General features: G+C 45.5%; 2 protein-coding genes and 1 long non-coding RNA gene across 7 annotated transcripts; 2 read left to right on the top strand and 1 right to left on the bottom strand.

Annotated features, from left to right (window-relative positions):
* Nucleotides 1–29,067: 29,067 nt before the first annotated feature.
* Nucleotides 29,068–63,391, top strand: MMP19 (matrix metallopeptidase 19). Of its 2 annotated transcripts, XM_075591395.1 has the most exons (9): nt 29,068–29,237; nt 33,544–33,632; nt 33,941–34,071; nt 37,596–37,808; nt 47,167–47,412; nt 48,801–48,929; nt 55,855–56,019; nt 56,700–56,827; nt 61,701–63,391. In XM_075591395.1, exons 1-9 carry the CDS (start codon nt 29,154–29,156, stop codon nt 61,941–61,943), a joined length of 1,428 nt encoding a protein of 475 aa, XP_075447510.1. In that variant the 5' UTR covers nt 29,068–29,153; the 3' UTR covers nt 61,944–63,391. The 2 variants fall into 2 exon arrangements, with proteins under 2 accessions (XP_075447510.1, XP_075447511.1); XM_075591396.1 differs by lacking the exon at nt 37,596–37,808.
* A 4,693-nt stretch (nt 63,392–68,084) lies between these two features.
* Nucleotides 68,085–89,102, bottom strand: LOC142489869 (transmembrane protein 198). Of its 4 annotated transcripts, none has more exons than XM_075591394.1 (5): nt 89,060–89,102; nt 77,707–77,951; nt 75,209–75,784; nt 72,746–72,894; nt 68,085–71,845 (listed from the first exon to the last, which is right to left on the bottom strand). In XM_075591394.1, exons 2-5 carry the CDS (start codon nt 77,894–77,896, stop codon nt 71,696–71,698), a joined length of 1,065 nt encoding a protein of 354 aa, XP_075447509.1. In that variant the 5' UTR covers nt 77,897–77,951; nt 89,060–89,102; the 3' UTR covers nt 68,085–71,695. The 4 variants fall into 4 exon arrangements, with proteins under 4 accessions (XP_075447509.1, XP_075447506.1, XP_075447507.1 ...); XM_075591391.1 differs by lacking the exon at nt 89,060–89,102 and adding an exon at nt 88,746–89,053; XM_075591392.1 differs by lacking the exon at nt 89,060–89,102 and adding an exon at nt 88,151–88,623.
* A 2,185-nt stretch (nt 89,103–91,287) lies between these two features.
* LOC142491100 (uncharacterized) lies at nt 91,288–94,818 on the top strand. The gene is made up of 3 exons (XR_012800281.1): nt 91,288–91,593; nt 91,692–91,775; nt 94,452–94,818. It is a non-coding gene; the product is annotated as an uncharacterized LOC142491100 (long non-coding RNA).
* Nucleotides 94,819–144,179: the final 49,361 nt, after the last annotated feature.

The raw sequence follows: 144,179 nt of genomic DNA, 5'->3' as shown, positions 1-144,179 counted from the left end.
GGAAGCGCTTACATAAACACATAGATGTTGATGTCTTGCCAATTAAATAAACCAACTTAAAACAAACCACATAGTTATCAGTGGGTCTTCTTGGAAAGAAAAGGACATTGATGTCATTCACGACCTCCTACTTCCGAGTACTAAAGTTCTGGAAATTTTTCAACATTGCAGTTCAGCGACTGCGTAAATACTATAGACCGAGGATAGCCAACTCCAGTCCTCAAGCAGGGCTATCAACAGGTCAGGTTTTCAGGATATCCCTGCTTCAGCACAGATGGCTACAGTGGCTCAGTCCAAGACTGAGCCACGGATTGAGCTACCAATGCCGAAGCAGTGCTATCCTGAAAACCGGACCTGTTGATAGCCCTTGATGACTGGAGTTGGCAACCCCCCCCCCACCCCCCTCCCCCCACCCATTGCCACTGGGCCGTCCTGCCAATCTCCTCCCCCCCGGCGCCCGGCTCCCTGCTCCCTGTTGACAGCTCCGGAAGTAGGTTAAGCTTCCGGCGCGCCGGAATGACAGGGAGGCCCGGCGCACGCGGGAGCAGAATCGTGAGACAAGTGCACGCCATGCAGCTGCGGGACACGCCCGTACAGCCCATCCCTGCAGCATTGCCCCCCCCCCCCCCCCGCAGCATCAGCCTCCCCCCAGCACCGCCGCCACCACCCGCAGGCACCGGCACGCGCCCCACCCCTGCAGGTAAGTCTGATTTTTATATATATGTATTGGGGTATTTTTTATATGTATTAGGGGGGTTGGGGTATTTTTTTATATGTATTGGGGGGGTTGGGGTAATTTTGTATACGTATTGGGGGGGTTGGGGTAATTTTTTATATGTATTGGGGGGGTTGGGGTAATCTTTTATATGTATTGGGGGGTTGGGGTAATCTTTTATATGTATTGGGGGGTTGGGGTAATTTTTATATATGTATTGGGGGGGTTGGGGTAATTTTTTTATATGTATTGGGGGGTTGGGGTAATTTTTATATGTATTGGGGGGTTGGGGTAATTTTTATATGTATTGGGGGGTTGGGGTAATTTTTATATGTATTGGGGGGTTGGGGTAATTTTTATATGTATTGGGGGGGTTGGGGTAATTTTTATATGTATTGGGGGGTTGGGGTAATTTTTATATGTATTGGGGGGGTTGGGGTAATTTTTATATGTATTGGGGGGGTTGGGGTAATTTTTATACGTATTGGAGATATTGTATATTCTCTCTCTCTCTCTCTCTCTCTCTCTCTCTCTCTCTCTCTCTCTCTCTCTCTCTCTCTCTCTCTCTCTCTCTGGGAATGTGTATGTGTACAGTATATGTATGTATTGGGTAGGTGGGGTTTTTGTATGCATTTGGGGGTGGGAAGTTTTTTGGATTGGGGGGTGGCAAGTTTTTTGGTATATATCTTGTGGAGGGAATTTTGTATAGGGGGGGCGGAATGAGTGAGCGTGGGGTAATTGACGGAGGGAGAGAACAGAGGGGGTGAGTAAGGAAAAGAGGGAGTAAGAGTGAGAAGCAGGGGAGAGAAATACATGCGAGGCGGGAGAGTGAGATGGGGTGAGACGGAAGGGAGAGAAATACATGGGATGGGAGGGGGAGAGGGGGCTCGTGAGGTGTGAAATGGGGGGGGGGGGGGTTGCGGGCAATGCCGCCGACAGTGGGGGGGGGGGGCCTTGCTCAAAATGTTTGTCCCGGGCCCCATGATTTCTGTTGGCGGCCCTGGGTTCTCTGATAAGGACAGGGTGGGGATAAAGGTGAAGAAAACACTTGATTAAAAAAACACTTCACATATTCCCAGGTAGCTCAAACTCCTACATCCACCACATCATGAATATATATTTATGCCAGAATGTTAAAAAACACTTCCCCATTCAGAAACACCTAAGAAATTCAACTGGCTATGTGGGATCCCACCTTTAATAGATAACTATCTATGATACTAAACGATAATTGCTGGGGATCATGTGGCTAAAAAGGTGGTGACCTTTTTCATGTTCTATATTATTGTCATGTCCTAGAATGTTAGATTTATGGTCACATTGTTTTGGTATTAATTTTATAAAAAAAAATATTCTATCCTCTTGTGATCTATTGATCATTACTATATTAGACGTTAATTCCCAAATTAGCCACGTCTCTAACACTAACATTATTTTCACTGCCTTCCTTATTATGAAAGTAAAAGATTAATACTGTATTAAGTAAATGAAAAAACTATATACATTTCTCCTATAGAAGAAACCATAATAGTTGTTATCTAATTTGGCTCATATGGATAGCTTGTGTTCTCAGTGCGGCAAGAAAATGGATATTAAGGATGGAGCAATTATCTTTTTTTATATCTCTACATCATTCCTAATTAAGCATTGTTTTCTGAATAATGTCTTTGTTTTTCTGTTTTTGCTGTTGATTTTTTTAATGAGTTTGTTTACTAAGATGTTGGATTGTCAGGGTGGGGGTTTATTTGAGTGAAGCGCAGGAGCAGTGGGAAAAACGGAATGAAGCTGTATACAAAAAGCAACAGAACTTTGTGTCGGGCAGTTTAGTAAAAGCACAAGTAAAGCTGATATGGTTCTCAAAAGAGGAGCCAGGTATTAAAAAGACTAAAAAGACAGCTTTTAGGAAATATAGGTAGGCACAAAAGAAGGCAACTTATCAGGTGTGCAAAGGCCAAAACACAAGAGAAAATAGTCCCGTAAAGAAGGGGAAGTGAACCCTTTTTTAGGTGTATAAGTTTGACGGTGAAGGGGTAAACAGGCCATCAATAAAGGTATTATGCCCGGCTGGTTACCTCTGAGCCCTATATCAGGTTTTAGAATGTTAGATCTTCAACCTGTGTATTGTACCTGCAATGAATGCAGCAGTGCGCAAACTAGGGGGCGCCAGATTATTTAGGGGGGGTGCGGGCCGGCAGCTGTTGTGCACGGGCGGCAGCCAAGAAGCTCAAGCTCCGTGTTGGCTGCTTCCCTGCTCTGCTCTTGCAGCTGGGGCGGGGACTTACCTGCTCTGCGCTTGCTGCGGGGGCGGGGACTTCCCTGCTCTGCGCTTGCTGCGGGACGGGACTTCCCTGCTCTGCTTGCTGCTGTGCTTTCAGCTGCACACAGGGGACCAGCATGTTTAGTACTTCTCCCCCCCCCCAGGTGAAAGTGTGACTGTGTTGTGATTGATTGAGTGTGTGTGTGTGTTGTGATGTGTGTGTTGTGATTGATTGAGTGTGTGTGTGTGTTGTGTCTGTGTTGGTTGTGATTGTGTGTGTGTGTTGTGTGCGGGTGTAGTGATTGAGTGTGGGTGGGTGTTGTGATTGTGTGTGTGTGTGTGTGTTGTGTGTGTGTGTGTTGTGTGTGTTGTGTGTGTGTGTGTGTGTGTTGTGATTGAGTGTGTGTTGTGATTGAGTGTGTGCTGTGATTGAGTGTGTGCTGTGATTGAGTGTGTGTGTTGTCTGTGTTGGTTGGGATTGAGTGTGTGTTGTGTCTGTGTTGGTTGGGATTGAGTGTGTGTTGTGTCTGTGTGTGTGTGTTCTGATTGAGTATGTGTGCTGTGTCTTTGTTGTGATTGTGTGTGTGTGTTGTGATTGAATGCAGCGGTGCACAAGATTATTATGGGGTGGGCGCATGCGGCTTGTGGCAAAACCTGGTGTGCGCGGGCCGGCAGACACTGTGCGCGGGAGGGCGAAATAGCTGTGCACAGGCGACCAAGAAGATGTGCGCGGCCGGCCGAACAGGATAGTGCAGGTGGCGGCCACGTGAGGGTGTGTGTGCGCACGCGCTGGGGCTTCGGAGGTACCGGGAGGAGCACGCCCTAAGCTGCGATGTTAAACGCCCCTCCTTCCTGTGTCTGCCTGCAATAGCGCTGTGTTCCTGCTCCGCTGGCAACCTGCTTCGCTGCGATCCTCTGCAAGTGAAAGGGTCGGCTGCCACTATATCAATCATACTATGAATGTACAGAAATAAAGTAAAAAAAAAAAAAAAAAAGTGAAAACACAACATTGAAAACGGAAATAAATAAATAATACATAATACTGTAGGTAGGAGTGTGGATGACACTGGGGACAGCAAGCCAAAGAGCAGGGAGAATAAAAAGGCAAATGGGAGAAGGAAAAAAGGGAGCAGGAAGGGAAAATAAAGGGGGGGGGGAAGGGAGGTAGCAAAGAGGTGGATGAATGCCCCCCCAAAAGTATTGCCTTTGTGCACGTACGCTCTCCCAAGCTTGGCGCTTGGGGAGACAAACAGAATCGACTTTGAAGCGCGCTCAGCAACAGTCAATGCACACACACAGCCACACGCACTCACACACACAAAAATAGCCCCGATCCACGCCCCCCCGCTCATGCTTGCAAAATTATGCAGGACACTCTGTGCTCATGCTTGGAGAGTTGATGTCACCGCTCTGATGCAGCGTGGACGCATCCTAATTTTGCGAACGCGAGCTGTTGAAATATGTAAGTATTTAGACATATTTGTATTTACATTGTATACCGTTTAATAAAAGTTTTTTTTTTTCATGTGATTTTGATGGCATCAGGCAGGGGGGGCCCGAGAAATTTCATGGATGAAAAGGGGGGCTCGGCATAAAAAGTTTGCTCAGCCTGTTTTACCTTTCCAGGAGTGCTAACCAGTGGAGATTCTAAGGCTATGAGATTCAAGGGGGGGTTTGCGGTAAAAGTGTTGTCGGATTGTGTCTAGGTAAAAGGGGCCCAGAGTTGCTGGTTACCCCAAAAATGTATCATATGTACATATAGACACATCACTCCGGTCAAGATCCTCCCTTGAAAACAGTTACGCGACCCATCGCCAGGTTTCCCTGCTTCAGCACAGACCAGAAAGGTAAATGAGGGCATAGGGATTCGTATATCCCAGTGTGCCTAAGCGTTTTTTTGGTTCTAAAGAAAATTAGGTCTCCCTAAGGGAAGGAGCTACAGCTCTGAGATTGAAGCTAAGCATCTTTTCATTTCATTGTGGGACTTAGAAGAAAAATGGGAAATATTTTTTTATGTTTCATAAAATGTTTAATAGCTAATGTGGCTATAAAGGTTTTACAGTCTAACTCAGGTTTACAGTGTATTAGGGATATGGCTAGTGGGAATAAAAGTATATAGTCCCATTCTACCCCTCATAGCCCAAAAGACTTAGACAAAGTAAAAAGTGTAATAGTATATTTTTATTAAACCGAGATGTTTGCAAATGCATTATACTTATAAGCTGGGACTTTTAAAGACGGTACTCTGAGGGGGGCTAGTGGGTTAGTAGTCCACTAAGTCTGCCCTAGGTCCATACTTCAAAGTCACAGATGCTGCCAGAGGTATTAAAGCCATCTGGGCAGGATGGTTAGGTGGAGTACCCTCCTCCGGGAAACAATACCAGCCATCGCGGCTAGCATTTGCCTTCCCAGACTTGGAGGCACCTAACCCAACGGGTGGCTTTTGAATGACAAGTGGCTTGGGTGGCAAACTCACGCATGCCCTCTGCTTGCCTGGCTTTTGAAGACTGGCAGCCCTCTGATTGGCTGGTTTTAAAGATCCCAGGCTCGGATTGGTTGCAGTATTTCATGAATGAATCTGAAATACTATAAGAAACCCAGCAGCCAATCCGGACCTCAGATTCTAAGCGCCAAGACAGCAGCGGCAAATTTGCACTCGCCAAAATATGCTCTTGGAGAAATAGACGCGAGGCGGCTTCAGTGATTGCTATTCTCGTTAGAATCTACTGGTATTAGATCCCTTCAGTGCAGTTTCCCTATTTTTCCTAGATATGTGTGTGTATTCATGCTGTATCTGTCTATGTATATCAATTCTCATATTGATTCATTTTCAATACAATTCCACGTTTTGGATACAACTTAGTGTTGCAATATTATTTCCTATTTTTATTGAGTGCTGGGAACACCTACCTTTTTCCTCCTTCCGATTCGCAGTGTCAAATGACGCCACAGACGTCACCAATGTGGTGTCACTTAGTGTCTCGTTGCCATGGCAAACAAATTTTGTAGGGTAGGGGGTATTGTTGGTGTTAGGGGTTAAGGTTAGGGGGTTTTAGGGTAAGGGCTAAGGTTAGGGATTTACCTTGGCTGCAGTGGCCGGTGGCTGAGTGTCCCTGTGGCTGGTGGTCATGGCGAAATGGCCGCGATCAATTGTCCTATACCCAAAAACCCACCCTCCCGGGGCATGACGTAGTGACTACGTCCTGGGGCACCCAAAGGGTTTACGTACATCTTTCACATTTCCCCTCCCCCATCCTGACTGCCCCCACTTTTCCTTTGTAATTTCTGTACCCTTTCCCCTTCACTGTCTTATTCCCTTCCTTATATACAGCACCACTATGGGAAATTGAACACTATTTGAAAAATCAATGACAATCCATAGAGCGCGTTCAATACACAAGGCTAGGCGTTCGTTCCAGCCTTAGGCCGAGGCCAAGCTGCATCCGACAGCGCGCCTGCACTGCATACAGGCGGCGCATGGAGAGGCACTTTACTGCTATCTGCGGTCCGCAGGGAGCATTTTTTAAGGCGCTGGGGGGCGTGGCCAAAACGAGTCGGTAGGGCGTGGCCATTGATCCGGGGGAGAGGGGTGGAGGAGGTTGTGGGTCCACAGGAGAGGGGAAGGGGGTTGTGGGTCCGCAGGAGAGGGATGGGGGGGTTGCGGGTCCGGGAGGAGAGGGTGGGGGTGATATAAGGGGGCAGATAAATCAGATGCTGTAAAGTCCCCGTCCGTCCGCCCCCCCGCCCCTGTGTGCGTGAGAGAGGAGGGGGAGATACACCGGGGCTGTGCGAAACACACACACATATACACACACACATACATACACACACTCCCCCCCCCCCCTTTGGAGGTGGGGGAAGCTCTGACAGCTCAGGAAGGTACAGCCCCCCGGTGCCGATAGGCTCACCAGTGCACCACGTGACGCGTCACCGCTCGGGATCACAATCCCCTTGCATCCCCTGCTGACTGACGCATCACAGCGCATAGTGAGCCTGGCAGTGAGGAGGGACTGGGGCCGGCTCGGGAGGAAGTCAGGAGCTGGTGAGTGACGCGCACGCGACCGCAGTCGGATGCAGCGGACCGCAGCCTTAGCCACTTGCACTCTGTGTGTACCTGGAGGAATCACTTTATTTGCCACACTCAGCTCACCTGTAAGTGGGTAATAAATACATTATAATTGTTCATTTGTCCCCCCGATCCTGTGGAAACTGCCATGCAGATCAGATTTCCAGATTTATCAGGATTGTGTTTCAGATGTAGCGGCATAAATGTGTTCACTTATTAGGATGCCAAAATAAGTTATGATGAGTAAAAGGTGACAATCAAAGAAGAATTGGATCGGCACTCAACACATCTAAAATGATGCAGACATATTTTTAAAAGTTTAGTTTTAAGCAGTTTCTGCTTGTTTAATGCAGATTCCTCTCAAGGCATAGATACATTTTTTTATTAGTCAGCCTATAGTTTAGACACGTACTTGCATAGCGACGGTTCATAGCCCATGGCTGTATCCTCAGGCATGATGCAAAATGCAGGAGCATTAAATAACCCCAGAACAATGCCACGTGTCTAGACAGCATTCTCTGCACCAGCCAGTGCCATTAGTGTGACATCAGACCATTTACGGTATTGCCGCAGTGACTCACAGAGCCCCGGATGTCACTTCCAGCAATTGGAATGCATACATGGAACGCAAGACGCTATGGTCTCATATAGACAAGAGTATCAGTAATACATATGTAGCACCTGTTCCCCCCTGCCACAGGAGATCTGGTTACTACATGGGTATTTCCTTGGTACTGTAGCTCACCTGCTGGTTACAGGAGGTCTGAGTTGCTCCGCGGATGTTATGTGGGAGCAGCAACAGGGCAGGCTTTTCCTTCTCAGGGTGCAGCGCCTCCATCCCATGAGGTGGCCCCACAGGCAATTCTCCTTTACAATGACCACATATTATAGCTGGTACAATGGCATGTTTATTGGGTAGACCGCATGACATCATCTCCATTCCCTGGAGCAGACCCCAGGGGCTTGAGGCCTCAAAAGTCCCTCTTTAGCTCCTTTACCCTCTTGTAGGGAAAAGGGTATCATACCATAACACACCACCTAATGATAGCACCACTGAATTTGGTGGTGTCAGCTTTTATACCTGGGGGGAAGGGCTTGTAACCCCGCCCCATAACAGGGCAGGTGTAGGTCCGGACAGGCATCACACCATATACATGTGACCCAGTCAGTACCCTCCCCAGGTATGAGACTCCAACTGCCGGTTTAGGCCTGCCCCTGGATAAGGCAACATAGAACCTATCTAGGCTGCAACTACAGGATAGGGCCTGCGCAGGAGTTTAACCCCAACACTGCCTGTTCTTATAGGACTTATAGTGTTGAGGCCAGTGAAAGGCTATAGCCATGGGCAATTGGCTACATCCTCCCTCTGGTGAAAATACTTCTCACGACCCCGCATGAGGAGCATAATTATTAACCATCAATAATTGTGCTGAGCCACAGAATTATAAAACACAGGAATTCAATATAATAACATTTGCGGCCTAACTGGTTCCTCTTAGCCAAGAGAACCTTTTGCCCGGTTGCAGTACATTTCCTGCTGTAAGTACCTCCTGCCTCATCATGCAGTACATTTCCTGTTGTATCTCCCTTTTCAATTTGCAGCACAGCCCCTGCCGTATCAATAGTAGTGATCAGGGTCTGGCTTCCGGGCAAGCTTACCCTCCTTATCAGGCACTGTCACTGAGTAGCACTTCTTCTTGCCGTACTCACTAACATAATCTACTCGGTCCAGATGAATATTGCATCCCACCTGCCAGACCTTAATCAAATACTCAGCGCGACCTTCCCTAAATACAGTTGTAGTGTTATATTTAGGAGCCATATGTTCTATCACTGCCACCCTTACCCACTCATCCCTATGAGCTTCTGCGGTTCTCATGAGCACTTCGGGGAGATAAGGGTAATTGTACCCATGAGAACGCCTAAAACACTTGACTAGGACTCTCTCTGCACGGCTACTCTTCGTGATATTCTGCCCAGACGCCCTGTTTGGCAATACCCAGAATAATGGTCCATCCCAGGGGGAAGCATAGAAATCATCCTCCTTCTTTGGTTGTGCAAGTAATCCCTACTCCATACATTGGTTACATTTTCTCATTATCTCCACCTCCTGCTCTGGAGTAAAATTGCCATTCTCCCACCAGTGATCTATCTGATCGCCCCTTTCCAGGACAAAGTGTGTCCTGTTTAAATGTGGTACATAACCCCTGAAAATAGGATCCCACCACCGGTACACATCATTAGCTTCATCAGAAACATACATATATACTTTTCCAACATTACACTTTGGTGCTACAGGCATGGTAGGTGATCATGGCCAATGGGACAGGGGACGATACCTGTTATCTAGGGCAGGGGTCTCTGGGCAGGTGATGGGGACGATAGAATGGGCAGTAGGGGATTGGACTGGCACCTCATTCTTCATGACTGGCATAGCATCAGCCATCTCCACACTCGGAGAAAGAACAGTGTCCTGAACCCCACCTTGGTCAGCATAAAGATAGGACAGTTCAAGCGGATCACACTCCGCTAGATAACGTGCACAGCTTGTGCCAATAAAAACGTTCATTTGTCCACACCCTCGAGCAGCTTTGGACATTGGACAGTTCTTGTCCGGGCTTTTCAGTCCCCGATGCTCAGAGACCACGGCCTCAGTACTGGCCATAACCAGCCATTGGTCTCGCTCCCGCTCCCGGCACCGCAACACCACAGGTTGTACTGTGGAAATACTCACCGGAGCAGGAGGATCACTCAGAAAATCCTGATGAACGAAGGCCTCAGCGGGAATAGCCCCCACCGGCAGGGCCGGAGGAGTGGTGGAAGCAGCAATCGAAGTATTACTGACCGGTACTATGATCGGGGACGCCTCTGCATCAGTCTGCGGGGCTGAAGCATGCTCACGGGCCTGCTCCCGTCGTAGATATTCCTCCACACAATCCTCACTGGCGGCCGCGAAGGCTTCCTCACGGACTCGGGCCTGCTGCATCTGCTGGTGTCGCTGCAGGAAGGGGTGGGCATTCTCCTGTCCTGCTGCCCATGTCGGATCAATATCCTGGATCACCTTGGCCGGGTAGTCATTGGGCGCTGGATCTGTGGAGACGGTCATCATATCGGGAGCGATGGAGTATACATGAGGACGGTACTGTGGTGTTCCGTTTTCAGTTTGTAAGGGTTCTGAAGAAATGTGCAGAGCTAGCGGGTTTAGGGGACTTGTTAATCAAGTCCCACTCTTTCAGAATTGGAGCAGCATCTGCAGCCGCGAGGTTGGGCCTAGGGGAGGCAGCTATTAAAGAGTTGAGCAGGTGGTCATCAGAGCATTTTAAGGTTATGTTAGACCGTGTTCAGACCGTTAAAAGAGTTAAGTGGTTGTTTTTTTTTATTTGGGTTTTTGTTCTGGTCAAGCCCCATGAGAAGTCTGGCTGTGCAGGGACTCATATGTTCACTGGGCAGGGAAGCAAGCCGAGTGTAGGCCAGGGGGAAGGCAGTTGAGAATAAGGGCAGACTTGGCCAGGATGTTGTGGGTTGGCAATAGGGGCATGTGTTGGGATCAACCTCTTCCCAAGTTATTGCATAGGGAGAGGGGTAGGGCCCATTCCTGATATAATTTTGCTGTATGCCGTGGGGAACAATTTGGCATTGGTCCAATCGTTAGACTTAATGAGGAACATGCAGTGGGAAATAGCGCAATTAGAGGTGAGATTTAGGCCTTCAGTATGTTGCTAGTTTGGTCAGAGGTGTCTCCTAGGTTGCGTTGTCGTGGGGTTAGAAATGATGCAACGATAGACAGATCAAGGAAGAAAGTGAGTAAGGCGATGGGCAGCATTAGTGCTGGAGTTAGGGGGGATGGCAGCAAGGATGTGGACCTTGAAGCGAGCAGGAGTTCACCTATCTGACATAAGGAAACGATATCCTGATTTTAGTACAGAAAGGCAGGCTGGAAAAGGCAGTGAGGCTGGTGGCGGCTCGCAAGGCAAGTTTAAGGCATTTTAAATGACCTTGCTGATGGCGGGAATAATGTTCACTTTAGGGGGTGGGGCTCAGCCAGCATTGGCTCCTGGTGGGAGGTCTCAGACCTCGGAGATTTTTACTTGGGGAAGGCAGTACCATTAAAAGCTTGGGCGGCTGAAATGCTGATTACCTTCTGTATGGAATTTGGGGAAGACGGTACCGTTCTTGGCTTGGGCAGCCGGAATGGTGGTGACGTTCCATATGGGGGCTCTGTGCCATTCGGCCAAACGTTCTGAATGGCTAGATGAGCATGAGCTCAGGGTATTCCTCAAGCTCCAGCAGATGTGGGCAGAGCAATCTGACTGGATCCCTAGCGGTGGATAAATATTATATTTATCATGTTAGTGGTATGATGTGTTCATAGGGAATGGGAGAGGGGTCCAGCTCGAGGCATGGGTAAATCAAGAAAGCCCTGGACCTGTAATGGGAGGGGCGGCATGACTTAAGGCTGAGGGGCCCCTCCCCTAAGGAGCTTTTATGTCAGGCCAGGGGGTGGGGGTTGGAGAGGGTATTTAAAGTAGGTGAGAGGGATCCTACTTTTCTCTTTTTCTAGGATCTACTGGAGTGAAGATCCACTCGCCCTATATTTAGGCATGAAAGATGGTGGCTTTGGGAAGGATTGTGCTCTGTATTCATCGCAGCTTGTGAATGTTTTGGCATGAGTAATGTTTACGTTGGGTGGGGGGAGTGGGGAGGGCTCAATCAGTATTGGCTCCTGGAGCCTCATAAATATTTAGTTGTGGAAGGTGGTACCATTACAGGCTTAGGCAGCCAGAATGGTGGTGACCTTTTGTATGGAATTTGGGGAAGGCAGTACCGTTCTCGGCTTGGGTGGCAGGAATGGTGGTGACCTTCCATGCCATTGGGCCACAGGTGCTGAATGACTAGATGAGCACGAGCTGAGAGTATCCCTCAACTTCCGATAGATGTGGGCAGAGCAATCTGGCTGGGTCCCTAGTGGGCGATAAATATTATATTTATCACCTTGTTATAAATAAAGCTTTGGCCTTTATTTTCTCCCAAGAAGAGGTATGGTGTGTTTATTGGGAATGGGATTGGGGTCCAGTTCGAGGCATGGGTAAGTCATGTTGTAGTAAAAATCTAACACAAACACAAAAACACAAATAAAATGAAATATAATGAAGGTAGGGATAATGCAGCTCATATTAATAAAGGTTAAGCCTAACCATTGTCCTTAGCAGCCTTAGTCTTTATTTCATGTGAAATACTGTATGGTGTTTAGACTGTAATGTGTATTTCTTGTTTCCTTGACATGCTAAGCTAGGAACAAACTTATCCAGCCTGAACGCCAAGGATTTCGGGGTGTAGCTGGTTCCACAAGGGGGTTGGGGACAAAGAGGAGCGATCCTCCTACCTGGGAGACTTTGGTCCGATAAGTGGAGCCATTGTCTGCCCCAGACAGCGAGGCAGCTATCTCAGGAGGAGGTATCCAGCTAGCACTGAGAACAGTGGCTGGGTATGGTCTCATATGCGCTGTTCTCATTGGTCTGTTGGTAATTCCCGCTAGCTTTGCCTCAGCCTCCCTGTCATGCTCCCAGCCCAGATTGGCCCATACAGGTGAGCCCTCGCGCTGTGATTGCTCTGGCATACTGCATCCTCACTGTGATAGGTCGCTGCCTCGTTTTCCATGTTTTCACATACATACATACATACATACATACATACATACATACATACATACATACATACATATACAGGGGAAACTATGAAAGGCAGAGCCAATCTGGGCTCCACAGTACATTCAAAGCCTAGCATGTAGGCAGACTAAGTGGTGTGCTCCGAGGCTGTGCCGGAGACACCTGAAAATGAGGTAGCACGCTGTTCTAAAGTGGAAGATTTAAACCTGCTTGCCTGGAACTTGAACTAGTAGTGCCTGGAGACTCTGTACCCCCACAAGTGTGGAAGCTATGCTGGGCAACCTATTTCGGTGGCGCCAGGCACCTAGGACTACTAGGATTCCCCGTGTGCCCTATTTGGGGCGAGTATAGCTCTGATCAGTGATTTGTGTTGTGTTTGTTGGCTCCGGTCAGAATAAATACTCCTGGCTGGTGGTTAATCCCTGTGAATCGTTCTGGTCTCCCGTGACAGTCTTTATGTTGTTACACACAGGATGTGAGAAGTTGCCATGTAGCTTGTTTGGTAATTTTTACCAGAGATTGAGGGAAGATTTAGCATGTCTATAAAAGAGTATTGCTTAATCAACCCTCACCATAGGAACACAGAATAGACAGAGAGACATTGCAAATAATGGAAGAAATGGTATGAATTATATGATTAACCCCTGTGCTCCTGGACCTATCTCTGGAGAAAGGATGTAAAAGAGAACAGTGTTGAAGCTTGTTGGACTGGATAAACCTTTTTCTTGCAACCTTGGACTTGTTGGCAACCTCAGCTATTTTGCACTTGCTTCTTTTAGTGTGAGTGTGACGGTAGGGGTAAATGTGATTGCTCACTCTGTCACAACATATATCTTTAATAGCTTCCACCACCAAAGACAAAAAAATAATTATAATTGCCAGGGTCTTTGGTCTCTGGTTACTAAGAAAATATGAACTTAACACACAAAAATCTGTTGTAGCAAAATGTGTCTGAAAATGTAAATTACTACAAAATGTGCAAGTTCAATCAGAGCCCAAAGATATACTTATTAAAGTTTAGATTTAATATACAAAAGTAGCGAAGTTCTTAGTTTACAGAAAAGATTATTACAAAGAATATACAGTATAAGAAATGCAGACCGTTTCCTCAAATAAAAGGTTCAAACAAACAGAATCTAACTTACGTTATTGTATAACATTGATCAGATCTTTTCCTATAGGGTCTTGAGTGGGAATTGAGATCTCACGTTTTCCAGCATAGACACTCCCTTCGTTGAAATCTAATTTCATATCTCCGTTGCAGGTTCTTTATCCTTACATAGTTACATAGTAGATGAGGTTGAAAAAAGGCATACGTCCATCAAGTTCAACCTACACTAAATTTAGACGACAGATACTATATCCTATATCCGTACTTACAGTATATAGATCCAGAGGAAGGCAAACATAAAACCCCAGTGAAATATTGTATCATCCAATGATATCTCATAAGGAGAAAACTAAATTCCTTACTGACTCTAAGAATTGGCAATTGGACTACTCCCTGGATCCACACCTGTCCCATGTTTACTTATATAGTTAAATAATAAGGCTTTTAGCAATTCCCTGGGGTGGGGAGTTACATTTAAGGAATTCGTTAAATAATTTTAATAGATATGAGATTAGTGTTGGGGATTACTCCCTGGATTAACTTCCTTCCCATGTTTACTTATTTGGTATATCCCTGTATACCTTTCTAAAAAGATGTCTAATCTTTTTTGTGAAGATATCTATTGTATCTGCCATCACAGTGTCAATGGGTAATGAATTCCACATTTGAACTGCCCTTACTGTAAAGATCTCTTTTCTTTGTTGCTGGTGAAATCTCCTTTCCTCCAACCTTAAAGGATGACCCAGTGTCCTTTGTACTGCCCTAGGGGTGAATAATTCTTTTGAAAGCTCCTTGTACTGTCCCCGAATATATTTGTATATAGTTATCATATCCCTTCTTAAACGCCTATTTTCTAATGTCAACAAACCTAATTTCGCTAGCCTTTCCTCATAAATCAGATTGTCCATCCCCTTTATTAATTTGGTGGCTCTTCTCTGCACTTTCTCTAGTTCCATAATGTCTTTTCTAAGGAGTGGTGCCCAAAATTGTACTCCATATTCAAGGTGTGTTCTTACAAATGCTTTATAAAGGGGCATAATTATGTTTACTTCCCTTCCATACATTGTCTCTTTAATGCAAGATAAGATCGTGTTTGCCTTGGCAGCTACTGCATGACTTTGGGCACTATTGCTAAGCCTGCTGTCTACAAACACTCCTAAATCCTTCTCCATGAAGGATTCCCCTAATTTATCCCCATTTAATTTGTAAGTCGCCTGTTTATTCTTGTTTCCCAAATGCATAACCTTACATTTATCTGTATTAAATCTAATCTGCCATTTACTGTACCTGCCCAAGTTTCCAGTCTCTCCAAGTCCTTCTTGAGAAATTACACCCTGCTCTGATTCTACTATCTTACACAATTTAGTGTCATCAGCAAAGATGGAGACTTTGCTCTTTTTGCCAATCTCAAGGTCATTAATAAACAAGTTAAAAAGTAGGGGTCCCTGTACCAACCCCTGAGGTACTCCACTCACAACTTTAGCCCAACATGAAAAAGTTCCCTTTATGACAACTCTCTGTTGTCTATCCTTCTACCAGTTTTCAATCTGCTTTATTTTGTACACTAACCTCGTGTGAAACCGTATCAAAAGCCTTTACAAAATCTAAGTAGACCACATCAACTGCATTACCCTGGTCTAAATCCCTACTTACTGCCTCAAAGAAACTAATAAGGTTAGTTTGGCATGCTAACTATTTAGGTATTCCTGAATATTATCCAGTACTAAACCTTCAAGTAACTTCCCCACTATTTACTCAATGTATGTATGTCTTTATTTATATAGCGCCATTAATGTACATAGCGCTTTACAGTAGTAATACACCTGACAATCATATAAATAACAAATAATACAAATAACAGATTATGGGAATAAGTGTTTCAGACATTAAAGTAACATTTAGGAAAAGGAGTCCCTGCTCCGAAGAGCTTACTATCTAATTGTTAGGTAGGAAGAACGTACAGAGACAGTAGGAGGGCGTTCTGATACTGTAAGTGTGTCTGCAGGCGGCCAAGCTTTATGTATCGTGTGTTTAGGACTATATTCGCCAAGGTGCTACTCATATGCTTCTTTAAGCAAGTGTGTCTTAAGGTGGGTCTTAAAGGTGGATAGAGAGGGTGCTAGTCGGGTATTGAGGGGAAGGGCATTCCAGAGGTGCGGGGCAGTCAGTGAGAAAGGTTTAAGGCAGGAGAGGGCTTTAAATACAAAGGGAGTAGAGAGAAGGCATCTTTGAACAGAACGCAAGAGTCGGTATGGTGCATAGCGAGAAATTAGGGCTGAGATGTAGGGTGACAGAACAGTGTAAAGCTTTAAAAGTGAGGAGGAGAATTGAGTGCAAGATGAGGGATTCCTCAATCTCACCGATTATTTAGTGGTTTATAGCATATCCCTACATACTGTTATTAAATTTCTTTATCTTTATGACATCTGCATTCAGTAGATCATTATACTAATAGACAGTGAGTGCTGGTACTTCTATAGGTAGATCCCTACAAAAAGCATTTTCTTTGTACTTTTACCATCCCTGCTAATTTCTATCCACAAGGTCTCTACATTTTCATCATTCCCTTCATAAACATCTTCCCTTATAATAGGTTTTAGATCCGGTTTAACATAAGCATACTCCACCTCCTCTTCTATTTGCTCGATCCTTCCGAAAAAGGGAATAACCCTCTAAATTAACTGCCCAGTCATGAGTTTCATCCCACCATGTTTCAGTAATGCCTATGATATCATACTGCTCCCTTGTAGCTATTAATTCAAGCTCCCCCATTTTATCTGTCAGGCTTCTTGCATTAGCAAGCATTCATTGTAGGTTTTTCTTTCAGTCTGTACTATTATCTTATCTGCTCCTGCCTTTCTGCGCAAATTGGGTTTAGTCTTTAGAAGTTTTCTAGTATTATTTGTATTAAATATTGTTGTCTCGCTGCTTGTTAAACTCCCACTTTCCCCCATTCGACCTCCATGACCCCTTGCTATTTCCACATCCCTATCTATTCTATTTAGTACGTTATCTGTTTATTGTCCCTCCCACCTCCATCCTAGTTTAAAATCTCTGCCAACCTTTTTAACATTCCCCCCCTAGCTTCATTGAGGTGCAATCCGTCCCTCGAATATAGATGACACCTCTCAGAAAAGGAGTCCCAGTGCTCTAAAAACCCCAAACCCTCCTTCCTACACCGCTTTCTTATCCATGCATTAACTTCCCTGATCTCCAACTATCTCCCTGTGATAGCGCATAGTACTGGTAGCATTTCAGAAAATACTACCTTGGAGGTCCTTGCCTTTAGCTTTTGGCCTAGTTCCCTGAAATCATTTTTTTAGGACCCTCCATCTTTCTCTAGCTTTGTCATTGGTGCCAACATGTACCAAAAGCATCCTAATCCCTTTCATATTGAAACACACTTTCTTGATGTGTCCTCAACCTACTCCTTTTCATCAATCAGCCCCCATGACAGTTTTATGACTGAAGGAACTTTACCACAATATATAAAAGACTTACTAAATCTCTTGGTTCTGTCACACGACTTTCACATGATTCTATCACACAACATCGAAACAATCCTGAATCACGTTGAATATGGTAACTTCCTACAATTGTGACTCAGGGATCATTACTAGTGAGGGGTCTGCCCATCACAGACAGTCTAAGGCTGTAGTTTTTTTTTAAAGCAATGCATTTGTGCTGTGTGTGTGTATTAACTCCTTCTGGGATGGAGTACCCCGCAAAGACTTACAAGTAAGGCCCGTCTAACCTCAGAGAGGTAGGCCCATTGGGTCATCTGCTTTAATGAAGCATTGTTACTGCACGTGGGCAGAGAGAGGTGGGATGCTAACTGAGTTGGTCCTCTCTTCCATGTGGTAAAATAACAGAGGAGGAGTAGGTCGTGCGATACCTTTTATTGTAACAACATTGATATATTACAAACTTCTCAGAAATTTAGAAACCCATGAAATGATATGCAGTTGTGTAGAGAGATTTATGTAGTTACAATGGATATGGAGAGGACGTGAGATGAGATGTCACGTGGCACTGTCCCTATTTCCAATTACATAAGGATAAAATAGTGCACATTAATATTTTAAATGCCTTCGATCTAACCCAACCTATCTAACTTAACAAAAAGCTGGAAACCAATATGGAGCATTGTCTGCTATACTCCTACACTGTCAACTCTGATGTGAACAGCACTGTATACATTGGCAACACTTTATATAACTAATACAAATGTAGGAAAGGAAAGATTGCAGCTTGTACAGCTACTGCCGAGAGACTTGCAGTTTCACATATATGGGAGTGAATATACCGGTCAATTCCCCTCCGAAACCCTCTGCTAGTTGTTGTACCCCTGGTAATAGCCCCAGTTGACCCACCCTAGCAATTTCCTGTCTCAAATTAGGGACAAGATGTTTGTTTTTAAAGAACAGCGAGATAGTAACCGTGAGAAGTATCCAGCCACTGTAATCAGCTTCCCCCGCTAAAACCCCTCCTCACGCCTCATTACCAAAACCACAGGCTGGGAAAGTTTTGAAACCAGGCAGCATCTAATGCCCTGTATACAGTATACACAGACCTGTAGAATATTATTATTCCCACACAAAAATTAGCAACGACAGGTGAGGAGTGCAGTTAGGGTTGCCACATTTAAGTTTTTAAAATATGGGATGCCAAAATACAGTAGGAGAATAAAACTGAAATCCAGACATTTCCTTTATGTTTTCACTACAAAAACACACAGTCTCTCTCCACCCCATTCTCCCCCCTCCATCTCTCCCTCCCCCCTCCATCTCTCCCTCCCCCATCTCTTTCTTGCCCCCCCTCCATCCATCTCTCCCACTATCTCCCTTCTCCATCTCTCAGCCCCTCTCCTCGTTCCATCTCTGTCCCCCTCTTCTCTCCATCTGTCCCCCTCACCCCTCACCACCCCCCTCCTCCTCACAGCTCCCCCTTCCTACTCACAGCCCTACCTTCTTCCTACTCACCCCCTCTCCCACCCCCACCCTTCTTCCTGTTCCTCACAGCTCCCTTCTCCTCACAGCTTACCTGACGGTTAAGGTCGGCAGCGATGCATGGCGGCTGTGGAGGAGGACCATGGCGGCGGTGGTGGAAACAGAGAGCAGTGGTGGAGCCCGCACCAGCAGACACGGAAGTTTTAATTGACTTCCAGGTCATACCAGTGGAGCGGGCTCAACCACTGCCCTCTTCTGCCAGCCACCATCCCCCGCCACACCGCTGCCATCCATCTCCTGTCAGCTGACCTTCGTCCCTGAATTGTCCCATTGCCCCTAAAATACGTCCCTGCATCCCGGCAGACCTTTCAGGGACCACTAGACAATTAATTGAAATAGGGGACAATCCCATGTATACGGGACGTCTGGAAACCCTAAGTGCAGAGCAATACAATTTGGTTATGTCACCCAGACCCTACATTTCCTTATTGCCAGTAGACTCCACTGGCATCACAATGCTGATGTGCATGAGCATGAAAGATATCTGCAGCTATCCCGGGTAGTATATGCCTTTGAAGAAACAGCCTCTTCTCGATGTGGACTTTGCAAGGATTTGATATCTGTGACATCCTCCTCATCATGTAGAGATGGTGCGCTGGTGTTTACACTGGGGAGGCTCATCACAAAGGCTTTAAAGTGTTGGGCTGGATCCTCTGAAGCTACCCAACTGTACGATTGCTCCCCACCATCCTGTCGTGCGGCTGCTTCTAAGAATTCGGCTTGGGCTACGGCGGCGGCTTCCCTCTCTTTATTTAGGGTCTCTAGGTTCAAGTCCAACTCGGTCTTCTTATACACAGCGGCTGCTGCGGTGATAGCAGCGACAGTGTTGGCTTCAGCGGCGGTGGCTGCAGCGGTGGAAGCAGCGACAGCAGCGATAGCATCTCTCTGCTCCTCTTCTATGCGGGCCATTTCTAGTCTCATGGCTGCGTCTTTCTGATTGTGCAGCTATTAATAAGCTAGAGAATAAAGCAGAGGAACCCACTGAGTTTTAGACAGAAACAGTGGAATAAATAAAGGCCCTTAAACTACAAGTACAGCTCCCGAGAGATGAATAAAAAGAGTCAAAACCATCCCAGAGCCTATCTTCAGAGCCTGTTGTTGTCACTGGTCCCTGACATCCCCCCCGGACCGGCTCAAGATAGCGCTCTGTCTAAAACCCAGAGATGCAGACAGCAGAAAGCCTCAGGACACTAGAACAGGGGTCCACTTTTTCGTGGTCAAGGAGCAGATATTAAATGCCTCACACAAGCTCACAGACATCACCTTCAAGAATATCTCACTGCAAATATATCAGGATCTAGCTCCAGTGTCACGGGAGACCAGGCATTTACACCTCTTTTTCTGGATCCTACATTGAGCAAAACAAGTTAAGTGAAATAAATTGAGAATTTATTTGCGTGAAAAAGCATACACACAATGGAACACTGTAACAGGGGAGTAATCCCTGTTCAAGTAATGTGCCTTTAATCTGGCAGTGTGGTGGTTAACTGCTGGTAGTCAATTAATAAACACCACCTGCCTGATTGCTTACAAAAGCCTGTCTGTTGAGACAGGAAGTGATTCCTTAGCTCTGACTGAGAGCTGACCTTTGGAGAGACAGAGGAGTGTTCTTGAGACTCCCAGGAGAGTCTGACCAAGAGAACACACATCTCTGGAGCTGACCGGTCTTGAGCTCTGCCCAGCATAGCTGATTGCAAGACACCAAATAAGACTTCTAAACCTGGATGCTGATATTTTCTGTGCACGCACGGGTGCGGTTCCAGGAGAGCAGAGAAGCTTACTCTACAGCAAGAAACAGATAAGACTTTCATAATTAAGAGACTGCTTATATCTGCTTATTTCATGCTATATGTTTTGGGGCTGCGAGACATGCTTGACTGATGGAGTTGTGAATGAATTGCATGGTATTTTCACTAGAGATACTCCCAAGTGAATAGAAGCTTTGTTCCCCCCCCCCTGTGTTTGGATGATTTCCTGATGAAAAGGAAAAGGCACAATAAAGCCTATTATAATTTCACCTTATAAAGTCTCCAATTGTGTACCTCTGTGAACGTCCGTCTACAAACACAAACTACATAAGAAGAGACACACTTACTGGGGACCTGGGCAAAAAAACTAGAAAAACTTTCCTAACTAAAAATAGAATGAAATACAAGTCTTTATTTATTTATTTATAAAAATGTTTTACCAGGAAGTAATACATTGAGAGATACCTCTCGTTTTCAAGTATGTCCTGGGCACAGAGTGCCGAGCGTGGGAATTTTCTTACCAGCCAATCAGATTGCTGCAATCTACTGAAGCCGGGCAAGCGTGGATTCAGAATCTGATAAGGATATGCGCCAACTTGGCACCTCTGCCACTTGTCATGCAGAAGCCGCCCGCTGAGTTAGACTCCCCAAAGTCTGGGTTGGGGCAAATGGTGGTCCGATGACTTCCATTCACCCCAGGACATGAGTACTTGAGGCTAACTCCAGTCCCCAAATGGCTATCACACCTGACAGCCTCTGAGGCTTTCATGTCCGGAGTCTGAAGAGACTTGCTGGCACCAAGCTTGGTAGCCAAATGGTCTCGCAGAACTTTGGATCTGAAAGTCCCAGCTCATACTACAGTGCACAAGCATATAACTTTTAAAACACAGTATTTAATAAACTATACACTTTTAACTTTTTAAGTCACTTGGTTTTGGGGAATAGAATAAGAGGTTGCACGTTTATTCTTACCAGCGATATTCCCCACACACTTATAACAGGGACCTATAAAAAAATCTCACAACCTCATGTATGGTTGGAGCACCCCAGAAACCCTATATAGGTTCTGGGTGATCTGGGCATGCCCTTTAACCTAAGGCCCATCTTTTTACCTGCAGCAAACTTCTATAGGGAGGAGTGCGGTATTATGTACAGATTTCTCATATACAGATGTGTGTCTCGATTGGAGAGGGAGGGGGGAGAGGGGGAAGGGGGACACTTAGCTTGAGACCGATGTCCGTCTCTTCTGTGGTAAGGTGAATGGAGTCTCGAGTCACTCGCGGGGCATCGTTGGCGCTGTATACCTCTTCTCCCGGTTAGCTCACTCGGGGTAGGGGCGCCATTGTGACGTCATCCGTCGGCGACTCGCCTCTGCCGGTATCCTGCTGTCACACCATCACCGTGGGGGGCTGGAATCCACATACCATCCTCCCCATAGGGCAATCCGTCGGCCACAATCCACCGCTGCTTACAAAGTAAAGGCTGTAGCCTATGTGCCGTCCCTGGGCGTGCTCCAAAATACGATAGATGAGATATTTGCAAAAAAGATTGGGCACTGCAAGAGCTAGACGATGAGGCTGATGATTGTTGATAAAATGAATTTATTGGGGCATAAAAGCCAAAGGTTAAAATAGCACAAGGTGTCCCCTCACGCATTTCTCGCCTCACAGGGCGCTTTCTCAGAGGCGAGAAACGCGTCAGGGGACACCGTATGCTATTTTAACCTTTGGCTATTATGCCCCAATAAATTAATTTTATCAACAATCATCAGCCTCATCGTCTAGCTCTTGCAGTGCCCAATCTTTTTTGGCAACTATGCTAAATTTAGACAACAGATACTTTATCATATATCCGTACTTACAGTATATTGATCCAGAGAAGGCAAACAAAAACCCCAGTGACATATCATCCAATGATCTCATAAGGGGAAAAATAAATTCCTTCCTGGCTCCAAGAATTGGCAATCAGATTACTCCCTGGATCAACATTCTTCCCATGTTTACTTTTTGGTATATCCCTGTATACCTTCCCTTTCTGAAAAGATGTCCAACCTTTTTTTGAACAAATCTATTGTATCTACCATAACAATCTCCATGGGTAATGTATTCCACATTTTAACAGCCATAACTGTAAAGAACCCTTTCCTTTGTTGCTTGTGAAATCTCCTTTCCTTCAACCTTAAGGGATGACCCCGTGTCGTTTGTACTGCCCTTGGGAGGAATAGTTCTTTTGAAAGCTCCTTGTACTGTCCCCGGATATATTTGAACATAGTTATCATATCCCTTCTTAGACGCCTCTTTTCTAATGTAAATAAATCTCATTTAGCTAGCCTCCCATCATGTATCAGATGTTCATCATGGTTCGTCCTTATAAGTTTGTTTTGTCTTTCTGCGCTCAGTACTTTCACACATTCTTAACACACTTTGCTCGCTTGTCTCCACTACACTTCAGTCTGGATCTGCAACACCTGAAATCCTAGATGCTGAAATCTGATGATTTGATATATGTCTTTCTACTAATGTCAATGGGTATCATTCTCCTCTCAAAAAAAAAAAAGGCTCGCTTTCTCAGAGATTAAATCAATGAAAGGAGACAACCATCCTCCAAGAAACTCATTTTATCTAACAAGACGGGCACAGATTCCAAAATAGAAACTTTCCACATGTTTTCCCTCTTGTTGGAGAGGGGAAACTAAGGGGCATATTGATCAGCTCAAGGGTTCCTTTCCAGTTAGATAACCAGATCTAAGACAGATGGTAGATTACTGATTTTATTTGACAAAGTTTGAAAAACAGACGGAATCCTAGATTCGTTGTACACCCCTAACGAAAACCATGCAATTCTTTCAAAATACATTCCCTAAGATCAGGAATAATAAGCGAGGTTACCTTATCAAAGGACTTAAATGCTGTTATCAGCCCAGCAATCGATAGATCAGACTCCTAATCCAACAAAAATTCACGCTAATAAGAAACTCCAAAATACTGCACAAGATACTATGAGAAAATATCTAGTGGATACATGGAGAGCTGTAATCCCCATGTCTAGAAGTTACACACATTTCTCTGCACCCCACAACCTGCACTCAATGACAGACATGATAGGAGTAAGCACAGATCTGATTGTCTCGATGGGAGGGGCCGAGATTCAAACCAGATCTTAATCAGATCATGAACAGTATGCTTAAAACTATCTGTTTTGAAGCGCAGACATAATGCAGTCGCAGATTACTTCACACTAAACTCAACCGAACAAATATCCCCATTCGTCCTCTGGAAGGACATAGAGCGATGATCAGAGAACGGTTCTGATAAGCATAGCCTCCCATAGGAAGAAAAAGAAAGTAGAATATATACAGCTCCTGAAATCTGAACTATGAGACAAAACCAGATCCCCACATTAAGAAACAACTAGATGGTATCAGAGTACAACTAAGACATCGAGAGAACTGAGAAAGCGATGCACTGGACATGTCAACTGTATGCCGACAAGGTTATTCTGGATCCAGGCTCACCTGTAGCATGTGAGAAGATCCATGTTGCTTAACTCATCCCCTTTTTAAAGCACACAAAGGCCTTCTATTTTCTTCAACTTTATTGAGTGGAGTTAACAGAAATATAAAAGTTCTTGCATGTGGATTGTGATAGGAAATGTCTCTTGTCAGGAAAATTAACCCTGTGAGATGAAGGTGAACTGCTATGAGGGAGGGGGGGGAGTGCTTCTCTGAGGGTAAGGTAAAAAGGTTTCCCTTTCTAAGGGAGCAGTGGAAGATGTGTCTTACTCACTGTGTCTGCTGATGAGAAGAGAGAGCACACTTTCCTTTCCAGACAGGAACAAGCCAAGGGGCATAACAATACCAGAGAAGGGCAGGGGGAAAGGGCTAAACCAATCTCAAACTATGTGTATTGGGAAGTTGCCATGGCAACTGACTAGTGGATTGTGTCAAGGGGATATTTGTAACAATAATTTTGCAATATACAAAGCTCTGGCTGCTTCAGAGCAGGGAAAAACATGTAATTTAGCTGGGGAGGGCTGGCAGTCTTAGAGCAGGAAAAATACACAGAAATAAACAATCCTGTTCCAGGACAAGGGGGAATAATGCTGATCGCCTTCAAGCATCTAAGCTTAGAAACAAAGTTAATATCCATAATATTTATGCAATTAAAAAGAGCTCAGGATCCCTAACTCATTAACCTATAGAAATAAGCAACGAATTTAAAGAATACTATCAAAAACTTTAACCTCAAAGATTTAACAGGGGATGATTCTTCTAGTACAGATCAGATAAAGAAATATCTGGATAAGGCACTCCTGCCAACATTAGATGCTAATTCAGCCAAGATACTGGAGATACCCATAACTTATGAAGAAATTGCCCAAACCCTAACCTCAAAATCACCACGCCTGACAGGTATACCAATGTTTATTATAAAAACTTTTCCCCAACACTAATCTCATATCTATTAAAATTATTTAACGAATTCCTTAAATGTAACTCCCCACCCCAGGAGATTGCTAAAAGCCTTATTATGTAACTATATAAGTAGACATGGGAAGGATGAGGATCCAGGGAGTAGTCCGATTGCCAATTATTGGAGTCAGGAAGGAATTTATTTTTCCCCTTATGAGATATCATTGGATGATATTTCAGTGGGGTTTTTTGTTTGCCTTCCTCAGGATCAATATACACTGTAAGTACGGATATAGGATAAAGTATCTATCGTCTAAATTTAGCATAGGTTGAACTTGATGGACGTATGTCTTTTTTCAACCTCATCTACTATGTAACTATGTAACTCAATAACAGTTATACCAAAATAGGGAAATGACCCTGCCCTCGGCCCAAGTTATAGGCCAATATCATTAATAAATAATTATATGTTAAAATATTTGCGGAAATATTGGCCACTAGGTTAAACGTGGTGTTAGGCGCCCTCATACATCCTAACCAGGTGAAATTTGTTCCAGGAGAGACAAGCTGCCAACAATATCTGGAGGATAACAAATATTATCCATAGCAGTAATAAGAGTGAGATCCCACCATATTTTTAGGACTAGATGCCGAGAAGGCCTTTGACAGGGTGAGTTGGTTCTCTATGTTCTAAATCCTCCATAAATTTGGCTTGGGTCCCCGCTTTATAGCAGGCGTAAGAGCGCTCTACTCATCACTGACAGCTATAGTAAAACCCTCGGGTGCATGTCAAAGTAATACTCGATTAAGAATGGATTACGTCTGGGATAACCAATGTCACCATTGCTGTTTGCCCTACTGATAGGAGCCCTAGCATCAATCAATCAGACTAAACAAGAATGCCACATGTGTCACAATAGGAAAAAAGGACTACAAAGTCCCTCTATTCGCAGATTGTGTCCTACTATCCCTCACGAGCCCAGAAATAGCCCTACCAGAACTTTTCAAAGAAATAGAGGACTTTGCTAAATTGACACATTTTAAAGGTAAAACACCAAATCTAAGGCTGTTAGTCTAAACATACTGGCTGCTTCACAATCTAAACTGAAGCACGACTTCAAGAAAAACTGAATAGAGATGAGTCTAAAATATCTAGGCGTATACCTGGCAAAACAATATAAAAACCTATACGAGCAGAAATATTCCCTATTAATAAAAAAAATCAAATTATATATATATTATCTTTAACTGTGCATGCAATGTCTTGTATATAATGTTCACTTATTAACTATGTATTTGTAACCATGTATTATTTGTCATCATAACTGTATGCCCAGGACATACTTGAAAACGAGAGGTAACTCTCAATGTATTACTTCCTGGTAAAACATTTGATAAATAAATAAAACAGACCTCATACCGTGTCAATCTTACCCGATGTCATGTCGGGGATGAATCACTTTGAAAATGATCATATCAGTTCCACGACAAAAAAAATTGTGATTTACAGAGGACTATATCTTGGTTTGTGTGGGGCAATAGAAAGCATAGAATTAAATTAGCAATAATGTGCTGTCCATCACTAGAGGGCAGTTTTGCCTTACATGATATATGGAGATACTACAGGGCAGCGTGACTTAGCGATTTCGTATATTGGCCGCTAAAGGAAGGCCAGAAGCCATGGCTGGACATTGAGAAAAGTGAAGCGCAAGTAAATGACGTCAACCGTGCTCCAGGTCCCAGCCTCCAAGAGATGTTCCAAACGTGAATCCCACCCAGTTATCTCCCACTCAGAAGTGTGGGATAACACTCAAGGTGGCTTCTACACCTCGGTTCATGTCCCCTGTAGAGGCAGACGGGAATAATGAGATGTAGGAACCTTTACAAGGACTCACACTTTTGGTCCTTTCAGGACCTGCATAACTATGGACTTTTCAATAAAAAAAAATTCAATACTTGCAACTTAGACATTTTTCAATGCCCCTAGGAAATAGTAAACATACGAGTAGATTATTAACCGTTTTTGAAAAACTTTATTATAATTCCAATAACAACAAAGGGACACTCTATTCTACAGATTGCTCTCAATAGGAAGTATAGCAGTATAGAAAACAAAGTTCGTGCAACAGTGGGTAAGAGATCTGGGTTTGGAACTAGATTGAGATAAATGATGAGACATTGGAGAGAGAATGTATGTCCGGCTATAAAAGAGACAAATGTCAAAGTCTTGCATAGATGGCACTATTCTCCTGTTGGCTGCTCAGCACCTTCTACTCCCGCAATCTCAGGGATACGTACTTCTCACGTGGCACTAGAGATATTTTCACATTTGTTTTTTTACATTTTGTGTCTTGGTGAAATCTTGGCAAAATTCAAATTATTTAAAACACTTTTCGCAAGGATTTTTTCCAAAATGGTAGTAAACAAAACGTCACCTGACCTGATCTTTAAAGTTTTTATTTTTTTTTAAATCGCTAAAAGAAAATGCTAATTTCACCTGTTTCTCAAACTTTTCAGCAAAGGTCTCACATCTCATCTCTGAAACAATGGGAGGCACATAACTCCACCTATGCAGCAAACATTACGTACACAAACTTCCCATTTCCACCTCCCACATATCTCTTGTGTCTACCTCACACAGACAGATATCAATTAAACATACCATAACATCATCTCCTCCAACAGAGGCATCAGGGCACAGAGCTCTCACATGGCATATCCTATGGACACCTTTGATTTCTATCTCTCGCTTGAGCGGTATCAGGAACATACCACTCTGATCCCACACTGAATATATATCCCAGTTCCACATAATATTGCTCCATGCTCTTCATCACCCTAGATCAGTGTTTTTTAACCTTTTTTTGATTAAGGAACTCTATAACTATATTGTGAAATTCTGAGGAACCCCAACCCTCTTTAATAGCCCGTCTGAGATCAAATGTATTGTAAGGAACCCCAACCCTCTCTAATAGTGTCTGAGAGCAGATGCATTGTAACTAACCCCAACCCTCTCTAATAGCGCGTCTGTGATCAGACATATTGTAAGGAACCCCAACCCTCTCTAATAGCGCGTCTGAGATCAGATGCATTGTAAGGAATCCCAACCCTCTCTAATAGTGTGTCAGAGCTCAGATGCATTGTAAGGAACCCCGACCCTCTCTAATAGCGCGTCTGAGATCAGATGCATTGTAAGGAACCCCAACCCTCTCTAATAACGTGGCTGTGATCAGATGCATTGTAAGGAACCCCAACCCTCTCTAATAGTGTGTCTGAGATCAGATGCATTGTAAGGAACCCCAATCCTCTCTAATAGCGAGTCTGAGATCAGATGCATTGTAAGGAACCCCAACCCTCTCTAATAGCGCGTCTGAGCTCAGATGCATTGTAAGGAACCCCGACCCTCTCTAATAGCGCGTCTGAGCTCAGATGCATTGTAAGGAACCCCAACCCTCTATAATAGCGCGTCTGAGATCAGATGCATTGTAAGGAACCCCAACCCTCTCTAATAACGTGGCTGTGATCAGATGCATTGTAAGGAACCCCAACCCTCTCTAATAGCGTGTCCGAGATCAGATGCATTGTAAATTCTTCTGTATTTGGTACAAACGTCCTGAAAATTGCAGGGAACACGTTGGGGATGCCTGGGAAATCCCTGTGGAAAAACACTGCCCTAGGTCTATATCTATTCTATGACAAGCTTTGACATTTGGGGTCGCTGTCATGAAATCCCAAATTTACTAGAGATATCAATGGAGTGCACCCAGCTTTTAAAAAGGGAAGCTACATTCCGAACTTGGACATGTACATTTTTCTCCTGTGCCTAAAGTAGAGTATAGTTTGGGCGCTTCAGGGAAGTGACTCAGTGCTGTTCTGTTGCAATCAGTGGCAACATCTCAGAAAACAAATGACAAAAAAAGAGCATTTTCAAATTGCTAAAATCTGAGATTTGAGAATTGCCCCAAAATTATTCATGCTGCTGAGTCTGCAGCGCAGGGGTTAACACTGCATTCCATTGCCATTTCTCAAGGGGGGGGGGGTAGGGGTGAGGAGAGCATGTGAGTCATGCTGGCAGAGCTCTTAAAGGCAGTAGAGGGGAGACCCAGAACAGCAGCTATCTGCAGATCAGGACAGCCTGCTCATACTGCATTCAAAGACTGGAACCGCAGGATGCTGCTTCTCCCGCTGCTCGGGGCTCTGTCCCTCTCTGTTTATGCAACTCAATCAGACCCCAGCTCAGAAGAGGAGACCCTGGTAAGTCTCACTGCTGGAATAGGGATGCTAAGAACAACTCGACGCACTAACATTTCAAAACAAACAAAAAAAGTTTTCCTTAGCTGCCTTCAGTTCATAGGCGTAGCTACAGTACGACCCTTTCATTGCCTTCCTGGCACTGAAGGGTTAAAACTAAACCATTGAACTCCTGAGCTGGCAGGACTGTAACTTATGAAACTAGCTATATTGCTCTAATATAAACCTGTGTGTATGTGATAGGAGTTAGTTTCCATAGCAATATATACAGTATGTGACAAAAGAAGTCTTACTCTCTAACTCTCTCTCACGCTCACTCACTATGTGAGATGGTAACTAGTTACTGTGTATGGGTGTATTACCGGAGTCAGTACATGCAGCATCAGCAGATACGTCTGACTAAGCATCTGTATGTGATGTGAACCAATAATTGAAATTAATTGCATGTAAAGATATCGTGGAGCTTATTAATGTTAGTATTCAATGTTTATGTTTGCTGCCAGGATCACTAACCGTTGCTAGTTAGATGTGTGAATGACGGGCTCAAACACTGGAACTAGTTACATGAGTGTATGGTAGGACTAGTAACTGGTTTCGTGTGCTGGTTGATGGGACGAGGTAACTAACAGGTGACACAAGCTCTCGCCTCCACTAGTGTAACCCCTATGCCATAGGGCACTACTAGATTGCAATGGCATTGTGGGGTTAACAAATAACCATGTGGACTAATCACCTGCAGTGGTGAATTTCAGCCTGGGAAGGGCGAGAAATTCCCACACAAAGTATAAAAGTGTCAGCCTCTTTTCCCCGGGGCATCAGTTCAGTTGAGTTGTTCAGTTTTAGTTGAGATTTCTGTTTCTATTTGTAACTCTCAGTAGAAGTTACTGTAATGAAGAAGCAGATGCTGATTAATTGTTAGCTGAAGCGTTGATCCAAACCACACTTATCCTGGTCCTAAACGTATCCCAGGAGGTTTGCCTATTTTGGGATGATTCCTGGTAGTACACTGGCACCCTCTTGGGCCTTGTCCAGGGTGACGCTGAGCGGGCTCGCGGTGGCCGCGATGAAACACATGGCTGCAATGTGTGTGGCCAGCGTGAGCGAGCGTCTGCGCATGCACGGCGCTTAGCGGCTCGCAGAGGCAAGCAAATTTGATTATGCCGCTCGTTGGCGCAACACGTGAGCGGTTCGCCCAATGAGGGCGAACCAGCTCCGTGACATCATGGCCGCACCCCCGCGTGCAACTAGCTGGCCATAAATCGCCCGGGCAAGCAGAGCACGTGATGTCGCCTTCATTTCTGCTAAGCCGTGTGCTCTTCTCAGATCTGGAAATCATTGAGGGGAGAAGTTTTTTTTTTTTAATGGAAATTAAGTAATCAGTTATCTTTGAAGAACTGTAAATAAATGTTGTAATAATTTTTTTTTGTTTTCCCACCGCTCATTGACCTGCCCAGAAGAACCCTGTAGACCAGGGTTGTGAAACATGCGGTCTGCGGCCCGCATGTGACTTGACGAGCACTTTCGTCCGGCCCGTAGACAATGGCCACCAAGAGTGCAGCAAGGGGCGGTAGCTTCCAAAAGCCAGCAAAAGTGGCATTTTGGCCCGCCCCATCTGTCCTTGCAGTGAGGTGAAAAGAGGCGCGGGGAGGGACGGTGTGACAAAGGGACAGCGCGAGCGAGGGGAGGGACCCGTCTGTCCTTGCAGTGATGTGATGGGAGGGACGGTGTGAGAAAAGGGAGGGACAGCGCGAGCGAGGGGAAGGACCCGTCTGTCCTTGCAGTGATGTGATGGGAGGAGGGACGGTGTGAGAAAAGGGAGGGACAGCGCGAGCGAGGGACCCGTCTGTCCTTGCAGTGATGTGATGGGAGGGACGGTGTGAGAAAAGGGAGGGGCAGCGTGAGCGAGGGGAGGGACCCGTCTGTCCTTGCAGTGAGGTGATGGGAGGAGGGACGGTGTGAGAAAAGGGAGGGACAGCGCGAGCGAGGGGAGGGACCCGTCTGTCCTTGCAGTGAGGTGATGGGAGGAGGGACGGTGTGAGAAAAGGGAGGGACAGCACGAGCGAGGGGAGGGACCCGTCTGTCCTTGCAGTGAGGTGATGGGAGAAGGGACAGTGTGAGAAAAGGGAGGGACAGCGCGAGCGAGGGGAGGTACCCGCCTGTCCTAGCCGTGAGTTGAAGGGCGAGAGGTGCGGTCCACTTGGTTTGCAGGACACGTGGCGCCGGCCCTGCTAGTGAGGGTTGTAAGGTTTTTGGGGGGAAAATGTGCCAGATTCCTGTGAAATTAAATAGTTAAAGAAAGAAACTGTAAGAGAGTGAGGTGAGAGTGTAAGAGAGTGAGGCGGGAGTGTAAGAGAGTGAGGCGGGAGTGTAAGAGAGTGAGGCGGGAGTGTAAGAGAGTGAGGCGGGAGTGTAAGAGAGTGAGGCGGGAGTGTAAGAGAGTGAGGCGGGAGTGTAAGAGAGTGAGGCGGGAGTGTAAGAGAGTGAGGCGGGAGTGTAAGAGAGTGAGGTGGGAGTGTAAGAGAGTGAGGCGGGAGTGTAAGAGAGTGAGGCGGGAGTGTAAGAGAGGGCAGAGTGTAAGAGAGTGAGGCGGGAGTGTAAGAGAGTGAAGCTGAAGTGTAAGAGAGTGAGGCGGGAGTGTAAGAGAGTGAGGCGGGAGCAGGGCCGTCTTAACAGCATTATAGGCCCCTGGGCAAAGAAGTGCACTGGGCCCTGCCTACACAACCACTCACAGGAATAAAAATGTAAATTGTCAATAAAATAAACTTATATTTATTGGTACCTCCAACAAAACCGTTAATTGCCTCCTGCGAATCCGTTACAATATTCTGCTTCCATAACATTGCAAGCAATAAAAACGGCAACATTTCTCTCGCCAATGCAGACACGCCAACTCTCCGCTACAAGTTGTCATTTTTCTCCTACCAAGTTAGCGGGAGATTTGAATGTTGAGGCGGGTGATCGGAAAATTCGTGTTAAATTCTGGTCTGTACATAGATTAGAGTCGGGCCCCCGGACAACTGCATAGCTTGCCCATGCGTTAGTGCGTTAGGGCGGGAGTGCAAGAGAGTGAGGCCGGAGTGAAAGAGGGTGATGCCGGAGTGAAAGAGGGTGATGCCGGAGTGAAAGAGGGTGAGGGGTGGGGTGGGAGAATGTAAGAGAACGAGGGTGGGAGTGTAAAAGAAGAGGAGTAAGAAAGGGGACATGTACGGGAGAAGGAGCTGATCAGTGAGTAAAGACACTGACTGGCACTGAGTTTGAAGCAGGGAAACCTCGTTCAATTCCCGGTGTCGGCTCCTTGTGACCTTGGGCAAGTCATTTTATCTCCCTGTGCCTCAGGCACCAAAAACATCGATTGTAAGCTGCACGGGGCAGGGACCTGTGCCTGCAAAATGTCTCTGTAAAGCGCTAAGTAAAACTAGCGGCGCTATACAAGAACATGCTATTATTATTATGTGAAGGAGAAGCAAATGAGAAGAACAGTATGTAGGGGAGAAACTGCAGAGGAGGGGAACGTGGGGGAGAAGCAGGTGTATTTTGAAAATGTATGGTACGTATGATGTACAATGAAATCTGATCGGGCCCATCATATGAATTGAGTTCCACACCCCTGCTGTAGACCCCGTGGCAAAGAAGGGGCTACACAAGTTACTTGGGTCACTTACATATGCATGTATCTTCTTATTCAGTGTCTGTCATGAGCCAATAATTGTATCCAGTTAAGAACGGAACCTGTAGCTGAGTATTAAGGGCGCCAGTAAGTGTGTGTGACAAGAGCCAGTAGCAGTAACTAATGATAGGTTGTGTAATATGGCAGCTGGTAATGGTAACTAGCTATGGGTGTGTAAAGCAGAAATTTGCATTGCTACATCAATTTTATTGTATTTTGTTTGGACTTGGGGGTCTCTGGGTATCACCGCAGTTCAGCTTAAACAGAGCTGCATTTTCTAAAGCTCAAAATGGCTGTAGACAAGAAACTGCCAGTGAGCCAATCCATAGTGGAGATTTATGAGGTCTCTACACCTGCCTGGCTCACAGACTGGGAGCTACCCAGGAGATTACTTGGAAAACACCAAACGCCCTCTTTATACATTATCAAATATCTCTGGAATTGTGGTGCCTTAGGATGTAAAGCCACCACAGTGCTGTGTTAGGAGATCACTCTGAACAACCCCTAAAAAGAGGGCTTAGCAGAGGGGATTTCTGCTTTTACAAGAGCCCATGTGTCTGTATGAGATGAGAGCTGATAATGAGGGTTTCTCCTGCTGCATGGGATTTCTCCTCTGATCTCCATCTCTCTCCCCTACTATAGAGATACCTACAGCAGTTTGGATATTTACAGAAGCCCTTGGAGAGTGACAGTGAGGACTTCAGTCCTGAGGAGGTGCAGGAAGCTCTGCGGTAAGATGCCACAATATAAATGTGTGGGGTTTTTTTTTTTACTTATATGGAACTAACAACGTACACACACACTGTAGATAGAATATTACAGTAACAATGAGGCACTCTCCCAAAGAGGAGATGATATAAAGTGATTGGGCAAGTCACTCTAAGTCACAAAGAGAGCAGCCATGAAGTTCACCAGTGGCTTTGTGCACACCTTCAAATATCTCAAAAGTTGCCGCAAAACTGGCAAAATGTTTCTACAGAGACTGAAAAACCTGAAAGATCATTGTGATCATTGTGAGATCTATCTCTCCCCTGTGTAGAGTTTTCCAGCTGGCTTCTCAACTACCTGGAACAGGTGTCCTGGATGACATCACCTTGGAGAAAATGAGGCAGCCTCGATGTGGCCTAGAAGATCCCTTTAACCAGAAGACCCTGAGATACCTGCTCTTGGGTAAATAAACTGGGGATGGTCTTGCATTCATCTTTACTGGGTTTTTGCTGGGGGCCTGAATGCTAGTGGTAACGTCCAGTGGATCTCATCACTGTCTTGCTCATTTCTAGGGTAGATTGTATTTTCAGGTCTCATGAATACAATCAGAATATGTTACGGTCGCGTATGTCGTTGTGTACTGACCAGGAGACAGACCGGCAAGGCAGAGGTGGAGAGTAGAGACCAACCCGTACCTGGCATCCAACTCCTGAAGAGTAGTGTAGTAAGGTTCAGTCCGAGGTCAGGGCAGGAGATGGCAGGATAAACGTGATCACTGTTCCTGGGTCAGGGCTGGAGAAGGCAGAGTAGTAGAGGTCATAGTTTCGAGGTCGTCAACGATAGGCAGGACACGGCTTCCAGCAGGGAACAAGGTAAGCTGAACCTTGCATAGGCAAGGAATAGAGGGGAATGAAGCCTTATAAAGGGAGCTGGCAGGCGCAGAATGAGGCTAACTTCCTGCCTCGGCGGCCATGTTGGTAGAGGCAGATGTCCTGCCTCGGCGCCCATGTTGAGGGATCCTTTATAGAACGGGTGGCGAAACTGAGGCGCTGCCTTGAAGAGAATGCTACACTGTCACAAATAATATAAGTGAACAGGTATATCAGACGGTGAACGAGAGTAAGCGACCGAACGTTTTTAAGTTATACTGGCCCAAACTCTCGCTGCTGCTCAGCTGAAAGAGGGTCTTCCCAGGATCCTCAGGAAATAGATGCAAACAGGTCAACAGCGAGCGCACATAAAACAAAAAAAGAGAATAATGCACAATTAATTGTATGTTAACTTGCTCTAAATGCATTGATCATGAAATCTGAGGTAGTGACATGTGAACTACATGTACAAAAAATAATAATCAACACTCACACGGCCATATGTGAGTGACAATCACATCTGTTGCAGAATAAAACTGCTCTGGAATGGCATCAACTCCTGTTCCTGATTGAGCACCTTCACGTCAATTCCAGGGATCCCTCAGACAAAAGATGAGATGGAAACAGCATGTGTCGATCTCACATGCAAAAGTATTCACAGTGAAGTGAATAAAGGTGATATGGGGTATAAATATATAATAAATAATATTCACTCACATGGGCTAATGTGAGTGCCCTCCTATCTCAAGGTTGATGGTGACCCGCAATGTGCTCGTCTCACACCTTAGTCTCCTCGTCATGTAGTGACAGATGGAGATAACGTGTAAGGGATATCCATTTATTAAATACAACAAGTAAAAGAATAAAGGTATAAGTATGCAACTTACACATAATAGTCCATAAAACTGTGCGCCTTAGGTATCTTACAGGTTCCTGCTATGATGTTGTTCCCTCCGTGTCCGGAGGTGCTTGCCGTGTCCGGAGGTGCTTGGTGAGCTACGGTGGCTGCAACAGGAAAAAAGTCCTTGAGAATGTGAACGACCGGTTTCGCTATTCAGCTTCATCTGGTTCATGAGATCCTGCAGTGCATCCTTTCCTTAAATACCCTCTGAGGAGGGTATACACAATCTATGGACATAGCATTCACAATTTGAATACTCCCGCCCCCTCCTCAGAGGGTATTTAAGGAAAGGATGCACTGCAGGATCTCATGAACCAGATGAAGCTGAATAGCGAAACCGGTCGTTCACATTCTCAAGGACTTTTTTCCTGTTGCAGCCACTGTAGCTCACCAAGCACCTCCGGACACGGCAAGCACCTCCGGACACGGAGGGAACAACATCATAGCAGGAACCCGTAAGATACCTAAGGCGCACAGTTTTATGGACTATTATGTGTAAGTTGCATACTTATACCTTTATTCTTTTACTTGTTGTATTTAATAAATGGATATCCCTTACACGTTATCTCCATCTGTCACTACATGACGAGGAGACTAAGGTGTGAGACGAGCACATTGCGGGTCACCATCAACCTTGAGATAGGAGGGCACTCACATTAGCCCATGTGAGTGAATATTATTTATTATATATTTATACCCCATATCACCTTTATTCACTTCACTGTGAATACTTTTGCATGTGAGATCGACACATGCTGTTTCCATCTCATCTTTTGTCTGAGGGATCCCTGGAATTGACGTGAAGGTGCTCAATCAGGAACAGGAGTTGATGCCATTCCAGAGCAGTTTTATTCTGCAACAGATGTGATTGTCACTCACATATGGCCGTGTGAGTGTTGATTATTCTTTTTTGAACATGTCGTTCACATGTCACCACCTCAGATTTCATGATCAATGCATTTAGAGCAAGTTAACATACAATTAATTGTGCATTATTCTCTTTTTTGTTTTATGTGCACTTGCTGTTGACCTGTTTGTATCCTTTATAGAATAGAAGAGCAGAACTTCATCTCCCATTCAAAATATCAGGGAATGGGTTCACAAGGTCATGCTGCCTATGATTCTGTGGCACTCAGTGCTTCATAGTTAATAAAATCATTGGGGCTTTATTCAGCATTGGTGTCCAGGTGGTATGATTCTCAAGGGCTTATAGCTGCTGTTCCTTGTATCACTTTTGCGTCAGTTTTGCAGCTGAGACAGTATGATTGCTTTGCAGTTCAGGAGATGAGTAATATTCACAAGTCCTTTGATGGTGATGGTGATTTTGCATCGGGAGAGGTTATCCCACAGGGACACTATTCCGAAAATGCTTCAGGGTTAAGCTCAGGGGTGAAAATATGATGGAATAGTGCAAGTGAAGTAGTCGGGTAACCTGTATAGTAAGGACGCTGCTGGGGTTCTGGGTCTATATTAGATGTCCATGGCCCTACAGTATGTGACTGTCTTTGCTGCAGTTTTGCAGACAGGAAACGTAATAAATAACTCCAAAATGATCAAGGAGATTGATTGTTCTATTTCCTAATATTATTATTGAATTATATGTTACTCTTATAGCACTAGCAATGCACGCAGCGATGTACATATTTTGCAAGCAAAATGAATCTCTGTGTCAGGGAGTTTACCATCTAATGCTTGTGCCTGAGGCTCAGGGAGATAAGATGATTTACTCAATGTTACAAGGAGAGCTGATACTGGGATTGAAACCACTTCAAACCGAGTGACATTATCACTGAGCTACTGTACCTCTATGTGATCCAGATACAATCACTATGTGAGAATAAAGTAACACTGAGTAAAAACAATATATATATATATATTTATTATTATATTTTTTTAAGTATGTAATCCATCTTTAAGTAAGTGGTTAGTAGCCAAGACTCCATTTCATAATCAATATATGGAGTTCCTTCTTGATCTTTAAATAAAGATGCTGCAACTCCGTTCCTATGAGCTTCGTCACAAAAATAGACTTTTTGTGTATGAGAGAAACTCAGAATAACTTCTATCACAAAGTCACAGTCACTGTGTAGGAGGTGGTCAATCTACTTATGTTACTCTCGTTCACAGTAACTGTGTGCTGCCTTGTAATTATCTGATACTCTTTACTTGCATGACAGTGAGATTACTCAGGCTCCCTTTGACTATACTTTGGTTAGGTCGCTGGAGGAAAAAGAACCTGACTTATCGGATATACAATTCCACTCCGGACATGACATCTGCTGCTGTGAGGACCGCCATCCAATCAGCTTTCAAGTACTGGAGTGATGTCACCCCCCTGGCCTTCAGGGAAACCATAAATGGAAGAGCGGACATACGCATATCATTCCACCAGCGTGGCATCAGCTGCTCACGCCCATTTGATGGTCCTGGTAAGCATCACGCTGATTATGTTCCCAATTAAGTGTCATACCTCTAGGAATACAGAGCCTCTGGGTACCAGATACAAAGCACTACCTATACAAATAAGGTTGTATGCTAAATGAAGTGTGATACCTCTATAGATATAGTACATCTTGGTGCATCTCAAGGATTCTTCTAGGAATACAGTTCCTCTAGGTCCGAGGTGGGCAACCCTGTCGCCAATCGCCACAAGTGGCGAATTGGCCATGAAAGTGGCGAATTTGAGTTTGCCATCTCCCACAGTAAAATAAATTGTTCCTGACGATGTCTGCTGGTTTCTGCTTTCTGAATGAGTCAACGAAGTGAACCAGCCTATTTTGATCTGGTTTAATACTGATTGGCCGGCGAAGCCGGCCAATTCAGTTAAACAGCAATTCTACTTGTTGCCAAGTAGAACAAAGAAAAACCAGTCAAACAAATATATAAGGGAACCAACAAGTGCACTGTAAAAAATGCACTTAAAAAAGAAGGGTTAACTCAAAAGAACCCATGATGGGGGATACTGAGCAGAGCAACCCGCCTAACGCCCACTGGGAGGCAAACTCCAAAACCGTCCCAGCGGACTCGGCGTACGTGTACTCTGCCCAAATACGGGAGTGCACCAGCGCCCGGAATACTGCCACGATGTTTGTTGGGGCCCCCCTCTCCAAACACTGCTTCCTGGTCTTGTAAATGGCTACCTTAGCCACTGCCAGGAGCAGGTTGACTAGGAGATCCCTAGGCTTATTGTCTCAGGACACTGGGCACCCAAAAATAAAAAGATGAGGGGAAAAACCCAGCCAGAACTGCAGAAGAAGGCTCCTCAAGGTGGATTAGAGGGGCTGCAGTCTGGCGCAGCTCAGATAAATGTGGAATACGGACTCCCGCTCGCCACAGAAGGGACAGGCGGCGGGGGAGTCAGTGAAGTGTGCCAAGTACTCTCCTGTGCCCAGTGCACCGTGGAGGACCTTCAAACTCAAATCCCCGGCGGGACGGGGAACCAAAGCTGAATAGAGCTCTCTCCACCGGGGTCTCTCGCCCTCGTTCCCAAGAAATACCCGCCTCCAGATGGTATCTGGGCGGGTGACAAGGGCGAGGTAGTGCACTATATGGAGCACCAGAGAATACAGGACTTTCCTCGGCCTGCCGCGAAAACATGCCGGGGACAGTCTCGCCGCTCATAGTCCAGGAGATCCCCGACTCTGGTCACTTATGCCAGGATTAGCCGGCGGTAAATAGAGGGTGAATCCAACATCCGAGCCCCCACTGCCGGATTATACAGCAGGGGCTCGGCGAGGAAATCAACCGCCACCGCCTGTTCCTTCCTGGTCGCGGAGACCAGTTTCCAGGCCTTTAATAAGTCCCGGTAGTATGCCGGCAGCTCCGAGAGGTTTCTTCCTAAACCCTCGGGCCTGATGATAAACAGTTGCCGGTCATACCTCATACTGCGCAGCTGGCGAAAGAAACTGGTCGCCAGCTGGCACCACTGCGGAGACGGATCCGCGAATAGGTATCTCTGCAGGTATTGGAGGCGGAAAGTGTGTAACTGGGAGCGGACACACACCACTCCCTGTCCACCCTCCTCCAAAGGAAGGCACGCAACCCCCACAGAGACCCAATGCTTCCCCATCCAGAGAAAATCCATCAATCTCCTCTGGATCTTGTTATAAATTCGGGGGGCGGACCCATGGCTATCAGCCGGTGCCAAAGCTGACTGGCCACCAGCTGGTTGATCACCAGGGTTCTTCCCCTAAGGGAAAGCATTCTCGACAGATACACCCATGACCCCAGACGAGCAATGACTCGTTCTTCAAGTTCACTGAAGTTTTCTGGGGCTGGGTCCTCCGCAGCAGACAGGTAGACTCCCAGATATTTGAGAGTATCGCTCCCCCACGAGATATTACGAAATGCGGGGGGCAAAGAGTCCACCTGTAAGGGACCCACCAAAATGCCGGAGCACTTGGACAAGTTGATCCGAGCAGAAGAGGCCGCGGTGTAGACCTCTTAGCATGCTTGTGCCCGCTCCAGACCATCTAGGTCCTGGGCCATGAGGAGCACGTCATCGGCATAAGCCACAGGACTACCCGCATGCTGGGCTCCCGCAGCACCAGCCCGGTGAGCCTCCTCCTCAGTAGGCAGAGGAAGGGCTCGATGGCCAGCGCGTATAGTTGCCCAGACAGGGGACACCCCTGACGTACTCCCCGACCAAACACAAAAGGTGCCGTCAGGGACCAATTAATTTTTGCCAGACACTCTGCAGAGGCATACAGCATCTGGAGAAAGCCCACAAATTGTGGGCCAAAGCCAAACTCCCGCAGGGTGTGCATGAGGTAACGGTGATCCACCCTGTCAAACGCCTTCTCCTGATCTAGGGACAGGAGGGCGAGTGACAGACCAGTCCTCTGCGCGTGGTGTAGCAGGTCCCGGACCAGAAAAATGTTGTCATGAATGCTCCGGCCCGGGACAGTATAGGACTGGTCGGGGTGAATCACCTCTGCCAGCACGGACTTGAGCCTCAGCGAGAGCGCTTTAGCTACGATCTTATAATCCGTGCTGAGCAGTGAGACCGGTCGCCAATTAGAGATCTGGCGGAGATCCCCCTTCTTCGGCAGCAGAGACAGTATTGCCCGCCGACACGAAAGTGGCATCTCACCGATCTCCAGGGCTTCGGCCAGGACCTCGGTGAAATCAGGTCCCAGCATCTCCCAAAAAAAACGGAAGCCCGTCTAGCCCCGGCGCTTTTCCGTAGGACATGAGATTAAGAGCTTCAGAGAGCTCAGTCAGTCAAAGGTAACTCAAGCCGCTCTCATCCACCCTCGCCGACCGTGGGAAGCCCCTCCCATAAGACCCTGCACGCATCCGGCTGGATGGACTCCGGAGAGAAAAGATCTACGTAAAAACTCCGGGTTCTGTACCGGATGCTCTCCGGGTCAGTCAGAGGGGTACCGTCCTCTGCTAGCAAGCAGGTGATATGTTTACGGTTTCCCCTCTTTTTCTCCAGCGCATAGAAGAGGCGCGACCCGCGACCCTCTTCCCGAAGGAAGTGGATGCGGGATCGCACATACGCCCCCCGAGCTCTCCGATCTTCCAAGTCCCGGAGAGCGCACTTCCTCTCCACATACGCACTCTGCAGGAATTGGTCTCCTGCCACAGACAGCCGCTTCTCCAGATCAAGCACCTCTTCCCTAAGGGTCTCGATCTCAGCATCGCGCTGCCTGCTGGCACCTTTAGTGTGCTCTTGACAAACGAGGCGCAGATGAACCTTGCCCACGTCCCACCACTGCTCTAACGTGGCAAAGTTTGACCTGCAACCTCTCCAGGCCATCCAAAAGTCTCGGACCGACGTCGCAAACCCCTTGTCCTCCAACAACGTATTGTTGAAATGCCAATAGGCGGCCGAGGGCGCTGCTGGTATTAGCGCCACCGTCACGGACACACAATTGTGGTCCGAAAACGGCGCTAGCCTAATGGTACTGGACTGAGCTCGCGACAGGCTGTGGCTGGATATGTACAGCCTATCGATCCGGGACCAGGATATCCGTCCACCTCTAAACACTCTAACATAGGTGAACTCAGTGGATAACCCGGGATGTTGTTCTCGCCAGACGTCTACCAAGGAGTAGCGGGTGATGACCTCCCGCAAGGCCGACGTAGAACTCGGATGTGGCTCCGGACCATTCCGGTCCCTCAGAGCCTCGAGGGTGCAGTTAAAATCACCCCCGAGCACCACGTGTTCGTCCGCGTCGACTGTCTCCAGGTATTCGGACAATCTGACGAAGAACTGCCTTCTCAGGGGTCCGGTGGCAGGAGCATACACGTTCAAGAAATTAAACGTGTAGTCCTCGTGCCGGACCCTGAGATGCAACAGGCGACCTGGAACAACAGTTTTGGCAAACAGCAGCTCAGGTTGAAAGGATTCTGAGAACAGGGTGACCACCCCACAAGATGTCGAAGTGAGGTGGCTGAAAAAGACCTTGCCTCGCCACTCTGATGCCAGCTGGAGTGGTATGGGTTTCCTGCAGGAAACTCACAGAATACTTTCCCTTTTGTAAAAAGGAGAGTACCTGGAACCTGCGAAACCCGTCGTTACATCCATTTACGTTTAGCGTACCGATGCTCAAAGCCATTGGTAATCAAGAGTCTTGATTTCCATAGGCGCTCAGGGTACTATACCCCAAGAAGCCTTTACGTGAACTCGCAACACTTTGTTAAACTTTAGGACCCGAACATGTTCGATAGTCCCGGAAAGTTTGGCCTTGTGGTTAGCCTTGATATATACTCTGAGAGAGTGGAGAATGACCGAAGCGTCCTTCCACCTCTCAAGGGCCAACTGCACCTTCGTATGTCCGTGTCTACAGAGGGTATCATCCAGGAAACTATCTAGCTCCCAGGCAGGGATAACGGGGATCGAGGAATCCACCGACTCAATGGTGCCAGAGGACTCCCCTCTGAGCCCCAACTCCCCAGGCTCCTCTTGGCTGGAGAATTCAAGACCCCCGTCCTTCTCTGCGGGGGTCTCTCTCAGCCCTAGATTGGATCCCCTCCTCGGTGTTTCCACGAGGGGGTCCACTGTGCTCTCCACCTCCATCCCCGAGTCAGGATGTTCAGGGGCAGCTGGTGGCGACATGGCAGAGGCAGTGGTCTCCCGAGAGTCCTCGGGGGCCACAGAAGCACACAATGCCCTACTAGTTTCCTCAAGCGCCATACAGATGAATGGCATGCCACAGGTGTTCGCATCACCTGCGGGAGGTCACTCACCAACCGTGGGAGGGCACTCACTAGCAAGAGGACCTCAAAGGGAGGGTCTATCCCAGCATTCACTCCCAATAAAGTGCCTGCCCAAAACTCCGCACTAAGAGGGTTCAGGTCAGACAACTCCCAGATGTAATCGAAAGTGCTCACCAAAACATCCTCCAAACCCCCACCCACGGGGGTCAGCCCTAACCCATCTCCTTCCTCTGGTGACGCAAACCGGGGCCTTTTATCCCTATGTGCGTCACCCGAAGGTGGTACAACCAGAAGGGGATCCCGGTCGACCCCTGGGTCCCCGAAGACAGGTATCTTTTTTGTGTCCGATGGGGTAAATTCACCGAAACACAAGTCTCCGGGGGATGCTCTCCAACCCAGAGGGGCGTTGGGAGGCTCCCCAACGTCTATCTCTAGGGGTAAGGCCTCATGCTGTTGAGCACTTTGGCCTTCCACCCCAGAGACGTCGGGTACCTCCTCTTGCATTCCCTCCAGATCTTCGAGGGGGGGGGGGTTTCATTTATGGGATCCGGCTCACACTGATTAATCTCAACCAGTGGGCCGGATGGAGCCACCTCATGCGGAAATGATGTTGCGTTCCCTTTTGGAGACATCCGCGGGTGAACGTAATCCGTTTCACCCTTCTCGACCTCCTCAAACGCCCTCGTTTTTATTTTTAAATTTGCTCTTCCTGGGGATTGATTCCCCAGGAGAGGGTGCCGCTGCCTCCCCAGCAGGAGCTTCCTCCTGCTCCCCCGCACCCTGTACGGTGCTTACAATGGGGGTAAGCTGTTCTTGGGGGGGGACAGCGACAACAGAGGGTGACTGTTGTGGGGTGGCTTTTACATTCTCTCTCTGATCTTTAGGGAGAGGTTCAGATGTCACCGCCCGAGATGGGGCAGCGACATTTTCTGCGGTCCCAGGGGGGACCTTGGCCCTCGAGGGCTTTATCTTCTCCCTCTGTTCTTTTGGGAGAGGTGTAGATGTCACCGCCCGAGATGGGGCAGCGACATCTCCTACGGTCCCAGGGGGGACCTGGGCTCTCGAGGGCCCCGCTGTGGTAAGCACAGCGGTACCGGGTGAACTTGGCAGAGAGAGGGGCGGGTGCGGGAGCTGAGGTGGGATTCCTGTTCCCTTTGGGGCAACTCCTACGAGTGTGCCCCAGCTCCTTGCACAGATAACACCTAACCCCCTCCGTGCCATAGAAAAAAGTATATTGAATGCCCTCGTAAGGCACCCTAAAGGAACCCTCCACAGATTCTGTGCTCCCCGGCAGCAGCAGTTGTACCTGCCGCCTAAATGAGAGCACATGCCTCAGCGCCCTATCCCTGCAGCCCAAAGGCAATTTTGTTATAGGAGACTTAATGTCTCCCAGGGTTTGCAGGTGTGGCCTCATGAGGCTGTCTGGGATGAAGGGGGGCACATTTGAAAGAATGACCTTTGTGCCTAACCCCTCCATGGGTTCTATAGGGATGTAGATCCCCCCCAAAATTGATGCCTTTCTGCACCAGGGTGTGGGTGGCAGCCTGCGTACGGAGGAAGAAAATGCCCCTCCCATACATCTTGCTGGCCGCCACCACAGCAGAGGGACCCACAACGTCTGCCACAGCCCTTACATAGATCTCCATGTTAAGGCCAGGTGACATTGGGCATCTCACCCCAAGCTTCCTGCTCACACCGGGCGTGGCCCCAGCATTGTTGTTGCTGGGGTCGACGCCTACAGCTGTTATCTGCACCCATGTTTGAACTGGGGCCGCAGGGGCCACACTGCTAACAGGCGCTGGGGAGGCGTGGCCAGGGCACTGGAAGGACCAGGCCTAGGGCTGTGACTAAGAGTGTTGCTCCTAGGGGCCACATTTTTTGGTGTCCTGTATCCGGGTGTGGTCCCCGTTGCCACACTACTCCTACCTCCCTTAGGCATGATAATATTAAGCCTTTTAGTCAGGGGAGGAGGAAGTGTTTAGAGAGAAAGGTGCAAAGAGGAACTGTCCTTTTAAGAACCAATTAACCTCTCTGCAAAGGGAGGGGGAAAAAAGCAGCTTTTAAAACCTACTGCAGTTTTAAATCTTTCCCCCCTTATTAGTTACTCTCTCTCTGTTGTAATAGGCAACACCACAATTTTAACAAGTCTTTGAAGAAAAGACACAGAGCTCTTAATTGCAGGTGAGAAAAGAGGAATCAGGCTTAAGAAATAAAGTGAAAATGGAAGTAAAACAACCAGGGGTGTGGGAGGGGAGAGGGGTTGAAAGCTACAGTACCAGCCAGCCAAAGTGCAGCTTGTGCTGGGTTGAAAAATACTGCAGTCCCTGGGTGAAAAACCAAAAACGGTTTTTAAACCCCAAAAACAACCTTTAAACCTCTACAAAACACACAATCCCCCACAGTTTCACTCCAAAATAACACAAATGAAAAGAAGAATACAACCCGATTCCACAATGCCTAGGAGCTCTGTACATACACTTCTGAGGGAAGCAGCAGCAGCAGGTGAAAGTGCTGAGGTGAGGGAAACAGCAGCAGGTGATAGTGCTGAGGTGAGTGACGCAGCAGCAGGTGATAGTGCTGAGGTGAGTGAAGCAGACGAACAGTGTGTGTTGTTTTAAATGTTTGATTGAGCAACCTAATGTCTCAATTTTTACATGGTGTGGTGATTTTTCACTTCTCATTCACCACACCCGTGGCTACATTGAAATATAGGTTGCCCACCTCTGCTCTAGGTAATCCCTCATTTTGAATAATATAGTTCATGAAAACACGATTATAGGCTTCTCACATGCCTCTGAGATCCACTTATTCATAGATGGTCTAACTTATTCTCAACACCCATGGGTTAAAAAGCAGATCAGTATTATTTAAAAAAAAATGTTCTTACTTTGATCCTAAACCACCTAACATATTAGATCCTTGGTCCTTGACAGTCATGCGGTTAAGTTGCTTTGTGTCAAAATATAAGCACGTAGATGAATTTGTAATATTACTATGTACAGTATATAGAAAATCAGTATCAATGTTTTGGTGCCAAATGGAATCTTCCTTAGCATAGCTGATGAGAACTCTGGTGAAAGTGCCAGTTGGCACCAAAAGCTTGGGTCAAGGTTTGGATATGTATGGCACAGTGTCACTATTTTTTAAGGCACGTCAAGCACTGTGCTTCATATTCAAATTTAATGGGCAAAGCTGCAAGTGTACTCTACACAACTCTACACAACTCTACACAACTCTACACAACTGTAAGTGAATCTGTGAATCCTTATTGATTGGAGGCCAAGATTGTGGGTGTACAATATCAATGAGTGCTGCAGTTACTCTGTTGTGTAACTGGCCACAAATAATGTATTTTTCTAAACCCCTGCTTCGACCAATTAATGCCTTTTCATGCAGGAAATCAGACAGTGCTGAAATTTACCCTGTTTCGAGAAAGCAGCAGTCTGTATTTTTGCACTGGATTGTGAGGACAGGTTATAGACAAACTGGAATTTACCCATTATGCATTTTTTTTGTTCATTCACATCTACATAATGAAAATTGCCATCGTTTTAGCTATGAGTCCTTAGATGTCGATGGTGCTTTTGCTTACACTATCTCTCTCTCTTTTTATTATTACTTCACTTTTTGCGTGCCCTGTAGATTGTGTGATTGAAAGTTTTGCTCTCGCAGTTATGGTCAACGAATGGCGAAGCCAGTAACCGCCATCTTGAAATATCTACATGTGATCTACTGAATTAAAAAGGGATTGTAAGCTCTTCGGATCAGGGACTCCTTTTCCTAAATGTTACTTTTATGCCTGAAGCACTTATTCCCATTGTGTGTTACTTGTATTACTTGTTATTTATATGATTGTCACGTGTATTACTGCTGTGAAGCGCTATGTACATTAATGGTGCTATATAAATAAGGACATACATACATCTGTAGATATAAGGTTGAGGTTGAAGGAGCAGATACTGACAGGGGAAGCGAGGAGATGTCGGGAAGAATTCTGTTGGACTGAACTTGCACATACATTCTCATACCCTTCAACTGTACCTGTTTAGCAGCTACTATACTGTACCTTGCTTCTCCAGTACCCAATGACAAACTGCTGTACCTAATGTGCCTATTTTAGTTGCTGCATGGTGGCAGATAACGACTTCAGTCTATCTCCTGCTGATGCTCAGAATACTCCCCATAATAAAGCAGCTTGTGGATTGTTGATAATTTCCACATATACCCAGAAATTGTAGATCTCCAAATATTTTTTTTTATCAATCATAAATACAAAAACATTGACACCTTGTTGCAAAAAGAGTGGTTGCACATGGCAAGCTGCCTGTTAAGATATTTTATTTATTTATTTATAAAATGTTTTACCAGGAAGTAATACATTAGATGTATCTGTAGGAGCTGCTAATCTGCATGAAGTGCCTCCCTGACAGAGGAACTTGAGTCTATTTTGATTTGACATATGTTGGAGGCTCTGTTTTCTACCGCACACATTATGAAGAATGTTGTTCGTGACCTCGGCTATCATGGAGATTTATGGACTAGGAAGTCTACAATCCCAGATAAAAATACTCCTGCGTCTTGTAATGAGTTCATAGACTAAGGGTTTTTTTGGTGTTGCAGGGAAGGTGCTGGCACACGCTGACATCCCCGAGGAGGGCGCGGTGCATTTTGATGAGGATGAGCTCTGGACGGAAGGGTCATACCTCGGAGTGAACCTGCGCATCATTGCAGCGCACGAGCTGGGTCACGCCCTGGGCCTCGGACACTCACGCTACAGCACCTCTTTGATGGCCCCTGTCTATACTGGCTACAAACCTAATTTCCGTCTTCACGACGACGATGTGAAAGGGATCCAGGCCTTGTATGGTAAGGATTAACCCCATTCAAGATTTTTATATGACTACTAGGGCAACAAGGCACCTATGTAAGAAAATAATTCTCAAGCAATTCCAGCAGAGCAGTAAAACAGGGGCCCATGACCTGCCAGCTGCTCTTTTTCCTGATCCATTGGTCCATTATACCAGAAGTCAGAGGGATCAGCAGTTTAGCAAGTTTAGCAATGAGTCTCAGTGGCCTTTAGACATTCTGATGCATACAAAAGTATCATAAAGCCTGTTTGGGCTTAATTCCACGTGATGCCAAGGTTGTTGATAATAATAAGAATATTTATATCAGATTACCTTGTTGCATCAGATTTTTCTGGCTACTGCCACTGTGCTGAAATCTGGGGAATGTTACTGTTGTTATCATACTTTACTATGATATTGTATTGCTACAATATGTAGAAAGTTATTTCTCAAAGTCTCTGCCTGCAGACCTGGAGCAAAACTGATGCACAAACTGCAACACACTGTCCTACTCATTTTAAATGGATATTGTTGGAAAAAAATAATAATAATAATAATAAAAATATATAGATATATATGTGATGTAGAGGTATCTGTACCGTGTTAGCCGAGCTTAATAATAAAAAATGAATAGACGATACTGTTCTGTGGCTAACGAACACACACACATACACACTCTTACATCACTTACATTCAGGGACCATTTAACACCTCAAGTCATAAAACGCATACTGCACAGGGGGGAGGGATAAGCTTCAATCACAGATCACATTCCAGGATGCACTGTTTGTAAGTTAAAACCCCTTTTTTGGCTTCAGTCATTGTAACATCGCCGGAAGAAGAGATCAGTGTATCTCGAAAGCTCGCACAAATAAAAGCATTTTGTTAGCCACAGAACGGTATCGTCTATTCTTTTTTATTTTATTTATTTATTTATATATATATATATATATATATATATATATATATATAGTGCAGAATAAATGAGTTCTTTAGTATATATATATTATATGTTAAGTTATGGTGGGTAAAAAAAGTGGGGGAAAAACCTCCACTGTAAAGCATATACTGTAGCAAATGGAAATATTACTGTGTGCTCATTTGCATGTCTTAGACAGGTCTGCTCACCATTATCGCCCAGCATACAGTGCTTCCACTGCAACCAGGGATTCTGGGAAATCACATGCAAATGAGCACACAGTGCCATATATTAGTACAACTTTTTTTGCCCGTTTTGCAGCCAGTAGATTTATTTTCTATTATTCAACTTTATTCCAGTATTAACTCATTCGCTGCTGCACATTGCAATGTGCTGCAGGGCTCTGTTGAAGCAGTACACATTGCATTACCAGATCATTATGTCACTATGTCATTCTGCATTGTAATACATGAGATTATATTTTACAGGTAAAAACATACAAACAGAGGAGGAAGAGAAGATTGTAACAACACATGTGCCAACCAGCTCCCCGGAACCAACCCCCAACAGCCCAATCCCTAATCCGTGTAATGACAGCCTGGATGCCATCATACTAGGTATGGGTACAGGCAGACAGAGGCAGACAGGAGCAGAGGGGCATTCTGATCACAGAGCGAGAACAGGGGGCACAGTTCAAAACTTGGTAGTATTAAAGGATAGTTTTGTCATTTAGTAACTGTGATAAATGGGGTTGTTCCTTTCAAGTGTAACGGTATTTGTGGCCCGGCCTGACCCACCCAATCTCACATTGGCCCCTGTGGTCTAACCGGACCCCATTACAGTGTGAATATGCCTGATGGTGCACCTGCTGGCTACAGGACTCCTGAGTCTCCCGCATGATGGTGTGTGGGGAGGACCCGTCAGACAGGCAGCTGAGGTAGTGTGCTGAGTCTCACCTAGTTCCAGTGCAGCGCCTCCACCTCACCAGGGTCCCTGCGTCCGCAAGGGGATGATCCTGGCGAGGAACTCCTCCGTGGTGCTCCTCTCTGTACACTCATTCCAGATAGATACACGAGAGGGTTTCTGGCTGAACTCATCTTTATTGACACGGCAGGGCAGCTGCCCTCCACAAGGAGTATCTTCAGCCGCTCATCTCGCCAGTGCTCCCTTTAGTTAGGTATGTCACCTAGATCAGGGATTCACTTATTCCCGCAGGAATCACTGTCCTGTGCCAGGTCCCTGGACACAGCCTCCCATGGAGTTACTATAACATAACTGACACTCTGATAGAACTTGAACTCCTTCCTCAGCTCTGACAAGAGCTGGAACTCCTTTCTCAGCAGAACAACTAACAACCCTTTAGAACACAGTGCTGTGCCTTATGTAAGCTTCTGAGGCTGACACATCTCTGACATCACTAACCATGGAGTCAGAGCATGTGACCAGTCCCAGCCATACACAGAGCACCCCACCAGGGTGTGAGGGAAAACCTCCATGATTACTGCTGGCATGCCCACACTTACCAGGCCTTACTGCCAGCAGGAGAGATGACTGTAGGCATTTTACATGACCGCTACATTCTCCCCCTGGTGAATCCCATCGTCCTCGCTGGGACCTAAATTTAGATACCTCTTGCCAGGAAGCACTGCAACAGAAACATAATTAGGTTAACATCCATACAAATTTTCAGCATATTGTAAACATGACTTCAGTACATTTCGCCAAGCCCGCCCCGACCAGCAGCCACGAACCCGCGTAATGTCTCAGTACCCCCTTAATAATAGTGATCTGGGTCAGGCTTCCTCACTTCCCGGTTACCCATATCCAGGACCGTGACATAGTAATGCCTAGGCGATCCTCTCTCTGGCATATAGGTCACTCGCATCAGGGTGTCTATCCTTTCTTCCGCCTTCTTACCTACAATGGCGCTCCCCCTATTGCCTAAATACAGCTCTATAGTTTCTTGGAGCCACGTTTCCCTATTGTCCTCAATTTCATCCATCAGGGGCTCCGGAACATAGGGATACTCCAACCCATGGGATTTTTTATATTTGACTATTATAGCCCTCTCCGCCCTACTGACACTGGTCAGATCAGCATTACCTGCCCTCCCAGGTAACACCCATGATAGGGGCTCATCAGGATCGACTGGATCTGACAGTGTGTCGGGACCCATGGGCGCTATGTCTCTACGCTCCAGCTGAAACCACCTCTTCTGTAGTTCCCTGTCCCTCTGCTCGGGTGTAAACTCTCCCTCTTTCCACCAGAAATCTACCACGTCCTCCCGCCGGATGAGGAACCGAGTACGGTCCATCCACGCGGAGTACCCCTCAAATAGTGGAGCCCACCACCGGGTCTCCTTAAAGGGATTAGGCCCTGGTTCCCGGTCGTCGTCAAATGAAAATACCCCTGACGACCTTGTGGATCGCGAGTTGAACCACCTCGAGGACCCCGGAGCCTTTACTGCCGGTTGGGGTGCTGTATCCGCCACACTCAATTCTCCCCCTCCCCGTGAATCACCTTCCGTAGCTCCACTGAGCTGCCTCTCCCCAGTCCGTTTTTCCTCCCCCCCCAAAGGTATGTCCACAAGTTCCAAGCTGGGCGGTGAACCCGGTGACCGTGGGATAGGGGTAGGGGCATTAGCTAGGGCATGGGGTTGGGTATAGGGGCATGGGACGGGACCCCACGGGGTTACGACCCGCTCCTGGCTGTCCGTAGACTGGTCCAAGGATGATGTCTCACCCTCCTCAGTCCTGAGATCATCTCTCCGATTTCTGGGCAATACGAGCGGTCGGGGACCTTCCCCCAATCGCCGAAGCGTCGCTGCTTCCCCTTCCTGGGTTCCGCCGTCGCCACCGGAAGTGATGCCGTCCCTCCACGTGCGCGTTGGGCCTGGCGCGGCCCTTCCAGCGCTTCGCCGTCTGTTGTGACCAGGTAAGAGATAGGGCTTTTTGGCTTACCCGTCCGCAGGGGTGTAGGCGTCTCTCTCCCATCTCCGCCAGGTCCTGGGATGGCGGGACTCCGTCGGTCGGATCGCCGATCTGCGGGGGACGTCCGGTCACTCACCCCACGGGGCGTCGTTCTTCCCGTCTGTCTTTTCCGCTCCGTTTTTGCTACCGCCAGCTCACGGAGATCCTCATCAGAGTAGTCCCCTCGCCCCGACCTAGGGGTCTCGGGGCGGGGTGAAAGTCTCTTTGCCCCTGTCGCGGGGTTTAATCCAGCCGCCTCAATGGCCAGTGACCCAGCCGACTTGACCGGCTCCAGTCCCCTGTCTCCGGGACTCGCGCGGTTGATCCACAGCGCGCCCGGGGACTCAGCAGAGCGCCGTGTCACATCCACCGGGGGGTCAGCAGGCTGTATTGGGACGAACGTGGGCATAGGCCACAGATACAAAGTCCCGCAATGAGGGCAACGTGCCACCGTATTCACAGTACCTCCGGGCAGCCCGCATTGTAGGCAGAGCCCGACCACCGTCTCTGTATTGGCCACCCTCACCACCAGCACCCCGCCGGGCACTGAGTAGGGCTGGGTGGAGACCATAGTGCCCACAGTGGAGGAGCAGGCCATTCTTTGTACAGGAGTCACTTCCTGTACAGGTCTCTCCTTCTCTGTGGTTCCTCGCAACTGACTGGTGGAAGTTGCTGGATCCGCCACTCCCTGCTTCGGCTCCTCCCTTCTCTGACAGAGTTGGAACCCGCCCCCAGGGGTTGCAATAATGGGCGGGTCCCACAGGGGAATATCATGCCCCTTAATTAAGGCCGCACCTCTCTCAGTCCTGGTGGGCGCGGTCTGCGTTTTCGCGCCAATTTCCTCCCCAGAGCTGGAGTCCTTTCCCGCGGCTAGTTCCCGCCTTCTCCTTGCAGCAGCTTTTTGCACAAGGTACCTTTGCTTGCAAATCACCTCCACGGCCGGAACTACTTTTTGTAGTGGCGCCGTCTGGATATCAGTCCCTGGGCCCAGTGGGTGCATTCCCACAGGCCATAATTGAAAGTCACTCCCCCTGGTAGAAATCAAGGGAGGGTCCCATAGACTCAGCGGTTGACTCAGCACAGGGGCTGAATTAGTCACTGTCCATCCCGGCGCAGCCATAGCTTTCGCGCCATGCCCCCCTTCAGGGCGGGGCTCTGCTGTTCGCGCCATTCCCGGCCAGCTTTTTGCAAGTCCTGCACCAGCCACATTTTCTGTAACTGTCCCATGCGGTTTCCCTAGCAAGCGGGAACCGCCATTTTGGTTGGTTTTGGCGCCCAAAAAGTCCATTCGTTCGCTCTCCTCACGGGGTTCTCCCCCAATTATAACAATTTCTTCACACTCTTCAAGGGTGGCCCCTCGCTGTCCCAGGCAGGATAAAAACGGGGCAGCCACGGCCTTTGCTCCGCTCCAGAGCAAACTCGTTAAGGACAATTCAGCGACAGTCTGCTCTTCAGTGGGTTGCACGCCACGGGTGCCCTCCCCATCAGCCTCTGTCCGCCATTTTACGTTCTCCGCGCCACACGGATCCTCCACTCTCTCATAACAGTTGTCGTACATGAGGCTCCACTCTGCGGGGCAGCCACCACACCGGTACAATAAAGATTAGCTCAGATGCACCACCACATGTGTACCTTTTCTAGGTGTGACTCAGTGATGCACTACCTCAGGCTAGGCTCACTCTCTCAGTGTCTGCTGTGACTCCTTCCTCCCAGTCTGTGCTCCCTACGGTGAGTGTCTGGAATGGCTAGGTACTCTGGCTGGCTCTGCCATGCAGTACTTGGGGCGTCTACCTGTCTTGGTCAGCCTAGCGCAGACCCTCTCCAGGACTCCTGACCAAGTTAACAGGCTGTCCCTTCTGGCATCCTACCAACTAGCACTGCCTCAAGGTGACTCGGTCAGCTATAGCCCGCTCCAGACCCCTCACTCCCTTCAGGCCCCTAGGTTGTCCCTGCGAACTGACAATATCCCGTCAGCCCCCTGACCACCCCTAGGTCCGTCCCTATGCAGCACAAAGTGGCAGCAGACACTCTCCCTGTTTCCCAGTGACCTAGCTAAAAGCCTGTCCTGTTGACGGATCTGATCTCAGCAGCTCGCCTCCAAATGTAACGGTATTTGTGGCCCAGCCTGACCCACCCAATCTCACATTGGCCCCTGTGGTCTAACCGGACCCCATTACAGTGTGAATATGCCTGATGGTGCACCTGCTGGCTACAGGACTCCTGAGTCTCCCGCATGATGGTGTGTGGGGAGGACCCGTCAGACAGGCAGCTGAGGTAGTGTGCTGAGTCTCACCTAGTTCCAGTGCAGCGCCTCCACTTACCAGGGTCCCTGCGTCCGCAAGGGGATGATCCTGGCGAGGAACTCCTCCGTGGTGCTCCTCTCTGTACACTCATTCCAGATAGATACACGAGAGGGTTTCTGGCTGAACTCATCTTTATTGACACGGTGGGCATAGCTGCCCTCCACAAGGAGTATCTTCAGCCGCTCATCTCGCCAGTGCTCCCTTTAGTTAGGTATGTCACCTAGATCAGGGATTCACTTATTCCCGCAGGAATCACTGTCCTGTGCCAGGTCCCTGGACACAGCCTCCCATGGAGTTACTATAACATAACTGACACTCTGATAGAACTTGAACTCCTTCCTCAGCTCTGACAAGAGCTGGAACTCCTTTCTCAGCAGAACAACTAACAACCCTTTAGAACACAGTGCTGTGCCTTATGTAAGCTTCTGAGGCTGACACATCTCTGACATCACTAACCATGGAGTCAGAGCATGTGACCAGTCCCAGCCATACACAGAGCACCCCACCAGGGTGTGAGGGAAAACCTCCATGATTACTGCTGGCATGCCCACACTTACCAGGCCTTACTGCCAGCAGGAGAGATGACTGTAGGCATTTTACATGACCGCTACACAAGTTTGACACGTTAAGCTATTTTCTTCAAATGTGTAACCCCTTATATTCCAGAAAGGCCAAAAAAAAAAGTGATGCTAGAATCCTTGGCAGTTAGGGGGAAGTAAATATTTTGTAAGCACAAACTTGCTTGATGCAATGTGTTACTGCTCTCTCTGGCAGGAATGGGGCTAAGACATTTTCTGCCATCCCTGATACTCTTCTATTCCACTGGGCAAATTCTCTAACACACTGATGAACACACAGTATCAACACATTAATACACAGGCACCGGCAAACAAACACAAACACACTAGCATGAGTCTAAACACAGACACGCTCATAGGTCCAACGATATACTGTTCACAGAAAATGTATATGCACACTCACACGTACAAAGATACAGAGATCCCCACATGCTTATAAAGTGTTGTCAACCATGAGGTCTCCAGAGCTCCGAGTATTGTGGTCTAAGGCTACGCTTATAGTGCCGGCGACACAACGGTCAGGCTGGGGTCGCTGGAAAAATCTAATTGAGATGACTTCCAGCGATCACGACCAAGCCGTCCCGCCGTCCTTACTATAAGCGCATGCGACGGCGGCAATGCATTTGTTTTGACGCGACGTCGCTGTCGCCGTCACTATAAGCGCAGCCTAAGAGACGGTCAGATAATATTTAAAAAAATATGGAGGATTGTTGCTTTAAGCCATACAGTACTAAAAAAGTTACTCTTTCCATAGCCCATCCTTTAGTCCCAAGTAATGCCAGACAGTCTGCTGACTAGACATGTGCAAACGTGTTTTTTTTTCTTTTCTTCAGATCACTGATATATATATATATATTTTTTTTTAACTGTTCAGGAATGTAGCATTTTTGTGAAGTGTCCTGGATCATGGGATTAATGCACAATTGTATCTTTTTTTTTTTTAAATTAAAAAATTTGGTGAAAAGTGCAAATTTCACCAATAAGGTCACATGACAAATGTAACCTGCACAATGGTCGTGTGAATCCTGCGAAAATAGAATTTTGACCGTTGGGTGACAAATGTCACTGCATTTGCAAACAGTCGGCACATTTCTACTTCTGACATAAGCATGATATCCTAAACCCATTCATTACCTTAGGGGCCTCCAGTGTATGGCTTGGGGATGTGGGCAGCACTTTCAATATGGCCAAAATATGCTTCTTCCAATTGCCCAGTCTTAATATTTTATATAAAACACCAAATATTCCTCATGTGGATCCTAAAGGTTTCTTGCTGAAATGTCTGAAGGAAACTCCTGCTTTAAATCACTAGAAGTACCAAACTGCTTTCACACACAGGGAAAAGGGACCTATTGCTGATGTCCACTACAAAACAGCACTTGGTTTGAGCTGAAAGTGTGGCAATAACCCTGTAACCTTCACTTTATAACCTTGTTATAGAGAGTTTACAAGGCCTTCATGTCCCTTCCACCTCACTCATCCCATTATCCATCTCCAGTCCACACCAGATCTCGGATCAACTATAATTAACATTATTAGGAAGCAAACTGCCCACAAACTTGTGACAGTCATGCTAAATTTAGCTGGCAACCATAAAACCTAAAAGTATTGTAGGCAAATGGTCCTTGTAGGCATGCGGACAGTGATCTCTGCTCGTTGTCATGCTTACTATTTCTCTCTTCTCACGTGCAGGACCTTATGGAAAAACCTTTGCTTTTAAAGGGGATTATATGTGGACCGTCACTGACTTTGGGATTAGCCCTCTCACGAGGATCCAGGCCCTGTGGAAAGGTTTGCCGGGGAACTTGGATGCTGCGGTCCATTCCCAGCGCACAAAAAGGACTTATTTCTTCAAAGGTGAGGGATGCAGCTCCAAAAAATAGCAGTCCTTGCTCCCCTGTTTCACCACTTTGCTGTCAGCAAAATCGACGAATCGTTGCAGTGCGATGAACTTCAAGCCGCGGTGTAGAGAGGGGCGAAACGGTCAGAATCCGTTTTGGCGGCATTTCCCGGACATTCCATTCAAAATCCGCTCCGTGGTGTAGAATCCGTCGGCGGATTGTTCCAGTTTCAATCCGTGCAGATCAGAAACCGCCATTGCATTCGATCCGCGGGTGGATTTTACCAATTCAATCGGCAGATTCAGCAATACGCACGCGGATTGTCGGTGATTTAAAAAAAAAAAAAACAGAAAAAGACGAATCGCCCTTTTTGAGATTGATTTACGGAAATCCGCGGACAAAAGGGACCGGCCGATCCGTGGCGCATCCAAATCTGCCCCCAAAAATGTGCCCATCTCTATTGCTGCGGCAGCAAATAAGTTAATACAGTACCTCTTTGATTGCATTTTCTAAAAAATAAATAAGTTGGTTGTTAACCAGAAGGAAGCACTAATGACCCCTCTGTGTATAGTATATATTCACAGTCTGTCTCTATGTCAAATGTAGCTATGGGGGAAATTAGGCACTCCCGTAGTGATGGGATAATGGGGTCTTTCACCTCTCTGTCTCCTCTCATGCTCTTCTCTTTCTTCTCAGGGGAAAAGGTCTGGCGGTACAGAGATTTTAAACTTGAGTACGGCTACCCTAAACTGTTAACCAGAGTGCTACAAAATATCGATGCTGCCTTGTACTGGGAGGGCAATCAGAAGATCTTCTTGTTTAAGGTAAGAAGGGAAGCGGTGTTATTTAAACAGGTTACAAATGGGCTGTAACAGATGTAACATAAAAGTGTGTTGCAGATCACCTTTTTATATAAGACCTTAAATTTATCTTGCATGTTTCCACGGCACCAAGGTTAAAGCACAAGTCTTTTCAGCGTAAGAGAATGTGGTGAAGCATTCAGCGTAATATAATTTGAACCGTACACGAGGTAGAATGTTACACAGACACAGAACAGAGGGACACAGTCACAGAAAGGAACTTAAGACTCTTTGTTTATTTAATTCATAGAGCATGGTGACATGGGGACACAGAGGCAGAATAACATTTTAATCCACCATGTACCATCCACTGGGGGTTATGCACTAAGCAGTGATAAGTGCTTTTAAGTGAGATAAAAAGCCAATATAGCGTGATATTGCCTGCTGTGAGATTCACAAAGCAGTGATAAGTCTTTTAAGTGAGATAAATGCCTTTATAGCGGGATACTGTCTGCTATGAGATTCACAAAGCAGCGATAAGTGCTTTTAAGTGGGATAAAAAGCCATTATAGTACTATACTGCACTGTTATCACTGCTTTGTGAATCTCACAACACGCTATAAAGGCATGTATCTCACTTAAAAGCACTTATCACTGCTAAGTGCATAACCCCCACTGCATGGTGACTAAGATACAGTATGGGACCTGTGGCCATGTAAGTTTATTTATCCCACTACTGGGTACCATAGTATCACAGACAGAAGTGTTCCTCGTGTCTCTCTTTATCACATCATAACAATGGACAACTCTAGGTAGCCCAGGTTTTGAAACTGGTGATGGGAGATTCTGATCTTTCCGCAAGCAGGGACTTAAAGAAGCAATCCATGCAATATCCTACATGTGTGTGTTTTTTTATTTAAATAAATCAGTTCTGTAGTATTGGATGTCACGGGAGATCAGGTTCTACAACACTTTTTAATAACTGGGATCATTTGATTGAGCAAAACAAGATGGTAAAATAAATGGTAATTTATTTCTTATAAAAGACAGGCACACAAAGTTACACAATTCAAGATTAACACACTTACTAACGAAGTAAGTAAGCTAACGAATAAATCCGTTTCCGTAACGAAATTCCTTCAGATCACCTTTTTAGAGCACTTTCCAATGACCAGTAGTTACTCACAAAATGTCCAAAAAGTCCTGGACATCTGTTACTTCGCCGCTGTTGGTGTGGCGCTTGGAATCTCCTTGGAATCTGCGCTCCCCATTGGCTGAAGTCCCTCTTAAGCGTTCAGATCCTCATACAGTAACCTGGACAGCTTATCAGAGCGTGGGAATTCTCCTGCCAGCCAATCACCCATTTGCCAGTATTGTAAAGCAGGGCGGGCACCTTTTCTCAGGTAGCAAGGGGGCATGGGTTAACTTGGCCCCTCTGCCTCTTTGCATACTGAGCCCACCCTCTGCTCCGGCTCCACAGTCTGGATTTTGGCAAATGGTGTTTGCTTGCCTTGTTTCAGGCCAGGATGCGGGTACTCAAGTATAACTGCAGTGCCCCCCCTGTTCTAACACCTTGGCATCCCTGAACCTTTCAAGTAAGGACTCCGGACAGACAGAGGCACCAAGCTTGGTCGCCCACTGGGTTTTCCGGAATCCCTGACTTAGAAAGCCCTCAGTTCATATACAGGTTATCAATACATATACACATTAAACTATACCCATTTAGTAAAACATAGTGTCCTGTTTTCTGTGTGCTGAAAGTTATGGGTTCCTATTCTGGTGTCAGGAATGGAGTGAGTGTATATGCCCTACAATCACGAGCCTCATTTCTGGTACACATGAGAAAATAACTTTAAAACTTTTAGACACTTTAAAAACCTGCTTAGCCTTATAACCTAGCTGGAGCAGCCCCTGAACCCCCAAACTAGGCTCAGTATACCTGGGCATGTATGCAGGTACCTCTGCTATACTGGGGAGCCCCTGCTATATACCTGTATCTTTTAACCCCTTCATACCCATTTACCTTGTCTGGAAGATGCTGCAGCAGGGACTCGGCGGTGAGTCATAAGAACGTTTCCAGGGTCAGAGGTTGGCGGAGTAATGTGCTTGGCTGTATCCGAAGATATCACTCAATCTTCGTATACAACTGTTGTGGTATTCCATAACCCCGCTACATAGACACGTTCTGTAAAGACTTCCTCTACCAAACCCACCCTGAAACTTACAGCCTAGAAATCTCCCAATCGCAGCATCCCAGTAAAGGCAAAAATCACATAATTCTTTAATGTCGCAAAATTAGTATACAGTTGCAGTAACACAGTTTCGACATCTGGGTCATAGAGCTGACACTTTAAGACGCTAACACACGAGTCAGGGTTAATCAAGTGGGCTTGACCTTTATTATAAGCCTGGTTAACCCCTTCACTGTCACATTGGATACTTACTACATTTTATTTTTTTATTCAACTCAATGCTATTTTTAATGAGTTTTAAGACACTCAACAGCCTTTGATTTCTATATCAGGCTTTAGCCCACCTCCTCAGCAGTGCAAGATCTTTGTAACACTTTCCTGTTTGTGCTAATTCGTTGCCAATATTCCCAGCAGTTTGACCTGCAAACTGTAACAATAGATAATGCTGGATCTTTCCTGCTTGATTACGGGAGACCTAATCGATCGGCAGTTTAGGTAATTCGTTTTCGATAAAGGTAATCAAAGGCTTCATATATTAAACAAAAATGATTATTTTTTGTTTAAGTGCAACTTGGATTGTTTCTTTAGATCACTCATACCCGTGTAAAAATATGCACTTGTTGACACTGTATGGAGCATCTGGAGACCGTTTCTAATCCTAGTAGTTACACACAGTAGGAAAGGACCTTATTGATCTCTGTCTGTACCATCTACAGCAGGGTGATAGATCTACAGATGTGTGCTTGAGGAGGATGCGGCTGAGAGTTAGAGCTAAGCTGTCCCTCCCACCACAGCAGGGGTGTAACAAGCACTCGGAATACGTCTCTTTAATAGTCTGCAAACTATTCATACCATCTGCACATGAAGCACTTTTTTTTAGTGCCCATTGCCTTACTTTTTCTATTGTGATCACAAACTTCGGTGGGAAATCCTCCCCTATCTTTCTGTGTTGGAGGAATATTTGTCTTTTTGAGAGGACCCTTCAAAACGGCCCCCATTTTGATTTTCTAAAGACTTGTTTGAAACTCTTCTGTCAGTCGAAATGGGCGAAACGGTCAAAATACGTTTCCCGGAAATTTCCCGAGCTTTCCATTAAAAATCCGTTCCGCGGTGTAAAATCCATCAACGGATTATTCCATTTTCAATCCGTGCGGATTAATTCAAAACCGCCGTTGTGTACGATCCGCACGGATTTTTAAGACTCCAATCTGCGGATTCCGCTATCCATTGGCGGGTTTAATCAAATCCTGAATACGCGGATTGGATTATCAGCGATTTAATAATCCGGAAAGACGAATCGCCCTTTTTGAGGCCGATTCGTGGGAAACCCGCGGATCAAAGGAACCGCCTGATCGGAGGCGGATCAAAGGAACCGCCTGATCGGAGGCGGATCCAAATCCGCAAAAAATGTGCCCGTCTCTACCTGTCAGGAACGTGCATCTCTGGAATAGCTGCTGCATCCTTTCTGCACGTAACGGCATTTACTGTATTACTGTGTGCCCAATAAAGTGAAACAAGGCAACAACTTACTTTCAGACGTCGGCTTTTTCCTACTTTAAACATGTTTGGAACTATAAATTGTAATGTTGTCAACTTTACTTTGTGCCCAGGACATACTTGGGGCCCAGAGGTAACTCTCACCGGCACCGAGCCACACAACGGTGCTAAGCGTTAGCATGCCTTCATTGTTTGTCATATGAATGGGAATAAAGGCGTGCTAAGGCTTACGTTAGCACCGTAATGTGGATCTGGGCCAATGTATTTTTATTCCTGGTAAAATATTTCATTCATAAATGACTACAGAATAGCAGGTTCAAGTGAAGTTACAGCTTAACACTGTAAGAGGGGTTAAGGCTGCACTCCACAAAAAAGAGAAGATGCTGCTGGTTCAAGGAAGTACCTGCCATAAACTCCAAAGTACACTGAGGAAAAGAAGGGATCCAGCGCTCCACGGATTTCTGAATAAGAAAGATTTATTGTGCCACACAACGTTTCGACCTTATGGTCTTTATCAAGTGACTAGGCACTTGATAAAGACCATAAGGTCGAAACGTTGTGTGGCACAATAAATCTTTCTTATTCAGAAATCCGTGGAGCGCTGGATCCCTTCTTTTCCTCAAGTTACATCTTAAAGCAGGAAAAACCTGAAAAATCCTATACATTTTTAAAAACGAAATCAGTTCTGTATTATTATATACTATCTGCATTTCTTTTGTAACTCCTAAAGCCATTTCGAATCGTTTTTTTTAATGTATTGATAAACCTGTGGTTGCTACAGCAACCATTTAGAAAGTCATATCCACTTCTTCTTTAGAAACAGGTTCTGACAGACCCCTTTCTGAGTTCTGCCCTTTGGCAGCAAAGTATCCCAAACAGATCTGTTGCTGTGTTCCAAACAGCAGACTGTTTATTACTCTGAATGCTGAAACAATAATGTGTTGCACCTAGTAATGTATCAGCTGTAGCATGTTACAGGCTGCAGCACAAAGTAAGGTGGCCATTTCATTAGGCACACAATCAGGATTTTTACAGATTTATAACAGGAGCACCAAATAATTGCCAGCTTAGGTAAGAATGTAGAATCATTTTTTGTCGCCTGCTTTACATATACAAATAAGGGGGGGAGTAGTACTGCTGCGTTAAACGCAGCAATCCACGTCGCCCTTTAAAACGAGCATTTTTCCGATGACTCACTCTCTCCCTAGGGTGAAGGTTATTGGCAGTGGGACGAGTATGGCTGGAGCAACCTCTCACCCAACCCCAAGAAAATCTCCAGCCTGTTTACCGGGATCCCCCCTCACCTGGACGCGGCTCTGACCTGGAAGAACGGCAAGGTTTATTTCTTCAAGGGAGACAAGTACTGGCGCGTGAACAAGCAGCTGCGAGTGGAGCGGGGGTATCCCCTGAGCAAGGCAGAGCGCTGGATGCAGTGCCGTCACTTTGATTAAGGGGAGACTACAAAGGGACCTCGCCTAGCTTCTTCCTCGGCTACTTTGAAAGTGTCAAATGTCTAATGTGACTTCTGGCTGCAGGTGTAATAAGGCACTAAAGGAGTGGGGTGACCATACAGAAAGCATGTGTAACCCAACTACAGCAGTGCCATGAGACCTGAAGCTGGAATACAACTACATGTATGCAGAACGTTGGTCCATTAAACAGTACCAATTCTGGAATGAAATATCCACTCGCTGTGCTCATACACGTCAGCTGTATCCAGTTGGACAGTGGGATAATAATCCAGGGCAGTCTTTCTTGACCAGGTCTGCATCATTATCAGATCGCTGACCTGGAGGTAGTTGGTGAATATGCTATGTTACTTTTTAGTAGTGTCGCCAGCTGACCCCAGATTGCCAGGACAGGTAACCCAGTATAATTGAATGAACCTCTCGCATAGAAACAGGTCCAGGCATCTCCTTGCCTACCCCGGTCCTCCCCTAACACTAGATGCTCCTCTCTCCTCACTCGCACTTCTGGAGAATTTACCTGCACACATCTTTTAGGGCAAAGCTGTTTCCATGTTTTCATTTTCTCTGCACAGATTGGGTTCAATGCTGTCACTTAAAATCAATCTGACTTGTATTACCAAAAAGGGACACGTATATTGTTGATGTCTGGGGTTTGGGGGGGGCGGGGGGCTAATTATCTTAAGCAAGTGTAAATGCTTCTTTCAAATCCCTGAAAGGCTTCTTGGGTTTAGACTAGAGATAAATGAGGTTGTAATGCCCCCTGCTGGCAGGGGACACACACTGCAACTACGTAATCTTGGGAGTGTGGGGAGAGCTCTCGAAAGTTTGTCTTAGGCCTCGGGCATGGTCAGCGCCAAGCGCTGACCCGTGCTGAGGCGCGCTGCTGCTCGGCACTAAGCCCCTGCAGCCGCAATGAGAGCGGCTTTAGCAGGAGCTCGCGCACGCTTCCGCAGGCCTGCGGAAGCGTGTGTCTTAACAAATGTTACGTTTCAGAGCTCGCCGGAGCGCAGGGCCCCAGTCACTGGCCCGCCCCCAGACACGCCCATGGACGGCACTCGCTCTAAGGCCAGGGAAAGCACCGCTTCCCCTGAGCCTCAGCGCGCCTCCACACGGGCGAAGTGTCTATGGACTAAGCCTTATAAAATATCAATTGTTCGTCTAAATAAAAAAAGTATCACCTAATACTGATGTACTCATTTACTCTGCATTATCGTAACTGGACTAACACGGCTGTTTCTATTTAATTCATGAGAGAGAGAGAAGTCTCTCTGGCAGCTAATTGGAAGCTCTCAGCTGTGCTGCCGTCCTCCCCTTGCTCAGGAAGATTTATTCCACTTTGGCAAGGCAGTCATAGCATAGAGAATAGGGCCAGAGTATCAATGTTGCTCCGATTCATCTACCTCAGTGAGGGATTTGGGGAGCAACTAGGGGGGGGGGAAACACCCCTTGTGAGGGAGTGTGTGAACTTCAGTGTCTGGGGCTGTAATTTTCCTTCTCTGTCTCAGCCTGAGATAGCGTTAACCTCTAAACGTTATTAACAAGATCCTTGCTTTTGGCGCAGCTGTATGCAGGACAAATAAACGTTTGATGTGCAGCAGAGTTTGCTACATAATCCCTTTGAAGGTAAAGTTAATAAAATATACCACTTGTGAGCACTTTAACGAGTCTCATACAGGTCAAGTTATACGTTTGCTGGAATACAGCTCTCTATAATGTATTGCAGGCGCAAAGCAAAAGCAGACTATGGATCAGGTTATGGTAGTTAGGAAAACCCCAGTGATGATGTTATGGGATAAGAGTTTGTTAACTCCAATGACCCTCAGATGTGTAGAAACGGGGATTTCCAGGGCTATCGCAGTTCACAGAATAAGGGCCCTGATGTTGAATGATACGTTCTCTTTGTGTGTCTCAGCTTTGTCCTTGTGTTTATCCCTATGCATTGGCTGGCAGGAAAGGCTTCCACTTCAATTGTATTATTTGTTTTAAGCACCCCCTCTGGAGGTCTGTCCCATTTATCTTCTAGATCAGGGGTAGCTAACTCCAGTCTTCAAGGGCCACCAACAGGTCAGGTTTTCAGGATATCCCTGCTTCAGCATAGGTGGCTCAGTCGTTCACTGAGCCACTGATTGAGCAACCAGTGCTGAAGCCAGGATATCCTGAAAACCTGACCTGTTGGTGGCCCTTGAGGACTGGAGTTAGCCACCCCTGATCTAGACTACAAAAAACAAATCAATAAAAATCGATTCCAAAATCTCTGGTATTAAATAATGCTGTTTTTATCCATATCTGCCCCCAGTTTTATCTGACTGTTTTGAATATCATTATCTTGCACCTGTCGACTCTTTTGCCTGATATTTCTATTTAGAGTTCCATAAAACTCACCACCCTTCCTCATAACCTCGCCTCTCACAAACTCACATCATAACCGTAAAAAGCAGCAGTCCGTGCTGATCTCCTAAACCAGTGTTTCCCAACTCCAGTCCTCAGGGAACCCCAACAGGTCAGGTCTTAAGGATATCCCTGCTCCAGCACAGATGGCTCAGTCAAAATGACTGAGCCGCTGATTGACCCACCTGTGCTGGAGCAGGGATATCCTTAAGACCTGACCTTTTGGGGTTCCCTGAAAACTGGAGTTGGGAAACATTGTCTTAAACCAAGTACAGCTCAACCCCCTTATAACGCTGTGCTTGGAGTCCAAAGAATCACATCGCGTTATAAGCGGATCGCGTTAGGAATAATGTACAATTGTATGCATTGTACAATAAAGTATTTAAGACACCAATAATCGTGTTGTAAAATATTCATAAATACAAAAATTGGGAGCCATGCTTGCATCGCGTTATAAGCGGATTCGCGTTGTAACGGATCGCGTTATAACGGGGTTGAGCTGTACCATGCAAGCTCTGCTAGCCCTTTCCAACGTGGGGTTTTCATTTTTTTTTTTTTTTTTTTTAAATCTGATGCTCTGTTCAGGAGGTAAGAGTTTGAGATATAAAGTGCCTTATTCTACATATGCCCCTGCCGCTATTTGGGACGTTTAATGCATGAAAATACCTCAATGGGGATTTTCTGCCAAAAAACATCCGCTTTGGACAATGTGGAATTAGCCCTTGTGTCTGGGATGTTAAAATAAAGCTTTACCCATAACCCAGTGCTGTCTAAAGGTTAACTACACATGCTATAATAAAAAATAAAACATTTAGGAAAGTCATGATTTTAAATGCTGACACTAATTCATTAAATCAATAAATTAAATTCATATAGACTTCTGGGTGGAATGCTGCTTTAAATGTGTAGTGTCATTTAGGACCAATTAGAACTAAATGTAGCGGAGAGGTTTAATACATTCAAACTTGACCGACCCCTTTCAAATACTAAATCAGAGACATTGCTGGAAGTTTCATACTCTCTATGGATTAAGCACCCTCGCTCCCCTCCTCTAAAACAAACCTTAAACTCACCTCTTAAATGAAGTATTCCAATAGCCTAATGGCTGCTACTCATGGCTAGTGTCTAGACTTAGTCGCTCTTACCAACTATTGTGGCCAAGCACATGCATCTACTGCACTTATCCCCTCACCTGCTGTCTCTGTAACTCTCCCAACATACCACTTAGATGGGGCAGGGATTTCCTTTCCTTTCCTATTGTCTGACTGTGCACTTATTGCATTATAATTCCCTGTACTGTATTCTGTTTTGTAAAGCACTGAGTACACTGTGCCCGCTATATAAATAAAGATATACATAATCATTGTGCTATTCTTTAACCTTTTACCATTGTCAAAAAAATCAGGAGTGACATAAACATCATTGGTGAATTCCCTGTATCATACAAACACATTATCTGACATCTGACACAAACACTAGCTGCAAAGCAGGAAATACATTTAAACAAAGTATTTGTTTGGGGGGGCGGGGGGGTTTGGCTGGAGGGGGTTGTTGGGCAACTTTTTATTTTTTTTATGAGAAATTGGCAAATGTTTCCCTGGGTTTTTTTTGTTTACCTTCCTCTGGATCAATGTAAATAAACCTATACATATCTGATGAGTATCTCGCCCAATTAGAATTTAACAAAGGTTGAACTGTATGGGGCCCATTCACTAAACCTCGATAAAATCATTGCACTGGCGAGCGACTTTACATTGTTTTACCCCACTATGAAACGTGTGTCAAAACGGTATTCAATAAGAAAAAACACAATTTTGGTCAAAAAATGCAAGATCGCACTACTGGTTTGTTTTTTTTTGTCATTTTCTAAGTGTTATCGCACTGAAACGGTTTGTTTAAACTGCAGCCTGAAAGAGCTTCACGGAGAAGCTGTGTCTCCATGCACGGCTCTTGGCCTCGATTATAGTTGTTCGCGCTGTGCGCGCGCGCGCAACATCACTCGCGTGAAAACAGGCACAAAATAAGACACATTACATTTAAATCAAACAAGCATTTGCCAGTAAAATCCATTGATTGGGCATGGCTTTCCACTATAGCAATGAATGAGCAAGCTACAAAGAAAAAAAACAAGCACACACACAATTATATATAATGTTTGTGTAAAATAGAGACAATTAGGGTGTCACACTGTTAACATCTCTACACCAATCCGTGGTAGGCTTAGGGTATTTAACATCTAAGTATACCAACTAATAACACTCCTGAAGAAACCAGCTATTGGTGAAACGCGTAGAGTTACGCATCTCACAGTTGACCAGAAACTTTTGGATCCCGCTGACGTCACATCCGGAATCCCCTAGACGGAGCCGTGAGGCGTGCCAGACGGAGGGAAAAGATCCAAAGAGAAATACATTGCACTTACCGGTGTCGATCGTGTGATCAAACTGCTTATATTCCGCTTATACCATGTGAGTGTAAATTACCATATATTTACCTTCATATAAAGTATTACAGTCTGCACTATGTCCGGTTCTCTTTATATTTACTAAAGGGTATCAGTGGACACATCAACGTAGATGACATCTCATCACACTGCAATCTGTGAACCATCACCAAAAGATACTATCATGTGTACCTTTATTCCCTCACATTTGTGAGTATTCATTACATAGAACCTAAGAAGGAAATCAATCTTGCATTTGACAATATTACACTATCAGATATTTACTCTTGTTTTCACATATGTTTGCTCTTCCCAACAACCACGAACTTTTTAACTTTCATCCTGGTTGAAGTGTGCCTTTCAGTTTGGGGCTAGGTAAAATAATTGTCAAAATGCACCGATGTTGCATGTTCTAGTTATCAAGTATGTTCTTGCACTGTCACTTTAAGTATTATTGACCCTCTAGCAAGGTTTCTCGTATTAGAGGTATTTTAGAAGTTTGTGCCCAGCTCCCACCCTGCTCTATGGACAATTTCAATTAAAAGGGCAAAAATTACACTCTCTTTAATTATCAAACAATGAGGATGGTATGGGCAAAACGCGTAGGGTGACGAGGAATGCCCGAGAGCCCAGCTGATCCACTATTCAACATCGCAAGACAAGATCAACCATGTGTCACCTGAAGTGTCTGGCGCTGGACACCGAAGCAGGAAAAGCGGACCTCCGTCCTTTCACTCAGTTGGGTGTACTCAAATCCGCGCTTTTTTTTATATTCTATAATTTGAGTGCACGGTGCGTTGCATTTTATACGGTTATTAAAATGAAATTGCGCTGTTTGTTTTCTGCAAATTCTCTTCACATACCGAGTTCCTATCATATCGAAAACGGTGATCTGCAAAAGGGGAGTAGAGATGGCCAGCAGCCAATCTTATCTAACTCACTGGTTATACACCTACATGCCTGATCAAGAAGCCTTCCTGTGAGTACATACACTTGAGTAGGGATTGCTTTTACATCATACAGAGTACTATATGTTGTGATTTTTTTTTTTGTCCTTGATACCTCTGTGCTATAGGTTCTTTTGTCCTGGGCTTTGCATTTCCTCTCAGGGTGAGAGCGTTGACCTTTGCTACAGGGACAGTTATGATTTCACTTGTAATAGTTCATGTAATTACAGATGTATTTTGACGTTATTTTCACATCTATTTGTTTGGTGCGCAACCCTTATTTTTCTTCCTTTGGAAACAAAATGGTTAAAAAGTCACCACACACAAACACACAAACACGACTCGTTCCTATGTTCTGTATACTTTATTGATCCATTGCTGGTCATAGGACTCTAAAAACGCATCTGGGTATGAAGCAAAAGGCTTCTACCTCCAAGAAACAAAATATAGCATACTTCAAATCACATAAATACTCTATGTTACAAAGGATCTAGGCAGTAAAATGGTCCAAACATCAAGAGATCTGAAAGGATGAAACCAGACAGAAGGGAGGCAGGGTCACAGTTAATAGTGCCGAGGTTAAAACAAAGTGCTGTTAGCATCATTATTTATTACTGGTAGAGTAGTAAACATGTGTCCGAAACATCTCGTATGAATTTATTTACATACCTGTAGAGCATTGCACCAATAGAGGCCTGCAGAGTGTTATTCTAGACAAGTGTTTTTCAACAGATGTTCCTAGGCACACTTGGGTTCCCCGAGCATCCCTAAAGGGTTCCCTGCAATTTTCAGGTTATTTGAAAAAATTGTCTCAAATACAGAAGAATTTAAAATACACCTGATTTCAGACGCCCTTTAGAGTTTCACAACATAATTATAGGATTCCTTAACCCCCCCTAAAAAAAAAGTTTAAAAAACACTGTTCTAGTAACCTCGTTGTACAGTCCTGCACTGCAATGTTGTTCCATTAACCCAACTCTGGCAGAGGGGCTCATAATGCTTTGCCAAGCATTTCAAAGCCCCTCAAGATACCAAAGGGGTTAAGCCATTTGTGCTCTGCAAAACCTAGATCTGAACATTACATTCCAATAAAAAGGTGCCACTCTAAAATGTCTGATTAAGTTCAACGTGGGTGCTATTTGTTACTTGGTATTTTTGCATAGGCTTAATTAATATTAAGCAATGCGCTGCAGGAATCTGCCATGAAAGCAGGGTTTACTGAAGTCACAACAAGCAGTGCTCTTTATACGCATTTGCAAGCCCTGTAACAGGCTTCTATAGGAATGAACCGTTTAAGTACACAAAGTGTCCACGAGAGGGTCCTGTTTGCCAGCGATGACTTCTATAGTGACAGTCAGGAGTACAGAGAAAAGCACCAGGAGCAGGATAGTGGGAGGAGATCTCACACGTCAAATAAAAGCAGTTCCGGTCCTAAAGGAAACTATATATTTTTGTGGCGGCTGCAATACTTTTTAATTAGACCAAAATGCATTCTTTTTAAACATTGTTGAAAATGAGCCCTCCCCTCTCTTACTGACCGCCAAGGTCTTAAATGTTCTAAGTCAGGGGTGCACAAACCTTTCAGTCTGCGCCCCCCTGCCTGCTCGCGCCCCCCCCCCCTCCTTACCTTGTCTCCGGCGTCAAATGACGCTGTGAGGTCATGTGATGTCACATTGCCATGGCGACTTGTCCCCTCAAAAAGACAAGGTAAGGGAAGTTGCAGAGTCCTCACACGATCCCCCGGCATTTAAATGCCTTGGAGAGCGCGGGTCCTCGGTAACCGCCACAGCCCACCCCACCCGGAAAATCTTGCGTGCGCGCCCCCACCCCTGTTCTAAGCAACGATGAAGAACTGTAATGCTGGCCCAATGAAACGCATCACACCTAGCAACACTGGAACTCCTTCATACGGATGCATTAGTTCTGTATGTATACACACTGTATTACCTCTGCACCAAATTCCAGTAACCTTAGAAATAAAAAGTCCTGAAGAGCGGGGTGGTTGTAGGTTGTGATACCTTCTAACCAGTGGTTACCGTGCAATGGTACTACAGGTTAAAGACGACCACTATTTTTGTTTAAGATGTAGGGTACCTCACTTTTTTATGCTGCAGCAGCAACCCTACAATTCCACTTAAAAATTAAGAAAAAAAATTTGTTTTAGAAAAACGTTCCTGTGTTTACAGCATAAATATTTCTTACATTTTTAAATAGCGTCCCAAGAACTTTGCCCAAATGCGTGTTTAAATTTAGATTATTTCTTTTAAATCCAGCACAATGCCACTACTTAGCTTAGAATTACTGTGCTTTGTTGGGAGCGAGACCTGCAATGCAATGCAAAGCAACACACTGCAAAATGTCACTTCATGCCAACATTTACAAACCAAAATGTACAGCTATATAACAACCTATGGGAACTAGCAATTGTGTACTTGTGAAAATACAAGCGCTCCTTTTCATGTGGTGGAATGCCATTATTTTCAATGAATTGATTTTAAAATGTTTTTGCGTCAGAATAGCAAACCATTGCATTGCATTGCAGGCCCCGCTGAGATTCTTTTAAAATAGGGTCGCTGTGGGCAGGGTACAGAGGATACTAGATCATATTTTAAAATAAAAGGCGTTTGCAATTGTAACAGAATGTTCTCATTTTTGCCTCTCACAATAACATGAAAAATTCATTCAGACCGGTTTCGTGTTTATTATTTTCCTAATTTTAAAGAAAACACAAAATGTGTTTTAATATTTCCATGGCATGTTTAGTTTTTTTTTTTTTTTATGGTGTAAAAGGCAATCTTTGTCTTCATTTGATTATTTCTTTACGCGGTCAGTAAACATCTTAAGCCAACAAAGGTTAGGGTAGTTTTCTGTACAATGGGCTGGACCAGTCCTTCATGCACGCTTGAACCACCAACATCATCCTTTATAATCATACAAAAAAAAAAAAGATTTAAAAAAATAATTTTTTCACCCTTGTACCTTGGGCTGAGCTGCGCATTCCTGCACTATCGCCATTTTGTCCCCTTCGTTAATGGACCAACATGTCAGTTCTTCATAGAGGAAGGCGTACCTGAGTTTTAGAGCGATCACGGGTCACTTCTGTAGTCTGGCAGCTCTTCCATACATACAATCACGCCTACAAGTAACTAATGTTAGCCTATTTAATGAGAACACTGCCTGTGGTGAACCATTACCCCCAATAGCTTCTTCTGTGTCAGGAGCTGTTATAGGTTCCTGAGAGGTCACAAAACGGCAACAAAGCACTGCAGGAGATCAACTACGATCAGATAATCCCGATTACCGCCCCAATGCTTGCATGGTAAGTCAAGGGTCTTCAGATGTGTGTTCATGTGTGCGCCTCTTAACCCCAAAGACTTAAAGTGAGATAGATAACCTGTGTGTAACGTTTTCGATGCCCATCTTAAAACACCTGTAAGGGGTTAAACATTAGTTAACCAAGCTTCTGCCTGTCTACGTGGTTTCCCTCCCCCCCCAATGATTTTCTACTGGCTTGCACTGTATCTAAAGAGGTAACACAAAATGAGAGTTGAATAGAACGACTGAACACTGGCGGTCCCTGAATGTGTAGTATTCCCTGACTGTGCGCCCCATGCCATCACAAAGACCCGTGGAGTTTTGCACTGAACTCTAATCTCCCATGACCTACTATGGCCACAACTGTCTGGCCTAGTAGACCTAAGCTCTCCAAATTCTGGAGAACAACATATTTCTACCTCCTCCGTCCAAAGTCATTGGTAGCTTTCTTTCCCCTCAAACAGCAGCAGTCTTCACAATGGCAACAGATAACCCACTGCGGCACAAGGGAAAGGAGGTACCGGAGGCAAAACACTTAAGGCACAGAGAGAGGGTTGCTGCCCTCTTAGGGCCCACTACTATGGCAGTAAGGTTTCCTTGGGGTGCGAAAGATAATGAGGGACACCTGGGGCTGCTCCCCCTCAGACGCGGATCACAGGGGTAGTGGCTGTGAGGGGTACAGTGGAGCCGCACTCATAGTCCAAGTCCACGATGGTTTGCATGTTTGTGCTCAGGCTGCTCATGGATGTGCCAGTGCCCGCCTGCCGTTCTCTCAGGCTCTGGAGGTAGCTCTGGGAGAAAATAGCAAGATTAGTTAACAGGTCACAGAATACATTCTTACCACTGTATTACCCTAGCCACGGTTCTTGCTTCTAATAAGTAACATTTATCTCCGGGTTTTAATAGCGCAAAACTGAAAATATTCCACTATATTATAATACCTCCACTATTCCCATCAAAATGCATTTTACCAGTATCCACATTACCTTTTACTTGTGAATCCTATCCCCCTAGCCCACTTTCCAAACTGCTGTAATTCCCACCAGCATCACCCCAAGGTAATCCAGCCGTCAGTTCCACACATCCATGAGTACAGATTTCACTAGCACACTACCAGATTCCTAGCGCTCATCCTTACTATCTCACCAGAAAACCCAGCAATGCCATCCAATCCCAGTTTTAAAGAAACTGCCCTAACAATTCTCCCCAGCTACCCCATACCAGTCCCGCCTCAGCTTAAACTGCTCTCCCTATGGGGTCTACATGTTCGACTGTTCTAATAAATTGTAACTTTTTACTGAACACTGTCTTCTCAAATGTCCTTTGAAGCACTATTCCAGTGGGAAACTTCTATTTGCCTAAACTGCTGTCTCACCTACCATCCCCCAGTTCAATTTCAGCTTATATACTTGTAAAAGTATTTCATAGGCTCCTTGCTCATGTCCTCATGCTCCTTACCAAATCCCGCTTTCCTCCCTTTATACATCACACAGGCAGAATAACATGTTCTTACAAGCAATGACAGTGTACACAACATGTGCACATTAGGTTAACATTCACACCTTCCCTGAGCACCCAAGTCAAAACTCCAGATTGCATCAGTGCCTTTGTCCATCAACTCCTATCCCACACAGAACTATCAGAGTGTACAGAGTTAATTACAGCCTCATAACATTTCCCGATTCTCTCACCGGTGCCAGAATGTCCCCAGTATATCTTTTCATTGGGTCCGCCTTCCGCCTGTAACTGCCCTCTTGAGGCGCAACGTTTTTCCGTTTCTTGGCTTCTTTCTGCCGAATCCGCAACAGCTGGAGGCGTTTCTGCCGTCTGCTTATTATAACTGTCAGAAGCGAAGGAAAAAAACAAAAATGACGGTCAGAGGGAGAGAAAAACAACAAAATTTAAAAAAAGTCCGAGGGCTCTAGTTTCCTTTTCTTGCTGCGTGGGAGGTCTGCTGATAAAGAGCTCTGTCCATGTGTGTCCCAGTGGGATGTGGAAATGTGATGTGGCTAGAAGATGTGAGGAGCTCACATCACAGGTTCCCTCTGAGACATATGGTTACAACAGGTCAACCACTTAAGGAAAATCTAGTAATGGCAGCTACTTCCTTGCCCAGTGTTACAATAAACTGAACACTAACCATGCACAACTCTCATAACAGAAAACACACAATGAACATGGATCCAAATCCAGAGATTTGCCATATTAGGGGTAGGAATCCGTTACAAAACCTCCCCACAGCCTAAACGTGGACCTCTTCCTGTTCAGTAAACATTTCTTCCAATCCCCTTCCAATCATGAGGGTCCCTGTAACCAAAGCATTTTGCTCGCTGCCTCTTCTGCTTAGAATTGTCCCAGATAGAAGAACGTGTGAGGTCTTCAACACTGGGTAACCTTAGAGGAGGAAGCTGTTACATCTTGAGTCCTTCCCATTACTCTCTGACCCCGATTAACCTGTGTGCACATGTCTTCTGAAATTCATATGAAGACAGAGCAGAGTAGTACAGGATGCTCTCTAACCAGCCTGAATACAAAGCGCAAACTTGTATACAGTCTGCAAGTGCTCGACTTTCTTAGAAGGATAGAAAGTGACAGCAGATAAGGGTAATTTGACTTTTCCCTATTGCCACATAAATGAGTCTCTACCAGAATCTATGATATGGCAGAGTAAGGTTCTACAGTCCCTTTAATGTGTTTTTTCATTCAAATGGGGATATTCAATGAAGTGTTATGGTGCCGATCAGGCAATACCACACAAAAATCCTCATTATTTAATTAATTAGCCCCATAGACTATTTTTGATGGTACTTCAATGCAATGCTGGTATTTCCAAAGAATTTACAATGTCATTTTTTCAGAAGGGTTAAACGTTTGCTACCCAAAGTCACACAGGAGGTGACAATTGGTTTCTAAAGGCTCAAGATGGAGATACAGTTAAGCAAAGTGCTATAATGATTCTGTATACTGTTGGGAATTGATTAAAATCCCACCTGTATGATATGCATGGAATCTAGGTAGCAAGACAGGTCTCACCTATGAGGAAAATGTAAAGTATTTTTTTCTGTCCTCGAGTATAAAAATGAAAAGCAAAGATCTACATGGAGTGCTGCAGTATTACATAATAAAAAGGGAGGCGGCAAGTTTCCTTGCTGGAGGCTCCTAAAAATATTGTGAGGAGCTACCCTCGGATTAGTAAATACGACTATAAAGCCACAATGTATCTTCTTATACCATAGAACAGCGGTGCGCAAACTGAGGGGCGCAAGATTGTTTAGGGGGGGGGGCACAGGCAGCGGGCGGCAAAACCTAGCATGCCCCGGCAGACAGCAAAACATGCTGTGCGCAGGCAGCTGTGCACAGGTGGCCGGGCGGGCTGGCGGCTGTACGCGGGCGGGCGGCCGAAGCTGTGTGCGGGTGGGTGGGCAGCCGAATAAGCTGTGCTGCAGCTGAACGTGATGGTGTATGTGTGCACGGAGGTACGGAGGCTGCAAGAGACATTGTTTTGAAGAAGCCAGCACACAAACAACTGCAGGGGAGGAGCACACCCCAGCGCAGTGACATCACCACCCCAATGTATACAGAATGTATGCCCTGGTAGATATATCTATCCATCTATCTATTCTGATAATAGGCAATCCAGGTCTTAATCAAAAAAAGGGGGGAAAAAATATTTTGAACTAATGAACATTGTCTCAGTGCGGAGACTCAAAACCGTCTGGAGAAAGGTTCTAGGCTGAACCAATACATAAACCACGAAAAGTAGTGAGAAAGATTTATTTGAAAGTCCTGCAAGTGCCTGTTTTTTTCTTTGATTATTCATCTTTGTTCATGAACACCAAGGCAAATCCTCTGTTTTGCTGTGAGACAGACAGAGACAGACAGACAGACACAGAGACAGACAGACAGACACAGAGACAGACAGACAGACAGAGACAGACACAGAGAGGAATTGAAGCTAAAAAACATGTAGTTCTCAGCAGGATTGTATATTTATATAGTGCCAGCCATGCACACAAATGTTTCACATCAGAGACATTAGAAAACAGAATTAATACGGGTCAAATATAAGTACACACTGATTATTACTGATTGCAACGGTAATTCGACGGTGTGCAACTTCACCACCAGTAATAGTAATGCAAAGGTGAACTCACCGTCAGTGTGAGAAAAGCCCTCAGCCGTCAGCTTCCACTGAACTACAATCCCCAGGATGCTCAGCACTGGCCACATGCCCAGGACTACCCAGCTGTACCAGCAGAGGGGAGAGGAGGTTGCCAAGCGCACCCGGTCATACACATACTGCACCAGCAGTAGCAGCTCAATGAAATAATCCGTGCATACAGTCAGGATGGCCGCCCCAAAAGTCGCGGTGGAAACCACTGTGAAGAGCTTCTGCCACTGGAGTGTCAATACAGCACAGAGCATGGCAGAGCCCATCATCAGGCCGACAGGGACCCAGGCAGTAGGAGGGTGGTAGAACTGCTCAAGACCAACCAGGCAGGCTGTGGCTAGCAGGAGTCCGAACAGCAGGCCCGTCATGAAGAGACCCACGCTGTGCACCAGCATGGTGACCAGTCCACAGAGCAGGCCGATGCCCAGCGCAATGCCTGCACTCAACTCCATGCTCAGCTGTGTGTCCAGGATGCGCTCCTTGTAGCAGAGCAGGAAGATGACCGTAGAGCCAGTCAGCAGGCCTGACAGAAACATAATTGCTTTGAAGCATCGGTAGCCTGTAGACAGAGAAAGGTCAACAGTGGTGTGAAGGGAGGTGACAGACAATGAGCGATGCGCAGTGCGACAGAAAAATGTGTAATAGAGAAGAGACAAAATGTTAAACTTTCCATTACAGGGAACAAATGAAAATACCACTTGTGAGCACATTCACATGTCTCAGACAGGACTGCAACCTGCCTTTCACCGTTATCTCATGGCACACAATGCTTCCACTGCAGCAAGGGATTCTGGGAAATGACATGTAAATGCAGTCAAGGAACTGACCCAACAATTTGCGGTCATTCTGTTAACCTAATTTACATAACTCTGCCTCCCATTCTACAGCGCTGTGGAATAGGTTGGCTCTTTAAAAATAAAGAACAACAACAAATTGTTGACCTCTGACAAGAAGTTGGCTATTGTACAGTATATCTTTCAATGAATATCTGAGTTATTGGCGTTTTTGTACAACTACAGATGTGCGGATTCCTCCAAAGATCAAGGCGTCTTGACTTGACGTGACACACTTTCTCACTGATTTTTTAGAATACACGGGATGAGATCAACAAGCTTCAGTAAAGTACTGTATATATACACACCAGTGCATTTCTGGTGAATGGACACATTATGGGGAATAAACGCAGGCCATTCGGTAGGGTAAAAAGGACCGACTACAAAGGCTACAGAGTTTATATGTGCTGTAAATAGCTTCTTCCACAAAGAATTATGACTGGATCAAATGATTATTTATTAGGCGATACCTTTTTATTTGGAGTAACAAATAGATATTATCACTAACTCGGCTATTTCTACTTAATTCACACTGGATTAAAACAAACCTTGTGTGTGTGAGCCCGGCTTTAAAACCCAAAAATCCATCTTCTGGTAAAGAGCAATCCACCCTAACTGCTTTATTTTCACAGGATTGTAACCAGGGCGTCATACTGATCTGAACTGCACCTGCTCCCCGAGATACTCACTGGTGAAAATCTGAGTATTGCTTCCTGGTTTTTAAATGGCCATCCAATAGGAAGCCACAACGGATGATGTTGCAGCTTCCTATTGTCCAGATATTTGGCAGCCATTTTGTTTCCCCCGAGGGAGATTTAAAGCGTTTAAATAAAGCGTTGCTGGCAAGTATGTACCACGTGGTAAGTATGTACTACGCTGGCAAGTATCTCGGGAACCAAGGGGTTACTAGAGCTGAAAATAATGTAGCTTGGCACAGGAGAACCCCTTGTGAAACAAAAATGGTGGTGGGAAAGGGTGTGTTTATAAAATAAAAATAAATAAATAAAATAAAAAACACTTCAGCCCCTTTGCTTTGAAATGCATTGCTGGCTTCTCTGACAGCAAAGAGGGTTAACACAAGACGGTAAAAACTATAAAGAACGATATAGGATGCCCACTAAAGGAGCAGGGCCATTTAACTACCATGCAGTGGGGTTTTTTGTTTGTTTTTTAAGAAAATCATACATATAAAAACACATTTCTACAATGTAACATGACCAAAAAAAGTGTCCTATTTTTTGTAATGTTTTTTTTTTTTTTTTTTTTTTAAAGGCTCCATCCTCCAAAATGTTGCAGCACTATATTAACTATTTTAAAATGCTGTCCCTACACTGGGAGTGGGGTGAAACTGTGGGGAAAATACAGTGTTAGTCGGGAGGGTATGGTAAATACTTCATATGTAAAGCTATTGCCACTTTAAAAAGCTCAAGCAACTGAGGCACGGAGCACATTTCCCAGCCTTTTTATGGCTTCTTCACAACCCATCGGTTATGAAGGGAAGTATTGCGCGTGTGATTAAAATATGCAATGGGCAATCACGGAATTGAATGAAACAAAGGATCCAATTACATGAAAGCCGGAGGACAGGAATCAGTGTGAAACCCTGGCATTGCAACGCATCAACGCCGCGCTGCCCCCTCCCACTCACCGAAGAAGGTGTACACCAGGGCAAAGAGGCAGCACAGGGCGCAGACCACCGAGGGGACCACCTCGTAATGCCGCCCAATCTCCAGGCTGCAGAAGTCCCCCAGCGAGTCATCCTGTCCGGTGTCCACCGTCTGGATATTGAAGTGCCGGAGGATGTCAGGCAGGGCAAGAGACGAGGGGTCAAACTCCATCCTCGGATGTGGGGGGGATACCAGATTAAGTGAGCGTGTCCATCCAATCAGAAACCTGCGAGACAGGAACACCGTGTCACAGAGAATACATTCATATTAATGAGAAAGATGCATGGGGGGGGGGGGGAAGGGTGGAATGATCACTACCAGTCACGGGGGGGGGGGGGGGTCATTGTTTTCTGGTAGTGAGGAAGAATTGGGCATTAAAAGTCATGCTACTTATGCATGAAGATGATCTCTTCAGAAGAAAAGCAAAGGTTAGGAAGGAGGGTATTTTGGTCACTATACATGTTAGATTGAAGCTACCCAAAATTAAGGGGTACATTAGAGCGTTGAGCAGAGGTGTTTAACACAGGTGTTTGTATAACAAACCTCCGTTTATGACCAAGGCTGTATTCTTAAATATCTGATTTTTTTTAGCTCGCAGACTCTTCTCATAGGAAAAAAGCAACATATGGGGATGCAAGGAGATGATCTCATAAAGGGGTTGTTTTTATAAACCAGCATTCCTCCCATAGTAAAAAAAAAAGACACATTGAAGCTGTGAGGCCGTGTTCTTACACAGGGGGGGTGTTCGCATGTCACAGATTCTTTCCATAGGAAGGAGCCTGTGGCGCTGAGAGGGGATGCTCCTCTTAGTGGGATATACTGATAATATAGCACGACCCAGCAGGAATTCCCATTAACAGGATACACACCCAGGCAGCACTCAGTGGTCCATGTCTGTGTCCCAGACATGAAACAGGAGAACAAGGTAGCAGCTGGGAATCCCAACCATTCCCGTGTGTGCGGAGCCCGGCCCAGCCCAACATCTGGTGCACATACAGGACCAGCGGGCTTCCCCCCAGCATGAAACGTGAGAGCCAGACATGGCTCTGTAACTCTATATATGCCCTGGCCTGGGGGGGAGAGATACTACTGCAATCCAAGTTGCACATGAGTGTACCTCTACAATCACCCCTTCAATACACCAGGGGGGGCTGTGAGGGGCAGAAGGGGGCTAGAGTCTAGTTGCTAGTTAACCTCTTCAGTGCTGAAGCAAAGCAATATAAAGAGCTTGAATAGCCAAAGACGGCATCTTCCACAGTGACATGATCTGTATTAACCCTTCACGTACCAGAAAACTGCAATAATTACAATGTTTCTCTGTGAGAAAGAAAAGCACGAACAAACCTGAAGACATTGATCCTTTATCAGGGGTACCAGCTAAAGGTATTAACATGTATACAATGGCTGCAGAGCAGTAACCCCTGCCTTGCCAGGGACACCGAGAACATTAACTATGGCAGTGACCAAATCATTAAACTCTCCCCTGACAAATACATTTGCATCCACACAAAGACGACCAGAGACCAGCAGCATATTATCCCCGGCAGGAAGAGTTAAAAGGGAGCTCCTTATTCACACTAAAAAGTTATAGGATTCTGCGTCTCTGAGCGGTCTTTTTAAACCTTTCCCTGGCAGGCGGTCTTAACCAGGAGTGCCCAACTCTGGTCCTCAAGGGCCACCAACTGGTCCGGCTTGAAAAATATCCAGCGTCCGCACAGGTGGCTCAGGCAAAGACTCAGCCACCTGTGCTGAAGCAGGGATATCATTAAACCCTGACCTGTTGATGGCCCTGGAGGACTGGAGTTGGCCACTCCTGGTCTAAAGAAAAATTGCAATGTGAATGAATCCCTGTGCAATGGGCAGAGTAATGCATGTTTAAAGTATTTTGCAAATGCTTTCAGCGGTCAAACGGTTAGTGAGCCGGAGAGGAGAAAAATCTGATTAAGGGGATGTTGGAAACCCTGACAAGTCAATTCAGACTCTGCATGGAAAGTATCTCACCCTCACTCCCCCTCCAAAACATCTGGCACTTGGATGTGCAACTGAAGCATCGGGGCAAATAAGCAAACAGCTGCCTGCTTTGCTCACGCAGTGATGTGAATAGAATAGAGAGAGAGAGAGAGAGAGAGAGAGGGGGACATAGGTGCACTCACTGAACCCAACATAAGGGATTATAGACGTTGGTTTGCAGTGCTAAAGAGCCGACAGAAATACTTAGTGCTTCCAATCAACAACAAAAAATATGCCAATTTATCAAGACTATTACACGACTTCTACAGGGTTTCACACCTTTCTTTTTGGTCTGTGCTTTGTAGCGACACAGTACATGCTTGCATTGCGTTGCAGGTCCCCCCCCCCCCCTAGCAGTGAAAGGGTTAATGCATGAAATGGTTAAAGCTGTCCCTCTGTGAAATCATCATTTTTCTGTTACATATTCCATCATTATCTCGCAATTTTAAAGAAGTAAAAATCAATAAAAGAACAAACGCCTTGAAGGTTTTAGAATGGACTCAGTATTTGTTCTTGTTTGGAAGGATCTTACTCATCATTGCAACAATAGAAAGGGAAAGAGCTCGTAAAAACGTGACTGCCAATATGAATTTAACTCAATGTTAGCATCCTGCCCTGAGCATCTACTGAACGCAGCAGGAGACAGAGACCGCCTTGGAAAGGCCAAGAGGAGATCTATAGCAGTAGATAAAAAAAATAAAATGGCGATCAGTGCAGACTGCTGCTTTAAGATACAATTCCTAACATTTTACGTTTAGGGCCTGAAATCGCTCTATGAAAAAAGGACAATAGCCGATACCACGGCACATACAGCACACCTAGAGAGGAATGAAGGAAGCAGAAATATCACAATCGCAATGATCAGTGCTGAATTATTAAACAGTGCTCAGAAAGTCTCAATTTAAGACTGGATTTCATTCATTTGTATATACGGCAACTGTTTGGGCCATTATAGGACTGGCGCTTTCAACTGGCAGTCACACATATAGTAGCATGTAATACAATTACATCGGTTTTAAACAACTTGGTGCCTCCTTAGAACTATAAATCCACCCTTACATTCAAATGTTATTTATTTGCTTCCTATGAAAAAAATAAAATTAATTTTGGGTCCTATCTATGTCATTCTAATCTCATCAGGTATATATTGTTATTCTCATTTACCTCTCGTTAATGATGACAACATCATTATTTTTCATAGAACAAAGTGTTGATTAACAACTGTATTATTAAAGAGATTGGGTACGGATGGTATTAAATAAAACATTTCATTGCAGATTAGGTGTAATATATATTTTTTTTCTTGATTCAAAAAATAAGAGTGTCACCTCTGATTAACTCATTAAACATGCCACTAATCAATGTTGGCCCTAAACTGTCCGTTTTACATCAGTGTTGTCAAAGCAGTCAGAGAAACCTCGTCACCCTGCTGCTGTTGCTGGGGAGAAAGTTGCAGGCAGCAGAATGTGGCGAGGTTGATGTAATGTTGTGTGTGAGTGGAGGGTGATGTTTATTCATAACTTTGCCATGCTCACCCCTTACATTCTGCAAAGAAGAGAGCCTGATTGTGAGCCTGACAGAGAGCATCTTCACTCCCCCTCCCTTCCCCTGGCCGCTCAGTACCCCAAGCCTTTGCTCCACTCCGCCCACACGCGCACAGTGTTGACCCACTGGCCCCAGCTGAATGTCAGATCTGTGCACACAAAGGCAGCACAGCTATTAGCTATTCACATGAGGGCTCCTAACGGTGACAACAATTAACCCCTTCGCTGTCGGCAGAGCACTGAAGGGTAATAGACAACCGGTGCACGGGGGTAGAATAATGAAGAGCAGCTATGGGGTTAAAGACTGATTGTCTCAGCAACGCATGTTTCAAAAGAGGCCTCAGTAGCCCAGTAAGCCTGCATTTTTTTTTTTAAATATCAGCTGGCCAATGAAGAATACGGCCCTTCCCAACATTATTTGGCGTTCCTTCTAACACAATGTGATCTATTCCTATCAAAGATCGACATTTCCCCTGCATTCTAGAACTTAGAAGTGCCACTAGCTCCTAGGACAAACCAAACTAGTTACACAGACATGTTAACTAGTCACAGATATTTGCCTGCAAAATGCAAGCAAAGAAAACCCAGATGTTGCCTTCGGGCCATCCCAGAATATTGTAGTCATTAGTTACAGTACTTTACTAGCACCGAAATATATTTTAATGGAATAAACCATTAACTAGCTCTAGTATCTCCAGTTACCACTTATATCATGCCGTCTCATAAATACTGGATTCTGAGTCCACTCACACAAGCAACTAGTTGGTTACTAGCCAATAAAAAAAATATATAGCAAAATCTTTTTTTTTTTTTTTTTTAACAATCTTTTTTCCTTTATTGGAGACAGATAAGAGTTGGTACATTCAGGGGTTACAATCAGTACAGTGTTTAACAATCGTATAGGAATAACTTGACTTGATTGTGTTCTATGGAGACAATCTCAATAAAGCCTTTTCTCAGTTTTGTGTCAAAAAAAGAGATGGGTAGGGGGAGACTCAGGTTGGGGGGGGATAGATGGGAACGACATAAGATGGGTTGGGGGGGGGGGTAGGTTTCGGGGAGGACGGGAGGGGGGGGGAGGTGTTGGGGAGTTCCTCTCTTATTGTCAGTGTCGGGGGTGGGTGAGGGGAGATGGGTTATTTTTTATATTTGGGTCTAGTCTAGTGGCGAGATTCCTAGACTTATCCATGGTTCCCAGGTGTTGTGGAATTGTGGCATTTTTTGCCTGAGCATTGCTGTTAGCCTTTCCATGCTCATGACTAGGTTTATTCTGTTTACTACTGTCCTTCGTGAGGGTGCTTTCAGTTGTTTCCAGGCTGCTGCAACCGTACATCTCGCGGCTGTGAGTATGGCCGACATCAGTCTGGCCTCGGGGGCTGGGATGTCCTCCATTGGGCTGCCCAGCACGTATGTCAGAGGGTCCAGCGGGACCTCCAGGCCCAGGGTCTCGTCTAGCAAGCTCTGGATTCTGGTCCAGAATTTCTGGATATGTCCACCATATGTTGGCCATGTCCCCTTTTTGTCCACATCCCCTCCAGCACAGGTCCGATGCGCCGGGGAAGATCTGGCTCAATCTACTCGGGGTCAGGTACCAATGAAATAGTATTTTGTATATGTTTTCTTTTGTTACTGAGCAGATTGACGTTTTGGGGGCTGCCTCCCAGATGTCCTCCCACTCCTCGAGGTCTAGGGGTACGCCCAGGTCTATACACCATTTTTGCATATAGGCATGTGTGGGCGAGGGGAGGGAATTTTCGATTATTCTGTAAATTGACGTGATTAGTCCCTTCTGGTATTCTCTCACTTGGCAGAGGGACTCAAATTTGGTTATGGGGGGGAATTTTGAGGACGCGGACAGAGCTCTGAGAAAGTGTCGTAGCTGTAAGAATGCAAAAATGGGGAGTCGCCAATTTGTTTTTGAGCTCCTGGAAGGACAGAGCTTCGTTATTCTCCATCAGATCCGCTACCGTGTTAATATGAAGGTCCTGAAATAGACCGATTTGGGCTTGGGTGCATCCCGGAGGGAATTCAGGGTTCCCAAGTATGGGGGTGAGTTGGGAGGGGGGTGAAGTTAGGCCATATTTCCCTCTGTTTTTGGACCAGATAGACCACGTGCATTTCATTGCTCCTAACTCGAATTTCTGGGGAGGTTTTCCTTTATATTCTGGGGACCATAGCAATACAGGGAGAGGGAGAGGGGATATATAGCTAGCCTCCATTTCTAACCAGCAGGTTGTACTCGGGGGGCTGTTCCAGACTACTATAGCAAAATCTTTTAAATAACATCTCTTCACAAAAAGTCCCATTTACATATGCATCTAAAAAAAAAAAGCGTGTACCCTTTCTTAGTATAAAATATTATACTGCTATTTTTTTACCCACTTGCCACACTACTTCCAGTGGCTTTGGGAGAGACACACAGAGATATTTTATTTAGTTATCAAAATGTTTTTCCAGGAAATAATTCATGGAGAGTTACGCCTCGTTTTCCAGTATGTTCTGGGACCCACAAATGTGACTATTCTAGTTGGCAGTTCCCATTAAATACTGTATACAGTACATGTAACTACTTTGAGACACTGTCTATGCTTTCTGACATATTAAACATACCACGGTGTATGGTAACAAATGGGACAGGATAGCTGGGTGAAACCAGATCAACACACTCCATGGGACTCATGAGCTGCCAAGACCTGAAATGGTATGGCAAGGATGAAAGAACCTACCACAAAGTTTGATACCATGTCCAACACTGCTTGGCTTCTCTTCACACCTCTCAAGCTCCTGACAACAGATTTGGTAGCCCTGGAGAGGCACTGCAGGGCAGCACTATGACAGAGGTGTGTGGGAGGCCAGTAAGGAAAAAGCAGGGGGAACGAAAAGACCTGAATTAGTACGGATATGGAAGAAGGTGCAGCAGGGTAGGAGAGAGGATTAACAGGAGCTGGGGAGAGGGATGAAGGAGATGCATGCTGCTGTAGCCAACGGATAGCAATGGGGGAAGAAAAGGAGACAACCAGAATATTAGGGAAGTTCAGTGCACGGAGAGAACTGGAGCAGAATAAAGGAAGACAGTTGCATCAACATCTGGAACAGTCAAGTGGGGGACGCAGCAATGCCCAAAATGGCAGAGGGAAGAAGCGGCAGCAACTGGTATAAGGCTGCGGCCATAGTGCGCGCACATCACACACAAAATATATTATGTCAAGCAGTCCGGCCATACTGTGCGCAAGGAAGTGCGACGGCGCAGCAGGATTCGGAGACAAATCCATTTGAATTTTCGCACGACGGCCACGTCATGTGAGCAGTTGAACCAATGGGGGTGAACCTCATTTGTTCAGCCTGGTGACGTCACAGCCAAGCCTCTCCGTCGCGCGTTTCAAGATAGGCCACAGATTGCTCAAGCGGCAGGCGCCTACCTGAGCTCTGTCGTGCACACACTGTGGCTGCATCCTCAGGGTGGCTGCTACGCGACATGCACGCGTCCGTCGCAATTTCGGGTTGTTCTGTGGGAGTGTTCAAACTGAAAACTCCACCGGCAGCAAAGTGCAGCGTTGACGCTGCTACACTTTGCCGCTACAACCCAAAATAATATTTGGGGCGGCTGTCGCGTCACGTGAGCTGGTTCAGCGAACCAGCTCCGTGACACATTCGCCCGCCCCCCCGACACAGTGACCCAACTCCTGCAGCCTGGGCACAGATCGCCGGGCTGCAGGAGCACGCGGGGGAGGCGCGCACGGACGCAGGCGTCCGTAGCAGCCACCCTGAACTTGGCCACAGGAGCAATAGTACAGCCAAAACTGCACAGCAGGACTGAGATGCAGTGATCGAGTGGTATCTCTGGAACACCAGGCAATGCTGCACGGCAGGACTAAAGTGCATGAGAGGGAACCAGGACAGAAATGCAAAGGAAGGAGCTCTGACTCGCATGCCAAACCTCCTCATCAGCTGCTGCCATTCCCACGCTGACATGGGGATCAGAGGGAGCCAAAAACCAAGTCTGGCACCAGCTGATAATTCCTCAGCCAACAAATTACCAGTTCGATATGGGAAGAGAATGTCTGTGCCAGGTGGAAGAAGCTCCCAGGCTACTGTATAGATGCCCTTGGTCTTAACCTTATTCACTCCACATTGTCCAGACAGTAATACACTACATTGAACTGTCTTTTCAGGCATATTTAATTCTAATTCCTACCCCATCTCCTAGGCAACACAGTACAAGTATAATATAATATTATATAGTATGATACAACAAAGACATGTTTTATTGCTAGAGCACTCTGAGCTGTGCAACATTGAATTACTGATCCAAAGCGCTTATAGAACCTGTATGTACGTGCAGAAGTGATCGTCAGTGACACTACACAACACTAAAGCTTTTCCCATGTACAACCGTGGCATCCTGAGCAACTGAGCTGTGTGAACCCTGTACATCAGTAAATCATTATTCTGCTACAAAGCTTCTAGTTTACACAGCGATGCAGATAAATACAGGCACACTTCATCTCTGCTGTGAAGGATTTACGATCAGTTTGTCCCCAAGTGTCCATACGAGAGGGAGAACAAGGGACTTCTCAATGTAGTGTCAAGGCTTAATAGCACTGGGCTTCTAACCAGGGTTTCCACGTCCCTAGTTTGGGGCTTCTCAGCCTCCGCGTGTCTTGTTCAGGGCTTCTCAGTCTCCACACACTATTAAAAAAACTGTTGACTAGAGACATCCCGACAACACACACACCGCCAGCGTCACATAAATAATGCAGTGGCAAATAACAGACAGATGTGGGAGAATTAAAATACACTTGTACAGAGGTTAACCATTTCCAGGGTATATATGTGTTCTGCGAAAGGAGGGGGAGCCTGCTGATGAACCCCTCCAATGCCAAAAGTACCTTTTAATGCCCTAGCAGAGGCATAGACTTTGCAAGAGCTAAGCTGCTGCTCTTGGAACCGCCAGCGTGGGGTTCTAGAGGGGGACAGCTGGGATGTGAATGGGCAGTTGGAAACAGGAGTTACAGAGAGAGATGCATAAATGGACATGGCTGTAATGAGATGAAAATACATTGTTTAAATGCTAAGTAGAGCAGAGTTTCCTCCTGCCTCTCCATGGGAATTATGGTGAAGTTGTCCTACCTGATATATGGTGAAATGTTCATAGATTTTTGGGAGCGTGGAAGGGAAAACCTACACCTACAGCACATTGCTTTGCAACCCCTGGCAGCCAAATGATTTAAGGCACTGGCCTGTGAAGTAGGGGGAGGGAGATCATAGATTGAGACAAGTGCAAAAAGAATTAATGGCAGCGACATGTTTAATATGTTAAAATGCAGACGATTGAGATAGATATTTTTTTTACGATTGATAGAGATATTTTTTTTTTTAAAGTAAGCCTTTAAAATTGTTATATTTTTTTTTAACGTTCGATATATTCATAGCACACAAATGCTTTGAAGGGTGTATACAAGCTTTACCCAACCTCAGAAAAGAGTGCTTGTAAACCATTTTATATATAGTACAAGCAAATAGTTAATCCACAGGTTTTACTTTGCAGTTTTGTGTAAGTTTCTACAATTGCGCTGCCATCAATGACCAAACAGATAATGGGAAAGGACAATAAGGTATAGTGCAGGCAAATATATGGGAAACGTAAGGCATGTGCGAGTGCGACTCGGTGGTAAGAATAATGCCTCTGGAAATGGGTAACCCCAGGTCATATCCTATGGTCAGCTCTCTTTGTGACCCAGAGTCAAAATCATTTAATCGCTGTGCCTCAGGAACCAAAGATGAATTGTAAGCTCTTCAGGGAAGGCATTCATTATTCCTGGAAAATTATATGTACAGCACTACATACAATTGCATATATGGCACTGATTGATGGTGCAAATCACCAAAGTATTCAGGGGACATGCAAAAACGTCTTTCAAATGGAAATGTTTCAGGTTTTATAAAACAACAAACGCTTGTCACCATTAATTATTTATTTTGGGGGAATTTGTGGCATGTAATTATTTATTTCATGTCTTGATTTTCACAGCTGTAATGTCACATGAGGATTTGGGATATGATGTGCTTATATAAACACTCAGCAGGAGACCGGTAACTATTGGTGAATCATTTTAAACTAGAACAAATCAAAGCTTTAGCTGATAACGCACCTCCTACAGTGTCCACTTTAATTACCAGGGCTAGGAAAAGAAGTGTCCCAGCCCAAACACATACCATCCATTAGCCTCCTCCACTGTTACCTCTGCCACCTTCACCATTACCACTCTCCTGCACTGTGCCACTATTACCACCACCCTCCTGCACTGTGCCACTATTACCACCACCCTCCTGCACTGCTACCACTATTACCACCACCCTCCTGCACTGCTACCTCTATTACCACCACCCTCCTGCACTGCTACCACCCTCCTGCACTGTGCCACTATTACCACCACCCTCCTGCACTGCTACCACTATTACCACCACCCTCCAGCACTGCTACCACTATTACCACCACCCTCCTGCACTTCTACCACTATTACCACCACCCTCCTGCACTGCTACCTCTATTACCACCACCCTCCTGCACTGCTACCACTATTACCACCACCCTCCTGCACTGCTACCACCCTCCTGCACTGCTACCACTATTACCACCACCCTCCTGCACTGCTACCACCCCCTCCTCCACTGCTGCCACTATTACAACCACCAACCTACTCCACCACCACCACCCTTCTGCACAGCCACTATTAGCACACTTCCCCCCTGCCACTGCCCCACCTTCCTGCACTGCAATCACAGTGTCCTGCTCATTCCCGGCGGCCTGAGGTTTTGCACGTTTCAAATGAACCGCCCCAGTGCATGCAATGTGTAAAGGGGCACTTACTGTATATGTATCTGCAGAGCATCGCATCCTTCCCAAAATTGGGGAGATGGGGGGAGATTGCAAACCGAAAACCATGCAAATTAAAGATAAAAAAAAAAACAGCCTCATATTTATAAAGGAAAGACAATCCCAGCAAAACCAATAGGAGTTTCCGTTTTAGAAAATCTCAGACACTTTTGATGCCCCAATTTTCCAGCTGGGAGGGAGACACTGACATTGCTGGGAGAGATCTGGTAAGAGTGAAAGCAAGGAGACAGGGGATGGGAGAGAGAGAGTGTCAGGGTGACAAGACTGGGACAAAAAGGGAGTGCAGAGAGTGTGTGTCACAAAGGGGACAACACAAGAGTGTCGCCAAATAAGCGTCAGAAGCAAAAAAAGAGACAGTGAGAACGGAGGGAGTCCGGCAGGCAGACTGCTGTCACAGAGACAGGCTGGGTGAGACAGTGAGTACAGAAGCACAAGAGAGAGAGAGAAGTCAGATAAGAGAGAAATACAGCTGAACCCTTAACCCATTTGCTGATAACAATGCTGCTGGCAGAAAAAGTGCTCACACAAAGCACCTCACACTCAGTGAACACATTAAAGTTCCCCTTACCAGGTCACTGCAGAGTGGGATGAACAGGCACTCAGATGGTCTCTCCATGCACAATATCCCTCTGCACTGGTGAGACTTGTCACATCCCCCCAGGATCACAGAGGGAGGGGGGGGGTGCCTACAACTTTCCAATGTTGCTGGCTCTTCCCAGGGAGGGAGCTTCCAATTCAAAGGCAGAACATGAGAGGAGGGGGGGGGGGGCAGCAGAGTGCTCTCCAAAATCCAGCAAAGCAGCCTGGCTGATTCAGATAGCAGATGCCCCCACGGATCCCAGCTCCCAGAAACCCCCCTGCCTGCTTCTAATTCAAACTCACCAAGCCCTCTGTCTCTCTGTGTCTCTCTCTCACAGCTGAAAAGTGACGTCATCCCGGCTTGGCCAGACCATTCCAAGCAAGGAGGGGGAGGCGAGGGGCAATCCCCGCCCGCTGCGGGCGCCCCTCTTTTGCAGTTAGGGTCGGCTGTGATGGCACACACAAGTGCAGCAATTACTAGGGTTTGTTGATGGTTCCAAAAATGATCGTGTAATCTACGGCGAAAATATGACTACAAATTGAAATGGCTTTTGTCCCCCTGCCCCTGTGGGTGAGAGTGGGCTGAACTAGATACAGTTGATGGTATTGTCTGTGGGAGAGTGGGGTACCTTGTCCCAGCAGCATAGACTGTTTGCTGAGTGCCTCTGTGTGTGTATACTGTATATAATGCATTCAGCGGCAATGCTTTGCATACATCATCGTGCCAATAAGCTCACCTGACTGTACAAAGCTGGTTTAATTAATAGCACGGGACAGGAAGGATGTAAGGACTGGGAAATACAGTCATTGTATTGTATGTCTTTATTATACAAATACTGTATTTCCTAGTCCTTATATCCTATTTATAGATATCTCTGTCCCCAGCACCTGGAAAATACAGTATTTATAGATGTCTCTGTACTCAGCACCTGGAAAATACAGTATTTATCGATGTCTCTGTACTCAGCACCTGGAAAATACAGTATTTATAGATATCTCTGTCCCTAGCACCTGGGAAATACAGTGTAACAGTGTTTCCCCCACCCAATTGCAGATAGGGGCCATTACAGGGTGTATGGTGCATATACCTGCTGGCAACAGGAGGGCTGAGTTGTCAGCGATGACTTGTGGACACAGGATCAGGCTTCTGGTGTTCCAACCCCAAATAATACTTACCAGTGCAGCGCCTCCATCTGCTGTAGGCTCCAGGGAAATAGAGATGATCTCCCACGGTAGAACTGATTACCTCTCCCCCCAGTTAGATCACACACCAGGCCGGAGGTATATTGCAAACAGGAATGGTTTATTACTACACTTCTGCAGCAACAGGTACTCAGCAGTCTTCTGCCAGATACAGTCAATCAGCTATCACTGAAGCTGGTCCCTGGACTGCCACTACAGGCCAAGGGCACCCACAGCCGTCCTAGCTCTTCCCCACCTCCCTAGTGGAGGCAGAGGTATTGGTCCACACCCACTCCTCCCCGTAGGGAAGAGCACATGGGTAGGCCCCAATCTCAGCTCCCAATGTGTGACCTTCCTTCCTCAAGGGGAAGGCACAACTTCCTAACTTTAGGGCGGTCCTGCCCTTAAGTACAGCGAGAACGCGGGCACCACGTTGTCCCAGCTACAACAGGATGTACCACCCCCTGCTTTCACTCAAGTGCAGTACCAACGGTGAAGGGGGGAAACCCCATACCGACTACTGGCAACCTGATTATACCAGGTTTTACTGCCAGCCCATTGGGTAGAATAGTAGCCAGGGGTGGCCCTGCTACACAGTATTTATAGATATCTCTGTCCCCAGCACCTGGGAAATACAGTATTTATAGCTATCTCTGTCCCCAGCACCTGGGAAATACAGTATTTATAGATATCGATGTCCCCAGCACCAAGGCACTTTACATCAATCTTTACGACGTAGAAAGTCCAGTGCGTTTTGGAAAGGAGAGTGTAGAATAAGAGTGTAATTGGCAGAACATAACTATAGTTTATAGGGCCCATGTTTATATTGCATTGCCTGCGCCTCTGGCAGCGAAAGGGATATTGAAAATATTGAGTTATAGCGTGCTTTAATCACTGAGCTCGGATACCATCTTACACGAATGGTTGACCTGTGGTCGAAAGGCCCTGTAATAAAAAAGTTGTGGAGAGGTTGTAATCTGGTTGGCACAATGCTGCATGTTTGATGGAAGTGCCCTGAAATCATTCAACTGTGGTCCCAGATTTATTCACTTATTGATCGGGTTCTCAGTATAACGTTACGCCCAGATACTTTGGTTGCTTTTACTTAACAGACCAATGTCCGGGGATATCCAAGTTTGAGAGAAAACTCATCACTCACTTTTTCTCACCAACCAGATAGATGCCCTATAGCAGCCTCTTGGGTATAGTTCTTATCAAACACAGGATGTGGAAAGTTCTGTGTGTGTATGTGTGTGTGTATATATATATATATATATATATATATATATATATATATATATATGTATGTATATATGTATGTATGTAGTTTAGGTATGTTGCCGTACAAAGGTTCAGCTGTTACCGGGTTGCTAAGCAACATGATGTCAGCAGTATGAGGTCACGTGCCAGCTCTACCAGATACAACACCCAGTGGCTGCCTTGTTTAGAGAAATTATGGATTGCTGTTAGGCTGGGGCCATGGTACCGCAGACTGTGCAGAGGCGTGCGCACGCTGAGCGAACAGACTGCCTTAAGGCAGTGTTCGCGTCCATGTGGCATGCATGCGCGCGGAAGCGGGAGGGGGCACGCATTGCGCAAGAAATCAGTTCAAACTGACCCCTGCATACACCGGACCAAGCCTGACCAGCCACAAGGTAAGTCTGTTTTTTAAGTATTGTGGGGGGGGGGGGGGTGGGATAGTTTTTATATGTATTGGGTTTTTTTTTATATGCATTGTTTTTTGTATTTGTAGCAGGGTCCCCTTACCCTGCCTCTGGGTCGGGGAACCGCTCCGATGTTCTTTGGTGCTCCACGGCGGCAGCAGCCATTTTAAAAGGTATTGCAGACTGGATGAGTGCGGCGGCCATCTTGCAGGTGGCACCACAGAGTACATTGCGCATTCGCAGGACATGGCAAATGCGGCGGCCATCTTGTAGGTTGTGCGGCGAGGACATATATATATATATATATATATATATATATATATATATATATATATTCAGGGGGGTTTATATATATTCTTGTTGTTTTTTATTTATGTATTATTTCTTTTATATGTATTGGGGTAGGGTTATATGTATTGGGGAGGTGGGGGTTTTTGTATGTATTTGGGGGGGTTGTATATATTTGGGGGAGTGGAGATTTGTTTGTATGTATTTGGGGGTGGGAGGTTTTTTGCATTGGGGGTGGGGTTTTTTGGTATGTATTTTGTGGGGGGAATTGTGTGAGGAGGGGAGGGAATGAGTAAGGAGGGGGATTGAATGAGAGTGGGGTAATTGACGCAGGGGGGGCGAGTGAGAGGAGAGAGTGGGTGAGTGAGGAAAAGAGGGAGTAATAGTGAGGCGCAGGGGAGAGAAATACATGTGAGGCGGGAGGGGGGCAGGGATTGAGTGAGAGGGGGGAGTAAGAGGTTAGACGGAGGGGACAGAAATACATGGGAAGAGGGAAAGAAATAAAGGGGGCTCGCGAGGTGTGAAATGGGGGGCTCTCGAGGTGTGAAATGGTGCTCGCAGCACTGCCGACGGTGGGTGGGCGGGGGACCCGGTCAGAACTGTAGTCCTGAGCCCCGGGAAATCTGTCAGTGGCCCGGTGTGTGTGTATGTGTATTACTGTCAACCTAAGAGGCCTCCCAATACTGGGTAGTCATTTTTCATGGTATCTTGGTCTCGAGTAATTCGTACCTTAGCTGATATGTATCGTCTTTACCCATTATCTGTTTGGCCAATGATGGCAGGATAATTTGTTCACCCGAAGTAACAAAAGCAAAAGTGTGCATTAACTATTTCACTGTATATACGCGTTTACAAAACGGCCTCATGATACTTACCATGTAGACATTCAAAGTTTGAAACATTATTTTAAAGTACTTCTCTAACAAAAAAAAAGTATCAATGACCTATATTAAACCTATATCTTAGCATGCAATATTATTATATATGATAATATGGTTAGCCAGTTTAAATATTGTTTTTATGATTTTTTTAATGATGTTTTCTTCTTATTCCCCTAATCATCCCCTTTTCTGTACCCCCACAAATACTTCATAATACAGTATCTATGATAAAAGTTCTAAAAAGAAGATGATGTAGTTTTGTGCCTGATTTTAGTCAATTCTAAACCGGACAATATGTTTTGGCGCATTTTTGAAAGATATATGCAATATTTATACTGTAAGGCAGGGGTGCGCAAACTGGGGGGCGTACCCCCCAGGGGCGCAAAGATTTCTCTGGGGGAGGGGCCCGGCGCTTACAGAGGCCCTGTGCTTTTCCCCACAACAATTTAAATTAAATGCCGGTGGAGCGCGCAAGGCCTCGGTAAGTCCCTTACCTTGTCTCCGGCGGCTTCTGACGATGCAGCAAGGAAAGGAAAGAAACTTTAAAAAAAAAAAACCTTTTCATCAAATGCCCCCAACCCTTGTCAATAAAATAGTAGTGATTCCACCCTTTGGTAAATAGTAAAATAGGAGGTGCTCCGTGTACCATTACACCACTGTTTGTTCTGAACATTGCGAGGTTTGTTCTGAGCCTCCTATTGATTGTTCTGCACATTATTATGTACATTCAAATTGTTGTCCTAAATATTTGAAACGTATTTACTTACTTTAAAGTTTCTTCAGCATATTTAAAGGGGCAGTGATTAGTATCAGGCAAAAAAAATATCAATGTAATCAGCTAAGATTTATTAAATTCACAAAAATGTTTTTGTTTGTTGGCTTAAAAAGTGAAGATATGTGTACACTGTCCTGTGAAATTCAAGCGCCTGACTCACTTTCTCTCCTCCAACTCTCTGCTTGACTCTTTACAATCTGGTTTCCGTGGCCAATAACCTACTCACAGCTAAGTCTAAGGGTAATTTCTCCTTACTAATTCTCCTCACTCTCTCTGCTGCCTTTGACACGGTCGATCACCCCCTTCTCCTTAACACAATCCACTCCATTGGTCTCTGTGATGCAGCCCTCTCCTAGTTCACGTCCTACCTACTGTATGCAACTGTTCTTGTAATGTTTCCTTCTCTGGTGTCTCCTCCTCTTCACTCCCTCTCTCTGTTGGGGTCCCACAAGGCTCTGTCCGTGGCCCTCTGCTCGTCTCACTCTACACCTCTTCTCTTGGCGAACAAATCTTTTGGCTTTCAGTATCATCTATATGTCGATGACACACAAAATTACCTCTCGTCCCCTGACCTCTCCCCCTCTCCTGTCCCGTCCCAACTGTCTCTCTGCAATCTCCTCCTAGATCTCACACCGTTACCTGAAGTTTACCATGTCCAAAACTGAACTAATACTCTCTCCCGCTTCCACTGCCACCTCTACACCCAAACTCTCCCTCACTGTCAATAATACCAACATCTCACCAACACCTCAAGCCTGCTGGCGAGGGGTTATCTTTGATCTCTCCTTCATTCCTCACATTCAGTCTCTCACAAAGTCGTACTGTACCATCTCCACCTCCAAAATATCACTGGATATGCCCTTTCTCACTCATGGTGCAACTAAAATTCTATTTAACTCCTGCAGAGTCCTGGGGGCTTCGTCTTCAAGGATTATTATTCCGAACCATTGAAATGATTGAAGACGTATAGAAGAGATAGAAGAATACACCAGGGACCAGCTGTGGTGCATTAACCTTTATTATAAACATATACAGTATTTACAAATCAGTCACCAAAATGTACCCCTAATAAACATACCAGTGCCATTATTTCACTTTATGGGAACTACCCCTTTAAAACTTTGGTCTGCAGATTCTAAAACATACCATGAACTTACTGCAATTAAGTGATCCAAATCAAGTCAATTAATCTCAGGCAGCTGCAGGGCTGTTTCTAATTATCTCCATCAACCGTCCATCACAGGACAGTTTAACCCTTTCTCCCCCAGAGGGCCATTAAAGGGTTATTATTATTATGGTTATTATTGTCTTTTATTTATTGCCAATATAATGCAGTGTAAAGACAATAACAATAAAATGATAACATTAAAGCAGCTATCCAGTCTTTAAACTTTATGTTTCTTACCTGAGGTGGGACCCCTCCCCCTTGCCCCCCAAGTTCCAGGGAAAGAGGTTTATTTTTTTGTGTGCTTGTTTTGACACACACAAAAAATTAAGAAAATGGCAACAGTGTCACGAGTAGAACATTTCAATATCGTCTGCCTGATGACGTTGCAGCATTTCTATTGGACATGGGAGCAAGCGCTGACCCTGTAGCCATTTTGGATCCTCTGGTTTGGACCCCATGCTCATCTCTCCTAAACCTGGGGGACCCGGATGTTAGCGTCAATGGAAATACTGGCTCATTGTGTGTGGCTGCCGCTCTGAACCTGAGTAGTGGTGCTATGTGTTTAAGTTCTCATCTAGAAGGCTATTTCTTTGGCCAGTTATGTAAAAGTGACGTTGTGTCTTGAATGTAATGTGTTTTGTGTCTGTAAGTGCGGCTGCTGTTCATATGGAGCTAGCTGTCCGAATCTATCTGTATCTCATTGCCTGTATCTGTTAGCTGTCAACGTCAAAAGTTCATCCCTCCACTACAAGGGAGCCCCCCCAGTTCAGGTTAAAAACTGTGATTGTGCATGTAATAAACTGGTACAGCAGGTGTGGAGTATATATCATCTAAAGGGAGAGGGAGTAGCTCAGTGAGTAAAGACACAGAGTTTGAAGCAGGGAACCTGGTTCAATTCCCGGTGTCGGCTCCTTGTGACCTTGGGCAAGTCACTTTATCTCCCTGTGCCTCAGGCGCCAAAAACATAGATTGTAAGCTCCACGGGGCAGAGACTTGTGCCTGCAAAGAACATGCTATTATTATTATTATCTAAAGCAGTGGTTTTCAACCGTTTTTGATTATGGAACCCTATAATTGTATTGTGAAATTCTGCGGAACCCCAACCCTCTCTAATAACGCGTCTGAGATCAAATGCATTGTAAGGAACCCCAACCCTCTCCAATAGCGTGTCTGAGATCAGATGCATTGTAAGGAACCCCAACCCTCTCTAATATGGTGTCTGAGATCAGATGCATTGTAAGGAACCCCAACCCTCTCTAATAGTGTGTCTGAGATCAGATACATTGTAAGGAACCCCAACCCTCTCTAATAGCGCGTCTGAGATCAGATACATTGTAAATTCTTCAGCATTTGGTACAATTTTCAAATGACTTGAAAATTGCAGGGAACCCTTTAGTGATGCCTGTGGAACCGCGGTTGAAAAACACTGATCTAAAGCCTTAAACAATATACTGTTTAACACACCGGAGAATATTGCTAAATATGTCCCGGGCTACTCTCACCTTTGCCCCAAAGGCTGCGAGAAGTGGCCACCCTCCTACATATGTGGTGGTCCTGCCCCAAGGTGCATGACTTTTGGAGACAGGTGAAGTCCTGGATCCTAACGGATCCTGGGTTCAGAGATCCCCATGGACTAGGGTGACCACCCGTCCCCCTTTTGCCGGTACAGTCCCGGTTTTTCGAGAGCTGTACCGGTTTTCTGTGTGTACCGGAAATGTCCCGGATTTTCTGCCTGGTCCCGTTTGTTTTGTACTGTAGATGCGGTGCGCGGCGACGGCGAGGATGCGGCAGCCCGGCCGGTGAGTATTTTTTTGAATTTCAGGGGGTTGGGCTTCTAATATGCTGGGCTGCAGGTGATTGGCTGGAGGATGCCGGGGGCGGGGCTTTCTCCGCTTCCTCACACGATCCCCGCGGCCCGCGCGGACAGGGAGGTGGGAGCGGGGACAGCCGTTGGCTGTTTGGCGCTTTTCTCCCCTCTGCCTCCTTTCCCTGTGGCTGCTGCTGCTGCCCGAGGTAGAGAGGTAGGCGCGGGGGGGAGCAGGGTTGGGGGGAGCGTGGATGGCTGGAGGCGTGCGCACTTTCCCTCCCTCGCGTGCGCATGGGGACAGTGCGCGGTTGCTGTTGGGGAACTCCCTGCTTCTGTCCAGGCACGCGGCCTTATCCCCGATAGGTGGGAGAGAGCGGAGCCAGTTCTGGCGGGCGGGTTCTCCCCCCGTCCCGTCCACGGGCTCGGCTAGCAGTGACTTCCGTCACTGGGGGGCGGTGCAGGGGGAGGAGGGGTGTATCTGTGTGTAGGTGTGTGTGTGTATCAGTGTGTGTATCTGTGTGTGTATCAGTGTGTGTGTGTGTTTGTATCAGCATGTGTGTGTGTTTGTATCAGCGTGTGTAGGTGTGTGTATAGGTGTGTGTGTGTGTGTGTGTGTGTCAGTGTGTGTGTGTGTGTGTGTGTGTGTGTGTGTGTGTGTGTGTGTGTGTGTGTGTGTGTGTGTGTGTGTGTGTGTGTGTGTGTGTGTATCAGCGTGTGTGTGTGTGTGTGTGTATCAGTGTGTGTGTATCAGTTGGTGTGTGTATCAGTGTGTGTGTGTGTGTGTGTGTGTGTGTGTGTGTGTGTGTGTGTGTGTGTGTGTGTGTTTGTGTGTGTCAGTGTGTGTGTGTGTGTATCAGTGGGTGTGTGTATCAGTGGATGTGTGTATCAGTGGGTGTGTGTATCAGTGGGTGGGTGTATCAGTGGGTGTGTGTGTCAGTGGGTGTGTGTGTCAGTGGGTGTGTGTGTCAGTGGGTGTGTGTGTGTCAGTGGGTGTGTGTGTCAGTGGGTGTGTGTGTCAGTGGGTGTGGGTGTCAATGGGTGTGGGTGTCAGTGGGTGTGTGTGTGTGTGTGGGTGTCAGTGGGTGTGTGTGTGTGTGTGCCAGTGGGTGGGTGTATGTGTGCCAGTGTGTGCCAGTGGGTGTGTGTGCCAGTGGGTGTGTGTGCCAGTGGGTGTGTGTGCCAGTGGGTGTGTGTGTGTGTGTGTGTATGTGTGCCAGTAGGTGGGTGTGGGTGTGCCAGTGGGTGTGTGTGTGTGTGCCAGTGGGTGTGTGTGCCAGTGGGTGTGTGTGTGTGTGCCAGTGTGTGTGTGTGTGTGTGTGCCAGTGTGTGTGTGTGTGTGTGTGTGTGTGTGTGTGCGCCAGTGTGTGTGTGTATATCAGTGGGTGTGTGTGTATCAGTGGGTGTGTGTGTATCAGTAGGTGTGTGTGTATATCTGTGGGTGTATCTCCCTCTCCCCGTCTCCCTCACCCTCCCCGCCTCCCTCACCCTCCCCGCCTCCCTCACCCTTCCCGCCTCCCTCACCCTCCCCGCCTCCCTCACCCTCCCCGTCTCCCTCACCCTCCCCGTCTCCCTCACCCTCCCCGTCTCCCTCACCCTCCCCGTCTCCCTCACCCTCCCCGTCTCCCTCACCCTCTATGTCTTATCTTAACTGCCGTATACCTACACCGAAGTAACCTATCCTGTTTTCTTCCAGATCTGACTCAAGTTTCACGCGGGAGACATCGGAAGACAGGTAGGGAACACCTCCCCTCCAGTATAATACCTTGAGGGTCTACGGATCAGGTAAGATCCCAGGCGGGATTGCTGCTTTAGAAATTGTGAAGAGGGGGCGTCCTGACACTGGTTAATGGGTTTAGAATCATTCACATCTGGCTTTTTTTTTGTTCGATTAGTGAGGTCATCCGACACACACACACACACACACACACACACACACGTAACAAGGACTAATGGTAGTAAAGTATAAGTGTACTACAATAAATAAACTGTTATGTAAAAAAAAAAATGTGTCCCGGTTTTTCATTTTCAAAATCTGGTCACCCTACCATGGACCCTTGGTTGTTTCTTCTAACCAAACCCCTCTAGGAACACACAAGGGCTACAAATAAGCTAATCACCCATATTACCACTCCGACAAGATGCGCCATTGCAAGTCTATGAAAGCAGGCCAAACTTCCACCAATTCTGTCTATTAGAAACAAACTGTGGTTTATATGTCTGATGGAAAAACTGATGAGCTTTCTAAAGATACATACCACATTTTCCAGGCTTCCCTGGAAAGCTCACGTAGGTAGTCCACATATAGATCTGGATTCTCTGAGCCTATAACTCCTGAGACCAACTAGTCTTACTCTCTTTCCATAGAAAGCCCAGGTGTCTCCCTGGTGCCCACCCCCCTACAGAACACCTACTATATCCTATCTGTATTTCGTTTAGGCCCTCAGACCGGCTCTTTATTCCAGTTGGAGAAGCTGCCACACGATATTCATACCCACACTCAACCTTAAAACTGCATAAAGTAATAAGAATTGTTGATTCACCACAATGCTGTTCTCCCCCCCAACCCCCGCAAATTCCCTTTTTCTTTTTTTGTAACCACTCCCCCCCCTCCCCTAATACCCGCTCTTGAATGTTTTATTTTCTGTATATTTCTGCTTGAAAACCCAATAAAAATGTTGTGTTTAAAAAAACAAACAAAAACACAATATACTGTGAAAAATAAATGAAGGGTGAACTATAGGGACATAGCACATGTAGCTTTAAAGATCTGAGGTCAGTACAGTATTATCTAAGAAGAGTCCTTCAATTGAAACACGGGCTCTTTGTGTATAGCTGCACATACATTATACTGCATGTGGAGTCTGTGCCTAGCTGTTACATTGTGTTCTTGAAGTCCAACACAGAAACAAAGCATTGTATGTTATAAAAGCAGCAGTGTCAAAGCTTGACTTGCTTTTGAGAGCTTGTGATGTACAGTAAGTACTGTTGTGCCTTAAAGCAGCAATCCATGCTGCTCGTTATTTTTCTTTGTTTTTAACTTTATTTGAAACAAGGGGAGCTGAGCCGCAGCAGCTACGGGGATCCTCTGGTTACTGAGATATATCATTTTTACATTTCCTTGCAAGAATTATTTTCTGGAAGAAACAATATGGCCGCTGGAGTCAGTCTCATGCTGGCAGCCAATAGTAAGGTGTGAGAGGACATTGTAGCTTCTGATTGGGTGACCCCTCAGTCATCTTTTTTTTTTTTCCTTTCAAGTATTAGCAAGAGGATCCTCTTTCATTTAAAGTTAAAAAAAAAATACTTGATTTGGGAGAAATGCTGCTCTCAAGGGCAGTACCACCTAAAAAATAAAAAGCTCACCAATGTAATCAGCTTCCGTCCCTTAACATAACATTTGCAACTATTTCTTTTCTATGGAATATAAATACATTTACATTTTATCTTCCTGAGTAATTTGTACCTTATCTGATATGCATTGTCTTTACCCATTATCTATTTGGCCAATGATGTCAGGAAAATTAGTTTATACGAGGTAACAAAAGAAAAACTGTGGATTAACAATGTCACTGTATATATGAGTTGACAAACGGCCTCGTCATACTTATCATGTAGACATTCAAAGTTTGAAACATTATTTTAAAGTACTTCTCTAACTTAAAAAAAAAAAACCATCAATCACCTATATTTACCCTATTAAACATGCCATTGTTATTAGTTAACTTTTGACAGAACATGGACTGCCCCTTTAAAAGGCCATTCAAGGTCTCCCACTCTGACCCTCAGTTCCAAGACCCAATGAAAATAGCCACAAGAGTCTTCTACAGTATCTGCAGAGTGCATATATTTTTTATGGGGGCTCCGTTCAGTGCTGTATGTTTCATGTACCCATCTAGAAGGCTGTTTATTTGTCCAGTTATCTAAAAGTGACGTTTTTGCTTGAATGTAAAGTGTTTTGTGTCGCTAAGTGCATCTGCCCTGCCTGTCCAAATCTGTCTCTGTATCTGGAAGCTGCCAACTTCAGAAAGTTCAAATGAGGGAAATGCTGCAACTGTGTAATTGGAATTCACTGGGCACAATGCACTTCTGAACAGGGACAGGGCTGGACAATGGTCTTGTTCAACCGCATGCATAATAGGCATCTCTAGCTGCAACAGGGTTAACAGTCCATTCACTCTGACTTGTAGTCTTCTACCAGATACAAGGCACTCAATAATTATTGTGTAGGGTAAAAGGTGGTGAAACCGTAAGCAAAAAAAAATACTATACATAATTCAGCATTAAATACAGACATGTCCTATAAAAGAGCAGGCATACACTTCCAGACAGCATGCAGCCCGATTACTAATGACTTCTCAATCACTATAGGGTGTGGCTTGTCAAATCCTGAAAAAAGCTGCTTGAATTTAGGGGGGAAAGGTGCTTGATCTCAGTCCCCCACAAAAAGTGCTCTGAATGTTTTAAATCTGATATACACACATAACACACTTAGCGGGTATGCATTAAACGACAATTAATGGGATTTTTTGGGTGATGGTGCCCCGATTGACACTATCGCAGTTTAATGAATAACCCCCTTAAGAAAGCAATATATCTGACATCTAACTCCAAATCACCCTCTTATCTCCTCAGTATTTCCAGAAAGTCCATTATTTCCCCCCTTCCCCTCACATGTGGTTAAAAAAGAGGTGATGTGAAAGCTTTTGCCTTGTTTAGCACTGATCTTTCAGCTATACCTATTTGTAGACAAAGACAGGCTCATTATTTCACCAGGCATGTCAACTCTCGTTGATTTGGCGTCCGTCTAGGGTTGCCAGATGTCTATACACGGGATTGTCCCTTATTTCATTGACTTGTCCCATGGTCCCGGAAAGGTCTGTCGGGACGTATAATTGTCCCGTATTTTAGTGCCTTGACGTGAAATGACTGAACTTAAAATAACTGTCATGAAATCAGCCATAAAAACATAATAGATTTCTACGTGAGTGTAATAGTTGCCTTTTTCGATAGATGTCACCTTAGTAAATTATTCAAATAATAAAGTTAGGACACTGCCTGGTCATAATCCAATGACACCAAACCCTTACAGGCGTTACGTTTTCTCCCATCGCTACTTGTTAGGTCAGCGCGCGCCTTTCCCCACCCGGCCAAGCGCAAAGAGGAGAGAAACCAAGGAATATAGCAGTCAGGCGGGAGACACCATTCAGCTCGAAGCATTCGCAAATCATTCATCGCTCATTATGACGTCGCACTTTCACACTGGATATCGACGTCCCGTATTATAAAAAAATTAAATGAGGCAACCCTACGTCCGTCTCACTCATTTTTAGCATCATCGGTCTCCGAGACTTCAGTCTCACTGATTTCAAGGTTGCCAGCTATGCCTTGCACACCCCACTAACTGCTAGGGTCGAGGGACACAAATAAAAAGCATACGTCAATGGAAGGGTGAAAGGAATATCTCTGATTGTATTGCTTCCAAATGGACAGGAGGAGGAAGTCGGGTTTTCAAGGGGGCCCAAAAGTGGTTGCTGAATTCATGTCCCACCTCTGGATGAAGGGAGAGAGAGGGAGGATGTTGAAAGAGGACTGGCGTACGCTTTCCTGCAAAGAACCCTGAAAGTAATAGTTCCTTGACGGCTGCCAGACTTGCAGCAAACTTATGGAAACAATTTCCCTGCTCTGTCAGCAGAGAGTAAGCCCAGGGTTGCAGCCGGCCTCTTCTTCCCTGCATTAACCAGCTCACCACTTGTAAGGATACCAGCAGAAGAGAGATACTGCAGAGCGCTCAAAGTAACAACAGGGTAGATTAGGGCAGGGGTGCGGAAACGGGGGCATGCCCCTGAGATTTTCTGGGGGGGGGGGGGTACAGCATTTACAGAGGCCCCGCGCGCTTCCCCACAACATTTAAATTAAATACCGGGGGAGGCATGAGGCCTCTGTAACTCCCTCTTAACCCTCAGCCGGCTCTTCGGCATCGCGTTGCCATGACAACGTGGCATCAAATGAGAGCCGGTAAGGAGGGGGGGAGAGCAGAGAAGGGGGTGCAAAGAAAAGTTTGCGCTCCCCTGGATTAGGGCTAACAGAAGTATCAGAATAGACTAGGCCTTGATTATACCGTGTGCTGCCAGGCGGCAGCGCTATTCTGTGACGTCACCCCGGGCTGCCACCGAGCAGCATCTTGATTATACCGGGATTTTATACTTTCGTGGATTTTATAAAATGTTATTATTTGCCACACTTAGGCCGCGCATATAGTGCCGGCGACGGCAAGTCAAAACAAATGCATCGCTGCCGTCGCGTCCGCTTATAGTAAGCGCGACGCGACGATATGATGGCTTGACCGTGATCGCTGGAAGTCATCTCAATTTGATTTTTCCAGCGACCACAGCCTAACGTCGCCATTGCCGGCACTATAAGCGCAGCCTTAGTCAATGCTTCGGTGCTATGTCTGGACTATTATTGTGGCCCAGAGACACTGCACCTGGCCTGACATGAAGGCTAGTCCCTGACTCGTTATATGTTAGCCACTTGACTGTACTTAGTGGCCCAAGCATACAATGAGTCTCACAGAAACACAAAGATACATATTAAACATTACACAGAGATAGCTAACCGGGGATAATACATTAACAGGGTTGGCAGCCATTTTGTGGCTCTGAGATCGTCAATCTGACTCTGTACCTGGATCACTATCTTGACTGGTAGGGAGCGTGCTTAACCGTCATTGTACTGTGCCCTGCTGCACCCACCATCACAATTATCTTTATCCCTTGTCTGGGAACAGGATTGTTTATTTTCTGTGTACTTAGCTCTCAGGCTGCCAGCTCTCCGCAGGGAAAGTTACGTTTCCCTGTTTTCAAGCAGTCAGTGCTGCTGTTTGAATTGCAACATAGTTGTTACTATATTACCTTTTCCACAAGCCACTAGTCAGTTGCCCTGGCAACCTTCCAATGCTCATAGTTTGAGATGGTTTAGCCCTCTCCCCCTGCCGTTGTCCATATATTGTTAAGCCCCTTCGCTTGTTTCTGTCTGGAAAGGAAAGTGTGCTCTCTCTTTTCGATAGCTGCCAAAGTGAGTAGACATATCTTCCACTGCTCCCTTAGAATGGGATTCCTTTTTACCTTCCCCTCAGAGAAGCACTTCCCCTGATATCAAAGCCACTACCTCTCAAATAGGATACTTCTCTTCACAAGACATTTCCTACCACAAACTACATGCTAGAACTTTTATATTTCTGTTAACCCCACTCAATAAAGTTAAAGAAAATAGAAGGACTTTGTGTGCTTTAAAAAGGGGATGAGTTAAGCTGCATTGATCTTCTCACATGCTATAAGTGAGCTTGGATCCAGAATATCCCTTCTTGATGAAGACTTATAAGTGAATGGCAGGTAATCTTTTGCAAACAAACCCTTAAAACATCTCGGAGATGCGCCTGTGTGGCCGCTTATAAATGGGCCTCACTCACAGTAGGGTTGCCAGGTGTCAAGTATTGAACCAGACTGTCCTGTATTTGGACACTGTCCAGTAAAAGATTAGAGGTAATACTGGACATGTATGTGCCCAGTATTACTTCTCTGAACAGTGACCTGCAGGATTTCCCTGCGCAGGGAGAGAGCAGTGCTGTTGCTGGGTAATGCAGCCAATCAGGAGGAGGTGTCAGGAACATGGGGGTGGGGCAAAGGAGACGAGGAAACAGCATGGAGCAGAGAGAAGTGAAAGGGGGGGTGTGTGTCTCGAGCACATCGCAGCTTTCACTATTGTGTCCAGTATTTTTGGAGAAGCCACCTGGCAACCCTACTTGCAGGCCTCAATACAATATGGTGTGAAGTGGCTTTTCCATGTCAGGGAAGCCTCTGAGCCCGAATCTAATCCCTCCATGACCTGGATCAACAGGTTCACAGGGTACTGAATAGCGAGATTTCAGCATTCTCCCTCTCTAACTAACTTCAAGTGATCCCTGGCTCTCAGTAGTGCACACAAATACATGTACACAACACTTTCAGAGTTGCAGGAGTTTGCAAATTGCTGTCTCTACCAGCGCTTATGATCATGAGTTTGGCTGTGTAAAGCTTCGGGGTGTTATTTCGGGACTGCCAGCTCCCCAAGTTGAGGCCCTCCTGGGATACCTTCCATCCCAGTATAGAAGGGAGACAGCACACATTGAGATGTGAGACAAGCTATGTTAAGAGCAGTGCCGGAGCCACTCTGTAACAGCACTATTCAGAGAGAGTGAGAGATAGAAGGGCATGTCGTCAGCAGCATTTCTAGGTTACTCCACACAAAAGGGACAAACCAGAGATAGGGGGAAATGCAAGAGTTATTGTTCCTGTGTATATTTGTGTATCTGGTTATGTGTGTGCTTCTGCATATTTGTGACTACAGCATATATATATTTGTGTTTCCATATAGCTGTCACTTTAGCACAGTGTGCTGCTGGTCCAGGGAGTCTGTGTGTGTTTGTCAGTCTGTTATACTGTATCTGTTAGTGTGTCTGTATATGTGTACATATGAGATGTATGTTTCCCTACTGTACCTGGGTGTCATTGTGAGTTTCTTTGTCTTGGGTATGGTTGTGTAAATGCAGCGGTTGAGTTGCCATTAACAAACAAACAGGTATGGCTTGAGTGCTTATCCTTGTGGAAAACATCAGACCAACTTTATAAAAGGTGATTTATATGTTTATGCATTGAAGCAGCAATTCCCCCAGAAGCCTATATGAGTTTTACTCATATAATGTTAGATTCCTGTCCACCATAAGCATGGCCTGATCTTTAAAAAGAAAGTTTTCTTTCGTGTAAAAAATACAATTAATTTTAATTTTTAATATCTTCTGAGGTTACCATAAGTGTTGGATTTCCCATTAAGCCTGATAGACCCGGGCCTAAGGCAGCAAAATTTGGGAACAGCAGAATTTGGGGGCGGCATATGCACAGGCGACAATGTGCCATCACACGGCGTCGCATTACAATGGGATGGCGTGGCGCTGGAGGATGAGAGTGGCACCAGGTAAGTGCCTAGGGCATTTTTTAAAAATCCGCCACTGGCTACCATGGTAAGGCGAGAGCCCCATTTTAACTTCCCAGATACTTAATCATTTAAAGGCTTATATCTCCTGAACAGAACAGCAGATTAAAAAAAAATAGAAACAGCATTGGAAAGGACAAGAGGACATCTCTTAAACTAAGCACAGACGTCTTCATTGACAAAGGAAAGGGAGGGTTTGGTTTTGTGACAGATCCTGGATTCTTTGCAGAAGAAGCAAGAGTTCAAGTTCTCTACATATAAAAGTGTCCCCTCTAATGATATACCATCAGACTTATTGGTATGTCAATATCAATTATATAGGTCGGTGTGTCAGCTTGTCCATGCATGTTTTGTCTGTCTGTATTTAGTGTATGTTAACGTATTCATGTGATAGTGCATCTGTATGTGAGATAATGAAGTTTGCTTGTCAGTGAATATGTGTGAGTTTGTGTGTTGTATGATTATGTAAGCTTGAGTGTGATTGTCTACGTGTAAATTGAAGTGTGTGCCAGTATATGTCTATTTGCAGGTCAGCGTGCTTGTGTGGTGTGTTTCGTGTCTATCTCTGCATTAGTGTCCCCTTGTCTGTGAGTGGCAGTACTGTATGTACTATATCTGTCCATGTGTGTTTGTGTGATCTGCTCAGCTATCCTATCCTTTCTGTGACAGAAAACAGAGCAGTTAGCAGAGTATTGGAGGGCAGGGATGTAGCTGGGGAAGGAGGAGTATTTTCCAGGATTGCTGTTTTTTCCTTTCGCACATCACCTCCTGGCTCCCCGGCTGCCTGTTCCTGTTTTGCTGGAAGAGATCACCCTCTTTGTTCATTTGTTCCAAACTACCAGATCAGGGTCAAAACATTGTATAGGTCCAGGGGATGGAGAATTAGTATTGTAAGCTCTTACTAAGACATGGTTATAAGCAAAGAGCGAGGAGTTAATACCCATCAGATGATACCCTGAATAGTTAAACAACAATAATGACATAGCTCACAACTTAGATATTAACTGGAGAAGTAACAAATAATAATATATATGTAGCCCCCTTTTAGGGACTACTATTTCAGTTAAAGGGTTAATGGGTTAACTGCATGGGATCACTCAGGTTATTCCCCTCCCCATCATGTGATGTAGGATAGAGGTTCTTCACAGTCCTGACTGGGGGGGTCCTCACTGTGAGTCCTGTAAGTAGGTTTGTGTGTGTGTCTGTGTATAACTAAGTGTGTTAAGATGTGTCCTGTCACCGTTTGTTGTTTTCAGTTAGAAACATGCCTATTAAGTAAGCGCCAGTAGTAAAGGTTTGAGATTGTTCTCGCTATTGAAAAAGGAGGAGACATGCTTTTGGTAAGGAGATCTCGGCATAGTAACACTGGAGTATGTTTGTACTGGCCTAACCAGAAGGTTCCTAGTGCAATCCTGATAAAAATCGGTATTGAAGAATTATGCTGCAGTACATAGTAGCAGGATACTAATCCCGGAGCCCGAAGTGTATTCCAAAGAGGCCCATTCGATATGGGGCATTACTGACTCTATACAAGAGACTGCAAATTTCTCTTTTACTATGGGTAACAAGTTTAAGTACCTCCCCAGCTTCGGAGTGAGAGCTACCAGGGGGTGAAGTCTAGAATAATATTGTTTGCAACAAGTTTCTGTCCAGTGACCAGTATGTTAATGTCTGTGAAGCATTATTATTTTTTTTGTAACTTATATTTTTATTAAAGTTTTCAAACATAAATGGGAAGGGAAAGGATACAAAAAAAGAAAAAGGAAGGGGGGACACACAACCATTTTGTATCAAAATTCTTTACAAGCGCGAGTTAGACCGCTATGGCGAGAGATTAGAGATTGGCTTCAGAGGATTCTTGTCCTCAAAATCCCCTTGGACCCGTGGCGGTTCCTCCTGAACCGTCCGACACCGGGTCTGAATAAAGCAAGTAATAAATTGGTTGCTTATTTCGCAACAGCTACGCGGTGTGAGATCGCAGCATTATGGAAACAGCCCGAAATTCCACCAATTCCCAAGATTCGGAACAGAATTTGGTTTGTGTGCCAGATGGAAAAATTAACGAGTTTAGTTAATGACACTGGCGAAATTTTCCTAAAAACCTGGACGCCTTGGTTGGCCCAGTTGGACATCCCGGGAGTGGAGAAAGATACCATCCTGCTTTGATAGGTGCAGATGCGTTCTCCCTTGATAGTGGTCTGAAGTGGGCGCTCTTGGTTGTATGTAGGACCCAGGACGCCCTTTGTGAATAGCCAGTACGGGCGACTAGTACCCCCACCTGGTGAGACGGTACGGACAGGACCAAGATTAGGGAGTCGTTTGGTGACGAGAATAACACATACGGAGCAACCCAGCGGGAGATGGACCCGCGCCACACCCCTTTCCCCCTCCACCCCCTTCCTTCTTGTCTCCCCCCTTTCCCTCCCACTTTCTTTGAATACGTGTTTTTTTGGAAGGAAATGTTTTGGTATAAATACTTCAGTGGTTATATCTGTATATGTATACTTTTGAAAAACACAATAAAACCAAAGTTATAAAAAAAAAAAAATCTTTACAAGCATCAACAATCACATTACATATCATACAATATCGTATAGACAACACATTCCGCACAACATACTCCCAAATCATCTCTTCCTCCCAAATTTCAAACCTCTGTCCCCGAAAACCTGGGAGAAACCCCGGGTTACCGATCAGGGGCGCGAGCCTAGATGGAGTCGACATAGCCCTAGATTTCTTTTTGGCCATCTGCCAAAGTTTCAAAGTCAACTCGATTACTGGCGGCTCCGATTGTCTCCCTAACCCAATCCCAGCACCCGACCGTAGTAAAGAGGGCAGCCCAATTGGGTTTGTGAGTGAACTTTCTAAACCCACCCAGGCATAGACGCCTCTCGGGGAATTACAGTACACCATTTGTTTCGTATTTTCAAATATTTGGGACTGCCAGACCACCTCCTTCTTTAGCATCTAACATAATTGATCTGGCTATTCTCGGTTGTTTATGCTTCCAAATAAATTGGATAATTCGATTTTGGATATCTTTTATAATTGAAAATGGGTCAGAGCACTGTAATGCCTTGAAAATAATACAAAAGTCTAGGGAGAATAGATCTTAACCGCAGTAATATGCCCTAACCAGGAAATACAGTGAGAGTTCCAAACGTGCAAATCTTTTTTTTTATCTTTGAAAAAAGGTCAGGATAATTATATTTATATAATGAGTTGTAGTCTCTAGTGAGATATATACCCAAATATTTCAGGTGGGTCTTTTTCCATTTATAATCAAAATGCCGTTTAAGGACCTTGACCTCTTTTTCAGTTAGTGTCAAATTTAAAACTTCCGACTTTCCCATATTAACTTTATACTCAGACATTTGTGAAGCATTATTGATGGATATCCAATAAAGCACCTTTTTGTTTATAATTGTACCTGGAGGCCATGGTTGTTGTATTCAAGCATCCACGCCCAGCCTGCACTTACCTAGCACCTTGCAAGGCCTGAGAGACTGAGCACTGCTATATATATAGTCAATCTGATGTGGTCTCCTTTAGAGCCGGGTAAGAAGGGTTATATTTGGCGCCCATCATGGGACTCAACATGCAAAATAAAGTTTTTGTGTTTTTGCTCGTTTTGCAACTTTTGGAGTGAAGAGAAGATTTTTGTGATTTTACTGTTTTGAACTGTTAGCGTGAAGAAATGTGCTTTGGGATTTTTCACAGAGTTTTTGTGCTTCCAGTCATGGAAACTGTTTTGCTGCTATTATGCTTTAAAGACTATTTTTGCAAGTGCTAATTAGCAAAAACTGTGTTCGCAAGTTCTCTTGCTAAAGAGACCTAATTTTTGCCAGTTTCCACAGAATAAGAAAGAATTGTGCAAGTTTTGATCAAATAAACTATTTTAAAAGCCTATGGGGCTCATTCACTAAACTTCAATAAGTGCATTAATGCACTAGTAAAATAATAAAAGTGCCCTTTTAGAGCGATATTGTATTTGTAGCTATTCACAAAGCTTTGATAACATGGCAATATCACACTATATCACAATATCACACTAAAACACTAAACTCTGATATGCATATCGTACTATAAAAACGTGCATTCTTTTCTCGCATTCCAAAGGGCGGCGGGACCAGAATTGTGATTTGCATATCAAGAAGTTTCTTTTATTTTTATTGCATCGGATTGATACCGGGAGTCTCCGGGGGCTTCCGTTGGTCTCCGGAGCTTAGCCGCATATTTATTGTGACGTCATAAAAATGAAGAGAGGCATGCTACCTGATTGGCTATCTTACCTCCCTTTTTAATGACGTCACATCACTCCAACAAAGGAAAGGCATCACATGGTATAGCTACCAATCCGATTAGTGGGTATACCATGTGATGGCTTCCATTTTTTTTTTTTTTTCAAAAGTGATGTCATCTTAAAGGGCTGGAAGCATATACTACCTGATTGGCTGACTTCCCTCCCTTTTTGATGATGTTACATCCTTAAAAAATTGAAAGCTGTCACATGGTACACCAACCAATCGGCTTGGGGGTGTACCATTTGATACTCAAATGTGACATCACAGGCCTTATATAAGGCCTGTCCCATCTCATTTGAGATGAAGAAGCCGTCATGCCAACACCTCCAAGCCCCTTTGGATTATAAAGAAAGAAGATAGAAGAAACTCACAAGAGACTCCTCTTCAATCAACAAAGGACCATGGACTTCTGAGCATCATGCTGTTGAGCATTGCATTGAGGGTGAACAGTTGGTGCCGGAGTAGGACGTGGGTGAATCCAATAAAGGTAAGAAACGCATTGATTGTATTTGATTTAATTACATTTTTTTTTAGATTGCCTATTTACTGGCAATGTGCTTATCTATGCCCCTTTCTGGGTATGGATAAGCACAGTGACAAGCAATGCTTTTTTGGCAAATGTTTGTTTTTATTTAAATGTTATGTATTGTATTTTTTGTTGTGTTTTTTTTTTAGGTTGCCCATTCATTGCCATTGTGGCAATTCATGCCCATATTGGGGGAATTGTTTACCACTGTGACAATCAATGTGGGGAGTGGGGGTAGTTGCCCTGGGGAGGGTGGTTAGGCCTCCCAGGTGGGTAGCGTGGGAAGGGGGTTAACTCCTTAATTACTACAGCGGTTAGTAACCGCTAAGGTGATTAAGGGGTTAGTGGCCAGTAGTTCCTTCATTACCATAGTGGTTACCTCCTACCACAACCTTCCTGGTAGGCCTAACCACCCACCCTGAGCCAAGTACACCAATTTACCCACGTACACTAACCCCAAGAAAACAAGTACTGTGGCTTAACTCCTTCATTGCATTAGTGGCTAACCGCTAAGGTAATGAAGCTGTTTTAATGTTAATTTTAATAACAGAATATTGAAGCAGGGGGTCTCCTGAGATGAACTGCATTAATGTCAGCCTCGGAAACCCCCTGCTTCCTGAGTTACAGGTCACGTTTAAAGGTGTGCGTTTAAATGTTCAGGTCACGTGACGTGGGAGATTTAAACAATGCATTTTTGTTTTAATGTCCCGCCAGTGAAGCTAGTTTGCACAATGTAAGTGTAGCCGGGTCTCCCTCTGCTCGGCGACCCCCCCTCGTTACCTCCGTGCCGGGGGCAATGGCGAGTGCTGCCGGCGCCAAGCGGCAGACCCGCTGAAGGTTCTGGAGGGTGAGGGCCGAGCAGCGAGCGCTCCGGTGCGCCGGAGACTCCACGGCGGCCCGACAAGGCAGGGCGCTGCCATATCGATCCTCGCGCATGCGCAGTGCGGCAGGTAGCGGCGGCGTCCCCTAGAGTGCTCGCGCATGCGCAGTGATCGCGCAAACGGCACGGCCAATCAGCAGAGGGCTCACAGCAGGGACTACATCTCCCATCAGCTTCAGGAGCGCCCCACGTGACCCCAGGGAGCCAATAGGGCTACAGCATCTCCCTGCAGAGGAGAATAGATATATTTCGCGTGGTTTTGAGCAGCACGTTTAGTCAGGACCAGGACAAGCTAGGGGAAGGAGGTGGGTGCAGGGGTCAGTGACCCACTGCATTAGGCCAGCAGCCCCCTAGGTCCCAGTTAGGTCCTGAGCCACTGTGTAGCTTGTGGTGCTATAGGGACAGTCCCTAGATAGGGACACTGCCCCATTAGCTATTTGGATAGTCAGGGACACAGCGCTGAAGCCATGCAGCCCTGCGAGGCGGGTTCTGGGCTCAGAACGCCACCAAAGACACTGAGACTAAGGTGATATTATCCACGCCGGAATTCACCCAACGTGGTGCGGAGGACGACATCGGATTGGGCGGAATCCCTGTCGTAGTCTGCGGAACCCGGGGTGGGAGCCCCGGGCAGGTATCATATCTTCAAGTGCACCAACACTGTACAGCAACGCAAGAAGCACGCCTAAAGGGTGGGGGTATCACTTGGGGACACTTACGTGGAGAGTGGCCAAGGGCCTTGTATAGTGCGATTGGACACGGTGTGGGGATACACGGTGGTGGGAGCGGGGTGTATGTTATACCTTACCCAAATGCAACGTTGACTGTTATGTACAGTAGAGTATAAGTTATGCACATATATGCAGTAAAGCCTGTCCTGTTTTACAACTGTGTGTTTACCGTGATTGTTTCCTGTGAGGGCCTCCTCCCACTCCGTTGGGATCCCTCCCAGGTGGAGGCGTTGCACCACGAGATTGTCATATGTATGTACCCCAGGCTCCCCGAGCGGAGGCTTAGGCTCCTGAGAGCCACACAGGTATACACAGCAGTAGTAGCGTCTGTATTCACAGGGAATACCCGTTACATAAGTATCAAGGATTGTTTGTAAAGTTTGTGCACCAGGAGTTCAAGTTTGCAATGATTGAGGATTGAGGATTGCATAACATTCCTGCAAAGAGAGTTTTGCAGAAGAAAGTGGTTCCAAGTTTCCAGATAAAGAGTATGCAGAAGTGATCAAGGCTGTTTTTCAAACCATGAAACATTTTGGGGGCAAAAATGTGTGTAACCCTCCTTGCCCGACATCCTAAGGCCGAGTCCATAGAAGGACAGGCCGCGCTGAGCCCCTGCATCCTCAATGAGGATGCCTTGAGAGGGGGCTCACACGAGCGTCCGCAGGCGTGCTGAGGCGCTGGATTTTTCAGCCGACAGCCAAGCTGTTTTTCAGCGCGCTGTCGGCTGAAAACATCCAATCAGCGCAGAGCAGCGTCAACGTCACGGCGCCGTGACGTCGGCGCCGTGACGTCGGTGCGTCGCGGGCGATTGGCCCAGCGACGTCACTGCCCCGCCTCCCTCAGTCTCCCCCCGCCTCCGATCGCGCCCGCTGGCTCGCCTGCATGGGCATGAAATCGCGCAGATTTCAGCAGGCGAGCCTCAGCGTCAGCGCGCCTCAGCCCTGCTACCCCCTCTATGGCCCCAGCCTAAGGAGTTTACCTCGGGTGTCTCATTAATTGGCTTACTCAGTCTCTATTACCTTATCAGGGTGCTGGATTCGTGCAGGCTGGGAGTTAGTAATCAAAGAACAATTCCTGCGCTCCTATCTATTGGGCTAAAATATACTAGTGCCATGTTTACATTTAGAACCTAAATCTGTGTAACAAAGAAATCATTTAGTTGCATCTTTTGATCATGATTGAACATGATTCAAGTCTGCCAGTCTCATCAAGGTAGACCGTTTAGCAGGTACCTATACTGTCTACTGTATATGTAATTTCTTATTGTCCTGTGGACTAAACGTTGTGAAATAGGTGAAAATGCCCTGAAGGGGTTAAATAAATGAAGCATATGCTTACTTGTGATTTAGTGAAGTTAAAAGCTGGCCAAAGCCAGTAACAAATGTCCCTAGTATATGTTAGCCCAATTGAAAGGAGTGCAGGAGTTTTTTGTTTTCCATAAATGTAAGGCCAATCTTTTTACCAGCTGCATACTTCATAATGGGAGGAGCGCAGTATGGACAGTGTTTGGGTATTGGCAATGCAATGATGGGCACTGGGAACTTTATTCATGCAAACAGCAGCTTTATTTTTTTATCTCAATCTTTTTTTTATTGGTTTTGCAGGGATATACAATTTTTTCAAAATACATTGGTCATCGAACTTTCACAGCAAAATATATTGTACATTTTTCAGAAAGCATGCCAGGATCGAGTACTAAACAAATCGCTCTTTTGTGTTTAACTTACAGCCGCGGCCCCTTTTATTCTCCAACATCTCCGAATTTTTTCGGGGATTTTTTTTCCGAATGCCACGCACTTCACCACGTTCATGCCGCATTCTGACCGCATTCATACCGCATTCATGTTGCATTCACACCCGCGGTTGATGCGCGGTTGATGTGTTTATTGAGAATGGTTCGGATTTAATTAGTTGCAATTCTTTGCGTATCCGCCAGATGGCAGATATTCATGAATTGTAATGCGCATGCGCTTCAGTAATGTGTCGACTTGCAGGTGTTTAAAAGAATACCACAGTGGTCCATGTAAATTGGCCTTGGGACTGAAGAAGTTACAATAATGTATCAATTTAGGCTTTTCATATTAAAACTAAACGCGCAGTGTCTGGTGTCCTATTGTCCTGAGAGTTCCAAGATGAGTGCACAACTGCAGTCCGTGTTCCAAAAACCCGACAGAACGTACGCTTATTTAATATGGGCCGCGATTAATGCAACAGATGATAAGATGGCAACAGTTGTTCAAATTTATCAGTATTTTATCGAAAACCATGACTTTTACAAATTTTCGCTAGATGCTCATGTGTGGAAGCATACAATAAGGAAAAAGTTATGTAGCGATCCATGTTTTTTTCGTATTGATCCCGATGTTATTGGAGGGTATTGGTGTGTATCACCAGGTTTTTCCCATATCTATGATCATGGAGACTGCAAAAGGCGAAAGGTCATGTTAAAACCAACTAAAAAACATCAGTCGCTGGCAAGCAATGCGACAGCAACAGCTTCCAATAACGGTCTGACCGTCAGTGAAAACCCTTGCTGTCTGTCCCCGCCCGGATACCTGCAGCCTGAGCCGGATTTCACGTGCAGATTCCAGCAAGCTTGCATGTACCTAAGCGATTTCCAGCCTCATCAGCTGACTACAGGTGTAGTAGTCCCGCTGTCACCTGTCAACGACGTGTATGATCAAGAATACGGGACTGGCAGTGGCTCGGCGCCAGCTGATTCTCCTGTAAGCAATATCATTGGCTGAGCAGCTTCTACAGTAGATACCTGTACTGCACAATTGGTGGAAAGCTAGGCGCATGCGCATTGGAACCTTCTTGAAACGCATATGCGTGTCATCACATCGACGGTAGGCGCATGCGCATGTGAACAGGAGACGCCCCCCGAGAAAATTATTGGTGGGACTGACTGGGAACTTCTTTAGGGGACTGACTGACCATTACAGTAAAACTTTTACTTTTTTTTGTTCCTCAGAAAAGAAAACTTTGTCATCTCATGCGGAAAACGGCAAATGGAGGGATTTCGATGGATAATATCGCTTTGTGTTACAATGCCTGCACATTGCTGAATCTGATTAAAAAAAACACGTACCGGAGTCTACAGTTTAGTGGCCGTTGTTATTGATTAGGATAGAATACTGTAACTGAGAGCTTCATAGAAAACCTGAAACAGTTGCTGTTGTTTTCAGACCGTATACAATACTTTTTTATATACTGTATACCCGAAAAATAAAAATTATGCATTTATTCTACATGTATTCCAGTACATATGTGTATTCTATATCCGTACAGCATGTATTGTTTTAATACTCTTGTGATGTACTGTACAGTGCTGAGCATGCCTACAGTATACTGTACAGTATGCCTGGACAGTACTGTACAGTATGTTCTAGAAACACTGTGTTTTGTTACAGTATAAAAGGAGACAGTGGAACAATTTAAAACAAATCAACATTTTCTTTTATTGGTGGAGTAAGTACAAAAACATTTATTTACAAATACAATGTAAAAACATTTTAAGTGTACAGCAATTCAAAACATTAACAGGTGTATGGTTTACTGCTAGTGAAAACATTTATGTACAGAAAGTCAAAACATTTACAGTAGGATGGTGTACAGAACAGTCAGTCAGGCCTGCACAACTCCTGTCCTCGAGGGCTGCAAACAGCCCCGGTTTTAAGGATAACCTTGAAAACTGGGCCTGTTTGCGGCTCTCGGGGACTGGAATTGTGCAGGTCCTGTGTACATTGAGTAAAAACATTTCTTTATTAATACAAGTTAAAACACGCAACATCTCCTTTACTAAAGTACAGAAAGTCAAAACATGTACAGCACAACAGTATGGTGTTATTAAAAAAAATTCTTTATTCATAAAATTTTAAAAACGCAACATCTCCTTTATTAAATTTCAGAAAGTCAAAACATTTACAAAAACATTTACAAAAAATAAACAACAGTTGAACAGTCACGCAAATTCAATCCCCACCAGATTGTCCTTCCAGGGCCAATGTCTTGAATGGCGCAAAATGCCATTAATGGAGTCTCGAACGATTTTCATTAAAGGATCTGAAATTGAAAAATAGCGCCGCAATTATTCCACAATAGTCCTTCTTAAATTTTCAGGAAGCGCCCTTTTTTCGCGATTTTCTTCGTAGTTTACATTGTTGGCCCACCCGCAGTACACCAAGTAGGACACGTGGTGCTTAAAAATTAACATGCCATACTTCTGGGGTAAACCAGCATTCATCCCCCTATACTTCTCTCTGAGTGCCGGTGGCAGCTCGCGCAGGATGATGTCGGGTACCGTATCGATGCAAGCATATGTAGGTTGGGTTCTGGGAGCGGGTGTGCTTGTGGCGGCGGCGACGGTAGGTTGTCTGGGAGGAAGCTTTCCTCCTGTCTTGGTCACCGTGTTGTCTCCTGGCGTGGTCTTGACGGGGTTGTCATGTTATCCTCCTCCTCAACGGCATACATGTACACAAATTCTTCTGGTGGGGGGTGTGTGCTTGGTGTTGGAAGGCGGTGGAAGGTTCCATTCATCACATCCATGCCACCCTCCTGCTCCGGCATCGTGGATACAGGGGCATGAACACCGAGCAAATTATGTATCCCCGCTATGTCAGTCTCTATCTTCTCCATCCGTCGATCCATCTTCTGCATCCGTTGATCCATATTTAGCATGGTCTCTAAAAGCAGATCTATCTTTACCAGCATAGTAGAGTTCCCGGGGATATCCACACTTAACCCATTCAGCATGCGGTCTAACGAGCTGGTTCTTGTGCATGGTGTGCTGTGGACATCTGTGTGGATGGGTGCTATGGAGGATGAGATGGGGGTTCCATGGAGAGAAGCGGCAGCATCGTCGAAGTAGGATGGAGGAGGTGACCTGTGGATTTCCGGGAGAGAAGCGTCAGCATCGTCGAAGAGGGATGGAGAAAGCGACCTGTGGATTTCCGGGCGAGAAGCGGCAGAGTCGTCTAAGCGTAATGGAGAAAGTGACCCGTGGATTTCAGGGACACCAGCGGCAGCGTCGTCGAAGAGCAGTGGAGAAGATGGGCTGTGGGTTTCCGGGAGAGCGGCGGCAGCGTCATGGACGAGTAGTGGAGAAGATGAGAGCGGCGGCAGAGTCGTCGAAGCGTAATCGGGGAAGTGGCCTGCGGGTTCGATGGGTTGGCTGCCATTTGTTTTGTGTTGAGTGTACATCACCGAATTTCTTCTTGACATAATAAGGCTTACGTGTATTAAAACCCTTAGCCTTTGGGGTCAGCAGAAGTTTTTCTTTATTAGCCTTAGCCTGTCGCTTTGGCCTTGGCTTGGAAACGGCTGCCGCCATTTGCTTTTTCTGTGTGATAGGCACGGCAGAGGCGAGTGGCTTCCTGCGTCCGTAGAATCGGGGTTGATCCATGGAAGCAGATGGCACAATGCAGTATCTGGACAAGGGCAAGTTCAGATACAGATCATCGAGTGGGAGACTATGCAAAGTGTGTTACCTTTTATGCATGGCGACGAGGTACAGGTGTTGAAAGTGGGCGTACTCTAAAGTGAGTCATTAACGTATAAATACACCATCCATTTTGTGGATTCACTGCACATTGAATACACATCGACTAAACATCGAATATACATTCTTGTGTTTGCATTTCTTTCTACTCACAGCAATGTCTGTTAAAAAGATTTCAAAGGATCTCAGCATGAGAATTGAGGAGATGTACACGAGCGGACAACGAATTGCAGATATCCAACGCTGGTTAGCTGCTTCTGGCCTCGTTGTGCCATCAACCACCGTGTGCTATCATGCACACGGAAAAACGAAACAACGCACGAGGACACCAACGGTAACTAATGCGTAAGTATATTTATATAACTATATAATACAGTATATCTATTATTGTTTATATTGCTGCATATTAATAGAACTATATATTGTGTGGATCTATCTCATTTTATAGTCATTTCGGTATATTTATATAACTACAGTATTGTAACAGGGGACTTATCCCTGTTCAGTAATGTTCCTTTAATCTGGCAGTGTGGTAGTTAATTACTAAACACCACCTGCCTGATTAGATTGTTTACAAAAAGCCTGCCTTTGAGACAGGAAGTGACTCTCTTTAGCTCTGACTGAGAGCTGACCTTTGGAGAGACAGAGCAGAGGTTCTTGAGTCCCAGGAGAGACTGACCAAAAGAAACCCAGATCTCTGGAGCTGACCAGTCTTGAGCTCTGCCAGCCACACAGCAGAGCTGATTGCGAGACACCAAATAAGACTTCTAAACCTGGATGCTGATATTTTTCTGTGCACGCACAGGTGCGGTTCCAGGAGAGCAGAGAAACTTACTCTACAGCAACTAAACAGATAAGACTTTCATTATTAAGAGACTGCTTATATCTGCTTATTTTCATTTTATGTGTTTGGGCTGGGAAAAGCTTAACTAATGGAGATGTGAACTAATTGCAAGGATTTCACTAGAAATACTCCCAAGTGAATGGAAGCTTTGTTCCCCCCCTGTGTTTGGATAATTTCCTGATAAAAAGGAAAAGGCTCAATAAAGCCTATTATAATTTCACATTATAAACGTCTCCAAATTGTGTACCTCTGTGAACGTCCGTCTACAAGTATATAATACAGTATATCTATTATTGTTTATACTGCTGCATATTAATAGAACTATATATTGTGTAGATCTATCTCATTTTATAGTTATTTCTGTATATTTATATAACTACAGTATATAATACAGTATATCTATTATTGTTTATATTGCTGCATATTAATAGAACTATATATTGTGTAGATCTCTCATTTTATACTATTTTTACTGTAAATGATGTGCTGTACTTGTGGCCTACTGCACTGTAACTCACCGGATTGTTGTTTTTCTGTACACTGTAGGGAGACAATTCTTCTTGTCGAGAAAATAAGTGAAGAGAATGATGAGAAGAGTGCCTAAAGGGTCAAATACACGCTGCAGCGAAATCACAATCTCAGCATAAAGAAGATGAGACGCAGAATTGGATGGAAATATGGACGTGTGAGGTTAGTACTGGACAGTACAGGAGGTTAAAGTGTTGTTTAAGAAACTGTACTGTACCTATAAAATTATTCCTTGTCATTACAGAGCGTACCCTATGATAAGGGACGTTAACAAGATCAAGAGAGTGGTCCAGGCCCAGGCATGGATCGACAGTGGAGAAACTTTCCAGGATTGCATCTTCACTGACGAGTCTACTGTTTCGCTGGAGAGATTTGCCACCTTTGCATTCCACAAAAAAGGTCGCATATCTATGAAGCCGCATCCGAAACACCCAGTGAAGATGCATGTCGTCTTTGAAGGTACAGTAAAATGTATGTCACACGCTTTTTCCCTATGCACTGTACTAGTGTGCAGTTTTTTGGAGCACTTTTCTTTTCTTGTTATAGGAATCATGAATAAAGCTTTTTTCCAAGAGAAAATTGTGCCTGAGATTGTGGAATACATCACACGTGAGTTCCCAGATGGTCACCGTTTCTACCAGGACAATGATCCGAAGCACACCGCGTCAACATCGCATATTCTTGAGCGCGGTATCAACTGGGTGAAGACGCCAGCGGAGTAAGTGCGGTAACCGTGTCTCATTTTTCCCCACTGTTTTTACTGTGTACTGTATCTCTTTAACTAATTGTCCTTTTTTTTCCCCTTCCAATGACAGATCGCCAGACGTCATTCCTATCGAAATGGTCTGGCATCAGCTGAAGGACCATATCCGAAAAGTCATGAAACCCTCCAAAAAGGATGAGTTGGCGGAAGGCATAATAAGTTTTTGGAACGATGTGCTCAACGTGGAATGATGCAATAAATATATTGACCATATTGCGACTGTGTTGCCCATTGTGATCGCGCGTAATGGGCAAGCATCAGGAAGGTACTATGGTATAGTACTGTACTGTAGTATTGTAAGTACAGTATGATACAGGTAAGTATGGCACAGATTTTTTTTCCCTGAGAGAGCAGCACTAGCCATCTGGTTACAAAGTATTTAACAGTAGTCACAGTATACAGTAGTTCCAGTATAGACTAGTTTGACAGTACTATACAGCACACAATGCCATAATATGCACCTAACTGCTCAATTTTTTTCTTTGCTGAGAGAGCAGCACCAGCCATCTGGTTGCAAAGTATTTAACAGAAGTTACAGTATACAGTAGTTCCAGTATAGACTAGTTTGACAGTACTATAAAGCACACAATGCCATAATACAGTATGCACATAACTGCACAAATTTTTTGTTTTCTTGTCTTTTCAGAAAAAAAGGATGGACTGGGGGAGAGAGGGGGTATTGTGTAAAGTTTGTGAACTGTTTGTACAGTTAAGTGTATGTAAACTGCAGCCATGATGTTCACAAAACCTCCCCTCTCTCAATGAACTACTGTACTGTACACAGAATGAGGAAGAAGATAAAGACGGAAAAATGTATATTATTATATATATATATTATTATATATTATTAATTAATATTATTAATTAATATTATTATCAATGTGCATTATTCATGATTATGGTAGAAAGGGGGGGTGATAGACAGCACTCTGACACAATGACTCAGCAAGGTTGCAGGGTGCACGAAACAGGAAGGGACCCTAATTCCCTTCAGAAGTACTAACAAACCAAAACATAGTACCAGCACTCTCTGTCTCACAGCTACAGATATAAGCAAATACCAGTGTAGGGAATATGAATATGGTATTTGCTTATATCTGTAGCTGTGAGACAGAGAGTGCTGGTACTATCTTTTGGTTTGTTATTATTCATGATTATCCACCGGCCCTCAATTTTCATCTGACAGAAGAACTGAATAAAGACTGCATTTTGTATTATTCATGATTATTTGTATATTTGTATTTTTTGTTCCTGATAAAATAAAATACATTTTTCTTTACATTCATGCTAATCATAATCATTGACCCCCCCCCCTACACCAAAGAAAAAGAAAGAATGACAAAAAGTGGTAATTTACTGCATCAAAAACATGAATCAGATTATGGGTTTTTTAACTCTCAATTTCACAGTGCTGTGCAAATCAGATTTACATATCAAATTCGAGAAGGGATTATCGCAAGCGTTACCGTAAACAAAGCCTCAAAGGGTTGGGGGGGTGGAAGGGTGTCATGCGCAGTAATCATCAGTTAGCTCCCATCCCAAAGAGGATTACAGAGAGGTGACTCAAATCCAACAATAGGAAAATTAGGCACGCAGGCGCAGAGAGGTGATGCTTGGCTAGGGACGGACGATTAAAAACACAATGACAAGCTTTAGAAACGGAATAACTCTGGAGAGGTGTCTGTCGATTAAGAGGTTCAAATCCTTGAGCGAGCCTTGTGTGTGTGCGTGGGGGAGGGGGGTACAGCTGCATGAAGGATTAGCTGTACTGCAGTTCAAAGAAATGACATATTTTCAAAAGGCAGGTCATCATAATAATTTGATCCCTACAACCCAAATACATAAAAAGCACACAAATCAACCATGTGCAGTCAAATGCACAGTGTCGCAGTGAAAAGCTACAGCACAGATTGAATATCGTAATATCAAGATGGTTTAGGCAGGCTTGTGGAGAAAATAAAAATAAAAAATGAGGAGAAAAAAATAATATAATTTTTTTTTTGGTCACTCACTCTTGAACTTCGCAAGCAAGCAGTGGTGAAGTTGCAGACGCATGCGCAGTAATCATCAGCTATGTACTGTAGCGCCCATCCCAAAGATGATTACACGCAGGCGCAGAGAAGTGATGCTCGGCTAGGGACGGACGATTAAAAACACAATGACAAGCTTTAGAAACGGAATGGCTCTGGAGAGGTGTTTGTCGATAAGAGGTTCAAATCATTGAGCGAGCCTTGTGTGTGTGCGTGGGGGAGGGGGGTACAGGGTACAGCTGCATGAAAGATTAGCTGTACTGCAGTTCAAAGAAATGACATATTTTCAAAAGGCAGGTCATCATAATAATTTGATCCCTACACCCCCAAATACATAAAAAGCACACAAATCAACCATGTGCAGTCAAAAGCTACAGCACAGATTGAATATCGTAATATCAAGATGGTTTAGGCAGACTGGTGGAGAAAATAAAAATAGAAAATGAGGAGAAAAAAATAATATATTTTTTTTTGGTCACTCACTCTTGAACTTCGTAAGCAAGCAATGGTGAAGTTACAGACGCATGCCCAGTAATCATCAACTATCATGCAGAAATGTGATTGAAACCAGAAAGACACACATTCATAGGAATGGTGTGGGAGAGGTGTACTGTACTGGAGATAAGATAAGAAGTTAAAATACTGCAGTGCAGTAAATTATCCTGTGTGTGTGCAGGGGCGAGCGAGGGGAGAGCGCTGTATATGCCGAAATGTGATACTGTTACAGTACACGCCTATGCGTTTCAACAATTTTCAAATGAGACATACAGCACTGCACATTCATGTATAAATATGCAAATTTACAATTACTGCGCGCGCACACGCAGACTGTGTACTGACGTAGGTTGAACTGCTAAAGTATTAGACTTTGAAGACAACAGCTCGCGAACGCCCCCTGAGTTTTTAGACGGTATTGCAGTATTGCAGACAGCGCTAATAAAATGCTAATATTACGAGCGCTAAAATACCGCAATATACTCCGGAAAAAAAAACATACTGCATCTGCCCGCGGTTATCAGAGTTGCACCGCTACGGCCGCACTAGGGTAAAGGCGGCCGCCACTGTAACATTATATTTTGCGATTCTGCAGTTTTACATATGGAGAGTATCCAACTTATCTTTTGGAATCATGTAGTTGACAACCGTTTTTCAGATCCCTGGAGGAGATTTAGAAAGGACAGAAAGATACAAGAGATAGAGGAAGAGAAGAAGTGGGGGGAGGGGAATCTGGGGTAGGTATGGAAAGGGGGGGGGGAGAGAGCCGCACAAGATAGATGAGACGGGGCGGAGGACAGGGGGAAGAAAGGCGGAGACGAACCCAGATCATCCGTCCCTCCCCTCCAGCCCAGCCCCCCCCCCCCACCTCGCCAACACCGCTCAGTCAACAGGAGCTTTATTAACCACCGTTGATAGGTGCTGAGTCACAACATACACTTCAATATACATAGCCTCTAATATATTCACAAGTTGTACTCTGTATGATCTTCCCTAGCTGCCCCAATCTCAGCCCGCTAGGGAGGTACTAAGGCTTGGCCCACGCTGTGTTACCTAAATCAGGGGTGCACAAATTGGGGGGCGTGAGAATTTTTGGGGGGGCGCGGCAGTTACAGAGGCCCCGCACTCTCCAGCGTGAGGCCTCTGTAAACTCACTTACCCGACTTCGGTCCACGCATCTCAATGGCGATGGGCGTCAAATGACCCCGCGGCGTCATTTGATGCCTGTCGCCATGATAATACGACATCAAATGATGCAGCGGGTCACGTGACGTATTGTCACATGATCCGTGGTATCATTTGACGCCGCATTAAAGGTAAGGGGGGGCACGACCCAGGGGGAGTGCAGAAAGGGGGGGGGGCACAAAGCATGAAGTTTCATACCCCTGACCTAAATTATCCCTCCATGGAACAGCGTCTTTATAGCCTCTCCTGTGGGCCAGGTACTAGATCATCTTGGGCTGTCATCACTAACTCTGTCTCAGGTACTGAATACCACCTCGTGGCCTTATGGGTGAGAGTTAGATAAGGACCCTCCAGTTGGGCTGACCCTGCTTGGCCTCAAAGTCACACTTTGGGGAATCCCGACTAAACATAGGGGCCTAGTCTAGTAGCCTCGATAACAAACGTATCGAGGATTTTGAGCAGCTATCGCCAAATTTTGCTAGGCTAACCGCTAAGGCAATGAATCTGTTTTTATTTAAATTTTATATAAAAAAAATTTCTTCGGATAGTTTTTATTAGTTTTCGACATAGTACAAGTACAGTGGCGACAGATCTTATTCTCACGTTTCCCGCACGGCAGGATGCGTGCGGGAAGCGTGGTGATGCGGCTTGTCGCGGCGTCACTGTGACGTCACTGTCACGTGCGCGCCAGGCTTCCCCGGCTTCCCCGACACCCCTAGAATTTGAAGTGAGGTAAGCTGGGGTGCGGGGAAGCAGAGGGGCAGAGCAGGAGCCGGGTTCGGGGTCGGGAAGGGGGGCTAAAATGCGAGCGTAGTGGAGGGGGGTGCGCCGAGGAATACGCGGCGGCGAGCGGTCTAGACCCGGCGCCAGCCGGAGTAGATCCCGACCTGCCGCCGGCAAAAGTTGCAATAAAAGCTGCCGCTGCTGTAATAGACATAATATATCCAACAATATGACCATATCCTCTACTGAATAGTACTGTAGTATTATTAAGTAGAAATTCAAAACATTCTTAGAAAAGCACTACTAGTCTGGTTATACTTAAGTTGCAGATAATTTAGACCTTAGATCCGGCCTATTTCGGTCCACGTTGAGGGATCGGCTGTTATTGGGTAATATAGATACTATGTTGAGGGAAGAAAGAAGCAGAGAAAGGGAACGTCAACAGAAAGAAATGAGAGGACGACAAGGAGGGACTGGAGGGGGAAGAGGAGGGGGGAGGGGGCGGGATGGGTAGAGGTAAAGAGGGGGACGGGGGGGGAAGTCCCCCCTCCCCCCCACGACCGCCTCAGACATCTGTTTTTATCATTTTTATTTACTTTTTGGCATGTTACAACTAATTAATTAATTGATTTCCAGCCATGGGCCCCATGTTTTATGGCATTTGTCGGTTGAATGCTTCAGGAAGGCTGTCGTTTTTTCCATCAGCATCACTTCGGTTATTCATCTTGCTACAGTTCGCCTTGAGGGGGGCGCTTCTTTCTTCCAGGACGCCGCCACAGCGCACCTAGCAGCCGTTTTTTTGTTACAATGTTAATACTAGTGTGCGTGAGCTGGGGGTCTCTGGAGCAGAACCGCGTTGATTTCAGGTCCGGGACCTCCCTGCTTCCCGAGATCCAGGCCCCGTTGTTGGGTGCCAGCATCCCCATGCAATGTTTAAATGTCCTGCATCATTTAAATGCATAGAAGATACCGGCACCCCATATCTGGGCCTGTAAAAACACTGCGATCGCTTGCGAGATACGTGCAGGGAGAGGCGGCTCTCTTTTGCAGCTCTGCAGCCAAATCGTACGGGGGAGAACTTTGAGTGAGGCTGAGATCTCATCGCTGCTGTCCAGAGCGGTTTTGGCATTTTCCTGCCGCACGGCTTAAGAGGGTTTGAGATTCTTTCTAAATACCGTGATAACTCAACTGACAAACCGTTCGGCGAGAACAGGCCAAACCGTTCGAGATAGCTGCAAAGTCATCAAACCTACTAGAATAGGCCCCATAGGCTTCCTCCTCTGCCAATCCAACCCATACCATGCGATTGGAGAGACACGATACTCTGTGTGAGGACACAAGATTAACGCTTGTAATCCCACAGGGGGTTACATGTACGTGGGTGGTGCAAATATTGTGAAGCGCCCGCCTATTGAAGTGGCGTGAAAGTATGGCCATGGCTGTTCAAGAATGTCTGATGGGAAAAAAGCCAGACCCACCCCTAATAGGGGATAGGGGAGGGACTTTTGTAACAAAGAGAAAAGAATGTGCTGGTAAGTGTGTTATGAAGCCGCAATCTGCCGTGCGCCCTAAGATGGGCTTTGAGTCTACTTTTGGGTTTGAACAGTTGACCATGTCTCTGGTTGAGTGCCCGCTAAAGTTTGAAGTTTACGGCATTTCTAGTAGTGTTCAACACCAAAATGTAACATGTTACAATATCGCTATCTCAGCTCTACTCTACTGTACTTGCCTTAACTCAAACATTAAGGGGGTCTTTGTGATTTAAATTCAGGGCAAATAATTTTTCCATGCATCTGTACTATTTTCCGGTGCCCTGGTGGAGAATTGTCACGCAATGCCAGGTGAGATGAATGTGGCACGCGCCATCTACAGGACACCGAAGCCTAGGGATCGCAGGAAGGTCCATAATGATATTTATGCTGCGTTGGACAGAGGGTGTTTCAGTAAGACAGATGGAGACTGATGGAGTCACCTCCCCCATAACATGGATGAGCTGAGCCCGCTGAGGGGTGGAAAGCGCTCCAGATGTTCACACATGGGAGGACGGGAGTAAAGGCCCCAAGATGTCCCTCGGAGAGGAACGAGCCATGGAAGTTGCTCCGGTTGGTGTACCTGCGGAAGCAGTGGCGCCAGAGGTGAATAAGGACATCTCAGCATTTTCGCCCGTAGTGGTGCTGAGGGATATCTATTGCGGAAAAGCTAAGTATCATCAAGATGATGTTGCAGCACCTGAGTTTGCTGAAGCCGACAATTCCTGCTCTGCATATTTGGGGATTAGCTGGAATGAGGCTGCAGAGCTAGAATGTATTGGAGCAGGTATCCCAGAGCGGAATGTTTGGGGAATAGCCGTATGGTGCTTATCAGTTTCACTCTTTTCCTGTCCATTTTGAAAGGAAAGAATGGTATGGTGGTGAAGCGTTCTGCCCAAGTTGATCTGACCAGAATGTCCGCTTCACTGAGAGGTAAGGTGGTGCATTGTTGGGAGGTCCGTTTAGTCTTCAGGAGGAGGAAGAGGCATATCAGACTCACCTTAATTCTATAAACGATCGTATGTTCTATAGCGAGGATGTGTTATGTAGACATGGCTCTGGCAGAGACCCCTAAAGAGGAACCCTTGGTATAGGTTTTCCCGGAAGTACCCCACCATCAGAATCTGAGCCGAGAAACAGGGATACGTAGGGATTTGAATATCCCTATGTTCCAGATTTGGCTAAGGATATTGTTTACATATTCCGGGGCCAGTGGATTGATAGAACAGTGAAAGCCTGTATTACCCATCATGGACATGCCACCATTGCTACAAAGGAAGACCGCATAGCCCAACTGGTGAGGATCTGGCACATAGGCTGCAGTATTTATAAAGATTGGTTTTAGTACGTGGACAATATGGGGTCTAAACGGATTCACTTTGTGGAAGTGCCTGATGGAAAAAGTGGGATGTGCAGAAAACCTGACCGTGCCCATTATTGGTAAAATTAGCCCCACTTATGTAGAAAATCAGTACCATGCTACATACCCACTGCCCTAGGATAGATCAATGTTACTCTATGTTGCCCGGCCACTGCCCATGCTCTGCCTCTGTGATTGTATTTGCATAACATCTTAAAAGCTGTATCCTGATGAATAGGTAAATATGTTATTGATGTCATATCATGCCGGGGATATTGTAGTTCTAATATGTACAGAGAGAAAGAAATGCATGTGGCTGTATGTATTATTTTGTGTGTCTAGCATGTATATGTTTTAATATTCTAACCTTATCCGCATTGTATATTTAAAGGATGATGGGGACTGTCGCGTGAGACCAGGACAATTCACTGGGATGAAGGTACCAGACAGGACAAAGGCATTCAATAACGTGTATTTATTTCAGCCTGAGCCAAAAGGCATAACACTGTCACAGAAAATAGCTTACACTCAACAAAACGGGTTATGTGTGGAATCCTAGCTAGGTAGGTGCTGGGTGCCACTTTAGTAGGCTTACTCTGGAGTGCTTTCACGTCCGAAGGGGTTCTTGTCTCTCAAGACCTTGGGGATACTATTTAGGGAAGCGCAAGTTAAAATTGCCCGATCCGAGTCTTGTTCTGGGGTATCTTTGGCAAAGCCTCTGAGCACACCGCTTAGTTAGCTTCCACGCTAGCTCCAGGGTCGACAATAAAGCACCTTTTTGTTTATGAGTTTCTGGTGCCCATCCTTGTAATATTAAAGCACCCATGCCCATCCTACACTTACCCAGAGCACTGCAAAGGCCTGAGAGACTGAGCACTGCCATGTATTGTATATAGTCAATCTGATATAGCCTCCTTTAGAGCCGGCTAAGGGAGTTTACATCAGTGTGCAGTATTTGGCTACTCAGCATAGTTTACTTCAGTGTGCTGGATTCAGGAGGCTAGGTAATGAGATAACAAGGGTGCTCTGACGTCAGCGCTCTCTGCTTCCGGCACGTGACTGCATGAGAGCGAGGCCTGTCGGAAGCTTGGCGTGGGACAGAGCGATAGAGGAATGCAGGCTGCTGCTGAGGGGAGAGTCGGGGTCTAGCAGCGAGATCACCGGAAGCCGGGCCTGGCCAGAGGTCGAGCCCAACTTTCAATGCCGAACGCCGGGCCCCCACATCCACTGGACCCGGCCTGATCATCCACAAGGTAAGTCTCTTTTTTATATGTATTGTGGGGGTCTTTTTAATATGTATTGGGGGGGTGGGTCTTTTTTTATATGTATTGGGGGTGGGCTTTTTTAAAATATGTATTCGGAGGTGGGAGCCTTTTTAATATGTATTGGGGGGTGGGGGCCTTTTTTATATATATTGAGGGGGTGGGGGCCTTTTTTATATGTATTTGGGGTTGGGGGTCTTTTTTATATTTATTGGGGTCTTGGGGATATTTTTATATGTATTGGGGGGCTTGGGGGAATTTTTATATGTATTGTGGGGGTCTTTTTAATATGTATTGGGGGGGTGGGAGTCTTTTTTTATATGTATTGGGGGTGGGCTTTTTTAAAATATGTATTCAGAGGTGGGAGCCTTTTTATATGTATTTGGGGTTGGGGGTCTTTTTTATATTTATTGGGGTCCTGGGGGTATTTTTATATGTATTGGGGGGCTTGGGGGAATTTTTATATGTATTTGGAGGCTTGGGAGTATTTTTATATGTATTGGCGGCTTGGGGTATTTTTTATATGTATTGGGGGGTGGGATTTTTTGGTACAGTATGAATTTTTTGGGGTTGAGGTTGAGAGAGAGTGGGGTAATTGACTGAAGGTGGGGGGCGAGAGAGAGGGGTGAGTGAGTGAGGAAAAGAGGGAGTAAGGGTGAGATGCAGGGAAGAGAAATACATGCGAGGAGGGAGGGGGAAAGTGACAGGGGGTGTGTGAGGAAGAGATGGAGGGGAGAGAAATATACCCTGGGAAGAGGGTGAGAAATAGAGGGGGCTCGTGAGGTGTTAAATGGGGGAGGGGAGGAAGGGGTCCGCAATACCGGCAGGGGGTGGGCCCGGACTTAACTCTAGTCCTGGGCCCAGGGAAATCTGTCTGCGGCCCTGCATGTTTGGGAGGGAACATGTCTTCCGCACCCACTTAGGGTTTTGGCAACAACTTTATCTTTCTTTCCCCAAGCTCCAACCAACCCAAATGACCCCTCATTTTCATTTCATCATGCTGTTCTTCTCCCTCGTTGTTCTTATCCCCTTCTTTCTAATCTCCTTCTCCCCCTCGTTACTAAGGTCAGGCTGTGCCAGTTCCCTCTGTCAGGCTGGCTCTGTAGTGTCTCCACGGTGCCCAGGTTTTCCCTGGCTGAAAGTGCAGAGCTGGCATAGGACTGCAGTCAGGAATATCTTGACACTAACCAGGCTTCTTTTTTTCTCCGGTATCTGCTGCTTGTAATCTGCCTGAAGCGCACAGCATACAAGTAAAAGCACAAATTACAAATGTTTAATAGGTAAACTAATCCGTGCATGTAGTACATTGTGTAGGGTAAGGGGCCTCTCTATAGGATGTGTTCACTTACTTGGAAATTTTCAATCTTTGATCTCCTCTGTCCCATGTCGCAAGATGCATGATGGACCACAGATTTATCAAAGGAACAAATGCCAGTTGCTGGATTCATCTTCTCTGATACATATTGTGCTGGTTCTTGCAGCTTGCCCCAGTTCTGCAGCTAGTTTTGTAAGGAGCTTTTGGGGTCTGTTTGTTTGTTTGTTTTTCTGATGCCGCAGACATTTAGAAATGAATATATCAACTTTAGTTCATTAATGAAACTGAAATGGGTGCCTATAAAAATGTTGTGATTCTCATATATCTACGTGCAAAATATATATATATGATTATGACTAAAGAAAAACTAGTCAGTTGTCAAAGCGACAAGAGCTTGTAGACTGTATTTGGGAAATATTTAATAAATATTTATGCTTTAAAAACAGGGTCGGTGGCTGTCCAAAATAAATCTCATTAACAGTAATGTAGAATTCGAAGGCTGGGGCCATGGTACAGCAGACCTCCGCACGCTGAGCGAACATACTGCCTTAAGGCAGTGTTCATGTCCACCCGGCGTGCGCGTGGAACCGGGAGGGGGCGCGCCTTGCACAAGAAAACCGTTCAAACTGATTTCTTGGCGCGACTGGCGGTCACGTGAGCGGCTCGTCCAATGAGGGCGAACCAGCTCCGTGATGCCCCTCGGCACGCCCCCCACGGCCCGGAACGGTCTGTCGACCATGGCCAGGTAAGCGCCCGCTCACTGACCAGCCTCCGCACGGGCGAACGCACCATGGCCCCAGCCTAAGTGTGTAAATAAAAAAGTAGTGCTACCCCGGGTGTGGAAATAGAATAGTAGGGGTACTACTCAGTACCCCCTAATACCATCACATTGCACTATCATTGAATATAATGAAAACATGCAGACACATAACAAAGGTGTAAAGTGCATACATGTTATACCATAAACTTACAACCTGGAGTGAAAGAGACCTACAAAGGGGGCGCAGAGTGATGGGGGATGGGGGATGGGGGACGGGGGGGGGGGGACAGAGAATGTGACAAAGAAAAAGACAGACAGAGGGAGAGAGAGTGACAGAGAAAGCAGGCAGTTTCCCTACATCCATAACCCAATGAATATATATCTTCCTTAGTCATCTTCATTTGTGCACCGAATACAGAATGCAAAGTTCAAATAACTAAATAATTACTATTGAGGGGGACACAGATTAGGAAGTGTTATAGTATATGTACAGTATGTTTTTTGGGGGGCATTTGAACCCTTCATCAGGCCTATTGTTGCTCTTGTGGCAAAGGAGGGGAGAAAACGGAGCACTAGATCCACGAGGCTATGCCAAAAAATGCAAGGATGCGTTCCCACAGTGCAGGCTTATTTAATGGTCAGATACAAAAAAGATACACACCAACGCGTTTCGGACTACAACAAGTCCTTTCTCAAGGTGAATAAAATACTTACCCCCCTGGAGTGTTATTTATATGAATTACCTGCACCTCTGTGCCAATGGCGGCACTTCCGCATTGATCACGTGATCGGAGCGTCAAGCGTCATTGCGTGGTGGTGCGTCATCTCACGCATGGGGTATCGCGCCTGGACACACACAGGACCTAGTCAGGGAACGAGTGAAGCATGAAGGCGTGTCCACAAGTGCCCTGAACTGTGTCTCATGCCTTGCCCAATGCGAGAGTCCCAGCGCGTGAATGGGTGTGACGTCATCACGTCACGCTAGATGAGGGATGATTGGGAGGTGTAATTGAAAAAAAAAAAAAAAAAAAACTTAGAAAAAACTTTATTGGATACACACACTCCAAAGGGGGAACATCAAGGTAAACTTAATGAAAAATTAAAAAGACATGACAAGTGTTATAAAAAGACAAACGTTTAAAAAAACAATAACTGTTTAACATTAATTAAATGAACAACCTTTGATATTGGGTATTGTTATCAAAATATTGTGGTAACGATGGGTGTGCATGGGGTTGAGTGATTACACTTAATATATATATTAGTATATGGCAAGAAAACATACAAAATATATTCACTAATTTAAGTTTGCTTTTTAGAACAACCCCAATGCCCCTGAGGAAACTGACATAGGACTGAATGAGTGACAAATTGTTAATGAGAATTGTACAATCCTGATCTTAATTCGAATAGGGTTATGTACATATTGTGCATTAAGTAATAAGATCTAATATAAACCTAGTTGGACATCAATACTTTACAAATTGATTTTGGTCACTCTGTAGGAGGGACAATCTGTGAGGTAGTATTTGAAATATGTAATAATAATCAGGGTTGTGCAATGTCTCTATTATATGGCACAAATATATTGCATAACGGAAAATTAACAATTTTATATTTTATGCACAGTCCCTGAAAATCAATTCCATAATGTTTCAACATTATTCTCGGACAATTATATCTGAGCAACAACACTCGAAGGAGCATACATATTGAGTATTAGAACAGGCTTTATGTGTCGATCAAGAGAGATCCTATATCCCAATCGGAATTTAAACCGTGAGGGATCCGTGTCTGTAAGGTGAAAATCCAATATAGTTCTCTCTTGTTCAGAACATTCAACCTATTGCCCCCTCTCGTGGGGAATGGTACATGTTCTATACCTTGGCAGGTTAGATTGTTAACATTGCCCAAGCTACAATGTGTGAAATGATTGGACACTGGGTGACTGGTATCTTTTTTTGCAATAAGGCGCAGATGTTCTAATATACGAACTTTGAGACATCTTATAGTGCGGCCGACATATTGCTTGCCACAGCCACATTTGAGCAGGTACACCACGTGTGTGGTGTCACAATTAATGAAATGTTTCAACCGAAATTTGTTTTTAGTTTTAAATGAAATGAATTCAGTAGTTTGATTCATAAATTTACAAATTTTACATTTTGAACACCTATGGTTACCCAGGGGTAACCTATTGACAGGTACTGACTCCGAAGAGAACATGCTTGCAGAGACATAGTTAGCTATTGTTTTTGCCCTCCGAAACACGAATCTAGGACCCTCCTCATAAATAGAGTGTAGTATTGGATCTGCTGCCAACACTGCCCAATGTTTTTTGACTATGTGTTTGATAGTCATTGCTTGATTACTGTGATCTGCCAGCTCTCCTTTTGTAGCCCTGGGTGCACGTGTGTGTGATTGTCATGGGAGATGGGGTTTGGCCTGGGATTAAAGGGGTTACACCCCATTTGGCCACCCCCTACTCTCACCTGGGGTTACCTGGACTGTGGTCCAGTAATGTGTTTTTACCTTTGTAGCCCCTTTTCTGAACACTCCCAAAGGAACTACTGGTCGCTGTACAACACCTGCGGTTCCAGGAGATCTGAGCCTCCGCTAGCTGGGAGCCTGGGGTAACACTTACACATTTCCTTAGCGCAGCGCCTGCACTTACCCAGGATCCCCGTGATGTGAGATTCCTCTGGGCAAGAAACATACAACACCTTATGATTGTAACTGGTTTTTACTAATGATAATGCAACGTAGTAATAACACACACATATACTTATACTCTAACGGTATAACTTTAGCGGCTGCCCCCTCATCAGGGCAACGTCTCCGTCCCCTCACCGCGTGCCCCACACACCGTGTCCATATATTAATGTGATGGTACTATATGGTATAGGCTCAGTCTTGTAACCACTCGCTCAGTGTTCCTACAAAGAGTTTAGCCTAAGGCGGGATCAGCGCCTGATGACCGGTGTTGGTGCACTTGAAGATATAGTACCTGCCGAGCACTCCAGTGCTCGGATCTGCAACTGCTTCACAAAGGATCCGTCGAGTTCCGGCCCGACATCCAGGATCCACCGTCCGGGAAGACCCCAACAAGATGGCCACTGCAACCGCAACGAAGGGCAGCGCCCAACCTTCTGCACGGGTACGCCGTGTCAATGGAGTCCCTATCTGACTCCGTGAACTACCGTGACATTCGCTGCACTATAGGCCGTCCCTACAGCACAGCAACCTTGGATGGCTTTAGGGAAACTCCTAGAGCCTACGGGGTAGCCTATCCTATGCAGGTGGTCACTGACCCCCTGCACCCACACTACCTTTACCGTGCCCACGAGGGTCCCCTCGGGCTAACTCAGCCTAACGCCTGCAGCAAACACACTGCATACACACAGGCAACCTGCAGCAACAACACACAGCACACGCTGCTCACACTGTGCCTACTTGTCAGCGCTCACAGCACTACCAGCCGTGACACTGACAAGACTGCACACTCAAACACCTAAGGGCAGAGTCCCTCACCTAGGGGCTGTCCCTCAGTACTACCCACTACCCTGCTGAGGATTGGGGCCTGCCTGGGACTTGGGGATCATTACCTGGTGCAGGAGCCACTTGCTCCTTACACCCTTCCTCCCCCTTCCTGCTCCCAGCTTCAACTGCCAAACGTGGTCCCCGCAACATTGTAGCCTTCCTCCACAGGAGAAGCTGCAAAACCCTATTTGCTGGCTGGCTGCACGTGATGTGGGTGAAAGGGCAATCCCCAGAGGCTGCTGGGAATTGTAGTCCACTCAGGACCTCTTTAGCATTGGGACCGCGTGCGCTACCCTTACTGCGCCTGCGCGACCAACACGCACGCTCGCACAACCTGTCATGGCGGCCCCCGCTAGCCGGGTGTACCACAGAGCCTCGGAGCGCTACATGGGGGGTCTCTGGGGCTGAAAAGAGACTGGGGTTACATGCTCCCCCTCGTAGAATCCCAATGTGCTCGCTTGGGTAGCAAACATACAGAGTGTTATATAATGAAAAATGCATTGCATAAATCATACCGCACATAACTTGCATTTTCCCATTGGTACCCAACATCATCACGTGGATACCCAAGGCCAGCTGAGTATCACAGTGGAGTGCCACTAACTGATCAGGTTGGGGTACCTCACTTTGGCGTCCGTGAGCCTCCCCCAGAAAAATCTCTTGTAGAGCACGCTCTGGGGTAACAGTCACCGGTTCCGTGCTACCTCCTCCTCCTCGTAGAAGAAATAGCACAGTGTCTCTTAACCAGGCCTTTACCCGACCATCCGCTGCATGGATACGGTAGGCCAGGAGACCAGGACCTTTCCCGCGGTCCACTACATGGTGAATGGAGCGCTCGCACCACTGGACAGCTATCTTCTAAGGGGGACACCTCCGCCAGGACGCGATGACGAGGTGAGCCCATCGCCCGGGTAACCCTACCTTCAGAGCCGCCAGACTCCGCGATCACCGGGGAGCTCACACCCGACACCCCTGGGTCAGTCAACTCACCCTTGTCGTCGTCCCCAGGTACTGATCCCAAGCCTGGGACCGCTGGTACCTCGGTGGTAGGCCGGACTAGCCGTTGCAGGGCACAAGGGCCCACAGCAGGGTCCGCAGCATCTGGATACACCTCCTCTAGGGCACACGGACCCACAGCAGGCTCTGTATCAGCTGAGATAGTTGGCTCGGTGACTTCACTAGGGTGATCCGCCGGCAGGCGCATCACCACGAGTGGTTGGTCGCTGGAATCACTAAAAGAAGATGGGGGTATAGACACCTTACCGTGTGATTCCGGAATCAGCGGTTCTGGGCTCTGTGGTTCCTGCTCAGGAACCGTGTCTGGAACCGACATCTGGGGTTCCAACATCTGTGACTCTGCCTTCGGCGGCTCCGGCTCTGAACCGGAGTCTAGAATATCCCCTTGGACACACGGCCCCTCCACAACCTCCACAGCTGAGGTAGGTGGACTGGTAGCAGCTTCACCCGCCTGGGTAGAGACATCACGCGCCTCCTCTTCAGTTCCGGAGGCAGGGGTATGATAGGCTTTAAGAACCAGCCACCGCAACACTCACATTGGGGCTCCCACGCCAGTGCATCTCTAGAACAGTCACAAGTGGGGCTAAAACACTGGATACCCAGTTCTCCGTCCACCTCGATTTCCTTGAAGTCAAGCGGTAACTGAGACAGGACGGCTCCCTGGGCATGGGCTTCTTGCAGGCAGGGGCACACTAGCACAACGTCCTCTATTCCTGGCGCTTGCCAGGGCACATACACATTAGGGTGTAACCCCTGGCAGCCTATTTCCTTCTCAGGGGAAGAATAATCCGTTTCCGCAACAGTGTCCTCTCCCACTGGCGGTTCTGTAGGCTGCGGCAGTTTGGTTTGCAGGAACTGCGCCGCACAGTCAGGACACTCGGGCCCTCGGGTCAATTCACCGACGGAACAACCACATTCACTCAGACAGCAGTGCATCCATTCTTCCCCATCTACCACTGTCATCGTGAGCGCTACAGGTACCCTAGGCGACCCGTCTGCCCAGCCACCAGTCACCTCCCAGTCTCTGAACGCACACGGGCATAATGCTATTGGCAATACTGAACGTGGGGACCATATGACTCTATACAGCTAGGGGTGTTCTTCTCTGCATCCCGTACTTTCCTGAGGGGAAACAGAATGCGCTGATTGCTGCTCACTTTGTTCCGTCCTATTGTGGGGGCGGGGCTCGGGTTTTCCCGCCAGTCGTGGATAGATGTTTGCAACATTTTCCCGCGCGGGCGGGAAGTCAGCACGTGGCCTCCTCCGCCTTGAGGGCTTCCCCATGGCGAAACAAAAATAGGACACAATTTAGAAAAAAATTACAGGGCACCCCAGGTCTAATATCTCAGCAGCGCCTCCAAATGTAGCCCTTTTTCTGAACCCTCCCAAAGGAACTACTGGTCGCTGTACAACACCTGCGGCTCCAGGAGATCTGAGCCTCCGCTAGCTGGAGCCTGGGGTAACACTTACACATTTCCTTAGCGCAGCGCCTCCACTTACCCAGGATCCCCGTGATGTGAGATTCCCCTGGGCAAGAAACATACAACACCTTATGATTGTAACTGGTTTTTACTAATGATAATGCAACGTAGCAATAACACACACATATACTTATACTCTAACGGTATAACTTTAGCGGCTGCCCCCTCATCAGGGCAACGTCTCCGTCCCCTCACCGTGTGCCCCACACACCGTGTCCATATATTAATGTGATGGTACTATATGGTATAGGCTCAGTCTTGGCAAACAAACAATAGATGGCGCTCTAATACTTAAACTACAAAAGTGGATGTGTATAAAATATACAAATGTGCAAAGTGATAAATATACAAATAAATATACAATCAACAGGTGCAATATGGGTACAATAAATCACTCAAACCCTTAGATGGACTGTTTCAAGGTCCAGAGAAACAGTATACACAGAAAAGCCAGGGGAGCGATTGTACCTTAAAATAAAAACAAAATCTACATAGTGTAAAAATGTTAGCACAATGAAGTGGTTTCTAAGAAGCTTAGAAAACTTGGTATAAGGCTATGTCACGTATAGCCAACAAAACGATGTGGTAAAGACCACAGGAGGAGCTAAGATCTCAAGCAGAGAAAGATAGACAAAGTCAAGAATAAAACAAACACTTTATCCACACACGAGTAAATTGGAAGCTTACAAGATCCAAAAGGATAATCAGCATAGGGAGTAGGTGATCTTCCGATCACTTCACGTCGCTGCTGCTGCTGGACGCCAACCCGACTGTGTCTCGAACAGCCGTCACGTCACTTCCGGGATTCCGGCCGGTTGGAGATGACGTCACAGGCTCAATGTTCTCTTCCTCTCTCAGTCATAGGGTCACGCTTACGCTCTACGCGTTTCGACGTTCTAAATGACGTCTTCATCAGGAGTGTCTGTGACCTGCTCTAGGGGTCTTTTTATACCCACCTGAACTCATAGTAACCCCTCCTCCAAAAGGTTAACTATTAAAACACCCTAGCTTCTGGGCAACTATATTGTCTCTCCCATATATCTAGGTGTAATATTAAGAACAAAGGTTTATACAATTCATAAAAGGTCCATAATAAAAAGATTCTCCCTTAAACTACATAAGGGAAGAATCATATTAAGATTCTACATACAATTTTATTATTATTCACAAAATTCAATCAACAAAAAATATTAAAACTAATTCCTATCTTTAAATTTAAGTTTAAGGAACGACGATGGATGTATCTTGAAAAACATGAAACAAAAAGGAGTTAGGTGAAGAAACTTTTTGAAAACAGGAAACTCATAACTCATATATCAAAATACCCAAAAAAACTATACACATATACAGAGCAGATGATACAAAATATATAAAAATATTAAAAATATTAAAAATATTTAAAAATATTTCTGTACTTCATTAGAAAAGAGAGGCTTTGATTTAAAAAAAGGAGTTTTCTTATAAAAAGGCACCCAATTCAAAATCTACATTTAGGCCCTGAGGAACTGAAGTTTTCAATGAAAAAATCCAAAAGCTTTCTGTTTTTTTGAGTGCTGTGTTTCTATCACCACCTCTCCAATGGGGCAGCACATGCTCAAGGACAGTAAACCTCAGGCCTGATGGGTCGCCATTGTCTTTTAAAATGAAATGATGGGATAATAAATGGGTCGTTACCCCCCTTCTGATATTACCCACATGTTCTAAAATACGTGTCCTTATGGGCCGTGTGGTTTGACCCACATATTGTAGCCCACAAGGACATTGTATTAGATAAATAACATAGTCGGATTTACATGTGGTATGTTGCTTAATCTGAATTTTTTTCTTAGAAATATTTGACATAAATCCGAATTTATCGTCTGCTCTGTATTTACATGCAGTGCATGTTGTGCATCCAAAGAAGCCCTTAATTTGTGGCAACCACCTATTATTGTTATTATTAATCTTAGGTAGTGCACTCGGTGCTAGTCTATTTTTTAAAGTATTGGCTTTCTTAAAAATTACCATAGGTTGGTCAGGGACTATGTCACCCAATATTGGGTCATTTTTGATAATATGCCAATATTTGCGAACTATTTTAGTTATCCTCTCAGACTGTCTATTATAGTTTGTTATAAACGTAAAATCAAAGTTCTTTTTGGGCTTTATTTTCACATTTTCCATCAGTAGGTTTTTCCTTTCCAGAACTTCTACTCTTTCTACTGCATCTTTTATGATCTTCATTTCATAGTTTTTTTCTTTAAATCTGTCCTGCAGGAAAAGAGATTGTTCCTGGAAGGTATTGTCATCAGAACAATTTCTTCTAATGCGCCTCAATTGTCCATATGGCACATTTTTTAGCCATTTGGGGTGATGACAGCTGAGTGGCGATATATAATTATTTATATCCACCTCTTTGAAGAAAGTCTGAGTGCTGATCGATCCACCATCAATGATGACAGTTATATCAAGAAAATTAACCCTTTCCTGACTATATTTGCAGGAGAATTTTAAGTTCAGGGTATTATCATTTAGATAGTGGATAAATCTCACCAGACTTTCCTCATCTCCTCTCCATATAAAGAAAATGTCGTCAATGTAGCGCCGCCACAGGCACAGGTCAGCACCCAGCTCCGCAATGGACCAGATGTAGTCCTCCTCCCATGCGCCCATGAGAAGATTTGCGTAGCTGGGTGCAAATTTCGTGCCCATGGCGGTGCCACATTTCTGGAGATAATAAGTTCCTTCAAATAAAAAATAATTCTGTTCAAGAATAAACTTGATACCATCCAGGATAAAATTGGCCTGTATTCACCCAACTTGTACAGAGAGATTTTGATAAGTTAGTATTATCAGAGGACAAATTTGCTAACAATCTAAATAAAAGTGAGAGAGAAGCTCTAAAAAATCTCCAAGATGATACAAGTGTGGTAATAAAGCAGGCTGATAAGGGGGGAGGGGTTGCCATTATTAATAGAGAGGATTACATCATGGAATCCAACAGGATTTTGGGTGATACAAATACATACACACCTCTAAAAAAAGATCCCACAGTGAAATTTCAAAAAGAAATAAAGGTGCTGTTGGATAAAGGTAAAGCGGAGGAAATAATCAATGATAGTGAATATTAGTTCCTATATAAAGAACACCCCATCAGACCAATTTTCTACTACCTGCCCAAACTTCATAAAAGCCTGATTAACCCCCCTGGGTGACCCATTGTAGCTGGGATCGACTCACTGACCTCTAACCTATCTGCTTATATAGATACTTACCTGCAGACATATGTAAAGAAACTTCCGTCGTATCTTAAAGATACGACGGACATCTTGCGTATTCTGGGAGGTCAAGCATGGGAAGAAGGTTGGTTTCTAGCTACGTGTGATGTAACCTCTCTATACACGTGCATCAGCCACAGAGATGGACATGAGGCTGTAGATAGAGCCCTGTCGAGAGATTCTACTATGCCCCATGAACAGGCCAATTTTATCCTGGATGGTATCAAGTTTATTCTTGAACATAATTATTTTTTATTTGAAGGAACTTATTATCTCCAGAAATATGGCACCGCCATGGGCACGAAATTTGCACCCAGCTACGCAAATCTTCTCATGGGCGCATGGGAGGAGGACTACATCTGGTCCTTTGCGGAGCTGGGTGCTGACCTGTGCCTGTGGCGGCGCTACATTGACGACATTTTCTTTATATGGAGAGGAGATGAGGAAAGTCTGGTGAGATTTATCCACTATCTAAATGATAATACCCTGAACTTAAAATTCTCCTGCGAATATAGTCAGGAAAGGGTTAATTTTCTTGATATAACTGTCATCATTGATGGTGGATCGATCAGCACTCAGACTTTCTTCAAAGAGGTGGATATAAATAATTATATATCGCCACTCAGTTGTCATCACCCCAAATGGCTAAAAAATGTGCCATATGGACAATTGAGGCGCATTAGAAGAAATTGTTCTGATGACAATACCTTCCAGGAACAATCTCTTTTCCTGCAGGACAGATTTAAAGAAAAAAACTATGAAATGAAGATCATAAAAGATGCAGTAGAAAGAGTAGAAGTTCTGGAAAGGAAAAACCTACTGATGGAAAATGTGAAAATGAAGCCCAAAAAGAACTTTGATTTTACGTTTATAACAAACTATAATAGACAGTCTGAGAGGATAACTAAAATAGTTCGCAAATATTGGCATATCATCAAAAATGACCCAATATTGGGTGACATAGTCCCTGACCAACCTATGGTAATTTTTAAGAAAGCCAATACTTTAAAAAATAGACTAGCACAGAGTGCACTACCTAAGATTAATAATAACAATAATAGGTGGTTGCCACAAATTAAGGGCTTCTTTGGATGCACAACATGCACTGCATGTAAATACAGAGCAGACGAAAAATTCGGATTTATGTCAAATATTTCTAAGAAAAAAATTCAGATTAAGCAACATACCACATGTAAATCCGACTGTTATTTATCTAATACAATGTCCTTGTGGGCTACAATATGTGGGTCAAACCACTCGGCCCATAAGGACACGTATTTTAGAACATGTGGGTAATATCAGAAGGGGGGTAACGACCCATTTATTATCCCATCATTTCATTTTAAAAGACAATGGCGACCCATCAGGCCTGAGGTTTACTGTCCTTGAGCATGTGCTGCCCCATTGGAGAGGTGGTGATAGAAACACAGCACTCAAAAAAACAGAAAGCTTTTGGATTTTTTCATTGAAAACTTTAGTTCCTCAGGGCCTAAATGTAGATTTTGAATTGGGTGCCTTTTTATAAGAAAACTCCTTTTTTTAAATCAAAGCCTCTCTTTTCTAATGAAGTACAGAAATATTTTTAAATATTTTTAAATATTTTTAATATTTTTATATATTTTGTATCATCTGCTCTGTATATGTGTACAGTTTTTTTGGGTATTTTGATATATGAGTTATGAGTTTCCTGTTTTCAAAAAGTTTCTTCACCTAACTCCTTTTTGTTTCATGTTTTTCAAGATACATCCATCGTCGTTCCTTAAACTTAAATTTAAAGATAGGAATTAGTTTTAATATTTTTTGTTGATTGAATTTTGTGTATAATAATAAAATTGTATGTAGAATCTTAATATGATTCTTCCCTTATGTAGTTTAAGGGAGAATCTTTTTATTATGGACCTTTTATAAATTGTATAAACCTTTGTTCTTAATATTACACCTAGATATATGGGAGAGACAATATAGTTGCCCAGAAGCTAGGGTGTTTTAATAGTTAACCTTTTGGAGGAGGGGTTACTATGAGTTCAGGTGGGTATAAAAAGACCCCTAGAGCAGGTCACAGACACTCCTGATGAAGACGTCATTTAGAACGTCGAAACGCGTAGAGCGTAAGCGTGACCCTATAACTGAGAGAGAAAGAGAACATTGAGCCTGTGACGTCATCTCCAACCGGCCGGAATCCCGGAAGTTACGTGACGGCTGTTCGAGACACAATCGGGTTGGCGTGCAGCAGCAGCAGCGACGTGAAGTGATCGGAAGATCACCTACTCCCTATGCTGATTATCCTTTTGGATCTTGTAAGCCTCCAATTTACTCGTGTGTGGATAAAGTGTTTGTTTTATCCTTGACTTTGTCTATCTTTCTCTGCTTGCGATCTTAGCTCCTCCTGTGGTCTTTACCACATAGTTTTGTTGGCTATACGTGACATAGCCTTATACCAAGTTTTCTAAGCTTCTTAGAAACCACTTCATTGTGCTAACATTTTTACACTATGTAGATTTTGTTTTTATTTTAAGGTACAATCGCTCCCCTGGCTTTCCTGTGTATAGGCTCAGTCTTGTAACCACTCGCTCAGTGTTCCTACAAAGAGTTTAGCCTAAGGCGGGATCAGCGCCTGATGACCGGTGTTGGTGCACTTGATGATATAGTACCTGCCGAGCACTCCAGTGCTCGGATCTGCAACCGCTTCACAAAGGATCCGTCGAGTTCCGGCCCGACATCCAGGATCCACCGTCCGGGAAGACCCCAACAAGATGGCCACTGCAACCGCAACGATGGGCAGCGCCCAACCTTCTGCACGGATACGCCGCGTCAATGGAGTCCCTATCTGACTCCGTAAACTATCGTGACATTCGCTGCACTATAGGCCGTCCCTACAGCACAGCAAACTTGGATGGCTTTAGGGAAACTCCTATGGCCTACGGGGTAGCCTATCCTATGCAGGTGGGTCACTGACCCCCTGCACCCACACTACCTATCCCGTGCCCACCCGGGTCCCCTCTGGCTAACTCAGCTTAACGCCTGCAGCAAACACACTGCATACACACAGGCAACCTGCAGCAACAACACACAGCACACGCTGCTCACACTGTGCCTACTTGTCAGCGCTCACAGCACTACCAGCCGTGACACTGACAAGACTGCACACTCACACACCTAAGGGCAGAGTCCCTCACCTAGGGGCTGTCCCTCAGTACTACCCACTACCCTGCTGAGGATTGGGGCCTGCCTGGGACTTGGGGATCCTTACCTGGTTCAGGAGCCACTTGCTCCTTACACCCTTCCTCCCCCTTCCTGCTCCCAGCTTCAACTGCCAAACGTGGTCCCCGCAACATTGTAGCCTTCCTCCACAGGAGAAGCTGCAAAACCCTATTTGCTGGCTGGCTGCACGTGATGTGGGTGAAAGGGCAATTCCCAGAGGCTGCTGGGAATTGTAGTCCACTCAGGACCTCTTTAGCATTGGGACTGCGTGCGCTACCCTTACTGCGCCTGCGCGACCAACGCGCACGCTCGCACAACCTGTCATGGCGGCCTCCGCTAGCCGGGTGTGCCACAGAGCCTCGGAGCGCTACATGGGGGATCTCTGGGGCTGAAAAGAGACCGGGGTTACACCTTGCTTCAGCATCCTAATGTATATTCCCCTGTAAAAATGTATTGTTTCTGTTCCAGTGTTTGCACCAACACATACACTGGGGTTGATGCGGGAGGCTTAAGGGGTTAATAAGCTACAGTTTTAGGAAAATACAAATATGTGTGGTGTTTTTTCAGAAATATCTGGGCTTCAAAAGGCTTGATTGAAGTTGGGTGGGAAAAGTACAGAGGGGGTTTGTTGTATGTTAATACCTAATTGGCAGGCCAAGGGTATATTGCTGGTAGAGACAGCTAGGACCCAGGTCTGGAGCATTGGGTGTGAAATATAGCACCTGTTACAAATGTTCTCTACACAGGAGGCCCAGCTTCAAAGGATTTCTTGACAAGGGGTTTTATGGGGGCCAGGGGTGCGGTTACAGAAGGAGATATCAGAATGAGTGACCTTATTAAATATAAGAATATTATGAGATGTCCTCGGCTGAACATGCTAAAAGCTACATGTGTGTATTCGTGGGACCGATTCGCACATAATGATTACACACACATGATGTCTAGCAGGTACTAAGAGACAGATATTAATATCTCTCTTAATTTTAGTATTACACGGTAATATTTAGTCTCATTGGGAGCGTCATGCGTGCCGGAATGTATTAATATGTCTCGCGTGCCAATAAGTATTACTGAACTGAAGTTATGAAGTTATTTAGATAGGAAAAGCAGTTTTTAAACGTCCTGGGGTGGGAGGAGTTTTTATCTGGGGTAAGACTGTCAACCTCACCACTGATTTATAACTGGAATTACTTATAAACAAGGCTCAGCCTATGGCTAATGTCTTTTGTGCTTTTCGTGATGACTACATCTGAACCTGTGTTATGGAAGAAATTGCCAATCCTGTATCCTGATGGCTTTCTTGTCCAAACTCCTTAAGTAAGTGTATATTTTGCCTGTTATTTGTATATCTTGTGTGTTCACCTTTTTCAAGGAATAAATTATATTTTATCATATCTAGT

The sequence above is a fragment of the Ascaphus truei genome, chromosome 3, assembly GCF_040206685.1.
Source record: "Ascaphus truei isolate aAscTru1 chromosome 3, aAscTru1.hap1, whole genome shotgun sequence".
Taxonomy (NCBI): Eukaryota; Metazoa; Chordata; class Amphibia; order Anura; family Ascaphidae; genus Ascaphus; species Ascaphus truei.
Note: the sequence above shows the minus strand (reverse complement) of the source record. Positions and strands in the feature narration are given on the sequence as shown.

Excerpts from the sequence above, each read along its gene's own strand:
- MMP19 (XM_075591395.1), top strand. The coding sequence starts at position 29,154 with ATGCTGCTTCTCCCGCTGCTCGGGGCTCTGTCCCTCTCTGTTTATGCA. Across the intron at positions 37,809-47,166 it reads ACGCCCATTTGATGGTCCTG|GGAAGGTGCTGGCACACGCT; the intron begins GTAAGCATCACG and ends TTGGTGTTGCAG. Across the intron at positions 47,413-48,800 it reads AGGGATCCAGGCCTTGTATG|GTAAAAACATACAAACAGAG; the intron begins GTAAGGATTAAC and ends TATATTTTACAG.
- LOC142489869 (XM_075591394.1), bottom strand. The coding sequence starts at position 77,896 with ATGGAGTTTGACCCCTCGTCTCTTGCCCTGCCTGACATCCTCCGGCAC. Across the intron at positions 75,785-77,706 it reads CCTGGTGTACACCTTCTTCG|GCTACCGATGCTTCAAAGCA; the intron begins GTGAGTGGGAGG and ends CTCTGTCTACAG. Across the intron at positions 72,895-75,208 it reads GGGCTTTTCTCACACTGACG|TTATAATAAGCAGACGGCAG; the intron begins GTGAGTTCACCT and ends CGCTTCTGACAG.